This window comes from Phocoena sinus, chromosome X (genome assembly GCF_008692025.1).
Source record: "Phocoena sinus isolate mPhoSin1 chromosome X, mPhoSin1.pri, whole genome shotgun sequence".
In the NCBI taxonomy this organism is placed as follows: domain Eukaryota; kingdom Metazoa; phylum Chordata; class Mammalia; order Artiodactyla; family Phocoenidae; genus Phocoena; species Phocoena sinus.
The window spans coordinates 117,257,279-117,401,457 of NC_045784.1; positions in this window are offsets into that span (position 1 = coordinate 117,257,279).

Here is a 144,179-nt window from a genome sequence, read left to right on the forward strand (position 1 = left end):
TTCCCAGAACCTTTAAACAATTACTCCTCATTTCTCCATTCCCCCTTCCCCAACCCCTGACAACCAACATTCTATTCTCTGTCTCTATGAACTTGAGTAATCTATTGTAAAATAAAATTCATATTTTATGGCAAGACAAGAAAAATTTAAACATAAAAGTTCTTCTCTGCCCTTTGGCCTCCTCTCTCCCCCTACTGTGCATTGTGTATCTGCATTATGGATCCACCAAACCTCCCCCATTTAGAGGAAGACTTGCTCAACCATAAAGAGCGACATTCTCCCAGCATCAACAAGACAACTCCTTAAAGATAACATTCATTCTTGATCATGTAAGGGGCCATATGACCCACCACGATGGCACTTAGATATGGATTATGTAAATTGTCAATAATATATCTTTTGATGTATAACCCTCTGTCTCAAAAAATTTATATAAACTATGTCTTGACTTCTAACAGGTGGATCAGTTCTCAGAGCTTTCTGAGATACTCTTCCCAGGTTATAATCCTCAAATTTGGCTTGCATAAAGTTTTCCAGTTCTTTCTTTGATCAACCAATTAATTTTTCATTGACACTATAAACCTCATATAAGTAGAATCATACAATAGATGTCCTTTTGTGTCTGGCTTATTTCGCTTAGCATAATGTTTTCAAGTTTCACCCATGTTTTAGCACACATCAGAATTTCATCCTTTTTAAGTCTGAATTATATTCCATTTTGTGCATGTGTGTGTATATATATATATATATTTTTTTTTTATCCACTCAAATATTAGTGGACACTTTGGTTGTTTACACTTTTTAGATATTGTATCCAGTTATTCAATGCTGCTATAAACATTAGTGTACAAATATCAGTTTGAGGCCCTTCTTTCTTTTTTTTTTTTGGGGGGGGTACGCAGGCCTCTCACTGTTGTGGCCTCTCCCGTTGCGGAGCACAGGCTCCAGACGCGCAGGCTCAGCGGCCATGGCTCACGGGCCCAGCCGCTCCGCGGCATGTGGGATCTTCCCGGACCGGGGCACGAACCCGTGTCCCCTGCATCGGCAGGCGGACTCTCAACCACTGCACCACCAGGGAAGCCCCCTTCTTTCATTTTTGAGTTATTTTGAGTTAGTTCTTAATGGTTGTCCTTAGGATTACAATTAGCATGCTAATTTATAACAATCTCATTTGGATTACTATCCATTTAATTTTAGTAGCATACAAAAACTTTGCTCTGTATAGCTCTATTCATTCCTCCTGAATGAATGACTTGTCTTTAGTATTTCAAGAGGGCAGCTTTGCTAGCAGTGAATTCTTTCAGTTTTTGTTTATCTGGTAATATCTTAATTCCTCCTTCATTTTTGAAGGAAAATTTTGCTATATATAGAATATTGGGTTGACAGTGTTTCTTTTCAGCACTTTAAATATATCATCCCATTATCTTCTGGTCTCCATGGTTTATAATGAAAAAATCAACTCTTAATCTTATTGAGGATCCCTTATAGTGAATTGCTTCTCTCTTGCTGATTTCAAGGGTTTCATTTTGTCTATAGGTTTTTTTTTTTTTTTTTTTTTTTGTGGTACGCAGGCTTCTCACTGCTGTGGCCTCTCCCACTGCGGAGCACAGGCTCCGGATGCGCAGGCTCAGCGGCCATGGCTCACGGGCCCAGCCACTCCGCGGCATGTGGGATCCTCCCGGACCGGGGCACGAACCCGTGTCCCCTGCATCGGCAGGCGGACTCTCAACCACTGCGCCACCAGGGAAGCCCTGTCTGTAGGTTTTGACAGTTTGACTATGATGCATCTAGGTACAGTCTTTCTGAGTTTTTCTCACTTGAAGTTTGTTGAGATTCTTGGGTGTGTAAGATAATATTTTTATCAAAACATTGTTTCTTCAAATTTTCTTTTTGCCATTTTCTCCTTCTCTGCTTGTGGGGCTCCTATTATACATACATTGGTGTGCTTGGTGGGTTTGCATAGGTCTCTGAGGCTCTCTTCCTTTTTCTTTTCTTTTTTTTTTTTTTTTCTGTACACGGGCCTCTCACTGTCATGGCCTCTCCCGTTGTGGAGCACAGGCTCCGGACACACAGGCTCAGCGGCCATGGCTCACGGGCCCAGCCGCTCCGCAGCATGTGGGATCCTCCTGGACCGGGGCACGAACCCGTGTCCCCTGCATCAGCAGACGGACTCTCAACCACTGCGCCACCAGGGAAGCCCTCTTCCTTTTTCTTAATTCTTTTTTTCTGTTCCTCAGACTAGATAATCTCAACGGATCTATCTTCAAGTTCTCCATTCTTTCTGCTGTCTGCTCAAATCTTCTGTTCATCTCTGCTATGGTCTGAAAGTTTATGTCCCCCTATAATTCATATATTGAAATTCTAACCTCCAAAGGTGATGGTCTTAGGAAGTGGGGCCTTTGGGAAGTACTTAAGTCATGAAGGTGGGATCTTCATGAATGGGATTAGTGTTTTCTAAAAGGGGCTCCAGAGAGATGCCTAGCCACTTCCACCAAGTGAGGATACAAAAAGAAGAAAGCCCTCACCTGACAGTGCTGGCACCCTGATCTTGGACTTCCAGCCTCCAAAACTGTGAAAAATAAGTTTCTGTTGTTTGTAAGCTACCAAATATTTTGTTATAGCAATCTTAATTGACTAAGACAGAAAATTAGCTCTGAGAAGTGGAGGTGTCGCTGTAACAAATACCTAAAAATGTGGAAGTAGCTTTGGAACTTGGAAATGGGTAGAGGCTAGAAGAGTTTGGAGGTGCATGCTAGAAAAACCCTACATTGCTTTAAGTAGACTGTTAAAAGCATGTGTGGTGAGGGCTCAGAAAAAGAAGAGGAGAGCTATAGATAAAGCCTCAATCTTCTTAGAGAATAAGTGAATAGAATGTGAATAGAATGTTCATAGAAACATGGATGGTAAAGGCCATTCTGATTAGGTCTTGGAAATGAGGAATATGTTATTGAAAACTGGAGGAAAGGTGATCCTTATTATAAAGTGGCAAAGAAATCATCTGAATTGTGTTCCTGTCCTAGTGTTCTGTGGAAGGAAGAACTTGTGAGTGATGAAATTGGGTATTTGTATGAAGCTATTTGTAAGCAAAGTGTTGAAGGTGAAGCTTAGCTTCACTTGAATGCTTACTATAAAATGCAAGGAAGGAGATAGGAAGGAATGAAGGAAGGTTGTTGGACTTATATTTTATAGAATAGGACTATAAACTATTCAGCTGTGAATGTGTGTATTCTTCAGGACAAAGTAAGAAGGACTTCAGAGATGGTTCAGACATCATCAGGGATGCCTCCTCAGTTTCAAAAGGAGGCACCATCACCTGGGTTTCAAAAGATCAGATGACCCTACTCGAAGTCGTGGGGACCAGAGAACTGTGAGAGTGAGGCCTCCCTGAGACATCAGACCAGTAAAGCCACAGGCATGTGATTCCAGCTTGGGAGAGCTCCCATGTGCACTGCAGAGAAATGGGGGCAAGAATGCCCCAATGTGTCTGGAAGGGAGTACCCCTGCCTCAGGGGAGAACATGAAGGTAAAGAAGATTATACTCAAGCCTTAGATTTAATGTTGTTATAATGGGGAACTGAGAAGGCCACTTTAATGCCCAAGACTGAAAATTGTTCCAGAAAATGACTGAGACAACCTTAACATTTCATCTCTAATTGGCCTTCAGGTTCTGCACAAATAGTAAATAAAGGCAAGGGCAGAGTTGTAAACAGACTGTCTAAGAACTGAAGTGCTCAGTAAAGAATGAATCTTCAAAGACTGAAAGAGTATTTTCTTTTCCTTCTTTTTTTTTTTGGCTCCAGGTGTTTAAGGTAACAGGTAACTTTGTCAAAATACAAGCTGACCATTAAGGTAACAGAACTCAGGCCTCAGTGAAAATACATGACAAAGAATACAGACTTTACAAAAATATTTTAGAAAAATCACTAGACAAGCAAAGAGCAACAACCCACAATAAGCAACAACAATACCTGGGAAGAATCTGATTTCCAGAATTGCCACATTATAATATTCAAAGTGTTTAGTTTTTGATAAAAATTATGACGTATTCAAAAAATGAGAAAAATGGGCCATTCGTAAGGAAAAATGAAATTAATAGAAGCTATGCATGAGGAAGCTGAGACATTGGACTTAATAGACAAAGATTTTAAATCAGCTGTCTTGAATATGCACAAAGAGTTAAAGGAATCATTGACAAAGTACTAAAGGAACCAGGAGAGTGTTTTTTTTTTTTTTTTTTTTTTTTTAACCAAATAAAGAATATCAATAAAGAGAGAGAAATTATAAAAAAGAAACCAAATAAAAATTTTGGAGCTGAAAAGTACAATAATTTAAGTGAAAAATTCATTAGAGGGTTTCAACAGCAGATTTGAGCAGGCAGAAGAAAGAGTCATTGGACTTAAAGATACATCAATTGAAATTATCCAGTCTGAGGAACGGGAAGAGAAAATAATTTTTAAAAATGAACACGGTCTAAGAGAACTGTGGAACACAAGCAAAAATACCAACATATGCATAATAAGAGTCACAGAGGAAGCGGTGAAGAAAGAATATTTGAAGAAATATGGTCAAACTTCCCAACTTTGATGAAAAACAAAAATCTACACATCCAAAAAGCTCAATGAACTCCAAACAGAATAAACTAAAAAAGATTTGCACCAAGACACATTATAATCAAATTATCAAAAGACAAAGATTTTTTAAACCAGCAATAGAGAAACGACTAATCATATACAAAGCATATTTAATAAGATTAACATCCAATTTCTCATCAGAAGCCATGAAGGCCAGAAGCAGTGAGGTGATATGCTTCTCAGTGAAGTGCTGAGAGAGAAAAAACTGTTCACAAATAAATGTATATTCAGTAAAACTACCCTTCAAAAATGAAGGAGGAAACAAAGCTTTCTCAGATTAACTAAACTGAAGGAGTTCATCACTAGCAGACTTATCCTACAATAAATGCTAAAGGGAGTCCTCCCGGATAAAATAAAAGGACTAGACAGTAACTTGTATTAGACAGTGGAAAAAATAAAAGCAGTAAAGTTAGATGCATGGGTAAATCCACATGCAAAAGAATCAAGTTGATGGATGTTAGCTGAACCTATTATGGTAATTATTTTACAATATGTGTAAATCAAACCATCATGCTGTACACTTTAAACTTATACAGTGATGTACATCAATTATTTTTCAATTAAACTGGAATAAAGAAAAGAATGAAATTAGACCATTTCCTCACACCATATACAAAAAGTAACTCACAATGGAGCAACAAACTAAATGTAAGGGCTAAAATTATAAAATTCTGAGACAAAAGCAGGAGTAAATCTTAGTGATCTTAGAATTGGCAATGGATTATTATATATAACACCAAAAGCACAAATAAGAGAAAAATATATATATTGTACTTTATCAAAATTAAAAACTTTTTGCATCAAAGGATATTATCAAGAAAGTAAAAAGACAACTTAAAATGGGAGCAAATGTTTGCAAATCATGTATCTAACAAGGATTTAATTTCCAAAATACATAAAGAACCCCTACAACTCAAAGACAAAAAGAAAAAAAATTAAATGAGCAAAGGACTTCAATATGTAGTTCTCCAAACAACATATATAAATGGCCCATAAGCACATGCAAGATGCTTAACATCATTAGTAATCAGGAAAATGCAAATTAAAACCATAATGAGATATTACTTCACACTCATTTATTCCTTGTGTGAACGTAAAATGCTGCAGTCACTTTGGAAAACAGTTTTGTGCTTCCTTAAAATGTTGAACATAGAGATAGAATACAACCCAGCAATTCCTTTCCTAGTTATACACCCAAAATAATTGAAAACAGGTATTTGAACATAGCCTTGTACAGAAATTTTCATAGCAGCAACTATTTACAATAGCCAAAAGGTAGAAATAGGTGTCCATCACCAGATGAACAAATAAACAAAATGTGATATATCCATTCAATGAAATATTATTCAGCCACAGAAAAGATTGAAGTATAGGTACATTTGTGATGGTTAATTTTGTGTGTCAACTTGATTGGGCCATGATAAGCATTATTTTTGGGTGTGTCTGTGAGGGTGTTTCCAGATGAGATTAGCACCTGAATCAATAGACTGAGTAAAGCAGATTGCTGTTCCCAATGTAAATGGGCATCCTCCAATTCACTGAGGTGCCTGAATAGAACAAAAGGGTGGAAGAAGGGAGAATTCAGTCTCCTCAGCCTAACTAAACTACAAAGTCAGTCTTCTCCTGCCCCTGGACTCAGATTTACACCATACTCTCTTTGTTCTCAGGCGTTTGGACTTAGACTGAATTATGCCATCAGCTTTCCTGGGTCTCCAACTTACACATGGCAGATGATGAGACTTCTCAGCCTCCATAACTGCTTGAGCCAATTCCTCATAATAAATCTCTCTCTGTATATATAGATGATAGATAGATAGGAGATAGAGATATATACCTTCTATTGGTTCTGTTTCCTGGAGAACCCTAACACAACATGTTGTAACACGGATGGATCTCAAAAACATTATGCTAAGTGGAAAGAAACAGTCATAAAAGATTGCATATTATATGATTCAGTTTATATGAAATATCTAGAATAGGTAAATTCATAGAAATAAAAAGCAGAATAGTGATTGTCAGGGGCTCTGGGAGAGGGAAATGGGGAGTAACTAATGGGTATGGGGTTTCCTTTTGGGGTGACAAAAATGCTTTCAAACTAGATAATGATGATGGTTGTACAATAACGTGAATGTGTTACCAAGTCCAAGCTCACTCCACTCGCCGCACAACAGGCCAGTAAATCCAGAGACAAGATGTTGAGGCAAGGAATAGCGACTTTATTTGGAAAGCAGGGCATCTGAGAAGATGGTGGACTAGTGTCCCAGAGCACTATCTTATCAGGGTCTGGATGCTGGTTTCTTTTATAGAACAGAGGGGGGAGGAGGTGAGTAAGTAAAGTAAAAAGGCCATTCACAGGTGGGCGGGGTCAGAATGTCTCCTTGTGAGCTGAACAGAGGCACTTTAGTTCAACATTCAGGCAGAGGGGCAGGGTTCCGTGAGGCAGGCCATTATGTATGATTATAATAAAAAGAGCAACGAGGGCTTCCCTGGTGGCGCAGCGGTTGAGAGTCCGCCTGCCGATGCAGGGGACACGGGTTCGTGCCCCGGTCCGGGAAGATCCCACATGCCGCGGAGCGGCTGGGCCCGTGAGCCGTGGCCGCTGAGCCTGTGCGTCCAGAGCCTGTGCTCCGCAATGGGAGAGGCCACAGCAGTGAGAGGCCCGCGTACCACAAAAAAAAAAAAAAAAAAAAAGAGCAACGAAAAGCAAAGGTTAAAGTAAGAGAAACAGATCCAACATGGAGTCAGATTTTGCTCTTCCCTGTTACAAATGTACCAAATGCCACTGAAATGTACACTTTAAGATGGTTGACTTTGTTACATGAATCTTACTTCTATAAAAAGAATTTTTTAAAAGGCAAATTTTGCCTCAGTCTGACCAATATTTAATAAGAACCTGTTGTGCACCAGCCCTGTGATGGGCACCTGAAAGCCTATGATCCACATTAGAAGCAGAAACTGCTTTCCAAGGTTTCCTAGAGGAGGAACGCACACATATACCTACACTGAGACCTTTAAAATATTGTGAGGCAAACTAAGGATGCCACAAGAATGCACAGAGGGCATGGGAGAGTAGAGCTGGGAGGTGGGTGAAGAGGGCTGCATGGAGGAGATGACACTGGAGCTACCTCATTCGCAAGACATCTTGATGTGGTAGAAAGAACATGGGCATTGAAGTCAGACTATGTAGGTTAAAGTCCTGCCTATTCTAGCTGCATATTGTGGACAGGTACCTTCATTTATTGAAGGCTTTGTATCCTCATTGTAAAATAGAGATATTAATAACCCCTACTTCCTGGGGTTGTTTTGAGGATAAGATGAGAAATGCTAGTGAGTACTTGGTTGAGACAGGCAGGTGTGTTGCTCCTTTACTCATCTAGCTCACCTCCTCTGTTTAGTCCATTGCTCTACAGGCTATGGAATTACAGCCTTCACAAGAGGTGAAGGGGTTGGGGTAGAGGTCGGAGGAGGCAAGGTGATATTATTTAAGAAGTCTTCCCCTTCCAGAATCTCAGAGAGGACTCGGGAATTTCCACTAATTTCCTTTACCACCTAGATTTGTGTGCAACCCCTAGGAAAATACTTCACCCTAGGAGTCTCAAATCCAGTATGCAGATGGTTTCAGGGGGAATTCATCTTTGATAAGACTTTAAGGCCTGTAGGCGCCCTCTGTGTGCTGCTCTCTTACTTGGTATGCTGATAGCTGTCTGGCGATTTGGACCCCAGTAACTCTGGGGCACACGGTTGCGGTGTCTGATTTCAGGAAAACCCCAACGTGCTACACAGCAGCGCATAAATAGATTAAATGGATTGTTCAGCCATAACCTTGCATCTAATCATTTCACTGCTTTTTGCTTTGTAAGTGTTTTTCTGTCCTGAGGAACTAAAAATGATGAAATAGCCTTGGCTAAAAACAAGTGAGCCAGCTGAGTAGCTCTTCATTTGCATAGCAGCTCCTCCTTTCTGCAGGGACAGTGCAGTCTGAGGTTGCTGGTGTCTGCACAAAGGCAGCAGCTGACAAGGCAAGGGAGGTAGAGGCTGATTTTTTAACGGCATATATTTTTATAGGCTTTTTAGGGGTTTTAACACATTAGCTGCCCAAATTTGTTTAAATATGTTTATGCAATAACTTAACAATAAAAATGTACTCTCAACCAAATGATTAAGTAAACACCCCCACCCCTGCACTGCTTGGCTGGGTTCTAAACTTGGGTATTTTTGCCTACCAAAGGATTAAGGTAAGTTTTTCTTCAAAGATTGAGCACTTAGGATTTTCGGTCAATGCTCCTTTCACCTTTCTCGTGGTATACTGTAACCCTCAATGCCCACTACAGTGTGGCCCATACACTGCCACTGTGTAAAATAACTATTTTATCAGAGCAAATGAATATGATATCGTGGAAATGGCACCACTCCAAAAGTTAGCAATCTTAGAGACTCTTTCCTACTAACTAGCTGTGTGACTCAATGTATTTCTTGACCTCTCTGTGCCTCACACACTAAAGGTCATATCAGATGATCTCTACAGTCTCCCCAAATATATCATTCATTATGAACCTGGTAAATTGCAAGTACATAATCACACATTCTTCTATCCAGTTTGGCTTGCCTTGAAAACATTGTTAGTCCCATCCAAGTCCTCCTTGTTCACTTATTGGCTTACCAGCACTTACAGCCTAACCTATTGAGTCATCTACTCCTTCCAGTTATTTTCTGATCCTTTTATTCTGGAGGAAGCAAGGTCCTTGAACTCTGGGTCCTAGGTTGTTTTTTGCTAACTTGTTTGAAATATGAACTCTTTTCTTAAGAGCAACCCGAAACTGGAGTGAGCCATGTCCCTGAGAGGTATTCCAGAATTTCCCCAAACTATCTTTGCACTGACCTGGCCACACAGAACTTGTTCTTCTAAGTCTTCTGCCTAATGATTCATTTCTTTTTTTTTTTGTTTTGTTTTTTTGTTTTTTTGTTTTTTTTATTAAACATCTTTATTGGGGTATAATTGCTTTACAATGGTGTGTTAGTTTCTGCTTTATAACAAAGTGAATCAGCTATACATATACATATGTTCCCATATGTCTTCCCTCTTGCGTCTCCCTCCCTCCCACTCTCCCCATCCCACCCTTCCAGGCTGTCACAAAGCACCGAGCTAATATCCCTGTGCCTTGCGGCTGCTTCCCCCCAGCTATCTACCTTACTACGTTTGTTAGTGTGTATATGTCCATGACTCTCTCTCGCCCTGTCAAAACTCACCCCTCCCCCTCCCCATACCCTCAAGTCCGTTCTCCAGTAGGTCTGCGTCTTTATTCCTATCTTACCCCTAGGTTCTTCATGACATTTTTTTCCCTTAAATTCCATATATATGTGTTAGCATACGGTATTTGTCTTTTTCTTTCTGACTTACTTCACTCTGTATGACAGACTCTAGGTCTATCCATCTCATTACAAATAGCTCAATTTCATTTCTTTTTAAGGCTGAGTAATATTCCATTGTGTATATGTGCCACATCTTCTTTATCCATTCATCCGATGATGGGCGCTTAGGTTGTTTCCATGTCCTGGCTATTGTAAATAGAGCTGCAATGAACATTTTGGTACATGACTCTTTTTGAATTTTGGTTTTCTCAGGGTATATGCCAAGTAGTGGGATTGCTGGGTCATATGGTAATTCTATTTGTAGTTTTTTAAGGAACCTCCATACTGTTCTCCACAGTGGCTGAACCAATTCACATTCCCACCAGCAGTGCAAGAGTGTCCCCTTTTCTCCACACCCTCTCCAGCATTTATTGTTTCTAGATTTTTTGATGATGGCCATTCTGACTGGTGTGAGATGATATCTCATTGTAGTTTTGATTTGCATTTCTCTAATGATTAATGATGTTGAGCATTCTTTCATGTGTTTGTTGGCATTCTGTATATCTTCTTTGGAGAAATGTCTATTTAGGTCTTCTGCCCATTTTTGGATGGGGTTGTTTGTTTTTTTGTTATTGAGCTGCATGAGCTGCTTGTAAATTTTGGAGATTAATCCTTTGTCAGTTGCTTCATTTGCAAATGTTTTCTCCCATTCTGAGGGTTGTCTTTTGGTCTTGTTTATGGTTTCCTTTGCTGTGCAAAAGCTTTGAAGTTTCATTAGGTCCCATTTGTTTATTTTTGTTTTTATTTCCATTACTCTAGGAGGTGGGTCAGAAAGGATCTTGCTGTGATTTATGTCATGGAGTGTTCTGCCTATGTTTTCCTCTAAGAGTTTGATAGTTTCTGGCCTTACATTTAGGTCTTTAATCCATTTTGAGCTTATTTTTGTGTATGGTGTTAGGGAGTGATCTAATCTCATACTTTTACATGTACCTGTCCAGTTTTCCCAGCACCATTTATTGAAGAGGCTGTCCTTTCTCCACTGTACATTCCTGCCTCCTTTATCAAAGATAAGGTGTCCATATGTGCGTGGGTTTATCTCTGGGCTTTCTATCCTGTTCCACTGATCTATCTTTCTGTTTTTGTGCCAGTACCATACTGTCTTGATTACTGTTGCTTTGTAATATAGTCTGAAGTCAGGGAGCCTTATTCCTCCAGCTCCTTTTTTCGTTCTCAAGATTGCTTTGGCTATTCGGGGTCTTTTGTGTTTCCATACAAATTGCGAAATTTTTTGTTCTAGTTCTGTGAAAAATGCCAGTGGTAGTTTGATAGGGATTGCATTGAATCTGTAGATTGCTTTGGGTAGTAGAGTCATTTTCACAATGTTGATTCTTCCAATCCAAGAACATGGTATATCTCTCTATCTATTTGTATCATCTTTAATTTCTTTCATCAGTGTCTTATAATTTTCTGCATACAGGTCTTTCGTATCCTTAGGTAGGTTTATTCCTAGATATTTTATTCTTTTTGTTGCAATGGTAAATGGGAGTGTTTTCTTGATTTCACTTTCAGATTTTTCATCATTAGTATATAGGAATGCCAGAGATTTCTGTGCATTAATTTTGTATCCTGCTACTTTACCAAATTCATTGATTAGCTCTAGTAGTTTTCTGGTAGCATCTTTAGGATTCTCTATGTATAGTATCATGTCATCTGCAAACAGTGACAGCTTTACTTCTTCTTTTCCGATTTGGATTCCTTTTATTTCCTTTTCTTCTCTGATTGCTGTGGCTAAAACTTCCAAAACTATGTTGAATAAGAGTGGTGAGAGTGGGCAACCTTGTCTTGTTCCTGATCTTAGTGGAAATGCTTTCAGTTTTTCACCATTGAGGATGATGTTTGCTGTGGGCTTGTCATATATGGCTTTTATTATGTTTAGGAAAGTTCCCTCTATGCCTACTTTCTGCAGGGTTTTTATCATAAATGGGTGTTGAATTTTGTCGAAAGCTTTCTCTGCATCTATTGAGATGATCATATGGTTTTTCTCCTTCAATTTGTTAATATGGTTTATCACATTGATAGATTTGCGTATATTGAAGAATCCTTGCATTCCTGGAATAAACCCCACTTGATCATGGTGTATGATCCTTTTAATGTGCTGTTGGATTCTGTTTGCTAGTATTTTGTTGAGGATTTTTGCATCTATGTTCATCAGTGATATTGGCCTGTAGTTTTCTTTCTTTGTGACATCCTTGTCTGGTTTTGGTATCAAGGCGATGGTGGCTTCGTAGAAGGAATTTGGGAGTGTTCCTCCCTCTGCCATATTTTGGAAGAGTTTGAGAAGGATAGGTGTTAGCTCTTCTCTAAACGTTTGATAGAATTCACCTGTGAAGCCATCTGGTCCTGGGCTTTTGTTTGTTGGAAGGTTTTTAATCACAGTTTCAATTTCAGTGCTTGTGATTGGTCTGTTCATATTTTCTATTTCTTCCTGATTCAGTCTTGGCAGGTTGTGCATTTCTAAGAATTTGTCCATTTCTTCCAGATTGTCCATTTTATTGGCATAGAGTTGCTTGTAGTAATCTCTCATGATTTTTTTTATTTCTGCAGTGTCAGTTGTTACTTCTCCTTTTTCATTTCTAATTCTATTGATTTGAGCCTTCTCCCTTTTTTTCTTGATGAGTCTGGCTAGTGGTTTATCTATTTTGTTTATCTTCTCAAAGAACCAGCTTTTAGTTTTATTGATCTTTGCTATTGTTTCCTTCATTTCTTTTTCATTTATTTCTGATCTGATTTTTATGATTTCTTTCCTTCTGCTAGCTTTGGGGTTTTTTTGTTCTTCTTTCTCTAATTGCTTGAGGTGCAAGGTTAGGTTGTTTATTCGAGATGTTTCCTGCTTCTTAAGGTGGGCTTGTATTGCTATAAACTTCCCCCTTAGAACTGCTTTTGCTGCATCCCATAGGTTTTGGGTCGTTGTGTCTCCATTGTCATTTGTTTCTAGGTATTTTTTGATTTCCTCTTTGATTTCTTCAGTGATCACTTCATTATTAAGTAGTGTATTGTTTAGCCTCCATGTGTTTGTATTTTTTAAAGATCTTTTCCTGTAATTGATATCTAGTCTCATGGCGTTGTGGTCGGAAAAGATACTTGATACAATTTCAGTTTTCTTAAATTTACCAAGGCTTGATTTGTGACCCAAGATATGATCTATCCTGGAGAATGTTCCATGAGCACTTGAGAAAAATGTGTATTCTGTTGTTTTTGGATGGAGTGTCCTATAAATATCAATTAAGTCCATCTTGTTTAATGTATCATTTAAAGCTTGTGTTTCCTTATTTATTTTCATTTTGGATGATCTGTCCATGGGTGAAAGTGGGGTGTTAAAGTCCCCTACTATGAATGTGTTACTGTTGATCTCCCCTTTTATGGTTGTTAGTATTTGCCTTATGTATTGAGGTGCTCCTATGTTGGGTGCATAAATATTTACAATTGTTATATCTTCTTCTTGGATCGATCCCTTGATCATTATGTAGTGTCCTTCTTTGTCCCTTTTAATAGTCCTTATTTTAAAGTCTATTTTGTCTGATATGAGAATTGCTACTCCAGCTTTCTTTTGGTTTCCATTTGCATGGAATATCTTTTTCCATCCCCTTACTTTCAGTCTGTATGTGTCTCTAGTTCTGAAGTGGGTCTCTTGTAGACAGCATATATAAGGGTCTTGTTTTTGTATCCATTCAGCCAATCTGTGTCTTTTGGTGGGAGCATTTAGTCCATTTACATTTAAGGTAATTATCGATATGTATGTTCCTATTTCCATTTTATATATTGTTTTGGGTTTGCTACTATAGGTCATTTCCTTCTCTTGTGTTTCGTGTCTAGAGAAGTTCCTTTAGCATTTGTTGTAAAGCTGGTTTGGTGGTGCTGAACTCTCTCAGCTTTTGCTTGTCTGTAAAGGTTTTAATTTCTCCATCAAATGTGAATGAGATCCTTGCTGGGTAGAGTAGTCTTGGTTGCAGGCTATTCTCCTTCATCACTTTCAGTATGTCCTGCCACTCCCTTCTGGCTTGTAGGGTTTCTGCTGAGAGATCAGCTGTTAACCTTATGGGGATTCCCTTGTGTGTTATTTGTTGTTTTTCCCTTGCTGCTTTTAATATGCTTTCTTTGTATTTAATTTTTGACAGTTTGATTAATATGTGTCTTGGCGTGTTTCTCCTTGTATTTATCCTGTATGGGACCCTCTGTGCTTCCTGGACTTGATTAACTATTTCCTTTCCCATATTAGGGAAGTTTTCAACTATAATCTCTTCAAATATTTTCTCAGTCCCTTTCTTTCTTTCTTCTTCTTCTGGAACCCCTATAATTCGAATGTTGCTGCGTTTCATGTTGTCCCAGAGGTCTCTGAGACTGTCCTCAGTTCTTTTCATTCTTTTTTCTTTATTCTGCTCTGCAGTAGTTATTTCCACTACTTTATCTTCCAGGTCACTTATCCGTTCTTCTGCCTCAGTTATTCTGCTATTGATCCTATCTAGAGTGATTTTAATTTCATTTATTGCATTGTTCATCGTTGCTTGTTTCATCTTTAGTTCTTGTAGGTCCTTGTTAACTGTTTCTTGCATTTTGTCCATTCTACTTCCAAGATTTTGGATCATCCTTACTATCATTATTCTGAATTCTTTTTCAGGTAGATTGCCTATTTCCTCTTCATTTGTTAGGTCTGGTGGGTTTTTATCTTGCTCCTTCATCTGCTGTGTGTTTTTCTGTCTTCTCATTTTGCTTATCTTACTGTGTTTGGGGTCTCCTTTTTGCAGGCTGCACTTTCGTAGTTCCCGTTGTTTTTGATGTCTGTCTCCAGTGGCTAAGGTTGTTTCAGTGGGTTGTGTAGGCTTCCTGGTGGAGGGGACTAGTGCCTGTGTTGTGCTGGATGAGGCTGGATCTTGTCTCTCTAGTGGGCAGGTTTACGTCTGGTGGTGTGTTTTGGGGTGTCTGTGGCCTTATTATGATTTTAGGCAGCCTCTCTGCTAATGGGTGGGGTTGTGTTCCTGTTTTGCTAGTTGTTTGGCATAGGTTGTCCAGCACTGTGGCTTGCTGGTCGTTGAGTGAAGCTGGGTGCTGGTGTTAAGATGGAGGTCTCTGGGATATTTCCACCGTTTAATATTATGTGGAGCTGGGAGGTCTCTTGTTGACCAGTGTCCTGAAGTTGGCTCTCCTACCTCAGAGGCAGAGCCCTGACTCCTGGCTGGAGCACCAAGAGCCTTTCATCCACACAGCTCAGAATAAAAGGGAGAAAAAGTGGGGAGAATTAGTAGAAGTATGAGTAAAGAAAGAAGGAAAGGAGGAAAGGAAGGAAGGAAGAAAGAAGCAAAGAAGGAAAGGAGGGAGGGAGGGAGGAAGGAAGGAAGGAGGGAAAGAAGGAAAAAAGACAGAAAGAAAGATGATACAGTAAAAATAAAATAAAGTATAATATAGTTATTGAATTAAAAAATATTTAGAAAAAAAAAAAAAAGGGACGGATAGAACCTTAGGACAAATGTTGGAAGCAAAGCTATACAGAGAAAATCTTACACAGAAGCATACACATACACCTTCACAAAAAGAGGTAAAGGGGGAAAAATCATAAATCCTGCTCCCTGAGACCACCTCCTCAATTTGGGGTGATTCGTTGTCTAAAGGAGGGAAGGAAGGAAGGAAAGAAAGAAAGAACGAAGGTAAAGTATAATAAAGTTATTACAATTAAACTTAATTATTAAGAAAAAGAATTTTTAAAAAAAAGTCATGGACGGATAGAGCCCTAGGACAAATGGTGGAAGCAAGAGTATACAGACAGGATCTCACACAGAAGCATACACGTACACATTCACAAAAAGAGGAAAAGGGAAAAAATCATAGATCTCGCTCCTAAATTCCACCTCTTCAATTTGGGATCATTCCTTGTCTATTGAGGTATTCCACAGATGCAGGGTATATCAAGTTGATTGTGGAGCTTTAATCCGCTGCTTCTGTGGCTGCTGGGAGAGATTTCCCTTTCTCTTCTTTGTTCTCACAGCTCACAGGAGCTCAGCTTTGGATTTGGCCCTGCTTCTGCGTGTAGGTCGCTGGAGGGCGTCTGTTTTTTCGCTCAGACAGGACGGGGTTAAAGGAGCCGCTGATTCGGGGCCTCCGGCTCACTCAGGCCGGGGGTCGGGGGATGGGGGTAGGAGGGGCACTACGTGCGGGGCGGGCCTGCGGCTGCAGAGGCAGCGTGACGTTGCGGCAGAGGCCGGCGTGATGTTGCACCAGCCTGAGACCCGCCGTGCGTACTCCCGGGGAAGTTGTCCCTGGATCCCGGGAACCTGGCAGTGGCGGGCTGCACAGGCTCCGCGGAAGAGGGGTGTGGAGAGTGACCTGTGCTCGCACACAGGCCCCTTGGTGGCGGCAGCAGCAGCCTTAGCGTCTCCCGCCCGTCTCTGGGGTCCGCGGTTTTAGCCGCGGTTCGCGCCCGTCTCTGGGGTTTGCGCTTTCAGCCGCGGCTCGCGCCCGTCTCGGGGGCTCGCGCCCGTCTCTGGGGTTCGCGCTTTTAGCCGCGGCTCGCGCCCGTCTCTGGAGTTCCTTTAAGCAGCGCTCTTAAACCCCTCTCCTCGCGCACCAGGAAACAGAGGGAAGAAAAAGTCTCTTGCCTCTTCGGCCGGTGCAGGCTTTTCCCCGAACTCCCTCCCGGCTAGTCGTGGTGCACTAACCCCTTCAGGCTATGTTCAAGCCGCCAACCCCAGTCCTCTCCCTGAGCTCCGTCCAAAACCAAAACCCGAGCCTCAGCTCGCAGCCCCGCCCGCCCCGGCGGGTGAGCAGACAAGCCACTCGGGCTGGTGAGTGCCGGTCAGCACCGATCGTCTGTGCAGGAATCTCCCCGCTTTGCCCTCCACACCGTCGCTGTGCACTACTCCGCGGTCCCGAAACTCCCCCCTCCGCCTCCCGCAGTCTCCGCCCGCTGAGGGGCTTCCTAGTGTGTGGAAACTTTTCCTCCTTCACAGCTCCCTCCCACTGGTGCAGGTGCCGTCCTTATTCTTTTGTCTCTGTTTTTTCTTTTGCCCTACCCAGGTACGTGGGGAGTTTCTTGCCTTTTGGGAGGTCTGAGGTCTTCTGCCAGCCTTCAGTAGGAGTTCTGTAGGAGTTGTTCCACGTGTGGATGTATTTCTGGTGTATCCGTGGGGAGGAAGGCGATCTCCGCGTCTTACTCTTCCGCCATCTTCAAGGTCCCCCCCCTTTCACTTTTCTGATTCATTTCTTCATAATCAAAAAAGCTTTCTTTATTCTGCCACCAAAAACTCCAAGTCATCACTTGATCTTTCTCAGACAAGCAGTAGTTCTAACCATTATTTCACCCTTCGGTTGTGTGTTGATCATCTGCATATACTGACACGAAACCTTTTACATTAGCAGTCCTCACATGTTTCTTTTTGGGGTGACAAATATGTTCTGCAGTTGGATAGCATGGATGTTGGTTCAATCTGTGGATATACTAAAAACTATTGAACTGTATAAATGGTAAGTTTATGGTAGGTGGAGTCTACTCAATTTTAAAAACTCTATAAGGTAAAAAGCTTGTTACCACTTAAAAAAATGCTCAAGCTCTGGAGCCAGAACAGCTCAGATTTGAATTGCAGCCTTTTTCACTTACTGGCTGTGTGACATTGAGTAAGTTACCAAATATCTTTGAGCCTCAGTTTCCTCACATTAAATGAGGAAAATCATAAGGTCCACAGGCAACGCCTGTAAAAACCTTAGACTGGTGTCTGGTGTATAATAAGTGCTTAATAAATATGAACAATTTTCGCTCTCTTTAACCCATAGTGGTGTTATGGGAAGTTGGGAGTCCCATCCTCTGAGTCCTTGGAAATCCTCTACTGTTCCACCTACTCTTGCACCATATTAACTGGGTTTAATACTCTGATATTTACTGTGAAGAAGGAAATTAGAACTCAAGTTGTTTTTACCATCTATATTGACATTTTTGTAACTATAAAAATCTAGTTTCTTCAGCAAACTATTATAACGCTGATAAATATGCTCACTCATCCACACTATTCTTTTAAAATAGACTTGATTTTATTACGTAAAATAAAATACACATATTTAAAGTGTATACTTTGATGAGATTTGATCAATACATGCACCCATGTAATCACCATACATTCACAATAGAGAGCATTTCCGTCATCCTAAAAAGTTCCATTGTGTCTCTCTGCAGTCATCCTAACCTTTACTCCTGGCTCCAGGCAACCTTTAACCTACTGTAAATAATTATAGATTATGTTTTCCCTTCAGTATTGTATAAATGGAGTCATATACATTTACTCTTTTGTACCTGTTTTGCTCAACAAAATGTTTTTCAGGTTTGTTCATGTTGTTGTGTGTATGAGTAGTTTGCTCTTTTTTTTTATTGGAGTATAATTGCTTTACAGTTTTGTGGTAGTTTCTGCTGTACAGTGAAGTGAATCAGCTATATGTGTACCTATATCCCCTCCCTCTTGGACCTTCCTCCCATCCCACCCATCTAGGTCATCACAGAGCACCGAGCTGAGCTCCCTGTGCTATACAGCAGGTTCCCACTAGCTATCAGTCCTACACATGGTAGTGTATTTATGTCAAGCCTAATCTCCCAGTTCGTCCCACCCTACCCTTCCCCTGCCGTGTCCACATGTCTGTTCTCTACATCTACGTCTCTATTCCTGCCGTGCTAATAGGTTCGTCTGTACCATTTTTCTAGATTCCACAAATTTACGTTAATATATGATATTTGGTTTTCTCTTTCTGGCTTACTCTACTCTGTATGACAGGCTCTAGGTCCATCCACATCTCTACAAATGACCCAATTTCATTCCTTTTTATGGCTAATATTCCATTGTATATATGTACCACATCTTCTTTATCCATTCATCTGTCTTTGGACATTTAAGTTGTTTCCATGTCCTGCCTATTGTAAATAGTGATGCAGTGAACGTTGGGGTACATGTGTCCTTTTGAATTATGGTTTTCTCAGGGTATATGTACAGTAGTGGGCTGCTGGGTCATATGCCACTTCCATTTTTAGTTTTCTAAGGAACCTCCATACTGTTCTCCATAGTGGCTGTATCAGTTTACATCTCCACCGACAGTGCAAAAGTTTCCCCTTTCCTCCACACCCTCTCCAGCATTTATTGTTTGTAGATTTTTTTTTTTTTTTTTTTGTGGTACGTGGGCCTCTCACTGTTGTGGCCTCTCCCGTTGCGGAGCACAGGCTCCGGACGCGCAGGCTCAGCGGCCATGGCCCACTGGCCCAGCCGCCCCACGGCATGTGGGATCCTCCCGGACCGGGGCACGAACCCGCGTCCCTGGCATCGGCAGGTGGACTCAACCACTGCGCCCCCAGGGAAGCCCTGTTTGTAGATTTTTTGATAATGGCCAATTGACCAGTGTGAGGTGATACCTCACTGTAGTTTTGATTTGCATTTCTCTAATAATTAGTGATGTTCCGCATCTTTTTATGTGTGGCCATCTGTATATTTTCTTTGGTGAAATGTCTGTTTAGGTCTTCCACCCAGTTTTTAATTGGGTTGTTTGTTTTTTTGATATTGAGCTCCATGAGCTGTTTGTATATTTTGGAGATTAATCCTTTGTTCATTGCTTCATTTGCAAATATTTTCTCCCATTCTGAGGGTTGGCTTTTTGTCTTATTTATGGTTTCCTTTGTTATGCAAAAGATTGTGTGTGTGTGTGTGTGTGTATTATAGGTTTCATTTTTTCCCCCTTTTTTCTCTTTTTTTTAACGTCTTTACTGGAGTATAATTGCTTTACAATGGTGTGTTAGTTTCTGCTTTATAACAGTGTTAATTTCTGCTTTAGAACAAAGTGATTCAGCTATACATATACATATATCTCCATATCTCTTCCCTCTTACGTCTCCCTCCCTCCCACCCTCCGTATCCCACCCCTCTAGGTGGTCACAAGGCACCGAGCTGATCTCCCTGTGCTATGTGGCTGCTTCCCACTAGCTATCTATTTTACATTTGGTAGAGTATATATGTCCATGCCACTATCTCACTTCGTCCCAGCTTACCCTTCCCCCTCCCCGTGTCCTCAAGTCCATTCTCTACGTCTGCGTCTTTATTCCTGTCTTGCCCCTAGGTTCTTCAGAACCACTTTTTGTTTTGTTTTGTTTTGTTTTAGAGTCCATATATATGTGTTAGCATACGGTATTTGTTTTTCTCTTTCTGACTTACTTCACTCTGTATGACAGACTCTAGGTCCATCCACCTCACTACAAATAACTCTGTTTCATTTCTTTTTATGGCTGAGTAATATTCCACTGTATATATGTGCCACATCTTCTTTATCCATTCATCTGTCGATGGACACTTAGGTTGCTTCCATGTCCTGGCTATTGTAAATAGAGCTGCAATGAACATTGTGGTACATGACACTTTTTGAATTATGGTTTTCTCAGGGTATATGCCCAGTAGTGGGATTGCTGGGTTGTATGGTAGTTCTATTTGTAGTTTTTAAAGGAACCTCCATACTGTTCTCCATAGTGGCTCTATCACTTTACATTCCCACCAACAGTGCAAGAGGGTTCCCTTTTCTCCACACCCTCTCCAGCATTTATTGTTTGTAGAGTTTTTGATGATGGCCATTCTGATTGGTGTGAGGTGATACCTCATTGTACTTTTGATTTCATTTCTCTCATGATTAGTTATGTTGAGCATCCTTTCATGTGTTTGTTGGCAATCTGTATATCTTCTTTGGAGAAATGTCTATTTAGGTCTTCTGCCCATTTCTGGATTGGGTTGTTTTTTCAATATTGAACTGCATGTGCTGCTTGTATATTTTGGAGATTAATCCTTTGTCAGTTGCTTGGTTTGCAAATACTTTCTCCTATTCTGAGGGTTGTCTTTTTGTCTTGTTTATGGTTTCCTTTGCTGTGCAAAAGCTTTGAAGTTTCATTAGGTCCCATTTGTTTATTTTTGTTTTTATTTCCATTTCTCTAGGAGGTGGGTCAAAGAGGATCTTGCTGCGATTTATGTCATACAGTGTTCTGCCTATGTTTTCCTCAAAGGGTTTTATAGTGTCTGGCCTTACATTTAGGTCTTTGATCCATTTGGAGTATATTTTTGTGTATGGTGTTAGGGAGTGTTCTAATTTCATTCTTTTACATGTAGCTGTCCAGTTTTCCCAGCACCATTTATTGAAGAGGCTGTCTTTTCTCCATTGTATATTCTTGCCTCCTTTATCAAAAATAAGGTGACCATATGTGTGTGGGCTTATCTCGGGGCTTTCTATCCTGTCCCATTGATCTGTATTTCTGTTTTTGTGCCAGTACCATACTGTCTTGATTACTGTAGCTTTGTAGTATAGTCTGAAGTCCAGGAGCCTGATTCTTCCAACTCCATTTTTCTTTCTCAAGATTACTTTGGGGTCTTTTGTGTTTCCGTATAAATTGTGAATTTTTTTGTTGTGGTTCTGTGCAAAATGCCATTGGTAGTTTGATATCCCCTGCTGCTTTTAATATTCTCTATTTATCTTTAATTTATGCCACATTAATTACAGTGTGTCTTGGTGTGGTGCTCCTTGGGTTGATCCTGTTTGTGATCCTCTGTGCTTCCTGGGCCTGGATGTCTGTTTCCTTTCTCAGATTAGGGAAGTCTTCAGCTATTATGTCTCCAAATATGTTCCCTGCACCTTTCTTTCTTCTCCTTCTGGGACCCCTGTAATATGAATTTTAGTATACTAGATGTTGTTTCAGAGGTGTCTTCATTTGTCTCCATTAAAAAAATTTTTTTTTCTGTGTAGCTTGAGTGATTTCCACTATTTTCTTCCAGTTCACTGATCTGTTCCTCTGTATTATCTAATCTACTGTTGATTCCTTCTAGTGTATTTTTTTTGTTTCAGTTATTATATTCTTCAGCTCTATTTGGTGCTTCTTTATGTTTTCTAACTCTGTTAGAAACTTCTAACTTCTCACTGTGTTCATTGACTCTTCTCCCAAGTTGTTTGAATGTCTTTATGATCATTACCTTGAACTCTTTTTTTTTTTTTTTTTTAAATATTCTTTTTTCTTTAAACCCCACATTTGTTTATTTATTTATTTTTGGCTGTGTTGGGTCTTCGTTTCTGTGCGAGGGCTTTCTCTAGTTGTGGCAAGTGGGGACCACTCTTCATCGCGGTGCACGGGCCTCTCACTGTCGTGGCCTCTCTTGTTGCAGAGCACAGGCTCCAGACGTGCAGGCTCAGTAGTTGTGGCTCACAGGCCTAGTTGCTCTGCGGCATGTGGGATCTTCCCAGACCAGGGCTCGAACCCGTGTCCCCTGCATTAGCAGGCAGATTCTCAACCGCTGCGCCACCAGGGAAGCCCTACCTTGAACTCTTTTTTGGGTAGATGCTTATCTCCACTTCACTTAGCTCTTCTCCTAGGGTTTTATGTTGTTCTTTCATTTAGAACATATTCCTCCATCATCTCATTTTGCCTAATTTGCTGTTTTTATTTCTATATATTTGGTAGGTTGGTTACATTTCCCAATTTTGGAGAAGCAGCCTTGTGTAGGAGACATCCTAAGGGGCCCAGCAACACAGCCCACTCTGGTCACCAGAGCTATATGTGCTATGTTTGCCCTCCATGTGGGTTCTTCTTTTGTGGCCGGCTGACTACTCTGGGAATGCTGGTAGGCATGGCTGGCCCCCAGTCTGTTTGGTTTCACTAGGTCCCTACCTAGTGCAGAGGCTGCTGGCAGCTTGTGGGCAAGGCCAGATCCTGGCACAGCTGGCTGCATGGCTGGAGAGTCCTGGTCCTGATGCTTGCCCACTGGTGGGCAGAGCTGGCTCTTGGGTGGCTGGCTGTGGGGAGGGCATCTCAGAGCTAGTGTCAGCCTGCTGGCAGGCAGGGCCATGGCACAAGGGGGTCTCGGGTTTGTGTTCACTTGTTGGTGTGTGAGGCCAGTTACTTACATGGCTAGCTGTGGAGTCCAGGGTGCCTCAGAGCTGGTGTCAGCCCACTGGTGGATAGGGCCAGGGCCTGAGCTTTCTGGTGGGCAGGGCCAAGTCCCAGGGCAGCTGAAGCCTCTGGGGTTTCTATGGCAGTCAGCCTGCTGGTTGGTGGGTCTGTGTCCTTGCCCCACGAGCTGCTTGGCCTGGGGTGTCCCAGGACTAGTGCCAATAGGCTGGCGGGTGGGGCCAAGTTCCAGCACTAATATGCTAAAGGGAGGATTCCAAAATGATGCTTACCAACACAGGTGTAATCATGGTAGAATGAGCTCCCCAAAATGGCTGCTGCTAACGTCTGTGTCCCCAGAGTGTCCCAGTTGCTTCCTGCCTCTCTGGAAGACTGTACAAGATCAGCAAGTGGGTCTTACCCAGGCCCCATTCAAATTATTCCTTTTTCCCTGGGTCTTGGAGTGAGATTTTGTGTGCACCCTTTAAGAGTAGAGTTTCTCTTTCTTACGGCCCTCTGGCCCCCCTGAAAGTAAACCCCACTGGCCTTCAAAGCCAAATGTTCTGGTGGCTCTTATTCCCAGTGCAGGACCTCCAGGCTGGGGATCCTGATGTGGGTCTCAGACCCCTCACTCCTTGGGGAGAACCTCTGCAATTGTAATTATCATCCTATTTGTGGGTCACCCACCCAGGAGTATGAGTCTTGACTATATCATGTTTCCACCCTTCCTAACCATCTCATTGTGGTTCCTTCTTTATAAATTGGTTGTAGAAGATCTTTTCTGCTAGTTTTCAGGTCATTCTCATAAGTAGTTGCTCTGTAAATAGTTGTAATTTTGGTATGACCGTGGGAGGAGATGAGCTCAGGGTCTTCCTATTCTGCCATCTTGGCCACTCTTCTCTGCCTTCCTTTGGATTTGTGGAGTTTTTCTTTTAATGATTCTATTTTATTTCCACTGTTGGCTTATTTTCTGTATTCTGAGCTGCGGCTCTGGTGCTGGGGGCAGGAGTGACACCCATGCTCTATGAGCAGAGTGCTAGGTGAGAGCAGCAGCCTCTAGTCTCCTTGGTTTGCTTCTCCTGGTGTGGAACCTCTGCCCTACAAGCAGGCTGGGGTAATGGCAACCGTGGTTCCAGTATTCTTGATGCCATGCCTGGGGCAGAGCCTCCAGCCTACAAGGCAGGACTGGGTAGAGGTCATGACCTCTCTGCCAACTCAACAGGAATTTAGCCTCTGCAACTTGGAGCTGGAAAAGATGAGAAATGCTGGTAGCCTGCTATTCCCAGGAAGATCCTGAAGGGAGAGGGAGCCCTGTCCTCTTGACCACGTGCACTCAGAGTAGAGCTTCTGTCACCCTGATCTGAAAGGAAGAAGGAGGGAGTAAGTCATGTCTCACATGCCATGGACTCGCTCTGCTTTTACTGAGATTTCATTTATTTTCTTGAATGTATGGTATTTCATTTGCTGTTTGCCTTCATAACCATTTCCAGACACTTTAAGTGTTTTTTTTTTTTCTGTTTGAGAAATAATCTTCACCAGTATGGATGTTTCCCTGGGGAACAGGTCCACAGAGCTCCTCACACTCCCATTTCATATGTGGGACTCCTATTTGTTTACTTAAAAAAATATTGTCCATTTTTCTCCTTACTGAGTTTACCTTTTCTTTCAAATACATGAATATAGTTATAATACTCTTTTCCCTTTCTCATAGTTCTATCTCACTCATTTCTGAGTCTTTTTCTATTGAGTCATTTTTCTTCAGTTGATGGGTCATATTTTCCTGCTAGTACAGCTAGGCCATGTCCAGTCATATTTTGTTGTAGGCTGAATAACTGTGGTTCAGTTTGATCACTTTGAGGCTTTTTAAAAAGCTTTGTAAGGGAAAGTCTAGAATAGTTTTTACTCTAGAGATAGTTTAACACCACTATGAAGATGTGATCCTTCTGGATTTTCTACTGAATGCCCTAGTCATCAATGAGGATTCTCAACTCTGGCTTGTTGGAACACACATACCTCACATGTGACCTCTGACGACTGATTAGCTCACGACTTCTTGGTTGCACTTAGCTTAGTCTCAAAAAGATTCAGTGTACCCATGTAGATTTTATTGTTCAACTAACAGTAAAGGGAACCCGTCTGATATTTTCTGTAGCTTTTTATTTCTGTTAGCTAACTACTTTCCAGAATTCTGCCCTGAAACTCGCAATTGTCTCAGCCTCCCTGAGCTCCAGCTCTGTCTTTTTCAACTCAGTGAGCCCACTGTGCTCTGTTTTTGATCACCCTGCTTACTCTGTGATCCAGAAGGTTTTACCAGATAGAAAGCTAGGGTGATTGTAGGATTGATCTCATCTGTTTCCATTCACTCAGGAATCACGGTTCAATGATACCTATTATTCAGTGTCTAAAATGAGTTTCATATACCTTGTCCAGTTTCTAGTTTTTATAGTGGTTACTGAAGTCCATCATGGCCAGAAGCAAAATCTTGAGATGTTTGTTTTAGGCTTTGCTAGCATGAATCTAGAATATGCTCTAGATTTTACTCTTGGGCTAGTTTAGAGCTTCCTAGATTCACTACTAAATTTCCAGTGTGCAAGGAAGTTTCTTTATTCTAGCTGGTCAGAACTTGAATATCTTCCAGCCTTATGTGAGTTCTGGGATGTGTTTATAGCTCTTCAGTAATTGTTTCCTCACTAGTAGTTGCTCTTTTGCGTGCCTCATGGAGTTTCTCCTGGTGCATGCAGTCTAGCACTCAGCAACAGTCTTAAGGGGACCGCTAGGTAAATTGATGAAGCTCTTTCTCTTGAGAGCTCCATCTTTTCTAGTATTCTTCTCAACAGATTCCAACTGCCTCAGTGTCCGTAAACTCTGATGTCTCTGTCCTCAACTCAGAGAGACTACTATGTTCTGCTTGGGACCCTCCTCCCTATGCCTCAGTTCAGAAAATGCCCCCTTGCCCCAAACTGGGACAATTGTAGAGTTTTCTCTCAGGCATTACAGCTCTCACCTGCCTATTGTCCAATATCTAAAGCAGCTATTTCATATATTTTTTTCTGCTTTCTAGTTGTTTATGGCAGAAGGATAAGTCCCATAACCAAATACTTTATCATGACTGGAAGCCCACTAGTCCATTTTTATTTCATTGTTTATTGTGATATTTATTTTTCTAATCAAATGTGGTCAAGACATAGTTTATAACTTCCATTCTCTCTATAAAATTATGATGTAGTTTAAAAGCAAGATTTTTCCCCTTGAGTAATTGGGGGAACAAAAACAGTTTCACTCTAATTGATGGTCATCATCAGAAAAAAATGTGTCCAGAACATTGGGCTGGTTATTTTGTCTGCACAGAAATGTAAGGTGAAGGAAAGTTATAGTATGCTTAAAAACCTTCTCAATTCATTGGTAAAAAAATACTTTCTAAGAATTTTTTTCTAAAAATAAGTTTATGTATGTAAAATATTTTATGGAGAACAAGAGGAAAAGGGACACGAATATCAATAAATCCAAGGTTAGTTTAAAAATTAATTCCAGAACTCGTTCAAGATTTTAATGGCCTCAAATGTTCTTTTGTAATGAAGCTGTATTCTCAGAGAGAATAAGAGCTATGTAACCAATTGGGTTTCGTGTTTTTACTTGAAAGCCAGGAAGTGCAAGTTGAAAATTAGTGTTCAGTTACAGTAAATATATCATTTGTCGTTTCTGGTAAAATGAACTGTCAATTTTCGCTGTGTACTTTCAAATTTCTGGTATTATAATTTTAAGGGCCATTTTGTGCACACACATTTGAAACTGCCTCAATTGCTTATTTTGAATTATGAGAGGTACATTAGAGCTCAATAATAAAAATGATAAAAATTAAGAAATACATGAAATGGGGCATACCTTCAGTTTCTGACAGGTAGGAAAGATTTTACATATGATCATTTATTTATAGTTGTCTATACTCACTCTTTCTACCTCTACTTCATCAATTCTGGAGCTCACCACTTCACTGAACATTCTCTAGACGAAGTCCATACTGAACTTTGTACTGTAAGATCCAACAGACCCCCGTGAGACCTTATTTTCCTAGATCTCTCTATGGTGTTCAAGGCAAATGACCACATTACTCCTTCTTGAAACTCTACTTCCTTGACTTCTAAAATACTACTCTCCTGGTTGTACTAGTTTAAATTCTCAGACTGCTTCTTTACTATCTATTTTTCAGAGTCTTTACTGGCTGATTAAACTGGTTTGCCAGAGATCCATCATTGGCTCACTTTTCTTCTACATGTACAAACTCTTTGATTGCTTTTACACAGTTTCATTCTTAGCTATATGCAAACGATCCTCAAAGTGAATAGTGCAGTCTTCTTGCCTAAGCTCCAGATGCATATGTGGCAGAATAAAGAAACTTCACATGGGAGTGTTTACAGACTTCTCTCATTCACCATCCCTCCAAGGTAAATCTTGTAACTGTCATCTAATTTCTCCCCTCCTCTTAGTATCCTAAAAAGGAACAATTATTTCTTGCTGGAACAGAGGCCACTTATGTACATAATAAAATTTTGAGGGGTGGAGAAGAGAAAGAAGACCAAAAGCCAGGAAGGCTGGGGGAAGAAAAGTGTTATCTCCACCTTGGGGAGTGCAAGAGATTACAGTCTTAGGGACTTTGTGGTTTTGTGGTATAAGATTAGTTGATCAGAGAGGAAAGAGGATTTAAACAAGGATTGCTATAGATTGTGTATAGGGATGTCCTCTAAAGTCTTTAAAGAGAAGCAAATAAATTAGTTTTGGCTATTAAATAATGATTCTTTAAATCCCACTTCATACAGAGACTGAGCCACATGCCTTCCTCTATCAAGACTTATTTTGATTAAACATATGAATATCTAACAGTTAATGGATTTCCTTATGGGCATCTCAGATGCAATGTGTCCAAAACTGAACTTGTCCAAAACTTATATGCAAAGCTGAACTCAGTAGCATGTAAAGTGGTTAAGAGCACGGATTCTAGAGATGAACTCACTGAATCTGAAGCTTTTTTTACATCACTCAACATCTGGATGATCTTGGGAATATTCCTGAATCTATCTATGCTTCAGTTTTATCTGTATAAGGGAGATTCTATAAGTACCTGCCACAGAGGATTATTATGTTGATTAAATGAGTTAATATTTGTAAAGCACTTAAAACAGTATCTGATGCTTACTAAACAATAAATGTATTAAGTGAATAAAACACAAATCTTCATCCTCTCCCTCACTTTCAATCTTGTCTTCTTCCAGTGATCACCATCTCAGTGAATGAAACCACCATGTATCCAAGAGCCCATGCCATGCCTTGACCTTTCCTTCCTCATTTCTCACCTCCAGTAGGCTGCCAGATACCGTTAATTATGTGTCCCCAATTATTATCTCTTACTCCCTGAAACTATCAGAACATTAACTCATAATTTCTGTGCTGGGCACTAGGAATACAATGAACAGATGGGCGAGACTTTTCTTCTCATGAAATCTATGGTTTAAAAGAGGAAGACAGTCTATATAAGTCCATGCCACTCTCTCACTTCGTCCCAGCTTACTCTTCCCCCTTCCCGTGTCCTCAAGTCCATTCTCTACATCTGTGTCTTTATTCCTGTCCTGCCCCTAGGTTCTTCAGAACCTTTTTTTTCTTTTAGATTCCATATATATGTGATAGCATACAGTATTTATATATACTACCAAATGTAAAATAGATAGCTAGTGGGAAGCAGCCGCATAGCACAGGGAGATCAGCTTGGTGCTTTGTGACCACCTAGAGGGGTGGCATAGGGAGAGTGAGAGGGAGGGAGGCGCAAGAGGGAGGGGATATGGGGATATATGTATATGTATAGCTGATTCCCTTTGTTATAAAGCAGAAACTAACACACACACACAAAAATAATAATAAAAGAGGAAGACAGGCATGGAACAATTAATTACAAATGTTAGGTTTTCTTCTAGATAATATGGCTATAAAGATGGTTACTTGGTCCCTTGAGGAGTCTACAGTGTATAAGAGAAACTGACACATAAAGAGAAAATTTCAAATTACAATTGTGTGATTAGTGTTCTAGTGGAGAGATTTGCAAAAGGCAGTGGGAGCTCTGTAGTCCACACAACCAAATCTTCTTCAGTGGGAAGTCAGGTAGTTCTTCCTAGGGAAAGTGACATTTTTTTCTACTCTGGAAGGAAATTAAGGAGTTTATTATATGGCCAAGGAAGTAAAGACCATTTCAGGGGTAGGAAATAATATGTGTAAAGGCATCCAGTCATAAAAAAGGTATTGTTTTAAAGAGAATTATGATAAATTCAGTAGGACTGGAACATAGAGATAGAAGAAAGGGGATGACAGGAGGAGCTAAGTAAGGTAGGTTAGGGTTTGATGGTGACAATCTTTCTGACAGGCTAAGGAGTTTAGCCTTAATCCTCAGGAAATAGGCACTGCCAGAAGATTCGGAGCAGCAGGATGAGGTGATTCTACCAAAATTCTTCCTTGATAAAACAAGATTAAGTCAACATTACCTTATTCATTTTGCAAAACTGTAACATTTTCTAGAAATTTTCATTTGATTAAGCCCTTATAAAACCCCTGAAACTGCTAATTTGGGCTTATGGAACTTACACCGTAAACTCTTCAGGTTTTATGAAAATCAAGACCAAGACCAAACAACAAGTTGATCTGTTCCTTTTCCTCTGCTCCTGTTGACTCTCACATTATTTGTTCTCTCCTTAAATGTTTCTGATTTCTCACTTTATTGTTTTTCAGTTTTACTCATTGACTTTCTTTCCTTCCCATTCTCAGGCCTTAGAGCTTATCACATCATTTCCTTAATCCATCCCCCAAATTCCTTGTCTCATAACAGATTTCACCATCAGTAAAGGATACCATTTGCTTAAATCTGAAACCTGGGAGTCATCTTCAACCTCTCCCACTTCCTCATCACTCATACTGCATTTATCAGTAAACCATGCTGATTCTGCCTCCAAATTTACACAAGTTTCCAAGACCACTTCTAGAAGTAGCTCATATGATACTGCATTTTGTAGACACCATTTCATCTCTTTGATTTTTCTGGTAAGTGGGTAGGGAATTTTCCAACTCTGAGCTTCCAAAAGTGTAGTTTTATTACAGAGTTCTCACATCAAATTTTCTCCAGACCTATCTTCCAAATATCCACTGCAAGCACCATGGTTGCCAATAGCATTTAGAGACCCTGACCAGATCTGGGATAATGTAGACGAATTGCTTAGTCATGTCTATGGATATAAGAACCTTACAAATTCCATCCTCTTTCCTACTCCAAGAACCAAATTGCTTCACCTGGATTTATGGTGGATGAATCCAAACAATGATTTTCCAGTTTCAGGGGGCTCAGGGAAATGTTTATTACTTGCTATGAAGTTTTCCCACCTATTTAATCTTGCAAAACTTTGTCTTGAGTTTCCAATATTTTCCCTGTATCTTCCAAAGCTAATAAATACCAGTTTTGAAAAAGAAAAAGAAACCAACCATAGCTTCTGTTGGTACTTGGCAGGAAGGGGCTGAAATCGAGGAAAAGAGAAACTGGATGAAATTGCAGGAGAGAAAATTTACAATAAGAATCACACAAAGCTTCCTGGAAGTAAAGTCTATTTGCTGTAGAGTTGGAAAACGTTGGAAGTACTATCCCTAGAGATAGTGGCTGAGGTCTATGGATGAAAAACAAGATGTAAATAGTATTCAAAACAAACCCATTTAGATAGCCATTAATCCATTTGCTTCACAGGATCTTTTTATCTCAAATGTATGAATATTCCATAACAACATCAAGAAAATTGAGCTTAGTACTTAGGACTCAAGTTGCTCACCTTACAAACAGTATCTATGACACACTAAAAATCATTTTTTGTAATAAAACTTCTGTAAAGAGCCACAGGGTTTTAGAATGTTACAACTAAAAGGATCTACCTTAGAGTGTCTAGTCTACCCTGTAATTTTCTAGATGGGGAAACTGAGACCTAAAAAAGGGAAGGGACTAGCTCAATGGAAGACAGACAACTGACAGAGCTGAACCCAGGGCCCTGCACTTCCATCCCTTTTTCTCTACGTACTGGCCACATGGGCACATATTTGTAATTAATGAGAATATTTTTTATTTGTTAAACTTACAGAATTTTAAACTGTTGTGAAAAATAATAAAAGAGGAAAGGAGCTATAATCCCTGCAAACACTTTCTTCATTAGACTTCAAATAATAGCCCCCATTTTCCCTTTATTCCAAGGCCTTATGGACAGTTGATTGCTGAGCGTTTTTTTTAACCCAATCTTGTTTTGCTTTATTTCGTCCTTGATTGCATTCAGCTTCTCTCTCCAGCAGCCACTTCTTAACTGCTACCATTTTGTAAGCTTCCCTGCTGCTCTAAGGCTGTCATTGTGACTGATTAATTTCATTAGCACAATGATGCACTTAAGCAGGACTAACTCATCTCTTTTGTTTTGTGTTCTGTAGTACACATCACAGACAAGAGTATTTGCAGGAGGAGATAGCTGCTTAGATGCCGGATGGGAAGAGAAAAATATAGGGACTTTTGCTTGTAGTTCTTTAAGTAAAATGTTCAGTACCTCCCGGGTCCTTGAGGAACCCAGCTAAGGTGTTCATCTACACAATCAGAATTCTGTTGTTTTGCAAGTGCTTTGCTTATCCTGGCAGTTGGGAACATGACTTTCAATCTATCATTTGTCAAGTGAAGAGGAGAAAGAAGGGCACTAACATTTATTTAACATCTACCAAGTGCCAGACACTATCCTAGTAGACCTTTTGTCATCAAATGAAATGCCTGCTTCACAATGATATATCCTTTGCTGCTCAGGAAAGCTTTTTAACTAGATGTACAGTTCCCCAAAATCATGTCACTGTTTCAATCGCTGGCTTCTACCCATGCAAGTTAACCCTATTAAAAGATAAGAAATGGGGGCTTCCCTGGTGGCGCAGTGGTTGAGAGTCTGCCTGCCTATGCAGGGGACACGGGTTCGTGCCCCAGTCCGGGAGGATCACACATGCCGAGGAGCGGCTGGGCCCGTGAGCCATGGCCACTGAGCCTGCACGTCCGGAGCCTGTGCTCCGAAACGGGAGAGGCCACAACAGTGAGAGGCCCATGTACCAGAAAAAAAAAAAAAAAAAGATAAGAAATGGGAATGAGGAGATTGTAGGGAAGATGGCGGAAGAGAAAGACGTGGAGATCACCTTCCTCCCCACAGATACAACAGAAATACATCTACACGTGGAACAACTCCTACAGAACACCTACTAAACGCTGGCAGAAGACCTCAGACCTCCCAAAAGGCAAGAAAGCCCCGACGTACCTGGGTAGGGCAAAAGAAAGCAGAATAAACAGAGACAAAAGGATAGGGACGGGACCTTCACCAGTGGGAGGGAGCTGTGAAGGAGGAAAGGTTTCCACACACTAGAAGCCCCTTCACGGGCGGAGACTGCAGGTGGCGGAGGGGGAAGCTTCGGAGCTGCGGAGGAGAGCACAGCAACAGGGGTGCGGGGGGCAAAGTGGAGAGATCCCCGCACAGAAGATCGGTGTGGACCAGCACTCAGCAGCCCGAGAGGCTTCTCTGCTCCCCCGCCGGGGCGGGCGGGGCTGGGAGCTGAGGCTCGGGCTTCGGTCAGAGCACTGGGAGAGGACTGGGGTTGGCGCGTGAACACAGCCTGAAGGGGTTAGTGCGCCACGGCTGGCCGGGAGGGAATCTGGAGAAAAGTCTGGACCTGCAGAAGAGGCAAGAGACTTTTTCTTCCCTCTTTGTTTCCTGGTGTGCGAGGAGAGGGTGTTAAGAGCGCTGCTTAAAGGAGCCCCAGAGATGGGCGCGAGCCACGGCTAAAAGTGCGGACCCCAGAGACGGGCATGAGACGCTAAGGCTGCTGCTGCCACCACCAAGAAACCTGTGTGCGAGCACAGGTCACTATCCACACCCCGCTTCCGGGGAGCCTGTGCAGCCTACCACTGCCAGGGTCCTGGGATCCAGGGACAACTTCCCCGGGAGAACGCATGGTGAGCCTCAGGCTGGAGTAACGTCACGCTGGCCTCTGTCGCCGCAGGCTCGCCCCGCATCCCACCCCTCCCTCCCCCGGCCTGAGTGAGCCACAGCCCGCTAATCAGCAGCTCCTTTAACCCCGTCCTGTCTGAGCGAAGAACAGACACCCTCCAGCGACCTACACACAGAGGCGGGGCCAAATCCAAAGCTGAGCCCCGGGAGCTGTGAGAACAAAGAAGAGAAAGGGAGATCTCTCCCAGCAGCCTTAGGAGCAGTGGATTAAAGCTCCACAATCAACTTGATGTATCCTGCATCTGTGGAATACCTGAATAGACAATGAATCATCCCAAATTGAGGCGGTGGACTTTCAGAGCAAGATTTATGACTTTTTCCCCTTTTCCTCCTTTTGTGAGTGTGTATGTGTATGCTTCTGTGTGAGATTTTGTCTGTATAGCTTTGCTTCCACCATTTGTCCTAGGGGTCTATCCGTCTGCTTTTTGTTGTTGTTTTCTTTTAAAAAAATTGTTTTTCCTTATAATTATTTTTTATTTTAATAACTTTATTTTATCTTACTTTATTTTATTTTACTTTATCTTCTTTCTTTCTTTCTTTCTTTCTTTCTTTCTTTCTTTCTTTCTTTCTTTCCTTCCTTCCCTCCCTCCGTCCTTCCTTCCTCCCTCCCTCCCTCCCCCCTTTCTTCCTATCTTTCTTCCTTTCCTTCTGTCTTTCTTTCTTTTCTTTCTTTCTTTCTTCTTTTTCTCCCTTTTATTCTGAGCCGGGTGGATGAAATGCTCTTGGTGCTGCAGCCAGCAGTCACTGCTGTGCCTCTGAGGTGGGAGAGCCAACTTCAGGACACTGGTCTACAAGAGACCTCCCAGCTCCACATAATATCAAATGGCGAAAATCTCCCAGAGATCTCCATCTCAACACCAGCACCCAGCTTCACTCAATGACCAGCAAGCTACAGTGCTGGACACCCTTTGCCAAACAACTAGCAAGACAGGAACACAACCCCACACATTAGCAGAGAGGCTGCCTAAAATCACAATAAGTCTACAGCCACCCCAAAACACACCACCAGACGTGGACCTGCCCACCAGAAAGACAAGATCCAGCGTCATCCACCAGAACACAGGCACTAGTCCCCTCCATCAGGAAGCCTACACAACCCACTGAACCAACTTCAGCCACTGGGAGCCAACATAGGAGCCAACATAGGAGTACCTCAATACATAAGGCAAATACTAACAGCCAGAAAAAGGGAAATCGACAGTAACACATTCATAGTAGCGGACTCTAACACCCCACTTTCACCAATGGACAGATCATCCAAAGTGAAAATAAATAAGGAAACACAAGCTTTAAATGATACATTAAACAAGATGGACTTAATTGATATTTGTAGGACATTCCATCCCAAAACAACAGAATACACATTTTTCTCAAGTGCTCATGGAACATTCTCCAGGATAGATCGTATCTTGGGTCACAAATCAAGCCTTGGTGAATTTAAGAAAATTGAAATCATATCAAATATCTTTTCCGCCCACAACGCTATGAGACTAGATATCAATTACAGGAAAAGATCTGTACAAAATACAAACACATGGAGGCTAAACAATACACTACTTAATAACGAAGTGATCACTGAGGAAATCAAAGAGGAAATAAAAAAGCACCTAGAAACAAATGACAGTGGAGACACGACGACCCAAAACCTATGGGACGCAGCAAAAGCAGTTCTAAGAGGGAAGTTTGTAGCAATACAAGCCTACCTCAAGAAACAGGAAACATCTCGAATAAACAGCCTAACCTTGCAACTAAAGCAATTAGAGAAAGAAGAACAAAAAACCCCAAAATTAGCAGAAGGAAAGAAATCATAAAAATCAGATCAGAAATAAATGAAAAAGAAATGAAGGAAACAATAGCAAAGATCAATAAAACTAAAAGCTGGTTCTTTGAGAAGATAAACAAAATTGATAAACCATTAGCCAGACTCATCAAGAAAAAAAGGGAGACGACTCAAATAAGTAGAATTGGAAATGAATAAGGAGAAGTAACAACTGAAACTGCAGAAATACAAAAGATCATGAGAGATTACTAAAAGCAACTCTATGCCACTAAAATGGACAACCTGGAAGAAATGAACAAACTCTTAGAAATGCACAGCCTGCCAAGACTGAATCAGGAAGAAATAGAAAATATGAACAGACCAATCACAAGCACTGAAATTGAAACTGTGATTAAAAATCTTCCAACAAACAAAAGCCCAGGACCAGATGGCTTCACAGGCGAATTCTATCAAACATTTAGAGAAGAGCTAACACCTATCCTTCTGAGACCATCCCAAAATATAGCAGAGGGAGGAACACTCCCAAATTCATTCTACGAGGCCACCATCACCCTGATACCAAAACCAGACAAGGATGTCACAAAGAAAGAAAACTCAGGCCAATATCAATGATGAACATAGATGCAAAAATCCTCAACAAAATACTAGCAGACAGAATCCAACAGCACATTAAAAGGATCATAAACCATGATCAAGTGGGGTTTATCCCAGGAATGCAAGGATTATTCAATATACACAAATCAATCAACGTGATACACCATATTAACAAATTGAAGGAGAAAAACCATATTATCATCTCAATAGATGCAGAGAAAGCTTTTGACAAAATTCAACACCCATTTATGATAAAAACCCTGCAGAAAGTAGGCATAGAGGGAACTTTCCTCAACATAATAAAGGCCATATATGACAAACCCACAGCCAACATTGTCCTCAATGGTAAAAAACTGAAAGCCTTTCCACTAAGATCAGGAACAAGACAAGGTTGCCCACTCTCACCACTCTTATTCAACATAGTTTTGGAGGTTTTAGCCACAGCAATCAGAGAAGAAAAAGAAATAAAAGGAATCCAAATCGGAAAAGAAAAAGTAAAGCTGTCACTGTTTGCAGATGACATGATACTGTACATAGAGAATCCTAAAGATGCTGCCAGAAAACTACTAGAGCTAATTAATGAATTTGGTAAAATAGCAGGATACAAAATTAATTCACAGAAATCTCTGGCATTCCTATACACTAATGATGAAAAATCTGAAAGTGAAATCAAGAAAACACTCCCATGTACCATTGCAACAAAAAGAATAAAATATCTAGGAATAAACCTACCTAAGGAGTCAAAAGACCTGTATGCAGAAAATTATAAGACACTGATGAAAGAAATTAAAGATGATACAAATAGATGGAGAGATATACCATGTTCTTGGATTGGAAGAATCAACATTGTGAAAATGACTCTACTACCCAAAGCAATCTACAGATTCAATGCAATCCCTATCAAACTACCACTGGCATTTTTCATAGTACTAGAACAAAAAATTTCGCAATTTGTATGGAAACACAAAAGACCCCGAATAGCCAAAGCAATCTTGAGAACGAAAAACGGAGCTGGAGGAATCAGGCTCCCTGACTTCAGACTATACTACAAAGCTACAGTAATCAAGACAGTATGGTACTGGCACAAAATCAGGAAGATAGATCAATGGAACAGGTTAGAAAGCCCGGAGACAAACCCACACACATATGGTCACCTTATCTTTGATAAAGGAGGCAGGAATGTACAGTGGAGGAAGGATAGCCTCTTCAATAAGTGGTGCTGGGAAAACTGGACAGGTACATGTAAAAGTATGAGATTAGATCACTCCCTAACAACAAACACAAAAATAAGCTCAAAATGGATTAAAGACCTAAATGTAAGGCGAGAAAGTATCAAACTCTTAGAGGAAAACATAGGCAGAACTCTTTGACATAAATCACAGCAAGATCCTTTTTGACCCACCTCCTAGATAAATGGAAATAAAAACCAGAACAAACAAATGGGACCTAATGAAACTTCAAAGCTTTTGCACAGCAAAGGAAACCATAAACCAGACCAAAAGACAACCCTCAGAATGGGAGATAATATTTGCAAATGAAGCAACTGACAAAGGATTAACCTCCGAAATTTATAAGCAGCTCATGCAGCTCAATAACAAAAAAACCCAATCCAAAAATGGGCAGAAGACCTAAATAGACATTTCTCCAAAGAAGATATACTTTGTTGCCAGTCTTGGCAACAAACAAATGAAAGAATACTCAACATCATTAATCATTAGAGAAATGCAAATCAAAAGTATAATGAGATATCATCTCACACCAGTCAGAATTGCCATCATCAAAAAATCTAGAAACAATAAATGCTGGAGAGGGTGTGGAGAAATGGGAACACTCTTGCACTGCTGCCACTCTTGCACTGTGAATTGGTACAGCCACAATGGAGAACAGTATGGACGTTCCTTAAAAAACTACAAATAGAAATACCATATGACCCAGCAATCCCACTACTGGGCATATACCCTGAGAAAACCATAATTCAAAAAGTGTCATGTACCAAAATGTTCATTGCAGCTCTATTTACAATAGCCCGGAGATGGAAACAACCTAAGTGTCCATCATCGGATGAATGGATAAAGAAGATGTGGCACATATATACAATGGAATATTACTCAGCCATAAAAAGTAATGAAATTGAGCTATTTGTAATGAGGTGGATAGACGTAGAGTCTGTCATACAGAGTGAAGTAAGTCAGAAAGAGAAAGACAAATACCGTATGCTAACACATATATATGGAATTTAAGAAAAAAAATCTCATGAAGAACCTAGGGGTAAGACAGGAATAAAGACACAGACCTACTAGATAATGGACTTTAGGATATGGGGAGGGGGAAGGGTAAGCTGTGACAAAGTGAGAGAGTGGCATGGACATATATACACTACCAAATGTAAAACAGATAGCTAGTGGGAAGCAGCCGCATAGCACAGGGAGATCAGCTCGGTGCTTTGTGACCACCTAGAGGGGTGGGATAGGGAGGGTGGGAGGGAGGGAGACGCAAGAGGGAAGAGATATGGGAACATATGTATATGTCTAACTGATTCACTTTGTTATAAAGCAGAAACTAACACACCATTGTAAAGCAATTATACTCCAGTAAAGATGTAAAAAAAATAAAAATATAATAATTTAATAAATGGGAGTGAGATAAAAACCCAAGGTTTAGACGTGAGAGCACTAACACAGAAGGCCTCCCCCTCACGTAAACTGGACATAAGTGAAAATAAGTTTATTATTGCTTTCTGAAAAGTTTGCAGACTTCTCAGAAATATGGTACAGGAGAAAACACTTTGGGCTGAAAGACCAGGGTTCTACTCACAACTGTGCTGCTGACTAGCCTAGTGATATTGAATAAGGCTCATCCTCCCTCTGGGGCTTGGTTTCCCCACATGAAAAGGTGTGCCTTTTAGAGTTCTTTCAGGAGTCAAATGGCGGAGATTGTGGAGTTGTGATTTGGAGAAGGGTTGTGAAGCTAGCAGTACTCTGAGCTTCCTATCCCTGCTTTAATCAAGGCACCACTTTTTGTATATCTTTTCGTTAGTGGGGTTCCAAGAAATATTTCATGTTAACAAAGATTTATATTGCTATAAAAGTTTGAAAATCATTTGATTAGATGATGTCTACTGTTCTTTTCAGCTCTGAGTCCTGCGGGTCTGTGATATTTGTGAATCCAGCTGTTGACTGCCCAGCCCTTGAGGCTACAAAAGGGAGGTAAGATTCTAGAATATTTGCTTTCACTTCTAACTCCATTTGTTTTCATTCTTCTGCTCTTGAAAACCCACTTTAAATAAACTGGCCTTGCCACTGTTTATTTCATAAAAAGCACATCCTAAACCATTATTGTTTGATTATTTCTTTCTGGAGAGAAAACACCACCTTTGTTTCTCCTTAAGAATAATCACATGGTTTCGGATAAGCTATATGTTTTTTAATTAGAGATGGGGAAAAAAATCCAACCATTGCTGAAATTCTTTGGGGAGCGGCAACAACCTTTCCAGACAGTAAGCCCTGGAGTGAGAGAATAGACTCTGATATATTGACTCACCAACAGAGTGACCAATTCAAGGTCCCCTTGATCATTCATTCCTATATGAATCCCAGGTATGCCTCTGAGATTTCCTTCATATTTTACTGTAGAGCAAGCCAGAACAGAGAGACATTCATTTGGTATTATTATCAGCAGCCAAACTTGATCAGAAAAATATGGGTCTGGAGTGTATGTTTGTTCAACAACCTCCAAGTTTTTCTAGCCATTCCAGACCCAGAGGGCTCCAAGGTCTATATTCAATGGCCAGGTTATCTTTCCCACAAATCCTAAACTGCTCCTCTCTTGGCTAAGAGAATCAGTTAGAAGTTCTGGTGCTTTTCCATCAAGTCTGAGTGCAAAATTATTTTAAGGCAACCTCTTTTGAAAGCCCGGATTTTGGTGCCTCTTTTCCCAATCTTAAAGAAATACTGTATTTTTATATATATATATATATATATATATATATATATATATATATATACACCCATCAACATAAACTTGTATTTACTGCTTTAGGTAGTCCTTTAAATCAAATAGGAGGAAAACAGTTAAAATCAAAAATATATTTTTTATAATTATTGATGTAGAAAACTTTACCAGTTCTCTATTTCTTTATGTGGATTCAAATTATTGTCTAGTGAAGGATAAGTTTGCTGGGTATAGAACTCTTGGTAGATGGTCATTTCTTTCAGCACTTTGAACATATCATCCCACTGCTATCTGGCCTCCATAGTTTCTAATGAGGAGTTATCTGTTTAATTTTTAAAATTATCTTATTGAAGTATAGTTATTGTACAATATTATATGTTACAGGTGTACAATATAGAGATTCACAATTTTTAAAGGTTATACTCCACTTATAGTTATAAAATATTGGCTATATTCCCTGTGTTGTACAATATATCCTTGTAGCTTATTTTATACATAATAGTTTGTACTTCTTAATCCCCTACCCCTATATTTCCCCTCCCCCTTGCCCAAGGTCAAACAGCTCAAAATAGCTGAGCTAGAATTCAAACACAGTTTGGTCTGATTCTTAACCGTATGCATATCTCTCTAATGTAATGGCATATTTCTTTGCCTGTCTTTATCACTGTAAAGTAGCCTGTGTGCTCCCAGAAAGCAAGAGCCATATCTTACTTATTTCTGCATTTTCAACACTGAGCACAATCCCTAGTACATGGTAGGCTCTCATAATGCATGTTGACTGACTAAATAAATGAATAAATGTTTGCAGCAGACAGAGGCTTGGCTTGGGGCAGATGTAGGTACTGGATTGAGGCAGATTACAGAGGACCAGCCTATGTGGCGGAACACCAAAGAAGTCTAGTCAGGAGATACTTCATCCAAGATAAATAAATTCTGAAATCCAACCCAGATCACAAAACTTGCTTTAGTAGTAGACATGCATTCAGAATTTTACCTCAGCACTTCAGAGGTGAAAGAAAACGTGTAGTTCTTCAATCATTTGAGGAAGATACATTTCATATTTCAAATCTGTCAGAGGGTTTATGTGCTTTAAGAGATATGTGACCTCAAAGCTAATCCTTATCCTCTTGGCTTAGAATTTCATGTCAAGCTAAATTTGAAATGCCTTAATATAATTCTGTGGAGGCCAGAAACCCTGAAAAACATTCTGTTTCTTACGGCTTAAATGTTGAAGGTATTATCCTTCTAACATGAAGTTTGGGATAAATTTAAGGTCTATGAAAGCATAGGATTAAGAGGCTGGGGACAGCACAAATGGCTTGGCATTCATAAGCAGAAGGGTACATTGGCCTCTGCCCCTGAGTAAATGGTATGTGTTTTTACCTTTCTGAATATGTCAGACATGGTGAGACTTGAGCCATGTAATTGCTGCAAGTTGGAAATACCTTGGGTACTTTGCATGTTGCTTCCAGTGACATGTGCCTGTATCTTTGGGTTCAGAGATTTAAGAGACTAAGGGCGATCTGCCTCAGTGAAGAAGGCAGACATGAGAGGATTTGGCCAAATTGCACTGTCCGAACCTGGCAGCACAATATGTCCACACGTACTTGCATTCTACCAAACTTTCTTGATCCTAACTCTGGGAATCACAATATATTTCACAGAGTCATAGCATGTCAGAGCTGGAAAGGGCCTTAGGGCTATCTAAACCCATCATAGCAGGATGGAGAAACTGAGACCCAGAAAGGGGAAATGATTTATCCAAGGTCTCAGAAATAGTACATGCTAGGACTAGAGCCCTGGTATCTGACACTTCAATCTGTTGTTCTTTCTACTACCCCAGAGTATCTCCTTGGAGAAAGAGCAAATCAAAGAAAATGTATCTCCTACCTTAGTGAGTGGCACCACAACTTATGGCATTCCTATCTTTCATTGAATCTTCCTGGCTAAATAACATCTGAAAATGTTCCCACACTCTGCTTCTCTGGTCCTGCCCTAGAGCTTCTTTGTGCTACAAAAGAAAATCTTGCTACACATTCATAGCCCTCAACCTCAGCTGGGTCGTTGACACTTGTTGGCCTTCATTTTTGCTTGTCATTTCTTTCAGTGATTCTCCCCAAAATTTCCTAATGCCTTTAAGTCGCTTACTCAACCATCAGCAGATGTTGTTGCACTATCTCACCAGTAGAATTAAAGTCGTCAGACATGAGTTTACCCAGCTTCTTACTCTTCCACTTACACTATATTTCACCTACACCCAATTTTTCTCCTTTCCTCCATTTTCAGTGGAAGATGTATTCTTTCTCACATTCAAGACTATTTCCTTACCCTGGCTTTTGGTCCCAGCTTCATCTCCTCTTCTGAGACCAATTAGCCACTCTTTATTCTATGTCTTCATGTTCCCTTTCTCTCTACTAATTTCCCCACTGTCTGCCTGTTTGTCTATCTGTCATCTATCTATGCATCTGTCTATCTCTTTGTGTACACATGTATGCACATATATTTAAACAATTCTCTTTGCAAAACAAAAATTCCCATGAATTAACAGCCCCCATAATAATCACCCTATTTTCCCCTTTCCTTTTCAAACCATGCTTCTTGAAACAGTATTCTATGCTTGCTTTCTCCACTTCCTTACTTGCCATGCAAGCCTCATTGCAATGTAATTCGGCTTCTGTTCTTACCACTTCACTGAAAGGATTCTTACCAAGGTGGCCCGTGATCTCCAAGTTTAAAAATACAAGATACCTCTCTATTTTTAACTTATTGAATCTCTACTACATTTGAAATTGATTTCTACTCGCACTTGGTTTTAAAACATTCTATTTCCTGGGTTTCCATAATACTAGTTTTGTTTTTTTTCTCTGTCTCTCTGGCCACTCATTTTTAGTCTTCTTCATCAGTTCCTTCTCTCCTTCTTTTCCATTAAACATTGATGTGATTCAAGCATCCCTCCTTGGCCCAATGTTTTTCTGTCTTTACATGCTTTTACATAATCATATCCCATGGTTTCAATGACAACTTGGATGGCCAGTGACACCTAAAATAGGATATTCTGTGGACTTCCCTGGTGGCGCAGTGGTTAGGAATCCCCCTGCCAATGCAGGGGACATGGGTTCAAGCCGGGAAGATCCCACATGCCATGGAGCAACTAAGCCCGTGCACCACAACTACTGAGCCTACTCTTTAGAGACCGCGAGCCACAGCTACTGAAGTCTGCACGCCTAGAGCCCGTGCTCCACAACAAGAGAAGCCACCGCAATGAGAAGCCCGCGCACCGTGACGAAGAGTAGCCCCCGCTCGCCACAACTAGAGAAAGCCTGCACACAGCAACAAAGACCTAAAGCAGCCAAAAATAAATAAATAAATTTGAAATAGGATTCTGCTCAGACCCCTCTCCTGAGCTCCAGATCCAAATTTCTAACTGCCTGTTGCATGTCTCCAGTATCTTTGTCTAAATGTGACCCTCACTGAACTTATTATCTACCATTATTCTCAGTATATTGCATCACCATCTACCCAGGCACCTAACAATGCAACCTGAAAGTGATCCTAGACTCCTTCATTTTCTTAACTGCCTACCTCTTCCCCATTCTTTGTCAGTCACTAAGTACTCTTGATTTTATGTATTAAACATTTTTCAAACCTTTTTCTTCTTCTTTATTCAAGCTCTTTTCTGTCCTAGTTCAAGCCTCCATCATCTTTTGTCTGTACTATTGCAACTGCCTCCAAACAGCTCTTCTTGTTTCTCATGGTCAGGATGATCTTTCTAAGACACAAATCTGACCACTACACCCCTGTATTTAAACATTTCAATGGATACTCATTATCTAGAGAATAAAGGTTGATTCTTTTGCCATGGTTTACAAGGTTCTTCATAGTGTTGCCCCTATGTGACTCTTCAGCGTCATTTCCTATCATTTCTCACTCCCTCTGTATAGTCTACTACTATTAAACAACACATCATTCTATGTAAATACTGCGCTGACTTAGACCTACTGTACTTTTCTTTCCCACCTTTTTTATCTAGAAAATTCCAACACACCCTCAGCAATAAGTTCGTCTAGAGGATGGGCTATATACTCCCCTTAAGAATTTCCATAATATCTATGTAGACTTTTAGTAAAACATGCCATATTATATTGAAATTATCAGTTCATGTGTCTGTCTTCTCTATTTGACAATAGGATCCATGAGGGCTGGACTTGTGTATTATTAATCTTTGTATTTCTGTGTTTGGCATATAATAGGCACTCAATAAGTATTTGTAAACTATTTAATCATATTACTCACTCAGGGTAGATCCCTGGATTCTACTTAGACAACTCCCTTTCATTCATCTTTCTACATCTAATCATTCACCAACTTCTAGAATATTTCTCCAACCTGTCCTTTCCCTTCTGTCACTACAACAACTGCCTTACTTCTGGACTTCATATTTTTCTGCCCATACTATTATAAAAATTTTCTTATAGGTCTTTTCCTCTCCAATTTATCCTCTACACTGCAGCCAGACTAACCTCTCTTACTTGCACATTTAACCGTGTCATTCATTTTCTTAATATTGTTTGATGCTTTCACTTTTCTCTTAGGGCAAATAACAAACACCTTAGTCTGCTTTGCATTGATAACCCCTCCTTTTATTTTTTTGATGCCTCAAAACTTTTTAAAGTTTCCTAGTCATATGAATCTATGTCATGCCACTGTGGCTTTTTCTATGAAACTCCTTCTGCTTAAAATGCTTTCCCTCACCCTTGTCCCCTGAGAAAAATACCTATTCAGTTGAGATACTCAAGACTGGTTAACTACTATATTCTCAGCATCTAGAATAGTGCCTGGCATGGAGCAGGTGCTCAATGATTATTGTCCAGTGAATGAATGTATGAATAAATATAGGTGATATTTCAGCTTAGGTACGATACAAAGACAAGAGGAAAAAGAATTTGAGGGGATAATGAACATGGAGTCGGGAAGTCTGTGAGATCACAGGAAATAATTCCTCTGGTCTCAGAGAGTTTTGCAGAAGGAACAAAGATGAAGAGATAATTATGGAATTAGACAAGTGATCTATTTCATACACCAGTCATACAATGCTGGTAGATGAAAAGGAAGTAACTTTTATATTCTACTGTCATTTCCCCTTCCCCCCACACATATATCCCATTTCTTTCTTCCCCTGTGGTAAGTACTCCTCAGATGGCTCAAGGAAAGGGACTTACTATGAATTAGATCAATCAGCTTGCTTTTGTAACATTTGGTAAACAAGCTGCATGGAGAAAATAGAATGTTTAATACAGGAGGAGAGTAGGACCAGGGCCGTGTGTTGAATCTTGGCATGGGAACTGGGCCGTGAGCAAATCTCAGTGATCTTTGGATGAAGCAAGAGGGCATACAAAAGCACAGAATGGATTGGGTGGAGGAGGAGAAGGCTAAGAGTAGGATGAAAATGCATGAAAATAAATCATAAGTAGAGTTACGAATTGAGTCTAAGATGGTTTGAGCAAACAGGGGAAATGAAAGGGCATCCAAAAACCAGAATTTGTACAAAACAGAGCATACAAGAAGAAGAAAGAGAAAAGGACTGAAAAGAGGCCTCCCAAATGGCCCTTTAGTCAGGACAGAAACCAGGTTACTGTTAAACCTGCTGCCTGGTGTATTAGTTTTCTATTGCTGCTTAATAAATTACCACAAACTTAGTGGTTCTTAAAACATACAAATTCTTTTTCTTACAATTGGAGATGTCAGAAGTCCAAAATGAGTCTTGCTGGGTTAAAATCGAGGTGCTGACAGGGCTACATGCCTTCTGAAAATTCTAAGGGAGAATCCACTTTCTCGCCTTTCCAACTTCTAGAGACGGTCCACATTCCTTGGTTCATGGCCCTCTTCCTCCATTTTCAAAACCAGCAGCATGGGGCCAATTCTTCTCATACTGTCACCTTACTGGTTCTCTCTCTTCTCCCGCCCTCTTCTACTTCTAAGGACACATGTGGTTACGTTGAGCCATCTGGATAGTGCATCTCAGGGTCTGCTGATTAGCGACCTAGGAACCTTCATTCTCCTTTGCCACGTAACCTAACATAATCACAGATTCCGGGGATTAGGACATGAGCATCTTTAGGGGGGAGGCTCATTATTCTACCTCCCACACCTGGCCTACCCAATGCAACATGAAGACCTGAAGATCAGCCATAATCAGGGAGAGAAAAGTCAGAAGTTACCTTTCATTTCCCTGAAGGCTGCTCAGGCTGAGCAGAGGCTCAAAACATTCCTTGGGCCTGGCCCTGAGGCGTCTCTTAAGCACTAGGTAGCAGCACTTGCTGGATGGAGTACCACGACCAGCAACTTATATGCTTGCTCTGGGAGTACAGATGGATGGATACCTGAGGTTCAGTCAGTCTCGGAGTTATATCCGCCCAGAGCCAGCGATCTGATAGATCCCCCTGAGACCCTCTCGCATCTTGGCAGGGGTTGGTAATGCCATCACCATCCCTTCAGACTCCAAGCTTTTATTTTTCTCCACTTTAAATGGGAAAAAAAAGCAGTGTCAAAAGAAAGCATCTGACCAAATGATCTGTGGAGTTACTATGGCTGCTCCTGCTGACTGCAATCACCCAGAGACAATTGAGCTGAGCTCAAGAGGAAGACAGCCTATGCAGAAAATCTTTTATCAGATTGATTTTTTCATTGAGTATATTGTATATTCTGCCACCCATAATTTAACAGGGTCCAGTGTTCCCATCTTGATAGTCATCTTCATACTCATTACAAATATAATAGTCTTTTCCAAATCAGCACAGAAATAGAGGGTTGACAGGTTAAGTGAGGACAGAAACATGAAATTGCCTGACCCATATGAAGTCTTGGGTCAAAGGGACACCCCACTTGTTAGGTTTACTTTTAGTTTCAGCATTTCAAAATGCATTGACATATTAATTAGAACCTGAAATGCCAAATTATGCTCAGAAGCAGCACATTACAGGAACAGAGATGAAAGAAGATTCCTATAAGAGAAATGACTTTTTTTTTGCCTTTGAAAAGTAAACAAAACAGGAAAAGGACAGGGTTTGGTCAAAGAAGCAGAAACACAATGAGTGTTACAAAATAAGAGATTTATTATAGGAATGTGATGTTATACTCTTGTAGGATCTTGTTACGCCGTCTATGTAAGGCTGTTGCTTCTGCATCTGGTGTCAGGCATGAAGTCATCAAGTTCAGCAATGAGGGAGGAGAGATGAGCATGGAGTGGGGAGAGCAGGGCCAAACTGAAACCTATGAGGATAAACTGGAATGTATGGGGATCAAAGGGAGTACAAAGTAAGCTACAAGAGCAAAGTGCAAAGGAAGTTACACGAGCAAAGAAACCTGTGAAGACAAACTGGAATCCATGAAGACAATTTGGAACCAATATCCCTCTCTCACCACCATGAACTTCAAAGATGTGGATGACCTACAGGTCTCCACTGCATGAGCCCATCACCACTCTTCATTGTCTGCTAAATGAGTCCCTTGGTCAGAAGCAATGCTGTGTGGAATACCATGAGGGGGAAGAAGATGCTGGTAGTGGTTTTGGCAGAAGTACTGCAGGCATGAATGGTAAATCCATATACAGCATAAGTGCCTATTCCAGTGAGAACGTACACTGCCCTATCCATTAATGCAAGTAGTCCAGTGTGGTCATTCTACCACCTGGAAGCTGGCTGATATCTCTGGGGAATGGTGCCATATTAGGAGCTCACTGTCGATCTCTGTTTTGGCAGGTTGGACACTAGGCAGTGGCTGGAGCCAGATAAACCTTGGTGGGCAGAAGTCCATGTTGCTCATGTATCATCTCCAACCCTGTCACTAACTACTTTGTTCATGATAAGTAATGAGAAGAGTAGCTGGGGAAATAGGCTGGCTGGCTGACTTCCACAGAACAGATAAACTTATCCATCTGATTATTAATATACTTCTCTGCTGAGTCATTCTTTGAGAGACATTCACTTGGGACACACATATCTTCACACTCTGTGCCCATTCAGAAAGGTCTGTCCATATACTTCTTCCCAGGTCTTGTCACCACGTTTCCAACTTTATTTTTTTTCAATTCCCTGAACATCCAGCCAAACCATTAGCCAAGTTCATGAATCAATGTAGACCTGTGCCTCCAGCCATGCTTCCTTTTTTTTTTTTTGCGGTACGCGGGCCTCTCACTATCGTGGCCTCTCCCGTTGCAGAGCGCAGGCTCCGGACGCGCAGGCTCAGCGGCCATGGCTCACGGGCCCAGCCGCTCCGCGGCATGTGGGATCTTCCCGGACGGGGGCACGAACCCGTGTCCCCTGCATCGGCAGGCGGACTCTCAACCACTGCGCCACCAGGGAAGCCCCATCCTTCCTTTTAAGCACAATGAACAAACACTTGCGCTGATCAAAGTTTTGCCTACTAGGAGGATTTCTCTTCACAATTTTTTTTTCCAGGGCCATCCAGAGTGAGGCTAGAGTGGTGCATCTGTCTACTTTTGGGTGGCGCCTGCACATTGTAAACTGAGCTCAAGTTTTGTTCTTTTTCAGAAAACTCGTCATAGGTGACTCCCCATGAGATCATAGATGCGGGCTGGGAGAGAGAAGATAGTGTAGCAGTAAGAAGGATGATGGGCATCTGGGTCACTTGCTCATGCCATTTACTTGTGCCTCCAGAACTTGCTTGAGTCTGAGCAACCCGAACGAGCTTTTTGGCTGACCCAATATATACCTTCCACTTGCTGCCGTGCAGGACCAACTTTGTATGTCAGTGGGTCAGACAGCATCCAATTTATGAGTGGCAAGTTAGGTCACATAGTAACTTGAAGATCTCCACTGGGGCACAATAGCAAGTAAGAAGCTATTTATCAGAAGGAGCATGCCTATAGAGGATGGCGTTTTTCTACTCCCAAAATGTAAAGGCGTATACTGTGATTCGCCAACAGCGGCCTGACAAAAGCTCTGTACAGCATCTCTGTCTATTACTGACACTTCAAGCACCATCAGCTCTGTCAGGTCATATAACCTAAGTTGCTGTGTAGCTTGCATCGGAGTCTGAACCTGATACAGAGCCTTCTCTTGTTCTGAGCCCACTCAAAACTGGCAACCTTTTGGGTTACTCAGTAGATGGATTGGACTCAAACTAGGACCAAAATGAAGACCCAAATGTCTCCAAAATCCAAAGAGGCCCAGTATGCATTGTGCCTCTGTCACCAGGGAATATGTTGATTTGTTCCAACAGTGAAACCACGTCTGAAAGAGCAACTGTAATTGGAGTTACAACTTGATTGAGTTTATGATAATACATTGTCATTCATTCCCCATGCTCACTCTGCCTTCTGTACAAGCTAAACAGTCGACTTGGTTGGGGAGTGGTAGGTAGAGGCAGTTTTAATGGCTTCCACTTGTTATTTCTTACCCTAATAACCCTTACTCCACAGATCATGAAACAAGGATTCAGCCAGTTGCTCAGTATGTCTATTCCAACTATGCATTTGGAACTGGAGAGATAACTACAGGGTGGGATTGAGGACTCGCGGTCCACTGTGAGATAGACCTGAGGTAACACTCTCCTGAAGACCTGACCCACAAAAACCCCTATTCTGACCGGTGGACAGCAGTGGCATTTTGGATCTCCAACAGTAAGTGTCATTCATAGTCAGTGTCCAGTAATCCTCCAAATTTCTGATTATTCCCCTTTCCTCGATGCACAGTCACCCCGATAAGTGGCCACAGGTCTCTTTCTTCACCTTCTCCAGCGCACTTAGAAGCAACCAACCAAACCATTATGCTCCCTTTCTTTTCGCTAAAATGTTGACATTATGACAACAAATACTTGGTCCCCGCAAATCTCATCCTTTATTACAGGTGTCTACAGTTTATGCTTAAGTAGCTGTTTACCACTACCTAACATGGACTGAGTGTTCCTGGTATCTCTGGAAACAAGATAACTAGTGCCTTTTGATCTCATCAGTTCCTAAAATCAATTATAGGTAACCAAAAAACAATAAAGAGAATCTATCCTTAGGGCTCTGTGGTTACCCTGGAACTACTTCTGGTACCAGATTCTGCATCAGCATTTGATCAGAGAAACAGACCACTAGGGAAGATATAGAATAAGGGATTTATCATAGGGTTTTGACTTTTGGCAACTCCGGGATTCATATAAGCAGTCTATGGCTCTTGCTTATGAATCTAGTGAGGGTATGAAGTGAGCAGAGCCAGCAGTCAGGAAGGGAAGTTGAATGTGACATGGGGGATAGCATGGATAAACTGGAGCTTCTGAGGACAAATTAAAACCTGTACTTTTTCTCACCTCCTCCACACTTGATGGAGACTTGCAGGATGAACTGATACCCTTAACCATAGGTGCACATGCTCCTGACTCAGGGCTCAGAGAAACTGAAAGCAAAGTCCTGCAAGAAGTTAAGCCAGATCAGTGACAGTATGGCTGAGCTGCAGAATACCTGGTCCTGTACTAAATTTCAGAGCATAAGAACAGTTACTACTTCACTTCTGCCTTCCCAATCTCATGTAGATTCCTCTTGTGGAAAAGCCTAACCCAAAACCACACAGGAAGAGAAATTCAGGGAAAAGTAGATCCAGCCTTAGCTAAGTTCACACAGTACTGAGGCACCATACTGTACATGAAGCCAACAAACGTTTCTCAGGCTCCTCCTATGATCAGGCTTTGTGCTAGGCATGGAGGATATAGAAATATGAGACACAGGCCCTGATGTCACGAAAGTTTACAGTCTAAAGGTGGGGGGAGACAGTTATGTCACTGTGTCACAGTATGTGCTCTGACAAATATCATCTAGAATCATAGGTGATGCTCAATAAATATTTGTTAAATTACTGTATATGATAGACGTATACACAGGTGCTATAGGAATGCAAAGTTAGCAGGGGTGGCTAAAGTAGTCTAGAAGTACTAAAAGAAATGTATACTGGAAGAAGTAATTCCTGAACCAACTCTTGAAGACTGGGTTGAAGTTAACCAGGTTATAAAGAAAGAGAAAGAAATTCTAGAGAGAGGAGAGGCATGGGAATGAATTAGCATAACATGTTTGGGGAAACAAGTGGAGCATTGAGAAGCTGGGAGAGGTGGAGAGGTATGCAGGTCAAATAATGAAGGACTTGAATCACATGTTAGGGAGTTTTGACCTCAGTCTTCTAGCAGTGTTCTTCTGGTATTGTCAAATTATTCTGCTTCAAGAGTGTTTTGGCTATTCTCGACTCTGTGAAGTTTCATATAAGTATAAGAATTAGCATGTCAATTTTCATTTTTCAAATGTTATATTCCTCCATTTATTTAGGTATTTTAAATTTTTCTCTCAATAGTGCTTTGTAATTTTCTGGCCTTGCCCAGCTATTAATTTTTTCCTTAGTATTTTATGTTTCTGATGCTATTGTAAATGTATATTTAAAAAATTTCACTTCCTGATTGTTTTTCGCTGGCTTATGTGGAATACGTTTTTCACATTGACCAATGGCCTTGCAAAATTCACTTATTAATTCTCATACTTTGTTGAGTCTTCCGTATTTTCTTTGTATACATCAGATAATTTTCAAATACTAACATTTTATTTTGTTTTCTTTTCCAGTCTTTATACCTTTATTATTATTTTTAACTTGTCTTTCTGCATTGGTTCTTGTCTCCAGTGTAAGGTTTTATACAAGTACTAATATAAAATATCCTTTTCTTGTTCCTGACCTCAGGGTGACAGGTGGTGGGAACCTTAAATATTTTACCATCACCTAAGATGCTTGCTGTGAGCTTTTATTGGGCAAATATTCCTTATCAGATTAAGTATGTTCCCTTCTCTATATAATTTGCTAAGAGGCTTTTTTTCCCTTAATTTTGAATGGATATTTAATTTTAACAAATGCTTTTTCAGTATCTATTGAAGATGTCATATGATTTTTCTCCTCTTCTTCTGTTAATTAGGCAAATTGCATTGATTGATCTTTGAATACTGAACTATACCCCTGCATTCTGGAATCAACATCACTTGGAAATGTTATAGTATCTTTTTTTTTTTTAATCACTTGGTTCAACTTGATTATTGTCGCAGGTTGGGTTCCCCAGGAAGCAAACTCTAAGATAGAGTTCAATATGTAGAATGTGTATTAAGGAATACCTTTGGGAGCAACACTTGTGGAATGGAGGGGAAAGGAATAGGGATGGTCAGAGGGAGAAGTCATGATGTGATGAAGCCCAAGAACCTCAGCTGATGCTATGGAAAGCCCTAGAGCTAGAATGGCCCTTCAGTATTGTGTTGAGGATATAGAGTGTTACAAGAAAAGAAGTCTGTCTCACTCTATTCTCAGCTTTAGCAGATTACCACCCCAGTATGGTAATCTGTATATCTATAGGACTAGCCAGCAGAGACACTGTACTTTTGAACTAAATCCAGAGCGAGCTCCATGAGGGTAGGGAGCAGAGGATCTGGCTACTGTTTCCTTTTGGATTTGAGTGTCAATCCAACCATCCGTGCCCCTCTTCAAAAAGAAATTAAAATTTCTGCTACTCCGTTTCCAAAGCATTCTATGAAGGGCACACACCTTTTTGAAGTTATTTCTGCTTTCATTTCAAACTGCATTTCTACTGATGTGCACAGTGAATATGCCAGCATTGATATTTACATTTAGTTATTCTTACCAGCAGTCAGAATGCCAGGTGTCTGCTCACACACAGTTGAGAAGCTTTCCACTCTTTGCATCCCACTTTACTTTCTTAATCGCAGTAGATCTAAGAACAGCAACAAGATGCTGATGCACTAGTCATTAATTCAATATATTTAATTGGCAAGATGGTAACAACATCTAGCTCAGAGGGCAGCCAGAGCCTTAGAGGAAAGTCTTAACTCAAGAGCATTTCACGAGGATCAGTATCTTACTTTCCACCACCACCTTCATGCCAGTAATCTATAAGTATTCTTCAATAGCTCTTCCTGCACATTCAGAATTCACTCCATATCTTCAACCACCTACTGGACATCACACACCTCAACATTACTACAAACTCAGTATTTTCAAAACCTAACATCACCCTCTAGCCCAAATCAGAGTCCCCTTCTAACTTATTCCTGTCAATGGTACCACGATCCTTCCTGATATCTGGCTCAAGATTGTGTCATGCTTGATCCCTTCATCCCTTCTGCTTCATTCTCACACTCAGACCATACCTACATGCTCTGAAATCCTTGAGCCTGTATCTCTGAGCCCAGTCTCTACCCTCTTTAATCTATCCAGATACTGCTGTCAGATGAATCATTAAGTGTCATATCAGTTGGCTCCTCTGTGAAATAGACACTAGTTGGAGTTAGGAGTTCAAGAGCTTTGTCAGGAGTTGGGGGGAGTAATACCTGTAAGAGATAAAAATGAGAAAAAACAGGACTGGGCATGAAGAGCATTCAGACCATGACACAGACCAGATACTTGCAAAGGGAAGAGGGAGAGGACACAGAATTTGGGCAGGGGATTCTTTAGACCACAATGCAGATCTAGCAGTCTTGGCCAAACCAACATGGAACTGTGGAGCAAATACTAGAAGAGTCCTATATTGAGCGGAGATGGCCAGGCCTTAATACTCCTACCACACTAAGTCATTGAATGGGGCTGCCTGGGGAAAACATGCCTCAGATCAAAAGTTAAGGAGGTCCCTGAAAGTGCTAACAGCAGGAGGCTGGCAGCTAACTGCATCCCTTGCAGCTGAATGGCAAGCTCTTTGTGGAAGGAAAATCTAGGCAGCACACTTCCATGGCTGCCCAAAACATATTTTTCATTTTATTATAATTCCACTTAATAACTTGCTTAAGTTCAAATTTATTTCTAACTTTTTAAGATCTCCACAGTTTTGCCTATTGAAAATGCACGCTTCTGACTATGGTTCAACCATCAGAAAAATATGTATCAAAGCCTGCTCTGTGCTGAGGAAAAAAAGTGACCAAGACACAGTATCCAGTATCCCTGCCATCAGAGAGGTCACAGTCAGTTATGTGAGACAGTCAAAAACGGATAATTACAATGAAATGTGGAAAGAGATAGGAATAATTGACTGGTTTCTTTAATGATGTTGGACAAATGGGAGGGATCAGTATTTCAAGTGGACGGACTAATGTGTAAAACATGGAGATGTGAAAGAACCTGGTGTGTTCGGGAAGTGGTAAGGAGCTCTATTTGACCATACATGGTATGGTGGGAGCAAAATGGGGATTAATAGTGATGTCAAGTGCAGTTCTATGTCCATAGCTGTAAGGATCCTGATGGTGAAAATATAGGGCTATTATTAGATTATGAGGCAAGGATATTGCAAGTATATTATTCTCTGAAATGTGTCAACTTCAATGATTACTTCTTGGTGGCTTAAACATCTGGTTCCCTTCACTTTTTACCCAGGCAACAGTCCTATCTTTAGAATTTTCAGTTGCTCTTCATAATTTTTTCCATGCAAGAATAACAATGCATTTCTTTTTATCCTGCATGTCGTGGCTGAATGAAGACATGAGTCTGAGCCACCATCCATTTTGTGAATAATGCTGCATAGGCAATGGGGAATCTTATGGTGGGGTGTGTGGAGATGTGTATATATGTGTGAAAGGATGTAGGTAAGGAATACACAGGTGTTCAAGGAAAATCGTTTTTATAATGAGTCCATTATGAAAAAAATATTGCAAATTGCCTGTTGATTTACATAGCTCTCAGATCAACTGAGAAAAATACTTTTTTTCAAATTCTGTAAAGCTTTCTGATGTACATTCACTCTAAATTTGGAACTCATTCTTAGTTTAGCAAATGTCACCCATGCCACTATCTACTATTTAGATGATGGTAGTTCAGTCAGACCTTGAAACGAGAATATTCAGGTACCATTCCCTTCTGAAAAAAATGAATGATCAGAAGTGTTCATTTTGGCCAAAAATATGCAGTTTCTGTGAATATAATTTTGAACTCAGATTACTCCTAAAAAAGGAACGTATACATGCTCTATTATTTCCAGAGATAAGGCATTTTACTGTGAAGACTTTGACACATCTTAACAATTCAACAATTTATTGTTCATTTCAAGTTGTTGAAGTGTGAATAGACTGCTAATAGTCATACTTCTTTTCACTGAATGTTGACACGACCTTAAGTTTTTTCTGTTGTTTCTATCCATTTCCTTATTTAACCATATTTAATTCTGTCTTGCCGATGATTTTTTTCATAAAATTTTAGAAATATTTTGAGATAATTTTATTGCATCATATCAGTGACACATGACAAACTTTCCTTATTACTGGTGAGGTTAGCATCGATCATTTGGTTAAGATGGTGTCTACCAGACTTTAGGACTGCTAACCTGTACCACTTTGAGAAAAGATACCAACTAGAGTAGGATATGTATGTATAGCTCTTTTTGCCTTTATCCTTACAATATCCAGTCAGCTCCATGTTTTACCCACCCCTTTCAGTAAGTTATGTCAGATATTTGTATTAAGGTTAACCTCATTCGTCACAGTTTGCATTCAATCCCAAGATCCCTAATATTCAGGTTACTTTCCATTAAAAAAAATAAATTCATACAGTTAAGTTCATTCTTTGTGATGTACAGTTCTATGGTTTTTTTGTTTTTTGTTTTTGGGGGGTTTTTTTTGCGGTACGCGGGCCTCTCACTGCTGTGGCCTCTCCCATTGCGGAGCACAGGCTCCGGACGCACAGGCTCAGCGGCCATGGCTCACGGGCCCAGCCGCTCCGCAACATGTGGGGTCCTCCCGGACCGGGGCACGAATCCGTGTCCCCTGCATCAGCAGGCGGACTCTCAACCACTGCGCCACCAGGGAAGCCCCCTATGGATTTTTATAAATGCATAGAGTTATGTGTACACCACCACACTGCCATATAGAACAGTTCCATTATCCTACATATCACTTCATGAGGCGCATCAGTATCATCTAAGAACCTCTGGCAATGCTGATTTATTTTCCTTCCCTATAGTTTGGCTTTTTCTGGAATGCCAATTTAGTCTAACTTCTTTTACTTGGTAGTAAAATGTATTTTAAATTTATCCGTGTTGTGTGAATCAATAGGTCATTCTTTAAAATTGCTGAATAGTATTCCACTGTATGATGCCTCACAGTTCACTGTCTGAAGGACAACTTGGTTATTTCCATTTTTGGGCAATAGTGACTAAAGCTGATATAACATTTACATCCATGTTTTTGTGTGAATGTAGGTTTTTAGTTTACTTGGGAACATATCTAGGAGTAAGATCGCTGGGTCATGTGGTAAGTGCATATTTAACTTTATAAGAAATTGCCAGATTGTTTTCCAGAGTGAATGTACCACTTTCCATTCCTACCAGCAATGAATGAGCATTCCTCTTACTTGGCATTCTCCAGGATCATTTGGTACTATCAGGTTTATTTATTTTAGCCATTTAAATAAATGTGTATGGGTATCTCATTGTGCTTTTAATTTGTGTTTCCCTAATGACTTATGATTTTGAGCATCTTTTCATATGCTTATTTTCCATTCATATATCTTCTTTAGTGAATTGTCTGTTCACATCTTTTGTTCGGTTTTTATTGGGTTGTTTCTTTTCTTAATGTTGAGTTTTAAGATGTTTTTATATATGCTGAATACAAGCCCTTAGTATCTGATATGTGATTTCCTTCCAGTCTGTGACTTACCATTTTGTTCTCTTAACAGTTTCTTTCAGGGAACAAAAGATTTTTTAAATTACATTTTTTATACTGTGATCATTGTAAATTCGCATGTAGTTATAAGAAATAATAGAGATCTTGTGTATCCTTTACCCAGTTTCCCTCACTGGTAGCATCTTGCAAAACTATAGCACAGTGTCACAACCAGGATATTGATATTGCTATAGTCAAGATAGTGAACATTTGAACTACCACAAAGATCTGTCATGTTGTCCTTGTATAGCTACACCCACTTCCCTCCAGACCCCACCTCTGGCAACCACTAATTGGTTTTCTACTTCTATAATTTGTCATTTCAAAATTGTTATATAAGTGGAATCATACAGTGTGTAAGTTTTGGGAATTGACTTTTCACAAAGCCTATTTCTCCGGAGTCTTCCAGCTTGTTGTATCAATACTTCATTTTTATTGCTGAATAATATTCCATTAAGTGGTGTGGATGTACCACAATTTGTTTAACAATTCACCCATTGTCCATTGAAGGACATCTGGGTTCCAAGTTTTGGCTTTTACAAAGAAACCTGTTATAAACATTTGTGAACAGGTTATATGTGAACATAAGTTTTCATTTCTCTAGGATAATTGCCTGAGTGCAATTGCTAGGTAATATGGTGGTTCCATTTTCAGTTTTTAAGAAATTGCCAGACTGCTGGGTTCCAATTTTTGGCTATTATAAAGAAAGCTGTTATAAACATTTGTGTACAGGTTTATGTGTGGACATGAGTTTTCTTTTCTTTGGGTTAATTACCGAATAGTGCAATTGCTAAGTCATATGGTAACTGCGTTTTAGGTTTTTAAGGAACTGCCAGGCTGTTTTCCATAGTGGCTATACCATTTTACATATCCACCAGAAATGTATGTGTGACACAGTTTCTCTACATCTTCACCAGCACTTGGTGCTGTAATTATTTTGTTTTTTACTTTAGCTATTCAGATAGGTGTGTAGTGATATTGAATTGGCATTTCCCTAATGTCTAACGATGCTGAGCATCTTTTCAAATGCTTATTTGCCATTGATATATCTTCTTCAGTAAAATATCTTTTCATGTCTTTTGTTCATTTTCTAATTGAGTTGTTTGAATTTGTTTAACTATTGACTTTGAGACTTCTTTATATGTCTAGATATTAGTCCTTTGTAGGATATGTGGTGTGCACATTTTTTCTCCCAGTCTGTAGCTTATCTTTTCATCTTCTTAACAAGGTCTTTCATAGAGCAAAAGTTTTTATTTTGATAAGGTCCAATTTATCATCTTTTCTTTTATGGATTATATTTTTTATGTCAAGTCTATGAAATGCTTTCTTAGCTCTAGATCTTGAAGATATTCTCCTATGTCTTTTCTAAAAATTTAATATTTTTATGTTTTACATTTTAACTCCGTGGTATAGTTTGAGTTAATTTTTTCTAAGGTTTGAGCCTTAGGTCAAGGTTCTCTCTCTCTCTCTCTCTCTTTTTTGGCCTCTGTATGTTCATTTGCTCCAGCACAATTTGTTGAAAAGCCTATCCTTCCTCCATTGAATTGCACCTTTGTCAAAAATCAGTTGAACATATCTGTGTAGATCTACTTGTAGGTTCTCTATTCTATTCTATTGATTTATGTGTCTGTTCCTCTGCAACACCACACAGTCTTGATTACTCTAACCATATAAGTCTTGAAATTTGATAAATTGTTTCTTCCCACTTTAATCTTTTTTCAAAGTTGTCTTAGATATTAAAATTCTTTGCCTTTTCATATAAACTTCAGAATAATGTTGTCTATATCTACAAAAAATCTTGCTCAGATTTTGACAGGAATTGCATTAAATGTGTATATCAATTTGGGGAGAATTGATATTTTTAGTATGTTGAATCTTTCAGTCCATGAACATGATATATCTCTCTAGATAATTTAGATCTTTGATTTCTTTTACCAATGTTTATAGTTTTCAGCATGTCTTGTATCTATCTTGTTATATTTGCACACAGGTATTTTTTGCCAATTGTAAATGCTGTTGTATTTTTAATTTCAATGCCCATATTTTCAACCCTATTATATAGATATACAACTGATATTTGTATGTTTATCTTATATTCTGTGATCTTGCTGAAATCACATATTAGTTCTAGGACCCATTTTTTTTTTTTTTTTGTAGACTTGGGATTTTCTATGCAGACAATCATGTCATATGAAAATGGGTCAGTTTTATTTTCTCCCTTCAGATCTGTATGCCTTTTCTTTCCTCTACTTGCCTTACTTCACTGGCTAACAATTCCTGCACTATATTGACTAAAAGTACACATCCTTGTCTTGTTCCTGATTTGGGGGGGCAGTGTGAGTTTTTAATCTTTTGCCGTTAAAAATGAAGTTAGCTATAAGTTTTTCTATATGCTCTTTATGAAGTTCCCCTCTGTTTATATTTTTTGAAATCATTTTTCATGAATGGGTTTTGAATTTTATCAAATTATTCTTCTGCAACAATTGATATGATCATGCAATATTCTTTTTTAGCCTGTTAATGTGATGGGTTGCATCATTTGATTTTTTTTTTTTTTTTTTTGGTAGACGGGCCTCTCACTGTTGTGGCCTCTCCCGTTGTGGAGCACAGGCTCCGGACGCGCAGGCTCAGCGGCCATGGCTCACGGGCCCAGCCACTCTGTGGCATGTGGGATCTTCCCGGACAGGGGCACGAACCTGCGTCCCCTGCATCGGCAGGTGGACTCTCAACCACTGCGCCACCAGGGAAGCCCCACATCAATTGATTTTAATTGTTGAACCAGTCATGTGTGATCTGGAGAGCAAAAGTTTTTACTTTTGATCTTTAAATGTAATTTAAATTTTTTATTTTTGAAAAAATTTAATTTTTTTATGGATCGTGCTTTGGTGTTCTATCTAAAAACTCATTGCCAAAGTATCACAGATTTTCTTCTACATTTTCATTGAGAACTTTTATAGTGTTATGTTTTGCATTTAATTCTACAGTGCATTTTGAGTCAAGTTTTATAGAGATGTAAGGTCTGTATCTACATTCCTTTTTTTCTTTTTGCATATTGATGTCCACTCACTCTAGCATAATTTGTTGAAAAGACTGTCCTTTATCCACTGAGTTGGCTTTGCACCTTTGTCAAAAAATTAGACGAATATATCTGTGTGGGCCATTACTGGGCTCTGTATTTTTTTCCATTGATTTGTGTCTGTCCTTTCACCAATGCCACACTGTCCTGATTATTATAATTGCGTAGCAGGTCTTATAATCAGGTACTGTAATTCCTTCAACTTTTTTCAACATTGTTTTAGCTATTCTAATATCTTTGCCCTTCCAAATAAATTTTGGAATCAGTGCCTTGAATATAAGTTTGAACTCAGTAAGAGTGTGCTTATTTAGTAATGACAGCAACTACAATTCATTGAGTGCTTACTATATACCAGGAACTTAAATCATTTCATTTTCACATTAAACTTATGTGATAGGGGACTAATTTCCTTCCTAATTACATACATAGGAACATTGGAATTCAGAGTGGTTGAGTATCTTGCCCAAATTCATGCAGCTTGTAGGCACTTGATAAGATCTAAGCCAAGGTGTTGCGAACCAATATAAGGCACTTTGGTAGTTCAGCAATTGTTAGGTTATTTAGGGAAATATTGTAGGCCCTATGATCCTTCTACCTGGTGGGAAATTACAAAGAATGCAAGTCTCAGGCATATACAGCACTAATTAGTAAGCAGGCCCAAATGGTCCTGCCACCTGTTCCTGAGGACTTGGTGAAATCCCACTGTGTCCTTGGGCACTGGGCCAGTTCGTAATTTATTGCCTCTCAGCTCCAAAATCATCTTTCTTTGCCTACTTTATGACACTAGCGTTTGACCGTGCAAAATACATTTCTCCTTTGCTACTTGTTAAGCTCTGCCAATAGAGGGCACTGGATGGAGACTGCAAGGTGAGAGCTAGAGATTTTTCTTCTTCCAGTGTGCTATTTTCCATGTGGTAGCAAGCAGATCGGCGTGTGGGGAGTCCCAGCCGCCTTCACAGTTCATCGGGGGGCTCCCTCTGGGAAATTTCTTCATCTCCAGGGCAGCAGGCTGCTCTTACACTTCAGAGGCAGGCACCCTCTGGCAAGTTTCTTTGTCACTGGAGTGGCTGCAGTGCTCACAGTTCTCCAGCAAATGCCCCCCCAAACCCCAGTTTCTTCATTATGACAGAAGTGCAGTGTGTTTCTGTGGCAGCTACCACCTCTCCTCAGAAATCTGAAGCTCAGCCTTGCAGGGGCTCTGTGTCTGTTTCTAAGTTCTCTTCCTGCTCACATATCCCTCAGCATTTGCGACCTCTGTACACCTTGGAATCTCTCTTAACCCTTTTAATAGTTAACTACCACTTACCTAATTAACCATTCCTTACATTAAAATTTCCATGTACAAATTACGAGTTTGAATTCTGTCTCATGACTGGACCTCCTGGCGCTCTATCAATTGCCTTACATAAAAGGGTTTTCCCAAGGCCAGCACGATGGTATCCTGACAGCAGGACAGCCAACTTCTAGTCAGATCATGGATCAGAGTCCTCCTTTTGTAGCAGCACTCCGGACCAAATGAGGTTCATTCAGGACTTACGATGATACTCTTCGTGGGTTATTAGACCTCGTTCATTCAAGGATGAATGAACTTATATAATCTTTCTTTATTGTCTTAATATAATATTGATATTTTATTGCATTTTCTACTTTTTTAAAGTGGGAAATCATTTTTTTTAACTTTTTCTTTTATATTGGAGTATAGTTGATTAACAATGTTGTGTTAGTTTCAGGTGTACAGCAAAGTGATTCACTTATACATATATAATCTTTCTACTCAGTGACATATTTTGAACAACATTCGTTTTGTCAATGATTAACTTTCTAATACCTTTTATGCCAATTAACAGTCTCTGGTATAGATTTGGATAACACTATTTGAAACATTTGCTCTAGGACACTTTGGACTATAGACCCCTGATTTAGGGTCCTTCAAATGCTTAAAGCTCAGTAAGCAGTCCTGGAGTGTGGATTCCTGATCAGGAAACTTTATATGGTAGCAAATTACCCCGGGTATAGATTTAATGCTACTTTACATAATCGTGTACATCAACCTGTTTATACTAAAATATTTTAAAACAGATCACCATAGCAAGTCTGCTGTGTAACACTATGCTTGACAACATATGAGGTATCACAATGACTTCATTTATCTAATCTGGCTAAGAACAAGGCCCAGTTCTGCATTATTCTTTGTCTATAGCAGTGGTCTATAAACTACAGCCCAGTGGGCTAAAGCTGGCCCAAAACGTGTTTTTGTAAACGTTTATTGGATCATAACTGGGCTCTATTCTTTATACGTAAACTTTGGCAGCTTTGGTCTAAAATGGCAGAGTTGAGTTGTGCTGGAGTCACAAAATCTAAGATATTAACTGTCCGGCTCTTCATAGAAAAAGTTGACTATCCTCTGGTCTAGAGTCATGTTTAAGAAAAAGATACTGATTTTGATTATTATTGTAAGAGAACTGAAAGCTACCAGGTTTCTTTGTTGAAGATTGGAAGGAATAATAGTGAAATCATAAGTGTAGATTTCATGCATTTCCAGTTCCCATTATCAATAAGCAATTTAAAAGCTCTAAAGTGATACAACATATTAGTCCTGGAAAGGCCTTAGAGATATCGCGTGCCTTCATTCTCAGAAGTGAAAATTAGTACGCAAAAGGATCTTATAGAGAGAGAGTAGTGACATGCAGCTTGCTGACGTTATTTTCTTTTTAACATCTTTATTGGAGTATAATTGTTTACAATGGTGTGTGTGTTTCTGCTTTATAGCAAAGTGAATCAGCCATATGTATACATATATCCCCATATGCCCTCCCCCTTGCGTCTCCCTCCCACCCTCCCTATCCTACCCCTCTAGGTGGTCACAAAGCACCGAGCTGATCTCCCTGTGCTATGTGGCTGCTTCCCACTAGCTATCTGTTTTACATTTGGTAGTGTATATATCTCCACGCCACTCTCTCACTTCGTCCCAGCTTACCCTTCCACCTCCCTGTGTCCTCAAGTCCATTTTCTACGTCTGCATCTTTATTCCTGTCCTGCCCCAAGGTTCTTCAGAACCACTTTTTTTTCCTTTAGATTCCATATATACGTGTTAGCATATGGTATTTGTTTTTCTCTTTCTGATGTACTTCACTCTGTATGACAGTCTCTAAGTCCATCCACCTCACTAAAAATAACTCAATTTCGTTTCTTTTTATGGCTGAGTAATATTCCATTGTATATATGTGCCACATATTCTTTATCCATTCATCTGTCGATGGACACTTAGGTTGCTTCCACGTCCTGGCTATTGTAAATAGAGCTGCAGTGAACATTTTGGTACATGACTCTTTTTGAATTATGGTTTTCTCAGGGTATATGCCCAGTAGTGGGATTGCTGGGTCGCATGGTAGTTCTAGTTGTAGTTTTTTAAGGAACCTCCATACTGTTCTCCATAGTGGCTGTATCAATTTACATTCCCACCAACAGTGCAAGAGGGTTCCCTTTTCTTCACACCCTCTCCAGCATTTATTGTTTGTAGATTTTTTGATGATGGCCATTCTGACTGGTGTGAGATGACATCTCATTGTAGTTTTGATTTGCATTTCTCTAATGATTAATGATGTTGAGCACTCTTTCATATGTTTGTTGGCAATCTGTATATCTTCTTCTGAGAAATGTCTATTTAGGTCTTCTGCCCATTTTTGGATTGGGTTGATTGTTTTTTTGATATTGAGCTGCATGAGCTGCTTGTATGTTTTGGAAATTAATCCTTTATCAGTTGCTTGGTTGGCAAATATTTTCTCCCATTCTGAGGGTTGTCTTTTCGCCTTCTTTATGGTTTCCTTTGCTGTGCAAAAGCTTTTAAGTTTCATTAGGTCCCATTTGTTTATTTTTGTTTTTATTTCCATTTCTCTAGGAGGTGGTTCAAAAAGGATCTTGCTGTAATTTATGTCATAGAGTGTTCTACCTATGTTTTCCTCTAAGAGTTTGATAGTTTCTGGTCTTACATTTAGGTCTTTAATCCATTTTGAGCTTATTTTTGTGTATGGTGTTAGGGAGTGTTCTAATCTCATACTTTTACATGTACCTGTCGAGTTTTTCCAGCACCACTTATTGAAGAGGCTGTCTTTTCTCCACTGTATATTCTTGCCTCCTTTATCAAAGATAAGGTGACCATATGTGTTTGGGTTTATCTCTGGGCTTTCTGTCCTTTTCCATTGATCTGTATTTCTGTTTTTGTGTCAGTACCATGCTGTCTTGATTACTGTAGCTTTGTAGTATAGTCTGAAGTCAGGGAGCCTGATTGCTCCAACTCCGTTTTTCTTTCTCAAGATTGCTTTTGCTATTCGGGGTCTTTTGTGTTTCCATACACATTGTGAGATTTTTTTCGTTGTAGTTCTGTGAAAAATGCCAGTGGTAGTTTGATCGGGATTGCATTGAATCTGTAGATTGCTTTGGGTAGTATAGTCATTTTCACAAAATTGATTCTTCCAATCCAAGAACATGCTATATCTCCCCATCTATTTTATCATTTTTAATTTCTTTTTTTAAAACATCTTTATTGGAGTATAATTGCTTTACAATGGTGTGTTAATTTCTGCATTATAACAAAGTGAATCAGTTATACATATAAATATGTTCCCATATCTCTTACCTCTTGCATCTCCCTCCCTCCCACCCTCCCTATCCCACCCCTCTAGGTGGTCACAAAACACCGAGCTGATCTCCCTGTGCTATGCGGCTGCTTCCCACTAGCTATCTATTTTACGTTTGGTAGTGTATATGTCCATGCCACTCTCTCACTTTGTCACAGCTTACCCTCCCCCCCCCATATCCTCAAGTCCATTCTCTAGTAGGTCTGTGTCTTTATTCCCGTCTTACCCCTAGGTTCTTAATGACCATTTTTTTTTTCCTTAGATTCCATATATATGTGTTAGCATATGGTATTTGTTTTTCTCTTTCTGACTTACTTCACTCTATGACAGACTCTAGGTCCATCAACCTCACTACAAATAACTCAATTTTGTTTCTTTTTATAGCTGAGTAATATTCCATTGTATATATGTGCCACGTCTTCTTTATCCATTCATCTGTTCATGGACGCTTAGGTTGCTTCCATCTCCTGGCTACTGTAAATAGAGCTGCAGTGAACATTGTGGTACATTGACTCTTTTCAAATTATGGTTTTCTCAGGGTATATGCTCAGTAGTGGGATTGCTGTGTCATATGGTGGTTCTGTTTGTAGTTTTTAAGGAACGTCCATACTGTTCTCCATAGTGGCTGTATCAATTTACATTCCCACCAGCAGTGCAGGAGGGTTCCCTTTTCTCCACACCCTCTCCAGCATTTATTGTTTGTAGATTTTTTGATGATGGCCATTCTGACTGGTGTGAGATGACATCTCATTGTAGTTTTGATTTGCATTTCTCTAATGATTAACAATGTTGAGCATTCTTTATGTGTTTGTTGGCAATCTGTATATCTTCTTTGGAGAAATGTCTATTTAGTCTTCTATCCATGTTTGGATTGAGTTGTTTGGTTTTTTGTTATTGAGCTAAATGAGCTGCTTGTAAATTTTGGAGATTAATGCTTTGTCAGTTGCTTGGTTTGCAAATAGTTTCTCCCATTCTGAGGGTTGTCTTTTGGTCTGGTTTATGGTTTCGTTTGCTGTGCAAAAGCTTTTAACTTTCATTATGTCCCATTTGTTTATTTTTGTTTTTATTTTCATTTCTCTAGGAGGTGGGTCAAAAAAGATCTTTCTGTGATTTATGTCATAGAGTGTTCTGCCTATGTTTTCCTCCAAGAGTTTGATAGTTTCTGGCCTTACATGTAGGTCTTTAATCCATTTTGAGCTTATTTCTGTGTATGGTGTTAGGAAGTGTTCTAATCTCATACTTTTACATGTAACTGTCCAGATTTCCCAGCACCACTTATTGAAGAGGCTGTCTTTTCTCCACTGTATATTCTTGCCTCCTTTATCAAAGATAATGTGACCATATGGCGTGGGTTTATCTCTGGACTTTCTATCCTTTTCCATTGATCTATATTTCTGTTTTTGTGCCAGTGCCATACAGTCTTGATTACCGTAGCTTTGTAGTATAGTCTGAAGTCAGGGAGCCTGATTCCTCCAGCTCCATTTTTCGTTCTCAAGATTGCTGTGGCTATTCGGGGTCTTTTGTGTTTCCATAAAAATTGTCAAATTTTTTGTTCTAGGTCTGTGAAATATGCCATTGGTAGTTTGATAAGGATTGCATTGAATCTGTAGATTGCTTTGGGTAGTAGAGTCACTTTCACAAAATTGATTCTTCCAATCCAAGAACATGATATATCTCTCCATCTGTTTGTATCATCTTTAATTTCTTTCATCAGTGCCTTATAATTTTCTGCATACAGGTCTTCTGTCTGCTTAGGTAGGTTTATTCCTAGATATTTTATTCTTTTTGTTGCAGTGGTAAATGGGAGTGTTTTCTTGATTTCACTTTCAGATTTTTCATCATTAGTGTATAGGAATGCCAGAGATTTCTGTGCATTAATTTTGTATCCTGCTACTTTACCAAACTCATTGATTAGCTCTAGCAGTTTTCTGGTAGCACCTTTAGGATTCTCTATGTATAGTATCATGTCATCTGCAAACAGTGACAGCTTTACTTCTTCTCTTCCGATTTGGATTCCTTTTATTTCCTTTTCTTCTCTGATTGCTGTGGCTAAAACTTCCAAAACTATGTTGAATAAGAGTGGTGAGAGTGGGCAACCTTGTCTCGTTCCTGATCTTAGTGGAAATGCTTTCAGTTTTTCACCATTGAGGACGATGTTGGCTGTGGGTTTGTCATATATGGCCTTTATTATGTTGAGGAAAGTTCCCTCTATGCCTACTTTCTGGAAGGTTTTTATCATAAATGGGTGTTGAATTTTGTCAAAAGCTTTCTCTGCATCTATTGAGATGATCATATGGTTTTTCTCCTTCAGTTTGTTAATATGGTGTATCATGTTGATTGATTTGTGTATATTGAAGAATCCTTGCATTCCTGGGATAAACCCCACTTGATCATGGTGTATGATCTTTTTAATGTGCTGTTGGATTCTGTTTGCTAATATTCTGTTGAGGATTTTTGCATCTATGTTCATCAGTGATATTGGTCTGTAGTTTTCTTTTTTTTGTGACACTTTTGTCTGGTTTTGGTCTCAGGGTGACGGTGGCCTTGTAGAATGCGTTTGGGAGTGTTTCTCTCTCTGCTATATTGTGGAAGAGTTTGAGAAGGATAGGTGTTAGCTCTTCTGTAAATGTTTGATAGATTGCACCTGTGAAGCCATCTGGTGCTGGGCTTTTGTTTGTTGGAACATTTTTAACCACAGCCTCTGTTTCAGTGCTTGTTATTGGTCTGTTTATATATCCTATTTCTTCCTGATTCAATCTTGTCAGGTTGTGCATTTCTAAGAATTTGTCCATTTCTTCCAGGTTGTCCATTTTATTGGCATAGAGTTGCTTGTAGTAATCTCTTATGATCCTTTGTATTTCTGCAGTGTCAGTTGTTACTTCTCCTTTTCCATTTCTAATTCTATTGATTTGAGTTTTCTCCCTTTTTTTCTTGATTAGTCTGGCTAATGGTTTATCAATTTTGTTTATCTTCTCAAAGAACCAGCTTTTAGTTTTATTGATCTTTGCTATTGTTTCCTTCATTTCTTTGTCATTTATTTCTGATCTGATCTTTATGATTTCTTTCCTTCTTTTAACTTTGAGGTTTTTTTGTTCTTCTTTCTCTAATTGCTTTAGGTGTAAGGTTAGGTTGTTTATTTGAGATGTTTCTTGTTTCTTGAGGTAGGATTGTAGTGCTATAAACTTCCTTGTTAGAACTGCTTTAGCTGCATCCCATAGGTTTTGGGTCGTCCTGTTTTCATTGTCATTTGTTTCTAGCTATTTTTTGATTTCCTCTTTGATTTCTTCTGTGATCTCTTCGTTATTAAGTAGTGTATTGTTTAGCCTCCATGTGTTTGTATTTTTCTATTTTCTTAAATTTACCAAGGCTTGATTTGTGATCCAAGATGTGATCTATCCTGGAGAATGTTCCATGAGCACTTGAGAAGAAAGTGTGTTTTCTTGTTTTGGGATGGAATGTCCTATAAATATCAATTAATTCCATCTTGTGTAATGTATCATTTAAAACTTGTGTTTCCTTATTTATTTTCATTTTGGGTGGTCTGTCCATTGGTGAAATTGGGGTCATACAGTCCCCTACTATGATTGTGTTACTGTCGATTTCCCATTTTATGGCTGTTAGTTTTTGCCTTATGTATTGAGGTTCTCCTGTGTTGGGTGCATAAGTATTTACAGTTGTTATATCTTCTTCTTGAATCGATCCCTTGATCATTATGTAGTGTCCTTCTTGTCTCTTGTAATTGTCTGTATTTTAAAGTCTATTTTTTCTGATATGAGAATTGGTACTCTAGCTTTCTTTTGGTTTCCATTTGCATGGAATATCTCTTTCCATCCCCTCTCAGTCTGTATGTGTCCCTGGGTCTGAAGTGCATCTCTTGTAGACAGCGTACAAGAGATGCTTGTATGGGTCTTGTTTTTGTATCCATTCAGCCAGTCTATGTCTTTTGGTTGGAGTATTTAATCCATTCACATTTAAAGTAGTTTTCAGTATGTATGTTTCTATTACCATTTTCTTAATTGTTTTTGGTTTGTTATTGTAGGTCTTTTTCTTCTGTTATTTTTCCTGTCTAGAGAAGTTCCTTTAGCATTTGTTGTAAAGCTGGTTTGGTGGTGTTGAATTCTCTTAGCTTTTGCTTGTCTGTAAAGTTGTTAATTTCTCCATCAAATCTGAATGACATCCTTGTTGCTTTAAATGAGATTCCTTTCATCACCTTAAATATGTCCTGCCACTCCCTTCTGGCTTGCAGAGTTTCTGCTTAAAGGGCAGCTGTTAACCTTATGGGGATTCCCTTGTATGTTATTTGTTGTTTTTCCCTTGTTGCTTTTAATATGTTTTCTTTGTATTTAATTTTTGACAGATTGATTAATATGTGTTTTGGCGTGTTTCTCCTTGGATTTATCCTGTATGGGACTCTCTGTGCTTCTTGGAATTGACTATTTCCTTTCCCATATTAGGGAAGTTTTCAACTATAATCTATTCAAATATTTTCTCAGTCACTTTCTTTTTCTCTTCCTCTTCTGGGACCCCTATAATTCAAATGTTGGTGTGCTTAATGTTGTCCCATAGGTCTCTGAGAGTGTCCTCAATTCTTTTCATTCCTTTTTCTTTATTCTGCTCTGCAGTAGTTATTTCCACTATTTTATTTTCCAGGTCGTTTATCCATTCTGCTGCTTCAGTTATTCTGCTGTTGATTCATTCTAGAGAATTTTTAATTTCATTTATTGTGTTGTTCATCATTGTTTGTTTGTTCTTTACTTCTTCTAGTGCCCTGTTAAATGTTTCTTGTATTTTCTCCATTGTGTTTCCAAGATTTTGGATCATCTTTACTATCATTATCCTGAATTCTTTTTCAGGTAGACTGCCTATTTCCTCTTCATTTGTTTGGTTTAGTGGGTTTTTGCCTTGCTCCTTCATCTGCTCTGTGTTTCTCTGTCTTCTCATTTTTGTTAACTAACTGTGTTTGGGGTCTCCTTTTCGCAGGCTGCAGGTTCGTAGTTCCCGTTGTTTTTGGTGTCTGCCCCCAATGGCTCTGTTTGGTTCAGTGGGTTGTGTAGGCTTCCTGGTGGAGGTGACTGGTGCCTGTGCTCTAGTGGAGAGGCTGGATCTTGTCTTTCTGGTGGGCAGGACCAAATCCAATTGTTTCTTTTGGGGTGTCTGTGACCTTATTATGATTTAGGCAGCCTCTCTCCTAATGGGTGGGGTTGTGTTCCTGTCTTGCTAGTTGTTTGGCATAGGGTGTCCGGCACTTTAGCTTGCTGGTCATTGGGTGCAGCCTGGTCTTAGCGTTGAGATGGAGATCTCTGGGAGAGCTTTCACCGATTGATATTATGTGGAGCTGGGAAGTCTCTGGTTGACCATTGTCCTGAACTTGGCCCTCCAACCTCAGAGGCACAGGCCTGACACCCTGCCGGAGCATGAAGACCCTGTGAGCCACATGGCTCAGAGGAAAAATGTGAATAAAGAAAGAAAGAAAAATAAATAAAGTTATTAAAAATATATATTAAAAATTGTTTAAAATTTAAAAATTAATAAAAAAAGAATGAAAGAAAGAAAGGAGAGAGCAACCAAACCAAAAAACAAATGCACCAATGGTAACAAGCACTAAAAACTATACTTAAAAAAAAAATGGACAGACAGAACCCTAGGAAAATGGTAAAAGCAAAGCTATACAGACAAAATCACACAAAGAAGCAAACACATACACACTCACAAAAAGAGAAAAAGGAAAATATATATATATATGTGAAAAGGAAGAGAGCAACCAAATCAATGAACAAATCTACCAATGATAATAAACTCTAAATACTAAACTAAGATAAACATAAAACCAGAAACAAGTTAGATGCAGAAAGCAAGTCTACAGTTGCTCCCAAAGTTCACCGCCTCAATTTGTGGATGATTCGTTGTGTATTCAGGTATTCCACAGATGCAGGTACATCAAGTTGACTGTGGGGATTTAATCCGCTGCTCCTGAGGCTGCTGGGAGAGATTTCCCTTTCTCTTCTTTGTTCGCACGGCTCCCGGGGCTCAGCTTTGGATTTGGCCCCGCCTCTGTGTGTAGGTAGCTTGAGGGCGTCTGAGAGGACGGGGTTAAAAGAGTGGCTGATTCGGGCCCTCTGGCTCACTTAGGCTGGGGGGAGGGAGGGGTACAGAATGTGGGGCAAGCCTGCAGCGGCAGAGGCCCACATGACGTTGCACCAGCCTGAGGCTCACCGTGCATTCTCCCGGGGAAGTTGTCCCTGGATCATGGGACCCTGGCAGTGGTGGGCTGCACAGGCTCCCGGGAGGGGAGGTGTGGAGAGTGACCTGTGCTTGCACACAGGTTTCTTGGTGGTGGCAGCAGCAGCCTTAGCATCTCATGCCCGTCTCTGGGGTCCGCGCTGACAGCTGTGGCTCACACCCGTCCCTGGAGCTCCTTTAGGCAGTGCTCTGCATCCCCTGTCCTCATGCACCCTGAAACAATGGTCTCTTGCCTCTTAGGCAGGTCCAGACCTTTTCCTGGACTCCCTCCCGGCTAGCCGTGGTGCACTAACCCCTTCAGGCTGTGTTCACGCCGCCAACCCCAGTCCTCTCCCTGCGCTCCGACCGAAGCCGGAGCCTCAGCTCCCAGCCCCGCCTGCCTTGGCAGGTGAGCAGACAAGCCTCTCGGGCTGGTGAGTGCCGGTCGGCACCAATCCTCTGTGCGGGAATCTCTCTGCTTTGCCCTCCACACCCCTGTGGCTGTGCTCTCCTCCGCGGCTTCGAAGCTCCCCCCTCCGCCACCCGCAGTCTCCGCCCGCGAAGGAGCTTCTAGTGTGTGGAAACCTTTCCTCCCTCACGGCTCCCTCCCACTGGTGCAGGTCCCATCCCTATTCTTTTGTCTCTGTTTATTCTTTTTTCTTTTGCCCTACCCAGGTACGTGGGGAGTTTCTTGCCTTTTGGGAGGTCTTAGGTCTTCTGCCAGCATTCAGTAGGTGTTCTGTAGGAGTTGTTCCACATGTAGATGTATTTCTGATGTATCTGTGGGGAGGAAGGTGATCTCCACGTCTTACTCTGCCACCATCTTGAAGGTCTCCTGCTGACTTTTACTTAGTACATTTCTCTTTGCACTACACAGTGCATCTCCAACTGGAATATCTACCCCTTGCAGATATACAAAACCATGGGAAAGAAATATGGTGCATCTCCACACCTCCACCATCTTCTAGCCTTATGATCTCAGACAAGTTGCTTAACCTCTGTGTGTCTTAGTCTGTCATTTGTAAAATAGGTTGTTATGAGCTAATAGTCCAGGTGATGTGCTTAAAACAATACTAGGCACAATTTAAACACTCATTAAATATTCGATATTATTACTAGTAACCTCAAAGTATTTTCATTATTATCATTACTGTTAGTCCCAATTATACGTGAAGATTTGAAAGGAAGAAAACTTTAGAAATTTTAAAACAAATATGAACATGTTATTGACTAGAATGCGAGATTTGTGTGAATTTAGAAGATAAAATATGAGATCTCAAAGCAATATATTATAGTCCGCCCTCTGTGGGGGAATTTGGCTGGGAAAGTTGGAGAAGCTCTATGAGCTACCCTGCTGTCTCTCATTTCTATCTGGCCACAAGTCCTCTGACTCCAGACACTGTGTGACTCCTGCTTCACTAGAGGGGCTTCGTGGCTCTGATAAATCTACATTTCCCTTTGGAGCGTCTTGGGGAAAAGCTCTCTGTAACTGTTAAAGTGAGCTGACTGAAAAATTATGACTGTAATTTTCCAAGAAATTTGCCTAATGAAGGAACTCAAGTAGAATTTTGCACTTTAACTTAGGAGTGATGCAGAACTATCCCATTCTTCTTCTGGTGCTGGTTTCTTAATTATAAACTGCAGGGGCCACACAGGGTGAATAGGTAAGGCCCCTTGGGCCCATTATGCCAACACAATGTAGGGAATGAGCTGCCTTGTTACTGCTTGTTCCAGAAGTTCTCATTAATGTGATTAATATAGATAGAGCTGTCAGCTTTCTTTTTTTTTTTCACTTTTTTTGTTGTTCTTGTTCGTTTCTGCTTTATAACAAAGTGAATCAGTTATATACATATGTTCCCATATCTCTTCCCTCTTGCGTCTCCCTCCCTCCCACCCTCCCTATCCCACCCCTCTAGGTGGTCACAAAGCACGGAGCTGATCTCCCTGTGCTATGCTTTCATTCTCACTAAACAATAAAACAAGCCTAACCTTGTACCTAGGAGGCTAACAGCTGAGAGGCAGATGAGACAAATTTGGGATCTCACTAAAATCGAGTATATTATGATTTTTGAAATTAGAAACTCAAAATATATTGCATTAACATGACTAAGTTTGCCATTTGACTAAGTAAGTCACAAAGTGATCAGTTTGGGGGAATGTCTAGACATAGCCTTTAAAGATTGGGACAAATTATTTCCCCAAAATATTTCTTGATATTCTAGGAAGGATGTGAGGGTAGGAAAAATATTAATATTGCACAAATCTCTAAATGTGAACACTTCCAGGAAGCACTTGGATAAAGCAATTAGATAAATTCCTTGTGAGGGGGTGGGTTTAAAAGCAAACCAAATGAATGTTTGGGGTTGCAAAAAAGGGCCCGTCATTTTCTGAGAACCAGTATGCATTAGGTGAAATGCTAGAAGCTGAGAATGTAGTGCTAAAAAGGGAAAATCTCGGTCTTGACAGAGCTCCTAGTTAAATGGAGGAGAAGAGAAGAAAGTCAGCAGTTCTGCAGTTCAGTCTAATAAGTAATAAGATAGAGGCATCCTATGGGAGCATACCAAGGAGGAGCACCTAATGAGGCTTGGGGATAGCAAGGGAAGTCTTCTTGGAGAAGGCATCCCTTGAACTAATTTTAAAGGGGAAATAGTGAGGGAAAGTATAGGCACGTTTACGTCGGGGGCAAGAAGGCTCCTGGCAAAGGAGGATGGACCTCAAGAATTTGAAAATAGAATATGATCCAGCAACTTCATTTCTGGGTATATATGAAAAGAATTGCAGGCAAGGATTCTAACAGATATTTGTATACCCAGGTTCATAGAAGCATTATTTACAATAGCAAAAATGTTGAAACAATCCAAATATCCATCAATGGATGAATGGATAAGTAAAATGTGGTATATACATACAATGTAATATTATTCGGCCTTAAGAAGGAAGGAAATTCTGACACATGCTACAACGTGGATGAACCTTGAAGGCATAATGCTAAGTGAAAGAAGCCAGACACAAAAAGGCAAATGTTGTATGATTCCACTAGTATGAGGTACCTAGAATAGTCAAATTTATAGAGACGGAAAGTAGAATAGTGGTTACCAGGGTCTAGGAACAAAGGGAAATGGGGAATTGTTTTTTAATGGGTACAGATTTTCAGTTTGGGAAGATGAAAACATTCTGGAGATGGATAGTGGTGATTGCACTATAGCTGCAGAACAGTGTGAGTGTACTTAATGCCTCTGAACTGCACACTTAAAAGTGGTTAAAATGGGCTTCCCTGGTGGCGCAGTGGTTGAGAGTCCGCCTGCCGATGCAGGGGACGCGGGTTCGTGCCCCGGTCGGGAGGATCCCACATGCCGCGGAGCGGCTGGGCCCGTGAGTCATGGCCGCTGGGCCTGCGTGTCCGGAGCCTGTGCTCCGGAGCGGGAGAGGCCACAGCAGTGAGAGGCTCGCATACCACAGGAAAAAATTAAAAAGTGGTTAAAATGGTAAATACTGTGTTATGTATATTTACCACAAAAAAATAAAAGGGACGGAAATACGAATGTCTTTCCCTTTTGAGATTAAATGTTGTTAGGACATTTTTGATGTTTGAGATGAAATGGTCCCAGCTGAGACCAGTGGGCAGGTACAAAGACCAGCAGTCCCTTATGGAATAATTCATCATGGGGGGAATATGGAGTTTGGACTGGCCATCCAGGCTCAGCATTTGAGCCTACACTCTCCTTTGAGAGAAGAGGCTGCTTGCAACATAGTATGTTGGGAGGCTGGAAACTGTGCCTGGCCTTGCCCCTCATGTACTGTAAGTATGCTTTTGAATTGATGGCTATATGAGAGTGTATGAGTATAAAACAGAAAGCCCAGACCATGGGTGAAGGTGTTGAAAACCATAGCTGATCATAACTCCAGAGGAGAGAATTTCCTCTTTTATCCTCCTCCCGACCATGGAAAGTTACTGCAGTAGTAGCAGTGAAGCCATCACAGTGATGAATAGGTAAAAAATCGGTATGTGGGATGGTTTACTTTTAACAGTGTATCTATTGTGAGCACATTTGCTGGTTCTGTAAGGTGCTTAAAAGAAGTGGGGTTGGCCTAATGGAAAACATGGTGGTAGTAACGTTGATATTTTGGTGGTAGTAGTGGTGTCAAGTCTCTTTGAAATTCCTGAGTATGGATTTATAGTCCTTTGCATGATGGCATAGTCCAGCAGGGCTTCCCAAAGCAAGAAAGTTCTGGTGTAAGTTGTAGCCTTCTCCAGTGTCAAGGGGGCTACCAGATTTCCACGGTAAGAGGCCAAGTGGGAGCTACCAGAAATGAGGAGTGCACTTATCCCAGTAGAGATGACCCTGTGGTGGAGAAAAAAGGGTTCTCATGGTGACAAAATGGGTGTTGAGTAATTAATTTTACTTTTAAAGACAAGTATGTGATCCTAGACTGGTAAAGTAGTGCATAGCTGTTACCAAGAGATAGACGGGGGAAAAAAAGACATTCTAAACCAAAAATGTAACATTTATAATGTCATTTGGTCCTCCAAACAATCTCATGATGTCTGCATTATTGTCCCTCATGTGCTGTTGAGGAAACTGAGATTCACCAAAGTTAAGTAACTTCTTAGGGCAAGCATCTAGTGAGTTGGTGGAACAGGAATTCCAGCTCAGATGTTGAATTCCAAGGTCTTTGCTCTCATCACCACAGTGTGTGACTTCCAGATATGATATCTGGCTGATGAACCCAGTAAAAAATATATCAACATTTTAATCTTCATCCAGCAATTTTGACAATGTGTAGCCATAAACAAAGGCAAGTTTGCCAAGAATCTGACAGACTTACTGGGGCTGCTAACAAGCTTCCAAGTCCATCCAAATCGGGTGACACTCAGATAGCAAAATGAGTAAAATTTGAGAACCCTTACTTTTCATACAATCTATAGAAGACACCTGGTAACTTGCAAGTCATCATTAACTATCTTTTTATGTATATAAGGCCTGTTTCAAAAAAAACCTCCAGAACTCAGTGCCTGGCACGTAAGTGTTATTCAGTAAATATTATAGTTAAACTGAATGAAAACAAATCCCTGCCTGCTCCCACTATGTCTATACAAAACAGTATTTTGAATATATTTGCATTTTTTAAAATTCCATATTTAATGAAAAAAAACCTGGTTCATTGGACTTCAATTTGATGATTTTTTCCTTCTTTAGTTGGTGCTTCTATCATTCTGTAAAAACTGCCAAAACTGGTGGGGGGCAGTGGCTAAGTAAATCAAAGAAAGGAGGCTACAGCCAGATGAAATCAAGTTTGCCTGTGCAGTTGAGGAGAAAGCTTTCCGTATGCAGCTCCTGTAACGTTTCTAGGTACGCTTTATCCAGGACAACTGTCTCTGAGGCTGTCAGGATTTGCCTTTTCCCTTGGACGTTCATCATGGCAAAAAAGATTCTCCTTCCTAAAAATAGAGGACTAAGGTGGCAGCGATGTAATTTAGCATCCTAGCCCAATGCCAATACAACTTTTGATGAGAAACTGTTTCTACACAGCACTCCACAGACACTTTGGGAGAAATGCAGTGGTGCCCTGGAGGGGGGGGCTCTGGCATTAACAGGTTCTACCCATCGAACATTCATCCAAATTGTACTTTTTCTATATGAGCACTGGAGGGAGATTTCTGTATATGAGCTTCTGATTGGCTACTTCAGAGTCTATTTTGAAGATTCAAATATCAAACAAATCAGAACCTTTTTCAACTGGAATGGCCAAAAAGAGGTGCTCATTTAGGCCCTGATTAGTTTCAGATCAGTCATTGTTTTCCTTCAGGCAGCCTCTTCTCTCTGGTATACTGGAATGATGTAGATCTGTTTCCAGCATCCTCTTCTAAGGGAGAGCAAAATTAGGTGATACACTGGCTTAATTTTGAGAAACTTTTTTGGAAAATTCAAGCAAATGCTAAAGTAGAGAAAATAATATAACAAATCCCCATATATTCACTCTTCCCTCTACTGGATTATTTTAAGGCAAATCTTAGACACCAAACCATTTTATCCATAACTACTTTAGTATGTATCTCTAAAAGGAAAGGATTTCTTTTGTAAAACATAAGCACAAGACCATTAGCATGCCTAAAAATGTATTGATAATCCTTTCATATCACCAGCTATCCAAGTAGTGTTTATATCTGGTTGAATTTGATCAAGATTTTCCTTAACCATAGTTCTTTTTCAAATTTTTAGATTATTTTTTATTGAGGTAACATTGGTTTATAACATTATATAAGTTTCATGTGTACAAAATTATATTTCTGCTTCTGTATACACTACAGTGATGCTCACCACCAAATATTTAGTTTCCATTCATCACCATACAGTTGATGCCCTTTACCATTTCACCCTCTCCCCACCCCTTCCCCTCTGATAACCACTACTCTGTTCTCTGTATATCAGTGTTTGTTTTTGTTTTAATCTCAGTTCTCTTCCAGGTCCCTCTGGGGATTTTCTCTTACTCTTCTGAGTTCAGTTCCAGTGATGTATATATATACATATATATATATGTGTGTGTGTGTGTGTATATATATATATATATATATATATACACACAATATAATGAGGAGAATTTCACTCATCAGAAATTCTCCATGAGGAGGATTTATGGTTAAAAAACAAACAAACAAACAGAGAGCGAGAGAGGAATTATGCCTCCCCAGCGGCTTTTTGCCTTTGTCTCCACTGTGATCAAGAGCAAACCAGGGGACATGGAGCCTCCAGCTTCTCTGGATTTCTGTTGGTACAGTGAGGCCAGTGGTGGGAGCACAGCACTGATAGACATTCTGGGGTACAGGTTAGGGTTTCCATATTTAGCAAGTAAAAACATGGGACACCTCATTAAATTTGAATTTCAGGTAAACAGCAAATAATCTTTTAGTATACATTTGTCCCAAATGTTGCATGGGACATAGTATAACAATAAAAAAGTCATTGTTTATTTGAAATTCCAGTTTAACTATATGTCCTATATTTTATCTTACAACCCTGAGACGGGTGGTAAAATGGATTTGGCACAGGGGAAAATAACTAGAAGTGCTCATGAGAACTTGGTCTCTTGTACAGTTGAGAGTGCTTGTAGGAGCTGAAGGGCATAGGAGAAATGGAGGGGACAGGAGCTTTTAAAGGTGTTTTGGGGGTTAATGTTTTTGAATGAGTAAAATTCAGAATTATATTTTTAAATGTAATTGATTGCTGAGTTATATCTCTTTGAATGTGATACCACTCTGAGACTGAATCACAATTCTGAGTATGATTTTTTTTGTCTCTCCAGGTGGAATTGGGCTCCCTCACAGTGGTTTCTGGGATAACCTTCTATTTTTGCAGAACCATAATAGGGGAAATGAGAATATTTTTATATTTGCCTAGACACTTTAAATGCTCTCATTCTTTTCAGTTTGCTCCACATTTCTAGCCCCTGCCACAAAGTTGGAATAGTGTGCATGGTCTATTTATTCAGTGGCAAAAGGAAAACTTTAATCTGATTTCCATTTCTCCTGTTCTGAAACTTGAACAGAGAAAGTAATTAGTATAAAATCACCAGGCATGACACCTGTATAGTAACTCACTAGCAGGACCTATTACACTAAGTCCCCTACATACCAAAGAGTTCCATTCTGAGAGTGTGTTTGTAAGTCCAATTTGTTTGTAAGTCCAACAAAGTTAGCCCAGTTACCCAACTAACACAATCGGCTACACTGTACCAGCTACATTACCTCTGCTTTTACACTTGCTTCCAGACATCCAGGGCTTGAAATAAAGATACTGTACTACTGTACTCTATACAGTACTATACAGTAAACCACACAAAAGCACAACCCCTTGTAGAGGATGCACGCATATGACAATGAACGCCAGACAGGTGAACTAACTTATGTGATTGGACATGCAAACCCACATTCGCATCTTTGAAAGTTCACAGCTTGAAGGTTCATATGTAGGGGACTTACTGTACAAGATGAGATCTAGAAGAGCCATTTGGCCAAGATCTTAAATTCACAAATGGCCTCAAATTTAGGCTTTTGACATAGTTTCAAAAGATACATACAGGTATATTGTGTGTATATTAAATTTTTAAAGCACCCAAATTCTTATAAATGTGTTTTGGCACTTCTTAATTTTCAGTATACATGGAACCTCAAAAAATAGAAACAGTAAAAAAAAAAATGTGTCTCAGGACTCCCTTCATTTCCAGTTGGCTCTGCTCATTGGTAATGAAAAAAGACCATATGTGGTTTCTAAGTCTTTGCATACACAGTACTCTACAGTTTGCAAATGTCTTAGGTGTAACTCCTCATTTGTATATTATTCCAGAGTTTACAAAGCCTTTTCATATTCGGTTCCATATCTGATTGGGTTCCACGATAGTTCAGTGGAGTAAGTGTAACACAGATGTATAGATTAAGAAATTAAGCCATTTGCTCTTGGTTATGTGGCTAATAGGTGGCAGAATCCATACAAAGGCACAGTCGTTTACTTCCTAGCTGATTTTCCCATTGTACCAACACTCTTGGGTTCCAGCTTAAGAAAAATAACATATTTCATACACATATTCTGCCTGCTAGCTCTATTTGACAATAGTAGACTTAGATGTTATATAATTGCATTTTAATTTTTCCCTTATTTTAAAGACTCCCTTTCCCAACAGAGGGCCATGAAAATGAAATACGTCACAAGTAAAGCATTTGCTAGCCATTTACTCTTTGGAATATTTTTAAGACCTTTGCTTCATTATGAAATACCAAGCCAATGCTGAATGCCATTCAAAATGAAAAGGTCATCATTTTTCTGGCCCTGCTATCTTCAGTATAATTGAAAGCAAGAATGATGCAGAAATTAAATAAACTTATCTGGGGAATGCACCTGTTTTTCATATTTTAATGTCACTTATCATGACTTTAGAAAGAGTGAAAGACTTCACCAATGGAATGGGTGTTTTTCTAAAGCAAACTTTTTAGTTTGGGTAAGAAAGTTTTAAGGAAATAAAATAATAAATTAACATAAAATGCTCTTGAAGAAATGATGGAATTTTTCCAAAGAGCTGATTGTGCCTTTAAAATTCTTTTCATATTTATTTGCATTTCAATCTGAATGCCCATTGGAGTGTTAAAAGCTAGTGAGTGACCATTCCAGCTCATGGCAGTGAGTCTCCGGTTCACAGCATTTCAGAACATCATCTGTCACTGCCAGGGAAGAGACAGTTTCTTACACACTAGTACGCAAATACAGGCTTAGAGCCCTCTGAATCATTGTACACTGAATTAAGGCTTACCTCTCTGGAGAGAGAAAACGAACCCCACTAGTTATTTAGTCCCCAGCCAGTGGGAACAGGGATAGGATGATGAAGAGCTGCCATAGAATTAATAAACACTAATGGTAGTTGATTGGAGTGGGTGAACTGTAGCAGAGAGACACTGTGGAATGTGGGTTGATTATGTTGAGCATGGGACTAACCAACCACTTGATTCCAAATTTGAACTTTAAAATCATGGTGGAGAAGGAGGAAAGAACACTGTTAAATTCCTTTCCTAGCTGTATGGTCAACATCAGTCTTGACTGGTCCTGGCAGTGGATAACTAGGCCTCCATTTCTTAGGGAAGGCATATATGTACTTTAAATGCGTTCCTAGTTTTAAATTTGGCCTCAGTCCTCTATTGAAATATCCACTTAGTCATCAGGATGTTACCAAAGAAGGAAACAAAGTATAATACTCTTTTCCTCATTATTGAAAGGATAATAGTGATGCCCAATATATCACGGATAGAGGAGGAAATTGGATTCTATTCCTAATCCATTGTTAATGACCTAACTTCACAAAAATACTTAGTCTTCATCATACCTACTTTTGTGTTAATTGTGGAAGCAATGAGGTAACTCTTCCTGTAAGAACCAATTATCCTACATGACACCTTTTAATTCTGTAATTCAGTGATCCTCCTGAAGTTGAGAATTCGAAACCAAGTTTGGCAGTGAGCAGTTAATTATAATGGTCTTAGCTTAATGGCTAGAGTGAAAGCTTGGAAATATTCAAGAATAGAATATGTAATCATCACAACTGGATATAAATGTTTATCTGACTTTAAGGACTAGGCCAACTGATACCTCTGGTTTATATTTCAAATATTTATTGAGTACCTATTATGTGCCTGACACTTGTCTGACTGCATATATACAAGTTTTGTAGTGGGGAGAGGAATAAAAAGCACCTGCTTGAATTGAATTAAATAAACCATGTGAAAGGAGAGCAAGAAGGTTGAATCTTGTCAAAAAGCAAGGTGATTTGCAAACCACCAGTAGCATTCAATCAATCAGCTGTTAACTGGTTATTTCAAAATAACTGAATGCAACCAGTTGACTTAAAATCACAAACACTGTGAAGGTCAACTGGTTGGTATAGAACTACCCTACTTCCATTCTAGTTATTTATAGCATTCCTTTACATTCCAGATAAAGCAGGAAATGTCTTTTTGACCAGATTACAAGGTATAAAATCAGAGTTTCAAAGTTTCTGGTGATTTTTGGAAAACATATGCAATATATAAATATTCTGTCTCAATGGGAAGTACGCTTTAAGCTGAAATGCTTCATTACATTTGATTTTGCTTATTATTAAAGTATAATTTTCCTGTTGAAATACTGAAGTTAATGTATGGAAATAAAGATATTTCCCCAAGTGACCTAACAGACACTGATTTAGTGCCTACTATGAGCTCAGCACTCTACTAGGTGCTGCATACTGGAGAGGATAATTTCCCTTATTGGTGTTTTACAGTAACCAGTTAAATGAAGTATCTGGGCTGGTATTTATTATTATGTTTTTCAGATAGATAATGGAGAGAGAAATCACCATTCTATTTAATAGAGAAAAGAAGTATAATTAACTTTGAAAGTAGTTTTTCCTTTTAACAACTCCTAATTTCTTTCTGAGAAGGAAGAATTAATTTAAGAGTCCACAAGTAATAATTCTAACAGATAGCTGTCACATATCTTACTAGGAAGAGCTCATTGGGCTGGACCTTGGAGTTGAGCATCAAAGAGGACCTAGGATATATCCATGCTAGAAAAGAGTACAAAACCTTAGGTCTTAGAAGGACATTAAAAGCTCATTTTTCTAACATCGTTTCACAGTTTAGGGAAATTGAGGTCCAAGGAGAGGAAAAGACTTGTAGGAGATAATGCAGCAAGTTAGTTCACAGGACAGTTGGACTACAACCTGAACTTGTGCTCCCTAGTCCAGTACTCCTTTAGCCAACGCACAGCACCCACAGTGGTAAAATCCAGATAAATCTGACCAGTGTGCTAAGCTCTTCTGACTTATTGAAGAAATGAGACCACACATATGTGACCTATAACATCTGTATATTATTTATTCTTTAAGAACTCTTCAAATAGTCATTTTTACATTTAGAATAACTGGCTCAGTGTGTGCTAGGTCAGGAAGTCGCTGGAATGGGAAAATGCTAGAGAAGAAGGAAAAAGGTACAATCTCAATATTCGAAAGAGAAACCTCTTCTTTTCCTTTGGATTATGGCATTGGGAATTTATCAACAGGGGAAATACAAACACTTAAGAAATTGTGTTCTCATTCTCTTCTGCCAGAGTTGTTCACAAGGAAAATCCAATCTTAAATTTCTAGACATTCCTCTGGATTACCAAAGAACCAGAAACAGCCTTGGTGTTCTTCTAGGTGCCAGGAGAACAAGTCCTTCAACTTTCCAGCGAAAGATTTCCAGCAACGAAGGGGAAATAAAATAACTCACTCTGATGAGCATCAAGTAAGTGCTCCTTGTCTGGGTAATTGGCTTCCTGGAAGGTGAATCAGAGCTCATTTAGCAGTCCAAGGCCCAGTGAGTCCTGGCCAAGGGAAAATGAAATGTTAACACATTTAGTGCTAAATTAGAGACAGGATCCACAAGCTGAGAGCCCACACGAATCAGAGACATGAGTCACAAAGTCTGTGCTGTTTAGGGCAAATTGGCCCTGAAGACAAGTAAAAAATCAATCATTAATTTTCATGCTCTGCTCTTGATATACTTTTTCATTTGAAGGCAATTACTATTATAATAACAATAATGACACCTTATAATTTTACTTTGTAAAGTGCTTTCCTGTCTACTCCTCATAGCTTTAATTTCTTTAAGTTCAGAGGTAAAAAGTATGATTTTCCAAAATTGTTGCAAAATGACAATTCAAAGAAAATCCAGAGGTAATAAAGCTTCAATTCTATAGTGCCTAACCTAGAGTGATTATGTTTAAACCAGTATGAATGACATTTATCAGGTAGAATCCAGAAATTTTTATGAGTAATTTGTGGTGATGCTGGCTGAGAAAACATAATATGTAGCCTTGTGAATTGTGGAATAAAGGTTAAAAGTAGCTTGTGTGTTTGTCAAGGGTACATCAGTTCAACAGTCAGCAGTAACTGAGTACCTCCTAGTCAATTGCCACATGTGCTAGATTCTGAAGTTTCAAATTTGAATAAGACATTGCCCATGCCTTTGAGAGAGGAAGGGCATTCTCAGTAGAAAAAAATAGCTGATACAGAGGCCCAGACATATGAAACAGCATCCTTTGTCTGATGAAACAAAATAGTTCACTATGGGCAGATCAAAAAAGGGTGGAGAGCATGAAGGAGTAACAAAAGATGAGTCTAGGGCCAGATCTCGGAGACACTTACGGGTTAGGCTGAGGCATACAGACCTCAAGCCTGAAGACAAATGGACATCACTTAGGGGTTTTAAGATGGAGAGTGATATGAGCTGATTTTTCTTTCACAGAAAGGCCTCTTAGTTGACCTGTGGATGAGGGAAAGGAGGGAGTCCAAGTTTGGACCTTGTGATAATAATCCAGTGGCAAGATGATGAGGACTTGGGCTATGACAGTAGCAAATGGAGATGAACAGGATGTGCCTGGTATGTAAAATCAGAAAATATTGGTGATGGAATATAGCAGGGAGGGGTGAAGGAAAGGGAAGTATTGAAGCATTAAGTTAACCCAGTAAGTGCTACCATGTCCAAATATCAACTGTACCTTAACCCCCGAATCTACTCCTCACCTCAGTCTACCCTGTCTCAGTAAATGACAACTCCATCTTTCCAGTTACTCTGCTTCAGACTATGGAATCATCCTTGACTTCTCTCTTCTCATTCCCCACATCCCATCTGGCAGTAAATTTTGTTGGTTCTACCTTCAAAACATACACAGAATGTGACCATTTCTCACCAACTCCACTGCTTCCACCCTATCCCAAGCCATCATCATCTCTCACCTGGAGTACTACTATAGCCTCCCGATTAGTTTCCTTGTCCCTACTCCCACTCCTAAGCATATTCTCCAATAAATCAACCAGAGTGATTAATTTAAATATAAGCCAATCTAATCAAGCCATTATTTCTAATTTCCAGTTTATAAAAATACAGAAGATGAAGGAATAAGTTAAATAACTCAAAAAAACAATCAGACAAAGCTCTGCAGGATAACTGGCTCAGGCTCTTCAGTAAGTTAATGCCATGGGAAAAAAGTATGGGGGTGGGAGAGCTTTCTACATAAAACGGTATGTAAGAAGCTTAACAATCAAATGCAAATATATTAGCCTTGATTTAATTCTGGTTTAAACAAAACCACTATAATAAATTATGGGGACAATTAGGGAAATATAATTATCAGCTTGGGACTCGATTTGTTAGTTTTGGTAGATATGATAATGCATATAGTGATTACACAGGAAAATGTTTTTTAAAGAGATTTATAATGAGCATTTTGGAATAAAATGTCATGATATCTATGCTTTAAAATACTTTAACAAATTAAGTATACCCGAAGCAAATATGGCATAATGTTAACATTTGTTAATTTTAGGTAATGGGTATATGAATACTTGTTGTGTTATTCCTTTTTCTTTTCTGTGTATATATATATTTTTTTTCTTCTTCCAGTTTTATTGAAATATAATTGACATACGGCACTATGTAAGTTTAAGGTGTACAGCATAATGATTTGACTAATATACATCATAAAATAATTACCACAATAAGTTTAGTGAACATTCATCATCTCATACAGATAAAAAATAAAAGAAATAGAAAAACATGTTTTCCTTGTGATGAGAACTTTTAGGATTTACTCTCTTAACAACTTTCATATATAACACACAGCAGTGTTAATTCTATTTATCATGTTGTATATTGCATCCCTAGTACTTATTTATCTTATAACTGCAAGTTTGTACGTTTTACCTTTTGACCCCTTTCATCCAATTCCCTCTCCCCTCACTCCCCACCCCCAGCTCTGGTAACCACAAATCTGATCTCTTTTTCTATGAGTTTCTTTGTTTTTGAAGTATAATTGATCTACAACACTGTGTTGGTTCCTGGCACACAACATAGTCATTCGATATTTCTATACATTTCAATTGTTTTTAATTTTTATTTTTTAAATTAAATGTATATTTAAAATTTTTTGTAAGTTAAGAAAAGTAGGTCATATCTGGTACTCCTTAAAAAGCCTCCAAGGGCTTCCCTGGTGACGGAGTGGTTGAGAGTCCGCCTGCCGATGCGGGGGACACGGGTTCGTGCCCCAGTCCGGGAAGATCCCACATGCCGCGGAGCGGCTAGGCACGTGAGCCATGACCGCTGAGCCTGCACATCTGGAGCTTGTGCTCCGCAACGGGAGAGGCCACGGCAGTGAGAGGCCCGCATACCACACACACACACAAAAAAAGCCTCCAATGGCTTCCCATCCCACTCAGAGTAAAATTCAACATTTTAACCATGATCTGACCCTTACTATCTCTCTGATCTCATCTTCTACCACTCTTTCCCTCACTGACTCTTTTCCAAGAACACATATCTCTTTGCTAAGTACAGTCCTGTCTCCTGGCCTATGCATCTGTTTTTCTAGTTGCCTGGATCACTCTTCTCTCAGATGTCCACATGACTCAAAGCTTCTCTTTATTTGGGTTTCTATTTTCCTTAATAGTGAAAACTTCCCATACTACCCTTTAAAAATATCCCTTCTATCAATTTTCCCTGTGCCTGTACCCTGGTTTTATTTTTCTTCTTAATATTCATCACCACCTGACATATAATATGTTTTGTTTGTTTATTGTCTGCCTCTCTCCACTCCAGCCCAGCACACACTAGAATGTAAATTCAATATAAATAATAGTCTGCCTGGTTTTTTCTTATTGCAGTCCTCAGTGAGGACAGATGGAATAAATATTTGTTGAATCAAATTACAGGTAGGAAAAGCTGGTTTGGTGGAAAGACTAAATTAACTAAGTTCAAGGTGTGTTGACTTTGAGGACCTGTAGCATATTTAAGTGAAAATACCTTGTTCTCTGTTTAGCTTGGAGAAGTTGTAGTTTAGATTTTAGGGTGAAAAGATAAATAATTTTGCATGTGGTAGTTCCCATTTGTTCATAAAAGAAGAAGGTAATGTCATCAATTGAAAACAACACATGAGTGAAAATGAAAATCTTGGAAATTGATGGTCTCTTATTTTGTGTACTTTGCTAAGTGAAGAGAAGTGACAGGAAGAGAGCCAACTTTAAAGTCTTTGAGAACAGCAATATATAAGGGGCAGACAGACCAAGAGGAGGCCATGAAAAAAGACCAAAAAGATATGAACAGAGATAAAGGAAAACAACAAGGAAAATCTGGTGTCATGTAAACTAAGGGAAATAAAAAGAGTGTTTTTAAGCTTTTCTTTTTCTTACTGAAGTAGAGTTGATGTACAATATTACATAAGTTACAGATGTACAATATAGTGATTCACAATTTTTAAAGGCTATACTCCATTTATAGTTATTATAGAATATTGGCTATATTCTTTGTGTTGTACAATATATCCTTGTAGCTTATTTTATACATAATAAAATGTATTATTTTTCTTACTCCCCTACCCCTATATTGCCCCTCCGTCTTCTCCCTCCCCACTGATAAGCACTAGCTTGTTCTCTATATCTGTGAGTCTGTTTCTGTGTTGTTATACTCACTACTTTGTTGTATTTTTTAGATTCCATATATGTGATATCATACAGTCTTTGTCTTTCTCTGACTTATTTCACTCAGCATAATACCCTCCAAGTACACCCATGTTGCTGCAAATGGGCACTTGGGTTATTTCCATATCTTGGCAATTGTAAATAATGCTGCTATGCAACCTAAGTGTTCATCGACAGATGAATGGATAAATAAGATAAGATAGATATATACACACATATATATGTGTGTATATATATATATGTATATATATACAATGGAATATTACTCAGCCATAAAAAGAATGAAATAATGCTATTTGCAGCAATATGGATGGATGTCGAGATTATTATATTAAGTGAAGTCAGACAAAGATAAATATCATATGATATCACTTATATGTGGAACCTTAAAAAAATTATACAAGTGAATTTATTTACAAAACAGAATCAGCCTCACAGACATAGAGAACAGACTTGTGTTTGCCAAGGAGGTGATAGGGGAGGGATGGATTGGGAGTTTGGGATTAGTAGATGCAAACTATTATATACAGAATGGATAAACAACAAGGACCTACTGTGTAGCACAGGGAACAATATTCAATATCCTGTAATAAACTGTAATGGAAAAGAAAAAAAATGTGTTTAATTTAAATAAATAGAAGAAGAACTACAATCCTGCAGCCTGTGGAATGAAAACCACATTCACAGAAAGATAGACAAAATGAAAAGACAGAGAACTATGTACCAGATGAAGGAGCAAGATAGAACCCCAGATAAACAACTAAATGAAGTGGAGATAGGCAACCTTCCAGAAAAAGAATTCAGAATAATGATAGTGAGGATGATCCAGGATCTCAGATAAAGAATGGAGGCAAAGATCAAGAAGATGCAAGAAATGTTTAACAAAGACCTAGAAGAATTAAAGAACAAACACCTAGAAGAATTAAAGAACAAACAAACAGAGATGAACAAAACAATAACTGAAATGAAAACTACACTAGAAGGAATCAATAGCAGAATAACTGAGGCAGAAGAATGGATAAGTGACCTGGAAGACAGAATGGTGGAATTCACTGCTGCAGAACAGAATAAAGAAAAAAGAATGAAAAGAAATGAAGACAGCCTAAGAGACCTCTAGGACAACATTAAACGCAGCAACATTCGCATTATAGGGGTCCCAAAAGGAGAACAGAGAGAGAAAGGACCTGAGAAAATATTTGAAGAGATTACAGTCGAAAACTTCCCTAACATGGGAAAGGAAATAGCCACCCAACTCCAGGAAGAGTAGAGAGTCCAGGGCAGGATAAATCCAAGGAGAAACATGCCAAGACACATAGTAATCAAATTGACAAAAATTGAAGACAAAGAAAAATTATTAAAAGCAACAAGGGAAAAACGACAAATAACGTAAAAGGGAACTCCCATAAGGTTAACAGCTGATTTCTCAGCAGAAACTCTACAAGCCAGAAGGGAGTGGCACGATATATTTAAAGCAATGAAAGGGAAGAAGCTACAGCCAAGACACTCTACCTGGCAAGGATTTCATTCAGATTTGACAGAGAAATCAAAAGCTTTACAGACATGCAAAAGCTAAGAGAATCCAGCACCACCAAACCAGCTCTACAACAACTGCTAAAGGAACTTCTCTAAGTGGGAAACACAAGAGAAGAAAAGGACCTACAAAAACAAATCCATAAAAATTGAGAAAATGGTAATAGGAACATACATATCGATAATTACCTTAAATGTGAATGGATTAAATGCTCCAAACAAAAGACATAGGCTTGCTGAATGGATACAAAAACAAGACCCGTATATATGCTGTCTACAAGAGATGCACTTCAGACCTAGGGACACTTACAGACTGTAAATGAGGGGATGGAAAAAGATATTCCATGCAAATGGAAATCAAAAGAAAGCTGGAGTAGCAATACTCATACCAGATAAAATAGATTTTAAAATAAAGAATGTTAAAAGAGACAAGGAAGAACACTACATAATGATCAAAGGATAAATCCAAGAAGATGTAACAATTATAAATACATATGCACCCAACCTAGGAGCACCTCAATGCATGAGGCAAATGCTAACAGCCATAAAAGGGGAAATCGACAGTAACACAATCATAGCAGGGGACTTTAACACCCCACTTTCACCAATGGACATATCATCCAAAATGAAAATAAATAAGGAAACACAAGCTTTAAATGACAGAATAGACCAGATAGATTTAAATGATATTTATAGGACATTCCATCCCAAAACAGCAGATTACATTTTCTTCTCAAGTGCACACGGAACATTCTCCAGGATAGATCACATCTTGTATCACAAATCAAGCCTCAGTAAATTTAAGAAAATTGAAATCATTTCAAGCATATTTTCTGACCACAATACTATGAGATTAGAAATCAATTACAGGGAAAAAAACGTAAAAAAACACAAAGGCATGGAGGCTAAACAGTACATTACTAAATAACCAAGAGATCACTGAAGAAATCAAAGAGGAAATCAAAATACACCTAGAGACAAATGACAATGAAAACACGACGATCCAAAACGTATGGGATGTAGCAAAAGCAGTTCTAAGAGGGAAGTTTATAGCAATACAATCCTACCTCAAGAAACAAGAAAAATCTCAAATAAACAATCTAACCTTACACCTAGAGGAACTAGAGAAAGATGAACAAACAAAACCCAAAGTAAGTGGAAGGAAAGAAATCATAAAGATCAGAGCATAAGTAAATGAAATAGAAACAAAGAAAACAATAGCAAAGATCAATAAAACTAAAACCTGGTTCTTTGAGAAGATAAACAGAACTTATAAACTTTTAGCCAAACTCATCAGAGAGGAAGAGGATTCAAATCAATAAAATTAGAAATGAAAAAGGAGAAGTTGCAACAGACATGACAGAAACACAAAGCATCATAAGAGACTACTACAAGCAACTCTATGCCAATGAAATGGACAACCTGGAAGAAATGGATGAATTCTTAGAAAGGTATAACCTACCAAGACTGAACCAGGAAGAAATAGAAAGTATGAACAGACCAATCACAAGTAATGAAACTGAAAGTGTGATTAAAAGTCTTCCAACAAACAAAAGTCCAGGACCAGATGGCTTCACAGGTGAATTCTATCAAACATTTAGAGAAGAGCTAACACCCATCCTTCTCAAACTCTTCCAAAAAATTGCAGAGGAAGGAAAACTCCCAAACTCATTCTACAAGGCCACCATCACCCTGATACCAATACCAGACAGAGATACTACAAAAAAAGATTACAGACCAGTATCACTCATGAATACAGATGCAAAAATCCTCAACAAAACACTAGCAAACAGAATCCAACAACACATTAAAAGGATCGTACCCCATGATCAAGTGGGATTTATCCCAGGGATGCAAGGATTCTTCAATATACGCAAATCAATCAATGTGATACACTGTATTAACAAACTGAAGAATAAAAACTATATGATCATCTCAATAGATGCAGAAAAGCTTTTGACAAAATTCAACACCCATTTATGATAAAAACTCTCCAGAAAGTGAGGAGAGAACCTACCTCAACATAATAAAGGCCATATATGACAAACCCACAGCAAACACCATTCTCAATGGTGAAAAACTGAAAGCATTTCCACTAAGATCAGGAACAAGACAAGGATGTCCACTCTCACCACTATTATTCAACATAGTTTTGGAAGTCCTAGCCAAGGCAATCAGAGAAGAAAAAGAAATAAAAGGGATACAAATTAGAAAACAAGAAGTAAAACTGTCACTGTTTGCAGAAAGGATGATACTATACATAGATAATCCTAAAGATGCCACCAGAAAACTACTAGAGCTAATCTATGAATTTGGTAAAGTTGCAGGATACAAAATTAATGCACAGAAATGTCTTGCATTCCTATACACTGACAACAAAAATCAGAAAGAGAAATTAAGGAAACAATCCCTTTCACCATTGCAACAAAAAGAATAAAATACCTAGGAATAAACCCACCTAAGGAGGTAAAAGACCTGTACTCAGAAAAGTATAAGACACTGATGAAAAACATCAAAGATGACACAAACAGATGGAGAGATATACCGTGTTCTTGGATTGGAAGAATCAATATTGTGAAAATGAATATACTACCCAAAGCAATCTACAGATTCAGTGCAATCCCTATCAAATTACCAATGGCATTTTGCACAGAATTAGAACAAAAAATTGCACAATTTGTATAGAAACATAAAAGATCCCGAATAGCCAAAGCAATCTTGAGAAAGAAAAATGGAGCTGGAGGAATCAGGCTCCCTGGCTTCAGACCATACTACAAAGCTACAGTCATCAAGACAGTATGGTACTGGCACAAAAACAGAAATATAGATCAGTGGAACAGGATAGAAAGCCCAGAGATAAACCCACGCTCCTACGGTCACCTAATCTATGACAAAGGAGGCAAGAATATACAATGGAGAAAAGACAGCCTCTTCAATAAGTGGTGCTGGGAAAACTGTATAGCTACATGTAAAAGAATGAAATTAGAACACTCCCTAACACCATACACAAAAATAAACTCAAAATGGATTAAAGACCTAACTGTAAGCCTGGACACTATCAAATTCTTAGAGGAAAACATAGGCAGAACACTCTATGACATAAATCACAGCAAGATCTTTTTCTATCCAGCTCCTAGAGTAATGGAAATAAAAACAAAAATAAACAAGTGGGACCTAATGAAGCTTAAAAGCTTCTGCAGAGCAAAAATAAAGTGTAAACGATGAAAAGCCAACCCTCAGAATGGGAGAAAATATTTGCAAACGAATCAACAAAGGATTAATCTCCAAAATATATTAATAGCTCATGCAGGTCAATATTAAAAAAACAAACAACCCGATCCAAAAATGTGCAGAAGACCTAAATAGACATATCTCCAAAAAAGACATACAGTTGGCCAAGAGGTACATGAAAAGCTGCTCAACATTACTAAGTATTAGAGAAATGCAAATCAAAACTACAACGCGGTATCACCTCACACCAGTTGGAACGGGCATCATCAGAAAATCTACAAACAACAAATGCTGGAGAGGGTGTTTAGAAAAGGGAACCCTCTTGCACTGTTGGTGGGAATGTAAATTGATACAGCCACTATGGAGAACAGTATGGAGTTTCCTTAAAAAACTAAAAATAGAATTACAATATGACCCAGCAGTCCCACTCCTGGGCATATACCGAGAGAAAACCATAACTCAAAAAGAGTCATGTACCACAATGTTCATTGCAGCACTATATACAATAGCCAGGTCATGGAAGCAACCTAAATGCCCATCGACAGATGAATGGATAAAGAAGATGTGGTACATATATATAATGGAATATTACTCAGGTATAAAAAGGAACAAAATTGGGTCATTTGTAGAGACGTGGATGGACCTGCAGTCTGTCGTACGAGTGAAGTAAGTCAGAAAGAGAAAAACAAATATCGTATGTTAACGCATGTATGTGGAACCTAGAAAAATTGTACAGATGAACTGGTTTGCAAGGCAGAAATAGAGACACAGATGTAGAGAACAAACATGGACACCAAGGGGGAAAAGCGGTGGGCGGTGGTAAAAAAAATAGTGCTTCAAACAAAATGGCATAAAACAAGAGAAACTGCTTGGAACAATTTGACAATAAATTAAGTCTCAAAAAATTTTTGAATAAATAAATAAAATAATGCTGCTATGAACATTGGGTGCATGTATCTTTTTGAATTAGTGTTTTTGGTTTTTTCAGATATATACCCAGGATTGGAATTGCTGGGTCATATGGTAGTTCTATTTTTAATTATTTGTGAAACCTCCATACTTTTTCCACAGTGGCTGCACTAATTTACATTCCCACAACAGTGTATAAGTGTAGAGAAATAATAATTTTTAAAAGAGATAGAGACCAAATGACCTAGCATTGGCCAGGCAAAATAAAGATAGTCTCCTTAAGTATGACATTATGAAGGCAAATGGAAAAAGGTTAAGTGGAGTGTCAGAGGCTTAATTTCAGGAAGGAATGAGAAATATAGAAATAAATATTGAAAATAGGTTATTCTTTAAAAAAGATTTGCTAAGTAGGGAACCAGTAACTTGGGCACTGGGACTGGCTACAGCTCAAATTGAGTGACTTTTCTTTAGGATTAGAAGGCATTTAAACATATTTATATGCTGAGGGTGAGTGGATAATAGAGAGAAAGAAATTTTAAAAATCAAGTACTGAGAGATAACATATGAAGGAGCAATTCTGAGGAAGAAACAACAGATGGCACAAGAGGCAGACCTTCAGTAGAAGAGAGACACTCCTGCTCATACAGTAGGGATGAAGAATGGATGGGTACAGAGAAAAATCTGTATGTGGACAATGGGGAAGATGAAGGATTTCATCCCAGTGGACTCAGTATTGATGATATATGAGTCTTTGAGTGTGAGGGAGTTGGGAATTGGGTAGAAAACTTGAGTAGAGAGGCAAAGAATTGGAATAGTTACTGTGAGAAATTGGAAAAAATTAATAATAGGTAAAGGGATTGATATGTACTATGCAGGATTCAACTGCGGTGAAAAATCAGGGATCTGTAGAGGCACTCGTTTGCACAATTTTCTGAGATTTTCTTTACCAGCCCTCTGGTTCTAAAAATGAGGAAGGAAGATGGTGTAGGGCAGGTACAACAGCATCGGGGAGTATTGTGTTGTGGTTAAGAGTGAAGGTTTTAGTCACAGACATGGCTTTGAGTCCTGGTTCTGCTACTTACTAAGCGTGTGGGCTTGGGCAACCTACTTATCCTCTCAAAAACTTAAGTTCCTCATCTTTAAAATGGAGGCAGTAAAAGTAACTACCTCATAGGGTTGGTAAAATTAGATAGAAGAATCAGTGTAAATTGCATGATACTTAAAAGCTTTCTTTAAATAGTAACTAAACACAAAAGGAAACTAAAACAGGAGTGAGAGGGAGTTGAGAGGGCTGATGAAGCAGGAATTCATGGTATTGACCATGGGTTCCAGGCAGCATTGGGAAGAAAGTGAGACTCCGAGGGGCTGCTAAACTGGAAGCAAATAAAGGAATCAAGGGAACAGAGCCTTTTAGTGAGTGTGAAGAGCAGTAGTAAACGGGGTGAGAATATATAACAGGTAACTCTAAGACTGGTATTAACATTTGAGATGTAAGAGATGGAACATTTCTTGTTAATTACAAATCCAGGTCGTGGTCTTACACATTCAATATTGATGATATATAGGAGTCTTTGAGAGTGAGGGAGTTGGGAATTGGGAATTGGGTAGATATTAAGGGATGCTACCCCTTTTGTGAAAGGTCACCAGGGTCTGATCGTTCACCTTTGAGCCTTATTTTTCTGGAATGATGGTGATGATACTCTCATGAAGAAATTACCCAGCTCATGTTACCTAAACTCTCATTAGCCTTTTTGATAAATCATACCTTAAATCTATTAATTTAGAATGATAAATAAAAGTTACAAGGAATCTGAAAAGTCCCTGTTAGCCAAATAAGCCCAGTCTCCTTCCAGAAGATCACAAGATCTAAAGGAAGATTTGTGTGGATATTTTCCCGGTTGGGAGAGGATGCAGGAAGGTCATAAGCTCTTCCTGACAAATGAGTGTTTGCTCCACTCCGAGTGCCCCAAACCAGGTGTTAAGTGGTCAAGGCACTATCTTCCTGGACATAGCTGGTGACACCGACAAGGGCACCCTCCAATTATCCTTTTTCTGGACTCTGACATGATTGTTCTACGACTGGTACTTGCCATTACATCATCCTTCCATTTTAATAGATTTGTAGAACCTCTTATCACTTTCAAGTTAATAACTTATTTTGCACTGATTGCATTTAAGGTTGGCTGCTTCTTAGGAAGACAGACACTTTTTAGTCTTACTAGTAATATATCATCCTGCCGAATGGGTAACTTCAGGGGTTTCCAATAGCCAGCTGCTTCCACTCACAGACAAGTTTCAAGAAGAAAAGATTCCTTTTCAGATCTTTTCCTATTTTGCCCCTTTTACTCTTTCATGTCCACTTTGGTTCTACAACATCTTAGCTATTTTCAACCTCCGGGAGACTGTTCATAAACCAATCAAATAACTAGAGTGCATACTGCTTATGATGTGTAGTTTTCCATAAAAGCCATTGTTTGAAAATTTGTTTCAAATGTCAAAACATAAAACATCCAAGTTGTAAAATGTAAAATGAAGTTTAAATTTTCAGATGAATCTTTACTACACAACTTTCATTGGGAAAGCCTTTCTGCAGAGAATATATCAATTAACACCAAATCATCCAATTATTAGAGATAGCCTCAGACAATTTCTTCATTTCATACTTAATGAAACAAATCCACAAAAGTTAACCTCCTTTCTCAAGGTCATACAGCTAGATCAGTTGCAGTTCAGGACAAACAGGAGTGTTCCTATGGCTGTTAAAGTTATATGTGGGGGAACTTGTAACTCTCATCCTCTCCTTCAAATCAGTGCTATCTAACTTTATATGGAAAATCAGTCCTTGATCAACGTTATCTAGTGAACATCCATTTATTAGAAAAAAATCATGCCATTAGTCATCTTGAACATGGTAATTATTGGTACCCTCAAACTCACTTTTAAAGGAGTCTAAGAGAAAAGCAGGTGAAAGGGGTAGATGCACTGACATATGTATCACATATGGTTTTGTTGATTTGGAAACGCAAGTGTACACATCTCATTATGTCCAAACCAGAAGTCAAGAGAATCTTCACAGGCTACGTGGACTTTTGCACAGATCCAATATTTAGGAATAAAGAGTAAAGTTAAACCACATTGCTCCAGGAGTATATGAAAGAAGCTTTGTTGACGTGGATTTTGATTGAATTAGTCATTCAGGCTGTGCCTGATAAATGCCACAATTGCTGAGTTCATCAAAATGTGTGAATCAAGACACCATTTAATTTTATCTAACTGAAGAGGAGAAAAGGTTGCCCTTTTAGTATGGTTATTTTCATCTTGTGTATTTTAGTTTACGTTATCGACTTTAGAAGAGACCAACTCTGCAGCCTTCTTGGGACCAGCAGAGGGAGCTCAAAGACAAGTTGTGAAGCTGTAGCAACATGCAGGAAAATGGGGGCTTTGGGGAAGGGGGGTGGGAGGGTGCTCAATAATGTATATCACTTGAAAGAAAGCAGCAAAAATAATTGCCAGAAAAGTGCAGAGATGACATAAATGAAGCCAAGTTTGGGAATCTATTAAAAGGGTCATTTTTCAACACCCACATTTACCCCTCCCATTTCCTTCCATCTGCTAATTAAAATGAATTCAACAAGGTAATATTAACATCTTTTTCCAGACATACGGGAGGAGTAGCTAAGCAGTTTTGGAAACTTTCTACTTGCCTCTTTTTACCATTGCTCCAAAAAAATCTTAAAATATTTGCTCTGATAAAATCTAATTAATTAATTATATGAAGTTAGTTTTACCACAGTGATTCTTCATCCATCTTTTAATATTCATGTACCTTTATTGTAAGAAATTTTTCTTTTCCTGAGCATATATTTACTCATAAGCTAGATCTAAGTAGATTCTATGCCTATATATACACGGAGTGCAAACTTGAACCATTGTTTTGTAAACTTGATGACTCACATACATTCACGCATTAATTTATCCAACATATGTTTATTGAGGACCTGTGGTGTTCCAGATGCGGTGCTAGGACCTAGGGACCTGCCAGGGAATGTGACAGGGAAACTTACTCTCTAGTGGGGTTAACAGGTAATAACCAATCAAACAAGTAAGATAATTCAGAGCAGTTCTGTGAAGAAATTAAGAGGATAATGTGAAAGAGTGACTGGGGTGGGAGAGGGGACATGTCTCTCTGAGGGGGTGGCATTAACACCAAAACCTAAACAAGGAGACAGCCATGCAAAGACCCAGCTGGGTTTGGCAAACTTTTGTTTATAGGGCTTGTGGGTCATATATGATAGCTGTTTCAACTACTCAACTCTGTCATTGTAGCACAAAACAGCCGTAGTCAGTAGTAAACGAACAGGCATGGCTGTGTTCCCATAGAACTTTACTTACAGAAACAGACCCATGAAAGGGGAAGAGTCTTCCAGGCAAAGGGAACGGCAGACTCAAGAGTCCTAAATCAGGGATGAATCTGGTGTTTTCTAGGAACAAAATATCCAGTGTGACTGTTGTATAATGAGCAAGGTAAAAGTGACACCGGCTTAAGTCAGAGAGGTAAACAGTGGTCAGATCACAGAGGGCCTTATAGGGCATCGTAAGACGTTTGAATTTGATTCTAAACATGGGGAGATACTATTGGAGAATTTTAAGCAGGTGAGTAACATAATCTGCTGTGCATTAAAAAAAAATAAACTCCAGCTGCTGTGTGAAAAGTGGATTGCATGGAGGAAGAGTAGAAGTGGAAGGCGAGTTACTAACTGGTCCAAATGAAAGCTGATGGCAGCTTTGATTAGGGAATAACAGTGGAGAAGGACATCAGTGGATGGATTCAGCATGTGTTTTGGAGATAGAATCAGTAGGAATTGCTGATGGACAAGAAAGAGAAAAGGGGGAATCCAGGGTTTTAAACTTGATCCACTGGGTAGGTGGTGATGTTTTTCACTGAGTTGGGAGAGATTAGGAGAGAAGCAAGGTTTGGGGTAGGATAAAAATCATAAGTTTTGTCCTGGACATAAATTTTTATCTGCCTATCAGACACGCAAGGAGGCAATTGGATATACAAGACTGGAACTAGGTGCACAGGTCAAGTTTAAAGATACAACCTATGGGAGTCATTAGACAATATCAAAGCCATATAGTTGATGAGCTCAGCTAAGGAGAATGTGTCTGATAGAGAAGAAGAGGACTGGTGCCAAGCCCTGAAGCCCTCAGTATTTAGATGATGAACACAGGAAGATAAGCAGAAAAGGAAACTAAAAAGGAATGGCCAATGGGATAAGAGGAAATCCAGGAGAATGGGCACTTCCTGGAAGTTAAATGGAAAAATGTTCCCAGTTGAGAGAGAAGGCAATAGCGATCACTCAGTTCCAGTTACTGGTCAAGCAGGTAGCAAGCAGGGAAGCTGAAATCAGAGGACAAGGCCTGTTGTGCCTCTTAAGTGGGAAAACATGTATAGGGTATGTTAAGCACCAAATTATCACTGTACTTTTTTTTTTTAATTATCAATTTTAACACTTTGGAGGTTGTGCTGTAGACTCAACCTATAATGTTCTTATTTTAATCATCTTAAATCGTTTTCACATTTGTCCCCCAAGTGACAAGGTAGTGTTCTCAATTAGAGAATGCCTAGTGCTGTTTTTTCCTTAAGATTGACTCCATCTTATCCAGCTTCCTTCTCAGCTTTCTGTTACCATCTCTAACCTGGAATGAAATGACACAAAACCTTATTTCAAAACCTAAGTGCTGGAATATTTGAAACCTCCATCTCTTGAATAAATGAGAAGAGGGGATAGGAGGCCACAGCAGGCATCAGGGAAATGCCTGGCAGGAAAGCAGTATTCTGGGTGCATGAAGAGTATATTCCTTAATTTTAGAATATTTTCATCACTCTAGTACCCAGAGAAGTCATTTTCAATTCCCCTCTCACCCCATCCCCTGGCTACTGCTATTTGGTATGTCTGTGGATTTGCCTATTCTGGACATTTCATACAATGGAATCGTATAATATGTCTGACTTCTTCCACTTAGTGTAATGTTTTCAAGGTTTTTCCATGTTGTAGCATGTATTAAAACATTCCTTTTATGATGAAATAATATTCCATTGTATGGATATAGCACATTTTGTTTATCCATTCATCAGTTAATAAACATTTGGCTTGTTTCCATTTGGGGGCTATTAAGAATAAGATTGTTATAAACACTCATGTAGAAGTTCTTGTGTGAACACATGTCTATAGCTCTCTTGGATATGATACTGGGAGTGGGATTGCTGAGTCATATGGTAACTGTATGTTGGACCTTTGAGGAACTGCCAAACTGTTTTGCACAGTGGCTCCACCATTTAACATTCCTACCAGCAATGTATGAGGGTTTTAATTTCTCCACATCTTCACTAACACTTGTTATTTTCCATTTTTAAAAAATTATTTTCATAGCCATCCTAGTGGATGTGAAATGGTATCTCCTTATAGTTGTGATTTGCATTTACGTGATGACTAATAATGTTGAGCACCTCTTGATGTGCTTATTGGCCATTTGTATATCTTCTTTTGAAAAACTATTCAAATCATTTGCATACTTTCATAGGGTTGTTTGTCTTTTTATTGTTGAGTCATAAGAGTTCTTTATGTATTCTGGATACTAGATCTTTGTCAAATGTATTGCAAATATTTTCTCCCACTCTGTGGGTTGATTTTTTACTTTCCTGATAGTATCCTTTGAAGCACTTTAAAGAAAAATTTTTGACGAAGTCCAGTTTGCCCAATTTTTCTTTTGTCACTTGTCATCTTGGTGTTGTATCTAAGAAACTGTTGCCGCATTTGAGGTCAAAAGATTAACCCATATGTTTCCTTCTAAGAGTTTTATAATTTTAGCTCTTACATTTAGGTCTTTGATCCATTTTGAGTTCACTTTGTATATGGTATAAGGTAGGGGTCCTAGTTCATTCTTTTGTATAGGGGATATCCAGTTGTCCCAGCATCATTGTTGAAAAGACTATTCTTTCCACCATTAAATAGCCTTGGTATCCTTGTCAATAATCAATTGACCATAGATGAATGGGTTTATTTCTGGACTCTAAGTTCTATTCAGTTGATGTACGTGTCTATTCTTATGCCAGAATCAGACTGTTTTGATTATTGTAGCTTTGTAGTAATTTTGAAATCAGGAAGTATGAATCCTTCAACTTTACTCTTATTTTTTCAAGATTGTTTTATCAGCACCCCTTGTATTTTCACAGGAATTTTAGGACCAGCTCGTCCATTTCTGCAAAAAAAAAAGAAAAGAAAAAGACACTTAGAATTTTGACAGATATTGTACTGAATATATAGATCAATTTGCAGAGTATTGCAAACTTAACAATACTAACTCTCCTATGAACATGGGATAGGTTTTCATTTATTTAAGTTTTCTTTAATTTCTTTCAATAATATTTTGTAGTTTTCAGAATATGTTTTACAATTCTTTTGTAAAACGTATCCCTAAGTATTATATTCTATTTGAAATTAGACGGGAGTTTAGACTTAACTTGGTAAGCAATAACAGGTTATTGTAGGCTCAAATTGGAATATAATGAAAAATGGCATTTCTGGAAGTTATGGAGATATGATGCTTGGATCTCTCTTCAAGAAAGAATTTGCCATTCAGCTGTAAGGGATGCATTTATCCGACAGCCTCCACCTGTTAGCACATTTAGGTTCTGCCTCAGCCGTGCTCCTCATGGGCATCTCTCTGTCAATGACTGAGTATAGTAAGGGTATTAGGGCTTGGATATCTCTCCTCATTGTGAGATTCCTGTAATGGGAAATTTTTGCTTGAGCGTTCTCCACTGGGTTGGATGTGGCTTTGTGAGATCTGAACCTCAGTCTGAGACTCTATCTAATCCTACTTCCTGTCCGTTTTCTTTTCACAAGGATCACATCAGCATCACAGTCTGAAATTTTTCCCTACCCACTTCTGCCTACCCCTTCTTTTTCCTTTCACAACCATTACCTCCAATAAACCTTTGCATTCCTAACTCTGTTTCAGTATCTGCTTTCCAGAGAGAGCCTAACTCACACCCAGCTGAAGAAAAGAAAATAATAAAAGGATTTTCAGAAAAAAACAACCTCTTTTAAAAATCTCTTCTCTTTGGGGTCTAATACAGCCCCAGTCAGGATGATACTGTTATAAATAATAAAAGTCAATTTAGTTATGCCATAGTTTGAAGAGTGACAGAATGTAAGTATAAACAGGCACTTATCAGTGCCAGTTTGCTGCCAAATATCAACTGTTGATCAGATTCCCATATAAATAAATTGTCCAAATTGCACTAAGAAATATTTTGTAAGCAAATAGTTAGCCCTTCATTCAACTGATATTAGCCAATGTGGCTCAGATCCACAAATCCAACACTTACCTGGTACTTAAACATGTGGATGAAAAATGAGGAAAAAACCATCCATCAAGATATTTTGTGTAAAGCAGCCAAATGCAAAGCTAAGTGCAGAATTCAGATGACCATCTGGTTAATTTGGGCTGTAAATGCTATCACCTGAGATATGTAACTAATCGAGTTATTGGGCTTCATGTGGTAGAGAGAACCTAAAGATCATCAAGGAGGATGTCTACTGTCTCACAGAACAGAAACAGAAACTGAGGCCCAAAGGGAGCAAATGACTTGCCCAAGGTCACACAGCAAGCTAGTAGTTGAGCTAGGATTAGAACCAAAATCCTTGTAATTTGACAGAGCTCCTTCCCTCTCATTTTTGTGGTCAGCATACTTGAAGTGTCACTGATTCTGGCATATTCCTGTCACCAGGGAGCTGAATCCAATAAAGTATACTCATCCTCACTTTTTACCCTGCAACCCAACAGAAAATCTTCTTTTTACATCTTCAGGGATGATCTTTGATATGCAGCAGAATAGAAATCCACTAGAGGTTACACAATTTAGATTATTCAACTCCAAAGCAAAAGAAGCCCTCAAGCAACACCATCTGATTATACAACTTTGCTGTTATAGAGAATTAATCAAATTCATCCTAGAGGCTCATCTGCTGCATGACACACTTATTCCTTGATATCAAAACTCCCTAACAAATTTTAACATGAGAATTGCTCTTGACTTCTTTTCCTAGTAATTTCTGATTTTATTAAACCCCCTAAGCTCCAGAAGTTGAAAATGTGTTGGTTACTAATCTTCAATTTTCCAAAATGTTTCATAGTCAGGCTTTCTGGCTCCAAGATGTCAAGAGATAGGTCAAGATAGGTCAGCTCCAGGAAGGACAGCAAATTTATTGTTACCTTTGTAGGAAAAAAAAAAAAAATGGAGAGCAGGTACAATAGAATCAGGTGCAATTGGATATTTCTCCCAAAACACCAGGTTTGGTGATAATTGTACCTTTTGGTGATTCAGTAGCTGGCACTTTCTCTTAGTCATTATTTAACTCATGTTCCAACAAGATATCAGGGAGTACAAGGCTCTATGAAGTACCAAGCTACTGGCCAAGCCTAGCTGCAGAAAATCCTATGACAAATGAAAGGATCTAGCTTGACTCCTCTGTGTCCTCCCTTTCTCACTTTTGATAGTTGTCTCTGAGGATGATCTTGTGGTTTGAGATTGGCACTGCCTTGAACTGGTGAAACTCAGGCAACTTGGCAGAGTGAGATAGGCAGAGGTTGGTAATGGCTACAGCTAATCAGGGCTATAAAAGGCTGTAAAGATCATAGAGTTTATTTCTATATCCACCTTGGATGAGTAAATGCCCTTCCTGGGTAGGTGTTGGTTGGTATATGCTTCTATGTCAAATTTTCCTATAGCAGAATCAGGTTTAAATGAATTTCAATGATAGTTTACAAGGCAAAACTGTGTATGTATGCTTGTGATAGCAAGGTATTACAAAGGCAACATTCATTCATGAATGTGTGTGTGTATCAGATACTGGGCCAGACAGTGGGATTATAATACTAAATAAGACAGAAAAAGTATCTGACCCCAGAGAACTTATGATTTAATGGGAAATAGAAACAGATAAATAGACGATTATAATACATTATACAGTGATGGGTCCTATGGGAGTGCCTAGAAAGGACTTGGGGGATAATGAAAGACTTCTTAGAGGAAGCAATATCTAAGTTAAGACCTAAGGAAGGTGAGAAGTGAGGCACAACAGAGTGTGTGCTCAGTAGGGAGAATGACATGTACAAAGCAGATTAAGAGAGTGAGGAAACGTGGGAGAAAGGCTTGCTAGATGAAGGGACTGAAAGAAGTGATGTATAGATGGAGCATGACATGTGAAGTAAGGAACAATAAGGCTCTGAGGACTGGTTAATATTCTGAAGAATAAAGTTAGGACTTTAACATCATAATGTGTATATGTCTACTTCAAGGACACTATCTGTGAGTATCCACCTTATGTGGAACTCTGCATCGGGGACTCTGGGAGCCAGAGCTTTTAGTAATTTTTATAGCAAAAACTTTTGATCATTTAACTCTGTGAATAGGTGCTATAGTTATCCTACCCCCATGTTGCATATGAGAAAACTGTTGAATAAATGAGAGAAAAATATAGAGCTAGACAGTAAGTACCATGGACGTTCATGAAAAGAAAATGTCACAGAACTTGAGTAATCAAAGAAGATAGAAGACCTTGAGACGAAAATACAGGACTGTAAGGGAGAGGTCACAGTTGGATTTGTAACAATAGCCTTAGCTAGATCACCTCCCTGAAAGGAGTAACTGTTTCTAGAATACAAGCAGAGGCTGATGACTGAATCTTAGAAGATTCATGGTTTACTAAAGAGTGAAAAAGAGGAACCATCAAATGAGAACAAGCAGGAAATTAACCTACAGTGTCCTGGAGTCTAAAGGTGGAAGGAATTTCAAGGAATGTGTGAATGGGTATGTCAGCTAAAACCAAAGGAGGAGGTTACTGTGTCCTCCAACAATGCAGTTTTACTTTTTCTTTTTTTTTGGTTTTTTGTTTTGGTTTTTTGTTTTTGCGGTACGTGGGCCTCTCACTGTTGTGGCCTCTCCCGTTGCGGAGCACAGGCTCCAGACGTGCAGGCTCAGCGGCCATGGCTCACGGGCCCAGCCGCTCCGCGGCATGTGGGATCCTCCCGGACCGGGGCACGAACCCGTGTCCCCTGCATGGGCAGGCGGACTCTCAACCACTGCGCCACCGGGGAAGCCCAAGTTTTACTTTTTCTTTTCATTCCTCCCCGAAATGTACTATGTAATGAAGTAAATGTTGATAGTTTTCTTACAACATACGAAAACTGAGATGCAGAAACATGATGTGTTGACAGGTATTGAAGACAACTCTTTGATGTAGTCAGATCCTAGAGATGTGTCAGCATTTCCACAGCCAGAAAATTTTTGGGCTCATCACCAGATCATTTCTTTGCAAAAGTATTTGATGTTTCAAAAATAAAATTATTGATTTATTTCACGAGAAGAAAGAAGAATCTTCTGCTCTAATAATTTCTTCTTCCCCCTCCAACAAAAGCCACTTCTCTTTAGTAGAGAAATCTGGCTCAATGGCATAAGCTTAGGATTCAAAAAGTGCTTCAGTTAAAGCCATATGTAACTGCTAGTTATGTGTTCCTGCTAGAATTAGGACCCAGGAATGTGAAGTTCTAAATTGTGTGCTTTTTCTTCTGGTGGGACTCTTAATATAAATCAAATTAAGAAGAAATTAATCCTTAAAATAGTAGCTCTCTTAAATTCATTCCTTCCCAAACAGTTAACTTACCATTTGGATTTTTAAGGGGCCATGACATTTTAGTGAACACTTCCTAACTTATCATGAACCAGGCTGCTTGGTCCATTGATCTTTGACGCCACATACTAAACCACAGAAAGATAGGTTGAGAATATTACAATCCAAGTTTGCTTCTTTCACTTGATAAGCTACAACTTGTAGCTCGAGAAGCAGTACCTTATGTAAAGACATTTTAAAAATATATGTCAAATTTTCCCCATAACTTTAATGGCTGTGCCCCTACACACGTGCCTATTTGAATCTAGCCAACACTCGCAAGGGTAAAGGGAATGTGCACCATTTCAACTAACTAAACTAATGGAATTTTTGTTTTCAGATACTTTATCTTCATGTAGACATGGTCTGATAAACACATTTTCAGGGCAAAAACAAGTTAAAGATGCAGAATAGATGAGAACAAAGGAAGGCTGAAAGAATAAAAGAAAACCAAGAGAAGCTTGAGGCATTCTCTTAGTCTATCTGACCTTCTACTTAGGTGGCCACTGGAAAAGGTCAAGTCTCTTTCTCTAGACAAAAGTGAATCTGATTTAAATGGAATTATTGGATTTTTCAGATCACTGCAGAATGGCAATCATGCTATTCAAATGATTCATTTCTTCTGTTGACTCCACTTTGTCTTCTAATCTTTATATAACTGAATAGCAAAAGAAAGCTCCTTAAATAATGAAAGGAACTTCAAACACACAAAGAGGCTATTTGTTTTTCTCTGTCCACCAGCTGTAAACTTCACATTAACCCTAGCTAGCCAGCTCTCAAAAATGCTCTACCAGTTGTAAGGGTGATTTGTGGGGAAAGGAAGAAAGTCTAGGTCTACTTTCTAGGTTCCTCTTTCTATGAGAATGATGCATAGGGAACATTGTCTACAGAGGGGGCACACAGGGAGGTTAAGCGGAAGAAGGTATAATAGATGTTTGGTGTGTCCTCAGATTCCCACATCAAGAATGAGGCGTCCTAACTACAGAGTGTTAGCTGTCTCCAAGCTGAGTTTCTCTCTGAGAATCACCATCATCCAAAGAGACTTGTCTCACCCAAGGTGATTCTCACTCCCCAGAAACAGCCCACATCTAATGCCTGGCAATGTGGATGTACAAATCCAGAACCCCTTATGTTGGTTCAGGACAACTCAAAAGACCCATCCCAGCTCTAGAACTCCCCATAGGATCAGCTGAAGTCTCTGTTGCAACTGTATCTCGGTAGACCCTCTCTCTGCCAAATCCTGCTTCCTCCACTCCTTTATAGTGCTGTTCTACCCAAGAAAATGCCTGCACACAAATTTTCATCTCAAGGTCTGTTTATTGGAAAATTTGGCCTAAGACAGAGTGGGAAAGTAGCGATGTTGCTGGCTAGCAAAAGAAGAAGGCCTCTAAGGAGTTGATGTTCTTCCTTTCTTCTGCCTTAGTGGTAAAATACCATATTCCTTGCCTACTAATTTCAGCCTAGGAGTTTCTGAGACTTTACCAGTACAGAGTGGATTTCTGATCTATCTATACTTTGCTATATCTAGTGTGACTCCATTCGGATGAATGAAATACCTTCTGATATTTCAACTGAATTAACTAATCAATTCAGTTAAGATGGTAGACCAACCCAACTGTGTAGATAACAGTCAAAGAAAAGTGAGTAAAATTGGACTGGGGAATTTAAGAATAATGACTAAAGACTTATGTGACTCATAAATTTGAAACTTCTTTTCTCAGTAGAGTGAGTGATTAAATAAAGGGCTGAGGTACAGAGAAAAGGAACGTATTAGTGGAGGTGCTGAGACAGGCATTATTGATTAGTACATAAGCTATTACCCTTGCACTTTCAAGTGATCCAGGCTGACCAATAAGGGACAGGAATGTTTTGTGTCTCAGTTTGATCATCTTTAAAACAAGAGATTTTGACAAGTCCAGTGAGTTACAACTTTCTCACAACCAAAGACTCTTTTAAAAAATCCCTATCCCCACCCCCAATAATACCATGGACTCCATGATTTGAGACATTAAACCCACTACACAAACTGCTTTTTATTAAGTAATAACTTATTTTCTTATATTTAAGTGATTATATATACAGGGATCTTTCAATAAGACCTTCTGATGAATGTGAGGTAACCACACATTAAACCACATTAAGCTGGTAAATCTCCAGCCCAGCACAGAGACACTTGGTAGTCTAGTTAACCTGTGCAGCTTTATTTTGAGAAGCTAGAGTTTCCAATGGAAACTAAATCCAGATATCCCATTATTGGCTTAGAAAACCTATAGGAACCCCAGGACTTCAGATTGAAACATAAAGTCCCTCTCAGGTCTAATGTTCTATGTTTTATGAAATTTCCAAATTATGTTTCGTTTTAGCAATTTATTTTTACCCATTTTTGTTCAATAATGAAGAGTCACATCTGATTCTGAGCCTTTATAAATCCAAGAAGTAATTGCCTTGTCAATGGATTATACAGAAAATTTTATTATAATTTTTATAATTGTCTAATTAGAGGTGAGAATCAGAAGTTCATTATAACGACCTACAAGACAGCTGGTATCAACAAAGTCACAATGACCTTCACCTCCTATTATAATTCACCATGGTAAATCCATGGGCCCCAGAAATCTGGGATTCATTATTCTAGCAACATAGCCGATACCTTCCAGTGCATGAATCCTGCCCACAAAGCCAATTCTTTGCATATATAGTCACATCTATCATCTGAGTTCTATCAGCAATTCCACCTGATTTCATGGGTTTCTGTGTTTGTAAATGAAAAGGGGACATCATCTATCATCCATCAGGGTCAACATACATTTTGTACAGACATGGAAAACATTTGGCCCTGGCCTCACGGGAAAGTAATAGGATAGACTATCTGTGCTTATTGGCAGGACTGGTGCAATTTACTGGCATGCCTAAGGAATTCCCAACCAATATGCACAACCTCTCCATTTATGGACAAGATGGCTTTATCATGCAGTGGCAGGGAGGCTTGGCTGAAAGGAAAGCCAAAGCCTCCCTTCGAGCTGCCTAGCTCCACACTACAAATATCAGCCTGAGTGTGAAAATTAAAATCTTATTTGATTCTAGGTAACATTCCACTTTGGTGCGAGGAGAGTGGAAACATGTCACATGTTAAATAATAATGACATATTAATTACTCTCTCTTGAAAAAAAAATGACTGAAGGCACAGAAGGACTACAGAAGAGCTTCTTGGGCTACTTTAAATATACTTCTACAGTGATAAAAAAAATATGACATTAATAGGGTGCATTTTGGGTTCCTCTGATTCTTGTTTACCTGAATTCATCAAATGTTAATGGACCAGGATTAATCAGTTTAGAAATGCATCCAAAGCCATGTTCAGAGACCAATGCAGTCAGATCACATATGCAGATTTCTGCCATTTTGGAAGTTACTTGACATCAATGCCTTGATTAATGGTTTTGCTACAATGCAGAGGTGGTACAGAATGCTTTTTGTGACTTTATAAGAACCACCTCTGTTAAATTGCTTCCTGTCGCGGTGTATTAGCTTCTGGGAGACTATCACTGTCACTTAGACTCTATGAATTTAGTAATCTGGGATTTAGGATGACTTACAGCTAATAGAACTGTGATTATCTGTGCTTGAAAAACACCCAGGCTTCTTCTTTACTTGTTTATGAGATGCTTGGAGGGCAACCTTCTTTATTCTGTTCTTAGGATTCAGTCAGGTAGCCTCTCAGAGGCATTGGGGAACAGGCACCTCTTTAATTCTATCACAGTTTCAGTAGAATGAGGGGTAACAACTGTGGTGTACTGAAAGGCATACTGGAGTGGAAATTGAGAACGTTGCTTTAGCAGCAGTACTAACTTGCTCTCTGACTGAGGGCAATCACTTCATTCTCTAGGACGTGGTTCTCTGATCCATAAAGGGAGAGGCCCAGGGGCATGGGAAGAGAAGGAGGTTCCCTTTTATTGAGAGTTTTCTATGTATTAGACACTTAACAGATGCTTCAGTATATTATCTCATTTTGTCTTCACAACTCCCCTAGGAGGTAGACAATAGCATTCTTCCCATTCCCAAAGGAGAAAGATGAGGCTCAGAGAATCTAGAAGTTTCAAATATTGCTCAATAGAACCCTAAGAGTTCATAAAGGTGCCTCTGGAACCCTCAAGTTAGTGAGAAGGTAGATACCTTGACCCTCAATTTCAATCAAGTGTACTTTGTTTTCATAGGTTGTATATATTGAGCTACCATGTAAATTTTTCTTTGTATTCCAGATTCTGCCACAGAAAGACAGTTGAAAATGTTGAGTAATCCCAAAGATGCAGTCTGTCTCCAACATTCTGCACAATGTCCAGATACCACAAGAAAATGCGAAAAGGTAGGCATCTGCTGGGTATTCTCATCAGAGAGCGTCAATTTCTCACATGAGTTTGAAATAGTCCATGTTGTTCTTACTACAGAAACAGACATTCCTGAGCTTCATGTGACTCATGGTGTTTTGTTTTTTTTTTTTTGACTCATGGTGTTTTGACTGTACACAGAAAGCCAGGTTGGTCTGGACAGGGCCAGGGTGAAATGCACATGTGGATTGGCTGGGTAAATTTATGCCTTCGATTCAGTTATCCTGGGCAAAACAAAGCAAAGGGTGATTTCAAAGGCTGAAATCAGGACTGTCCCCAATTTTCTAAGTTACTTGAGGCAGAGGTGAGCTATTAGGCTTGTCCCACTTAGATGAAGCCTGGACAATCTCCAATTCCCTGGCTAATTAGGCAGCCCCTATTGCCCTGTGGAAGTTTCCAATACTGCATACTGTCATAAATATGAGTAAAGCACCCCATCTTGGCTGTGAAATCACTCAAAATTACAGCTCGGTTTCACTTTAACACTCTTTACCATCCATCTCTGTCCAAGTTTATTGCTAACGACAATGTAAAAAAGGAAATCTCATAGGAGAATGATATTTAAAGCCACCCAATCAACTTTAAAATGCTTTCCTGATCAATAAGCCGTTTTTGAAAAGAATTAGGCAAACAAAACTACCCAATGTTACAAATTAGAGTTTGTACCAAAGCTGGGAATGTGACCTGGAACCACATCAGTGTATTAATTCCTCCAAATAGGCAGTGGATTCTGCCATCAGGAGCTCCATTGTCTTTGTGACCCCCCAACCCATCAAGGCCCTGGGTTCCTTGGCCTTCTCTCCCTCCCATGGCCCTACACCCTGGGTATGAGTATAAGGAATAAGAGTCTACCCATTGGGCTTTAGTAATAATCTCTCGTGCTGTTGGTGTTTTATAGTCTCTACAGCAGTATGGCAGTCATGTTTTTTCTCTTATTTCTCCAAGAAATGTTCCTTTTCGAGAGGGAGAGATATGTTCACTATATCTTGATTGTGGTGATCGTTTTGCAGGTGTATAATATCAAAACTATCAGATTGTATAACTGAAATATGGGCAGTTCACTGTATGTCAATTATACCTCAATAAATCTGTTAAAATGTTTACTGGATGCTTCCTCTGTGCCAGGACAGTACTTGATACTGGAAAGACAGAGATAAATAAGACCTCACAATTTGCATCCTGTTTGGTTGAACCATATGAAATTGCTGTTGGTATATGTGAAAAAATCAACAAGTACTGGTAACGTTTCAACCTAACATAAGTTAACAACTACAGTCACCATGAAATAGGCAATGTGAGTATTAATACCAATGTATAGATGAGGAGATTGGGGCTCACACAGATAAGGTGACTTACCGGAGAATACTCCCCCTGGAATTTGCATGATTTAGCCACCCCTTGTCTGGGTTGTCTGGCCTGAGTATACTGAGAAGGCTAACCCATACAGGGCTGGACATACGGACGGACCGTTGATCAGAGTTACAGAAGAGTAAACTCTGGGCATGAGGTTATTGTGGTTTCTATGTTCCAAGTGGCCCTCGTGGGTGCTACTCCTGAGATTCTGTTCTCCATGTTGACACTGGGCTCTTTGCTGAGGTAGTCTCTTGTGCTTGGGACTTGTGTGTGGGTCTCAGGAGCTTGCCTCCATTTCTTGCCACATCACATAGTTTTTGGTGCTTTGGTTTCTACTCATCACCTGCTTTTTTACTCTATTTCCAAATGAACTGTCTTAGCCTCTGACTTTGATTTTTCAATGGCCCAACTATAGTTTTCCTGCCCAATAGTGAATATTACCCCCTCTAGTTAGAAACAGTGCCTTCAAGATCAGGGGCTAGAGGGTCCTCAAGACATTGCAATGTAATGACTATTCGTTAAATATTTTTTGAGTTCATGAAATGATTCTTTCCATCAGTGGATATTTATTATCTATTCTTATTGAGTTACTTTACATAGAATGGGGACAACGATAACCCCGTAATTCACGGAGCTGATACAAGCATTAAATAAGACAATCTATGCAGACAACTTAGAACAGTGCCTGGTGCATAGTTAAGAGTCAATAACATTAGCTAATATTACTATACACACAGTATTTATATTAAATGGTCAGTCCATGGGTACAGGTTGGGGTGGAATAGGATTAAGGACACAACAGAGATGAATAGCACAAAGCTACTGCCTGCAAGGAACTTGCAATCTTATCATCTAATTTTAGTATAAAGGTACAATATGATTATTCAAATTTAAAAATAAAGTATAGTAGAGGAAAGGTGAAATTCCAAGTTAGGAATAGGGGATTAGGGACAACCTCATGGAGAGTATGGCATTTGAAGAGGGCCCTGAAGGACAAGACAGCCTTTGACCTGAGAGACGGGTAGAAATGGAGAGGGTATGAAGGGCAAAGGGAACCACATGGGCAAAGGCACAGTGGTAGGAAAGTGTTCCTGGGCATCTGGAGGAAAGACAAAATAGGTAGCGTAGGAGGTGAAGCTATAGAGGCAAGCTAAGGCCATATTTCCAGTGGATTTTAGTGCGGAGGCACAAGTACCTGTCAAGGTCACTTTGTCCCTTTGGAGTCCAGTGTTAAGTGCAGCTGGGTGTTTGTTGCAACTAGTGCTGAAACTGATTCAGAAGCTAACCGTGATGAGTAGCCCTAAAATGTGCTTGTTTTTGAACCACGTGATAAGATGCTGTGAGAAGAACGCAGCATCACTTGTGCGGTATTGCTGCCAAATATGTACAGCTCGAATCTAATAATGAGGAAACATCAGACAAACTCAAAAGGAAAGGCATTCTATAAATATAATAACTAGCTGGAAATATTCAAAAGTGACAAGATCTAGAAAGTCAAAGAGATTGAGGGGCTGTATAGGAAGGAGACTAGAAAGACGTAACAACTAAATATAACACACGATTGTGAACTGGATCCTTTTACTATAAAGGACATTATTGGGACAATTAGTGAAGCTTGGATGGGATCCAAGGATTAGACTATAGTTATGCATCAGTATTAATTTCCCATATTTCCAATATTAATTTTGATGGTCACATTGCAGTTTTATAGGAGAATGCCCTTGTTTCTAAGAAATAGTAAAGTATTTGATGGAAATGGGGCATCAGTATGGCAATTTGCTTTTAAATGATTCAGGGAAGAAAAAAACTCTTGTACTATATTTACTGTATGTAAGACTTTTCTGTAAGTTTGAGATTGCTTCAAAAATATGTATAAAATTACTAAAATAGATTCCACAGGGGAAAAATAAGATTAAAATAAAGTTAGCAAGTTGTCTTTTAAAAAAAAACGCTGTCGACTGCCTGCCGTGGTTTCCTGAAGAAGGCCCCTTAGACTGCTAGCCATCTGTGTGTAGGATGTGGTCCAGGAGGCCTGCAAGGCGGAGACTGCCATGCCTTTTGAGGGACCTCACAGAGAGAAGCAGTATCTGGGAATGGTCTTCTGCTTTGGACCCTTCAGTCATATATTGTGAGCTTTGGCCCCCTCTCCTTGCTGTATGAAATAGAGGGCAGAGAGAAATTAAAATGTGGCCCAATCAGAATTTGCTAATTGACACATGGGCTGCTCTGCTTTTTCTTGTAAGAAACATTAGCAGGTGTATTTATGCCCTACCTTATACGTTTTGATAAGCCCTATGGGAACCTAGAAAATAATTTATCATGCCTCTCCTCTTTACCCCAGCATAATAAGAAACAAGCTCTGGATCAATAGTTGAAGTGCGCAGGGACCACCTACTTAAAGTGAGGTTTCAGCAGGCTAAATTCCTCTTTGAGCACCGTTAGGGATTGTCCGTGTCTTCAAAACCTGTCACAAAGGAAATAAAGTTTAGAACATTGTCAGTCCCCACTTTATACCTCAATCACTACCATAGTCTCTGCCACCACCACTATTACCACAACTACAACCTGCCATCCAAACACTGGCGGCATCTTTCTCAAAAGCCCAAGACGTGTGCTCCCTTGCCCAGTTGGCTGAAACCCCTCCTGATATCCAGCCTGTGTAGTTCCAAGGGCCAATGAGTCAATCCCTCAGCCAGCTGCCTGTTAAGCACTTTGAATAATTTATGCTAACATTTCTTTTGTGCTTACTGTATGCCAGGCACCATGCTATGTGCCTTATGTGTATTAGTCCATTTGATTGTCATAAAATCTTATTAGGCGGGTGCTACTTTTATTCTTAATTTTATAGATGAGGATGCTGAGATTTGGAGAAGGAAAGTGACTTGCTCAATGTCACATACACGCCTCTTAAGTTGTAGAGCTGGGATTTGATCCCAGATTGATTTGACCCCAAAGCCAATCAATCTCTTGGTCACTTTGCTATATTGTCTCTCAGGCCACTTGGTCATACCAACTAAATTATGTACAGATGTCAACACCTCAGTCTAACTCAGATTTTAGAGCCAGACTGTCACCTGTGAGTGAGACCTTGGGCAAGATACTTTAAGTCTTTGTGCCTCAATGTCCTCACCTGCAAAACGGGGATAACATTACCTACCTCATAGGTGGTAGCAAGGATTAAATTGAGTTAATGTAGGTAAAGCACATTTAGAACAACACCTGGCACATGGTAAGTACAGAATGGTTAGTATTATTATTTAAATCCGAATGTGCCATGGGGAATACTGTGTCCCCTGAAACAATATCCGGATGATGCTATAGCCTAACAAACTATGGTAATCCCAGTAGGCAGAGATTATTTTTTGCTCTAACATCAGCATAATATATTTAGGAGTTCTGCTCTAGTCACTGTCTGTCTCCTATATAAATAGAGAAACTTTGTTTTTCCCTGTAAATCTCTTAATCCACAAGTATTATGGAGAAACTACTAGCTGTTTTAGCACTGTCTTCAAAGAACCAACAGTCCAGTGGAAGAGACTAGCGCGGGACAGAGATGTAAGAGTTCGGCAGACAGGAAAGAGGTGAATTGGAATCGATGTTCACATCTAAGCCAATTGATGAGAATATTCACTCCTAAAGCATGCCGCAGAGCTGTCTGTTTGCATGTTCACCAAAGCCAGAGTCAGTCTAGCCTAGTGGGCATTGGGGCAAATGTCACCTAGTCGCCCAGCAATTCCCTATTTACTCTCCCAACTGTTTCCTACCCAGCTACCTTCACTGCTTATCTCCTTAGCCTGTGTTCTTTTTCTTAACAGCGTTTATTACTATCTGACTGGACCATATATATTTACTCATTTTGTCCTTGTCCGTCTCTCCCACTGGATTCTCTGCTCCTTGACAGTGGGAACTTTGTTGTCTTCACTGCTCAATCCCCGGGCCCCACAAGAGTGCCTAGCTCACAAAATATTCTTTGGGACAAAGGAATAAACCCTCACCAGACCTGCTGTCTCCAGCTTTCTCCTTTGTTCTAAAGCCAGGCTGTCCCCACTGCTGCTGCAGGTAATTATAAAAGTTACTGTTTACTAAGACTTCCTACGGGCCAGGCTACGTAATGTGCTCCACACAGCCACCCCGAGGAAATCAAGAATGTTATTCTTTCCAGCTTACCAATGCAGCAACTAAGGCCTAAAGACATTGTGTACCTTGTCCAGGTCCACATACTTAAGAAGTGACTGACTTCCAATAAGGGTTGACCTTATGCTCTCTGGCTTTAATCTAGCAGTATTGGGACATGGCCAAAATTTGACTCTTTTTTTTTTTGGCTGCCCCATGCGGCTTGTGGGATTTTAGTTTCCCGACCAGGGACTGAACCCGCACCCTTGGCAGTGAGAGAGTGGAGTCCTAACCACTGGACAACCAGGAAATTCCCGAACATGCCCAGAATTTGAAGCAGAGAAGTAGAACCCTAAAGAGGCAGGAGTGGTGGAAGGGTGGATGTGAGAGTCAGTGGGTAGGTGTGATGGGTTGAATTATGCCCTGCCCCCCTCCCAAATTCACATGATGACGTCCTAACCTCAGTACTTTAGAATGTGACCTACGTGTAAATAAGGTTGTTGGAAAAGTAATTGCTTCTGATGAGGTTATACTGAGGTGAGGTGGAGCCTAAATCCAGTATGACTGCTGTTCTGATGAAAAGGGGAAATCTGGACACACACACACAAGGAGAATGCGCTGTGAAGATGAAAGCAGAGACTGGAGCGATTGCCAGCAAACCACCACAGACTAGGAGAGAGGTGTGGAATAGATGTCTTCCCTGCAGTTCTCAGAAAGTACCAACCCTGCCCATACCTTGATCTCAGACACCTAGCCTCCAGAGCTATGAAGCAATACATTTCTGTTGTTTAAGCCACGCAGCTTGTGACATTTTGTTATGGCAGTCCTAACAAATTAATACAGTAGGAGTAGGCAAGGAGAAGACTGAAAGAGAGAGAGGAAAAAACTCTCACAGCGCCTGGTGGGCGTTCTTGCTCGTATTCCGTCCTTGCCTCTTCTACCTTCACCCACAACCCAGTCTGGCATTCTGAAGACGTAGCTTTCTTCTGGCAAGACCCTGGCAAGCCTTCTGAAGGAACTAGTGATTTCCTAGGAGATGAAAGCAAGCTTCCTGGTTGTCCTTGTTAACTCTGTTAACCAGGCCCACAAAGTGGGTCATAGTGCGCAGACAGCCACTTAGAAATTTCACTGCTCCTTGCAAAGAAATCTACAGAGACTTCAAGGCTCTGTGGCTTCTCCAAGGCCAATGTTGCCCTGAACTATCCCAGATCTTTGTATGAACGTAAGCTTTAGAAAATCCCATGAAGATAGCTCCCTCATAATTCACAAGTTGGTGGCCCTGCTTGATGGGAAAAGTTGGAAACAGGACGTTCAGGAGGAAGATACATCCCTAATATCTGCAGCGTCTACTGCGGGATATTGATTCCATTGTCCTTTAACCCGCTGGCACTGGGTTGATAGTATATTACTGGTAAATGAAGAGAAAATCCTGCCAGGAATTGTTCACTATAACAAATCGTTTCACAGTAAAAATAGTGAGGGCTCAAGACTGATTTCAAAAAGAATGGCAAGAAAAAATGTTTCTCTCCATCCCAGGCCCAATACCCATCCCCACAAACCTACTCAGGGAATTTCAGTAACGTGTAGTCTCCTTCCAAGCCCCAGAAATTTCTGTATCGGACAGAAATTCCCTGTCATGACAAAAGGAACCTTTCCTCATGAGTGGGGTAAGTGTTTGATTTCTATAACACAGTGGTCAGCAAACTTTTTCTGTAAAGGGTCAGACAGTAAATAATTTAGGCTTTGAGGGCCGTCACTGTTGCAACTGCTCAGTCGTGCTGTTGTTGTGTGAAAGTGGCCACAGATCACACACAGAAATGAATGGCTCTGGTTATGTGCCAATAAAACTTTATTTAAAAAAATAGGCAGGGGCCAGATTTGGCCTATAGACCATAGTTTGCCGACCCCTGGTGTATAGCACAAAAAGACTAGAACTTTGCTGCCAGTAGAAACAGTGCTCCTTTTTCCAAAGTTTTGGTGTCCAGCTCTTTCCTGAGAAGTGTCATCTCAGGGCTCACATTCTTTTGCATCGCTGTCATGAAACAGAAGAGGGAAATGAATGAATCTATCTCCTTATTCCTTTTAGGGCTCCATATTGCCAACACTGAACTAAAGTGATGCCAACCTGTGACCCTTTAATTTCTTCCCCTAGACTTTATCAGCTCATAAATTTTGTGATAAAGAACAAAGAAGAAATTGCCTTGCAGAATGTCTCCTTCAGTGATGAAATGGCATCGATAGAAGAGTGCTAGACTTTGTCTAGAGCCCTGGCTTTTTGTCCCCGTCTCTGCCCCTGACAAGCCCAGTGACCCCTCACAAGTCATTTCATCTTTCTAGTGTGACAGCTCCTCCCCTTCCTACTTTATGGGATTGTCACGAGAATAAACTAAAAAGACCACAATAACAGACATGAAAGCATTTTACAAAAAACTTAAATTGTCACAGATCTATTTGTCCAAGGAAGCAGGAGGATGAGAGGGGTGCTTTTCTGCATAGATGGAAATGGTACAACTAAAATAGAACCCTGAACCCTTGTGATGTAGAGGGACCAGGACAGGAGAGGGCAAAGGGCTGCACGTGAAGCTGTGGCAGTTTCAAGCCTTCCCATTAGACTGGCTGGCTGTTGTGTCATTTATATCTGGATTCCTTTCACTTTTGGTTGTTTCCCAGCAAGTCTGTTGGAAAGAGCAGGTGCTCATTATTGAATTCCCTTGTTTATTTTTCCCCCAAATCTATTAAATCAGTACCAAACACCTAGAATTCTCTGACACTAAAGCAAGTGATTTATTTACCTATAGCTGTCTATTGCATCTGGCTTTGATAGGCTTTACTTCTATGTGCTAAAAACACAGAGCCCTTTAAAAGTTTGATTTTATTGCAAAAAGGAAGACAGCTGTATAGGGGAACCTGGATGGGAGTAAAGGAGAGCAACTCTCTGGCTGACAAGTCTAAATGTCAGTGCTTTTTTCAAGTGCATCAAAACATATAGAATCCAGGTGTGGACCAAGAGGCCAGACTTTCATAAATCCTTATAGGGAACTTTGTTTGGGTTTAAGCCTAGGGTGGGAGATTAGGTGTAGAGGAAAGAGCGGTGGGATCAGGAACCCTGATTTAAGTCTGGGTTCTGCCACTAACTTGCTGTGTGATTTTAGCTAAGTTACTCAGTCACTCTTGACCAGTGTCTTCTCGTTTGTAAAGTGAAGAGATTTTAATTTTAAGACTCCTTTTCCCACCCACTCTCTAGGAATTAAGGATTCAGTCACCATGGTGCATAAACCAATAGTGCCTACTATGGATCTCATCATTCATTTGTTCAGGAAACATTTATTGAGATGCTACCGTGAGCTAGGCACTGAGAGTATAATGATAGACAAAGACTCTGATCCATCCCCTCTTGTATCCCATGGAGTAGAGACGATCTCTCTCCTCCCTCCTTTGAATCAGAGAAGCAGAAGGGCTTTGATACGATCATTGTTCAATTGCTATTTTATTTTATTTTATTATCTTTCACATTTTATTTTTTAATTTTTATTGGAGTATAGTTGCTTTATAATGTTGTGTTAATTTCTGCTGTACAACAAAGTGAATCAGCTATATGTATACATATATCAATTATTTTAGCCCATTCTTTTGAATAGCACAAATTTTACCCAAGTCTTAACACAATCTTGACCTGACCTAGAAACAGATTCTGCTATGGTAGTGAACACATAGTTTGACTATGCACGTGGAAGATATTTTTTGACTTAAGGCTTATTGGAGGCTGGTTTCCAGTTTGGCGCAAGAGTTGCCAAGCTTTTAGACCTTGTCTGTTCAGCGACTCTGGTTAGCCCTGTAACCTCACCAGTGGCCTTGAGCCCAACTAGCTCTACCTGTGGACTGGGCCATGGGGGGCTGGACTGGATAGAAGAAAAAGCAGCTTGAACAGGCTCTCCAGAGAAAAAGACAAACCCAGAGCTCCAGAAAGCGTAGGATGTGAAAGAAATGGGTAGGATAGCACAGAAGTGTTTAAAAGGGCTGGAATGACTAGGAAGAATCGGTAAGGGACAGGAAGAAGGAAAAGTTGGGCACAGTTTTCTGGGCTCATAATAGACAGGCAGAGCCATGCTGGGGCTACTATATAGCTGTGAAAGTTAAATATTCACCCACTGACATTTATCTGCTGAGCGCCTAATAGGTACTTTGCTAGATTCTGGAGATGCAGAGGTAAATTAAGACTTCATCCATGCTCTCAGAGAGCTCATGGTCCACTGAAGGAGGCAAATGAACAAATGGCCAATTAGAATACAGACCTGAACTAGGTGAGGACAGTGTTCTAGTCTGCTTCATTTACTGCTGTTTCCTTAGCTTAGTATATAAACCTGGGACAAGACTTTGTTGTAGACCAGATGATGGCTCAGAGAAAGAGGGAAGTGGAAGAATCAAAGAGATAGTAAGGAGAGAGACTAGACCACGTTTGATGATGAATTGGAGTTAAGGGCAGAGGGAAGATTCAAGGATGACCTTCAGCCCTCTGACTAGGACAATTAAGTGGACGGTGATGCCATTCCCTGAGAGGTGAACCCAGAAGTTTGAGGCAAGTACAGAGACTGCTGAATAAGGATTGGGAGGCTGGTAAGTCATGACTTACTGTGAAGCTCCAGAGGCAGCCAAAGGAGCTGAATGTGGTACTGACCTTTCTGTTTCTAACTTCGTTTCTGCCCCAGGATGTCTGTTTGTGTGTCATATACTGAGAAAAAAAGAATTTGGATCATTTTGAAGAGTTAGTAGAAAGTGAGCATGGTCTGCAGTCTGACATGATGAGAGTTAAACAGATGTGTGTTCAGTAAATGGTGTCTAGTCCCTCTGTCTTCAGGAATTCCAATGCTTGAGTAACATCCTGAGGTTTATGAAGGGATAAAAGAGAAAATCCACTCGGGGATATTTCACCTAATGTTGGTGATGTATCTCAGCTGATAGACGCGAGTATAGGGTTTGCCTTTCATCTACAAAGGACTACGACCTCATGTGTGAGTCCCTGAAAATTTGAGATTATCATTCTCATAAAGGCTTCTTTTTAGCACTATTATGGCAATTAAGTTCAGGCAGAATGGAGCCACATCCCCAAATATTATATCGGGCAGCAAGATGAAAAACGAGCACGTTACCAGAGAAAAGTGCTTCTGTCTGGAACTTCTTCTTGATGGTTTCCTTGGGGACATAAGTTTGAGATTTTATTAGTTGAAACTGGCCATAATACAATACTTGGTATGTATTTATGTGTCTGTGGGGCAGGGGACCTGTACTGGCATATTTGACCTAGAAATTTTAGTAACAGAAATTAATTTATTTATTTATTTGAAGCATAGTTGATTTACAATATTGTGTTAGTTTCAGGTGTACAGCAAAGTGATTGAGTTATATATATTTTTTTCAGATTATTTTCCATTATAGGTTATTACAAGATACTGAATATAGTTCCCTGTGTTATACAGTAAATCCTTGTTACTTATCTATTTTATATATAGTAGTTTGTATCTGTTAATTCCATACTCTTAATTTATCCTTCCCCCCTTTCCTTTCCCCTTTGGTAACCATAAGTTTGTTTCCTATGTCTGTGAATCGGTTTCTGTTTTGTATATAGATTAATTTGCATTCTTTTTTAGATTCCGCATATAAGTGATATATGATATTTGTCTTTCTCTGCCTGACCTACTTCACTTAGTGTGATAATCTCTAGGCCCATCCATGTTGCTGCAAATGGCAATATTTCACTCTTTTTTATGGCTGTGATATTCCTTTGTATCAAGATGTATATATATACCACATCTTCTCAAACCAATCATCCGTTGATGGGCACTTGGGTTGTTTCCATGTCTTGACTATTGTAAATAGTGCTGCTGTGAACATTGGGGTGCATGTGTCTTTTCAAATTTCCTGTTTTCCTGATGTGTTTTCATCTTTTCCGGATATATGCCCAAGAGTGGGGTTGCTCAATCACATGATAGCTGTACTTTTAGTTTTTTGAGGAACCTCCATACTGTTCTCCATAGTGGCTGCACCAATTTACATTCCCACCACCAGTGTAGGAGGGTTCCCTTTTCTCCACACCCCCACCAACACTTGTTATTTGTTGTCTTTTTAGAAGTTTCAGCAACGGAATTTAAATTGGGGGTTTTGTACAAAGGCAACCTTCATGAGTGAGTTAAGTGTGGAAGGAGCATTGGACTGGAGTCAGAAAACCTCTACTCCAGTTTTATCCCTGTTGTTAACTAGCTGCACGACCTGAAGCAAGTCCTTTCCCTTTGATAGATCTGTTTCCTCAGCTCTAGAATAAGGGAGTTGGACTTAATGGGCTTAGTCTCTTTCAGCTCCACTGTTCTAGGAAAATGAACTGAGAGTAAAACCACTATGACATAACTACTATAAACTACTACGAAATGAACTGAGAGTAAATAACTACTCTGCTCAACAGCTTTGCTGCAGAGTTCGTTGAAAAGGCAGTAACTGGGCTTCCCTGGTGGCGCAGTGGTTGAGAGTCTGCCTGCCGATGCAGGGGACGCGTGTTCGTTCTCCGGTCCGGGAAGATCCCACATGCCGCGGAGCGGCTGGGCCCGTGAGCCATGGCCGCTGAGCCTGCGCGGCCGGAGCCTGTGCTCCGCAACGGGAGAGGCCACAACGGTGAGAGGCCCGCGTACCGCAAAAAAAAAAAAAAAAAAAAAAAAAAGTCAGTAACTGGTAGATGAAAAGATCATTAAAACAGCTTGTTATTTTCATTAATCATGTTTTTATCCTAGAGATTAATCTAATGCTTTTATCCCGAAGGAGCTGGCCTAAGGAGCCAAATTACAGTTCTGAGCAGTAAAGAGCTCTATGTTCCTTTGAGAGAACACCAGGTGGCCTTAGTTTAGCCCAAGTGTGCTAGCTTGGGAGGCTCTGCTAATACAGAAGGTGACTACAGACTCAGATTAAGGGTAATCAGATGTTTCCATTCTGAGACTTAGGTGAGGGCTATGGAGCGCCCCCTTCCCACACACACACACATGCTATCCCTGAGCGCTCTTCTCCCTCCCCCTGAGTGGAAAGGTGGAGTGCCCCCATAATGCACTGGGGAACTGGGACTGCTTCTCAAACAGCAAACACAACCTTTCCAATTTCATAAAGAAAGAAGCTGAGCTAGCTGACACCTCTGCAGTTTGGCTGGGGATTGTAGGAACTAATCACCCCCACTAGAATTGTGGTGGGAGTCCTCATCACCTCTGGACACTGGGTCTCTCTGTCACTGTCAACCCAGAGCCCACAGGATAAACATAACCAAGTCATGTTCTCTTTAAAGGCAGAGGGTGGAAGGTGTGAAGCCAACTGTGTGGGGTGGGAGATGTAAAGCGCTTGACGAGTCTGAATCACTTTGCTGTACAGCAGAAATTAACACAACACTGTAAATCAACTGTACTTCAATAAAATAAATTAAAAGTTTTTAAAAATAAAAATAAATTAAAAAATAAGTAACGTGCTTGACGAGCAGTGCCAGATGTTGGGCTTAAGCCCCTGAAGTTTCCCCTTGTTGCTCTAGTTTGGGAATGGACCCATTTGATGACAGTATTATTCACAGCCTCTGCTGACTATAGCAGTGCAAGAGAAAGAACGTGAGTGTTCTCACCCTGTGAACCCCACCAGTGCCTCACCACCCACAGCTCCTTTTCTCACACTTACAAAGTCAGCTGAGAGGGTCCCAAGAGATCTTTCTGACCTCCTCCCCCAAATCTGTAGCTGAAGAACCAGGAGTGCAGAGCCTCAGCAGCCGGGCCAGAGACATGCCTCAGGTCACAGTAAATTAATGGAAAATTAAAACTCAAAATCAAACTTCCTTTGATGAATAGTGAACTATAGCTCGTTTCCTTACCAGTGATTGTCAACTGGAGGGACACTTGAAAATTGTGTGCAGACATTTTGGGTTGTCAGAATGATTCAGGGTAAGGGTGCTCCTGGCATTAATACTCAGGGGTCTGCAGTGCATTAGACAATCCCACGTTACAAAATGCCAGCATGTGCCATTGAGAACCATTGCAGGCCTACACCAGGCTGTATCCACTTAGAAAAATACAGAAGAATACAGAGTCATGGCTTCACCTTGTCTCCTTCTTCTCCTCAGCAGAAAGCATGAGGAGGGTGAGACTGGAGACCTCGGTTCTAGCTCTAGCTCTGGCATTACATCATTGTGATCATGGTAATCTGGCATTACATCATTCACACAAGCTTTCCTCTCTGGACCTCAGTTACCTCATTTGTAAAATAGTGGTTTTGCCAAGATGGCCCTCAAGAACTCTTCCGATTCAACATTCTGGGCCTTCTTCTTTCAGAATAGGGTCCAGGCAGTGCTTGGGCTGCAGCTTTTTAAGAACCTAGATTTCTGGACCCCGCCATAGACACGCTAAATCAGAACTGATGAAGGTGGGGCACTGGGATCTATATTCACCTCCCCCCACAGTGATTCTGAAGTACAATAAGTTTGAGACCCATGCTGCTGTGGCCCTGAATGGGAGGTGGGAATAATCTCTTTATACTCTGTAAGTGCTAGCCGATCAAGTACAGCTCTGCCGTTTAAAACACTAGAAGCCTGGTTCTCAAACTTACTGTGGGCTCACTGCCAGACTGCTGAGGCCTGTGGGCAGGGGTCGGGGGGAGTCAGCTCAGGGACTGGGGCTGGTGGAGGCAAAAGGTCTCAGAGGGTGCAGTCTGACTTTTTAAGACTGTAGGGCTTACTTCTCTGACACCTGAGAGGAGACAGCCTGCGCCTGTTACAGCTGCCCACCTGGCACCTGCCTTCTCAAGCAGCTACCCTGACGAGGCTGCAAGCTCAGGCTCCATGCTCCGATGGCTGCTAGCTGCAGAACTTCTTGATTTGGTCTAAGTAGGGCCTCTGCAGCCTGTCTCCTTCATCCCAGCACCGGGGGTGGAGCCTGCAGTGAGCATGTTGTGTACAGCACACCCAGAGTGAATTGATGGCTTCTTCCTGTTGGCTCGTAGAATGCTTTGCCCTTCCATCCACCAGTCCAAACTTGAAGCCCTTCATCAGTGCTCAAAGCCAAAAGGCTAAGACATAGAGTTCACCTTTGGCTAGTTTGGTGGAAAAAAGGTTGGTTCTTTGAGCTTGGAAATAACGTGTCAAACAGACTGCTTTTATTCATCATGCAAAAGATGCGAGAGTTGTGTCCCAAGGAAGCTTTGAAGATTTATTGCCTGGCATTCTCTATGGCCTTCAGGCTGACAGGCCATCGGTAATCACCCTACTAAATAATGCAAAACATGTTGGCCACAGTTTCCTCGGGGAGTCTCAGGGATTTCGAGGCCTCTCAAGAGAATGGAGGAAAGGAAGAAGTTAATAGCCAAACATAAGCTAGGATGTACCCTCTCTCCTATAGATAGCAATCTCTCTCAGTTTATTTTGCCTAAAGTCATAAAATATAAGATGGGAGGTTATGAGTGAAAGTTAAAATAGCAAAATTCCAGCATACTTTTCGTATGTATTTCTTAGAAACAAACTGTGTTTTCCCCTCTACTGCCCCCACCCCCAGAGGGGAAAAAAATCACCAGTTCCTGAGCACCAGTTCCTGCTCAGAGAAAAGGCCAAAGAATACATATGTCCATCATTCAATGGTTGGATGTAAAGATTTCATTACAGATAACTAATTTATTGAGAGTAAAAAAATAAGTCAAAACAAAGGCCAAAATACGATGCACCGTCAGTGAGGTAGGGCCCACTTTACACCTGTTGGAAAGCTTGCTAGTTATTAATCTGCCCTGACAGGAAGAAAGCATTTTTGTACCTGACAGCGTTGATAAATGTGGCGAACACTGGCCCTACATTTTAAAATCAATATGGAGTGTTTTTCAGAGCAAACCTGGCTCAAGCCAGCATACCAAACATAAATGGCTAACAACCAGCATGGAGACTAATTGTTTAAATGAGTTCCAGGGGACACACAAAAATCACAAGAGGGAAAGACAGAAGACAAGGCTGATAAAAGGAAAATGGGCTCAGCTTGGTTCAAGGAAACTTTTCTCTAATAAAAAGGATCTTTGGAATGTGAAAGGGACTTGTTATGACAGAAAGCAATAAAATGCAGGCAAGAAATGAGCAGGCATTCATACAATACTTTACAGCTAGTATGCAATTTGGGGCTGAAAGTCTGAACTATGAATCAGAATCATACAAAGCTATAGTGCAGAAGCCCTAACATAACCTCAGAATCTTCCAGGTTAGAAATATCCAACTGTAGCTTATAATTTGCCTGGATTCATTTATTTCGTCAACAAGCATTTATAAAGAATTCTGGAGAGTCGTTAGTGAACAGAACAGTGCCCCTGCCCTCAAGAGGTTCACAGGAGAGAAAGATAGAGATATAGAAGATTTCCAGTACCATGCAATAGTGCTGTGATTGAAAGAGGCATGGGGGCCTGTGAGAGCACGGAGCAGGGGAACCGAGTCCAAGGTGGCAGGAGGAGAATCCAGGCAAACCTTACTAGAGGGAGGCTATGGGGTCGGACAGGCCTGAGTTCTTACCCAGGTTCTACTGCCTTGTAGTTGTGTGTGGCTTTGAGCATTTACAGATGAAGAATAGGAGTCTCAGAGAGTCTGACCAACTTGTCATGATGGTTAATTTTATGTGTCAGCTTGCCTGGGCCACGAAGTGGCCAGATATTTGGTCAAACTTTTGTCTGGATGTGTCTGTGAAGGTGTTTCTGGGTGAGATTAACGTTTGAATCAGCAGACGGAGTAGAGCAGATTGCCCTCCCTAATGTGGCTGGGCCTCATCCAATCCACTGAAGGCCTGAAGAGGACAAGATGACTGAGGGGCCGCCTCCTACCAGACTGCCTTCTAGTGGAGATATAGGGGTTTTTTCCTGCCTTCAGATTCAAACTGAAACATTGGCTTTTGCTTATTGGCTTTTAAACTGGAGTAACACCATCAGCTTTCCTGGCTCTCAGGCTTTCCTACTCAGACTGGAGCTACACCCCGGGCTGTCCAGGGTCTCCACCTTGCTGACTGTAGGTCTTGGGGCTTGTCAACTTCCATAATCACATGAACCAATTCCTTATAATAAAACACACTCATTCCCCCTATTGATTCTGCTTCTCTGGAGAACCCTGACTAATATACTTGCTCAAGTTCACATTGCTGGAAAATGGCAGAGCTGAAATTTCGGATAGGGTCACTCTTACTGCAAAGCCCATGCTCGTGACCAGTGCGCTGCCAGGAGAGTGCATGCTACCTGGGAGCTACCATCCCACACCACCACCCCTTGGTAGGGCATTTCTGTATAGAGTGCTCACGGAAAACTTGCTTTCTAGACCTTTTCTTCTCTGACAAGGAAAGGAAGCACTTGTGCCTGCTTCTGATTCCCCTTACCCATACCTCATTCTAGGGCTAATGTGTTTTTTACACCCAAGACAAATTTAGGATTCTTTCTGTTCTAGATATTTGAAGTCATCTTTTTTGCATGAAGATCTCAATTGCCTACAGATCAAACAAGAAACACAGGACTCATATGTGTATGTATTCAAGTTGATCAAAATGATATCGGGAGATTGAGTTATACATACTTTGCCTAAATTATTTTCTCATTAAATAGATAAGCCTTCTAGTTGCTTTAACCGCTGTGGACTATATCACTACTGTTTAAAGGCAAAGAAAAGTAAAACTGTCATTTGTTGAACATCTATTATATGCCTGGCTCTGTCACTGTAATGGTTAATTTTATGTGTCAATCTGACGGGGCCACAGGGTACCCACATAATTGATCGAACATTATTCTGGGTGTTTTCAGATGAAATTAACATTTCAATGTGTGGACTCTAAGTAAGGCAGATTGCCCTCCACAATATGGGTGGGCCTCATCCTTAGCTGAAGGCCTGAACAGAGCAAAAAGATTGACCCTCCCCCGAGTGGAAGGGAATTCTCTAGCTGACAGCTTTGGACTTTGCACCATCAGCGTTCCCGGGTCTCCAGCCGGCCAGCCCACAATGCAGATTTGGGCTTGCCAGTCTCCGTAATTACACAAGCCAGTGCCTTATAATAAATCTCTTTAGCTAAATATACACATCCTATTGGTTCTCTTTCTCTGGAGAATCCTGACTAATATAGTCGCATATTTTATTTTATTCTTTAAAAAGTTCTGTGAGATTTAAACATTATTATGCACAGTTAACAGACAAAACAGTGAGGCACAGAGAGACTAAGTACGTGCCTAAGACTACAGAGTTAACCCATACTTTTCCCCTTCCCCAGGCTGATTCAAGACCCCTGTTTAAACTTCCCATTTGCACAGAGCAAAATGTTACCAGTGGCTTAGAAACGTTACCAGTGATACCAGTGTCACTAGTGGTTCCAGACTATAGTGCATCCAGCCCAAACCGTAATACCCATTGAAGGACATGGCACAGCACACACAGACACACAAATCTATTTGCTCTATGCAAATAGAGCTATCAAGGTGGGAGTGTACTTCAGTATTCACAAAAGATACCTCCTTATCCAATACGCATTTCTCCAATCTGAGAGCCTGCTCTGCACAGCAAAGACAGACCTCCAGCAAATCTAATTTTTCTCCAATGCTGAAAAACTCCAAGTTTGGAAAACTCTTTCTCATTTCTTGTCAAGGTGCTGGATGTCCTAGGTTAAGTCCAGCCCCTTACGAAACTACTGAAGGAAAAGGGCATCACAGGACACTGGACAGCAAAGCAGAGTCAGGAAGAACTGGGGAGAGGATCAGGTGGTAGACAGGGATAGATTTAGTTGAGGACTGGGCTGGCCTCAGGTTTTCTGGTGAAAGGTTGTTTCATCCAACATTTATTAAGAACCTGTGCTGTGCCAGGCATGGGAAATCCAAACACAAGTAAGACACTGGCTCTGCCTTCGAGTCCATAACCTAGCATATCTCACAAGGTGACAGGGAATTCATTCATCTGTAGAACAAATAGAACAACTGCCAACTACGTGCCAAGCCAGTGTGCCAAGTGCTGGGCATAGAGTGGTGAGTAAATCATGTATTGTATACAGCAGAAAGTAACACAATATTGTAAATCAACTATACTCCAATAAAAAATTTTTTAAAATAAAATAAAAAGGTACAGATGCATACAAAAAATCATGTATTATAGACTCCTAGCCATAATTAGGCTCACAGTCTACTGGGCCATTACACCTGGCTTCAGAATCCGCAGAGTGGGGAGAGGACCCTGTAGCTCCTCTCAGATCTCCTTTAATTGGTCTCTTTTGAAACAATGTGCTGTGTCTCTCTTTGTAGATTGTGAATTCACTCCCTACCTCAGGAATATTACCCTATGACTGGGGAGAGATTATTGTATTTTCAGTCATACAAAGCCTAATGCTTTGGGGAAAAAATAAGACAGACAGACACAATATTCAGACATTCAATCTCCTCAGCCAGGAAGCAAGGCAGCCAGGGGGAGCAGTGACGGCCATCAGTCTTCCCTAGCCCAACCCAAGAACAAACAATCTTCTCTGAATATTAAAGGCCCGGGAACAATTTAGAGAAAAAGTTTGCACTTGCTTTCTCTCCCCTACCATATTCAATGAAATGCAATTCTGATGTTCAGAGAGGCTCCAACTAAGTAGATAATACAGCCACATTTTTCAAAGGGCCTGTCATGGCTTTTTATCCTCCACAGCATCTAATACCTGTCAAACATTTTAGATTAAAATGAGCATGACAAACACAGCCTCACTCAGCACTTCCTTTGCTCTTTAGACAAGGGACAGGGATGAAAATCAGCCTTGGGGTTTAAAGTCCATACTGGGATGCCCCCCACCCTGTGTATTAAGCATCTACTATATTCAGAAACAGTATATTAGAGATAGCATTGACTTTGGAGTTGGGCATGCCACTGACCTGATGCTGACTTTGGGAAGTCACTTCAGCTCTATGAATTTCAATTTCCTCACTTTGAGACCAGGAATAAATAATCCTTTTTCCCCTGACCGTAGGATTATAATGAGAATCAAATGAGATCACATATATCAGAGCTCTGACACATTGTAGGCCCTCAACTGATAGCCACCCATCTCCTTCATGTCCCTCATCTTGCCCTAAGATTAGCTGGAGAGCAGTCTCCTTCTCAGGGATTATACCCCTGCTTTTGCCTGGCCTTCCTTTCTACTTCTTTATTCCCTTCAAGTAACCAGGAAATACCAGAATTTCTCCTGACTTTCCTTCAGGTTTTTACTGCTTCATTCTGGTCTCCCTTTTGCTGCTAATTAGGAGGTAAAGTCATCCACTCAGTATTTGTACAACCCAATCAAATGAGAACGTTCTGTCATCACTGAGAATCTGTATCATTTAGCTGATGCAAATCCTCCGATAATGAGAAAGTTTCATATTCTGTATGAAAACAAATCTCCGGTAATTAGCATCCTCTTGTCATCAGTGTGTTCCGGCAGGTTGGCTGAATGGCCTGGGCCGAGGGATTGGCAGCTCTCCAAAGCCTCAGTCTGTTGGGAGTTCAGGCCTCTCAATAGTCTGAAAGGAAATAACTTAAGAAAGAGGGAGAATGCCCAGCACTTTTCATTTCACACCATAGGAGTGGCCTAACACTCAGCACCCTCTGTGCAGAAAGCCCCCAAACACTCGCCTGTCGTTGTCACTTTCCCATTCAGCCTTCTCTGGTCTACTGCGAATTCAGTGTTTGACTTGGGAAAGTCTCCTTCCTTCTCTTTGTCTCAACCTTTTCTGTTAATTGAGTAATCTAGGGGAGGGCCAGGAGGAACTCTGGATCTACTGGATTTGTATTCTTTGACTGTCTTCACCCCCACCCCTACCACCAACACCGAAAAACTCCCCAGGTAACTAAAAGGGGTTCTACACTGAATTCCAGTGTGATGAGGGGAGGTTCCCCACACCAATGAGCATTTCTCAGACACCAGCTGGGCATTCTACAATCCATCTCAATTCTGAAACTATCTACCCGGAGACAGCATCAGATTCCACAGGTTAAGGGTTCAGTCCTACAAGGCTGCCCCGCCCCCTTCAGACGGCAGTCACAAGCCCAGGTTGTCACTTGTGCTTCTGACCGACCAGCTATGTATTAGAGGTTCCAATGGCTTCCTCCTTGGGTTTGATTAATGTGCTAGAGTGGCTCACAGAACTCAGAGAAACATTTTATTCACTAGATCACCAGTTTATTATAAGTGAATATAACTCAGGAACAGCCAGATGGAAGAGAAGCATAGGGCAAGGTATGTGGGAAGGGGGGCCACCCTCCCAGCACCTCCAAGTGTTCACCAACCTGGAAGCTCTCTAAACCCAGTCCTTTTGGATTTTTATGGAGGATTCATTACATGGGTATGATTGATTAATTCCTTGGCCATAGATGATTGATTCAACCTCCGGCCCCTCTCTTATCCCCAGAAATCAGGGGGAGTTCCAACTCTCTATTCATGGTTGGTTCCCCTGACAAGTCCCCCATCCCTAGCTGCTTTCCAAAAGTCACCTCATTAACATAAACCTAGTTATGGTGCAAAGGGGCTTGTTATAAATAAGAAGACTCATTTCACCTTCGTGGCTCTGAAGTGATTTCAGGAGCTGAGGACAAGAGACCAAATTTATGACAAAAGATGCTCGCATTGCTCTTATTGTTCATGAAATTCCAAGGGTTTGGGGAGCTATGAGCCAGGAACTGTGGACAAATATTGCAGTAACTGAGACAACAGCGAAAAAGGGCTTTATTGGCAGGATATTGGGAAGCTTGCAGATGCAATGGGAGGCTGGAGACAAGGCTAGGAGACAGAAAGGAACCAGGACAGAAACAATTTGAGCTTAGACTGCTGCTTGCATGGATGACTTTCAATCATGTGTGTTTTGTGCTTACATCACTCTGCTCAAGATTGAAAGTGCTGGGATTTAGAATCTAGTTGTCTCTATTTAGGTCACCTGCTGGCCTCTTGGATTTGGAACAAGGGTAGGGCAGAAGGAGCCTCCAGGAACCCTTTTGACTTCCATTATGGGAAGGCAAGCTTCCTGATCGCCTCTGCAAATTCAAATAGCATGATCAAACTATTCCGTTTATTGACCCGTTAACAACGAACAATATCTTAGCTTCCTACTTTTGTAGCCTGAGAAGCTGGAGTCACATCCTTCCCTTTTCATCTCCTCACTACCTTCCTCCAGCTTTTATCTGCTTGTTCCTTTATTTTTCCTATTGCCAAGGTTGATAAGGTGTATGCTTTATTTTGCAACCATGCTTAAGTTTTCCATGCTTTTTCTATAGATTAATTTTTTAAATAAAGTTTAACATTTATTATTTTTATTTATTAACTATTTTGTTTACACGTCAGTCCAGTTGATGTCTCTCTAGTTATTTTGGTTGTCTAAAGCTCATTTTCTAGTAGATTCCTCAGGAAGGACTCATGGGAATAATATCCCCTGATTTCTTACATGTTGACAACAATTTGTAGGCCTTTATTCTTGAAAGTCAGTTTTGCTGGATAAAGAGTCCTTGGCGCCCACTTTTCTTTCCTAGATGTCTTAAATTTATTATTCCATTTTCTTCTGGCATAAGGTCTGATGATAATCTAATTTTCTTTCCTTTATAAGTAAAATGCTCTTTTTTTTTCTATATGTCCAAGGGATTTTTCTCTTTCTTTAAAGTCCATTGGTTTTACTAGAATGTGCCTTGGTGTTGTTGGTTTGGGGTCAGTATTCCAACACATGCAGTGTATACTTTCAATATGTAATTTCAAAAAAATTTTTCTAACCAAGAAAGGTTTTTAAATTGTATTTATGGCATTCTGTTCCTTTGGCCTTCTTCAGCAATTTTTATTATGTATATATTCACTATCCTTTGCCTATAATCAATATTTATCATTTTTGTCTCTCAAACTCATTTTATCTCCATTTCTAAGTTATTAAAAATATAGTTTTACCTTTTATTTTAAAAGGCTCTATTGTGTTTTTTCACTCCTTTATTCCTTCTAGTTAGTCTTTGTTTTTCAAATGATTCTTCTTTGTTTATAATTCTTTCCTGAGTTCTGTCACCTACTTTCTGAGTGTTTTAACTTCTGACATACATTGTTCTTTCACATACTGTATCATTTTCATAATATCTTGTGAGCAGATCTTTCTGGCATACTTTCATCATCTGTGGGATGTTATGCTTCTTTCTTTTTTTCTTATAATGACTTTGTGGGAGATTTGGCCTTGATAAACTTCGCTTGTCCGTTTTTAAGAGAAATTACTTTTATGTTCTTTGGTGTAGTGTTCACAAACATCACGGCTGGCCTTCTGAGATTCCCTGGCTTTCTCTTCTCCCCTAATTTATTCTGGACCTTCTCTCTGCTTCGTCTCTGTTGTCCCTCTCCTGATCAATTCTGATTCCATTACCATTAATTTCTCCTCACTCTGGGGCTCAAAGGAAGCCATGGGCCAATCAGTTTTTAGTTTTGACGGTTCATCGGGGCTGGAGTGCTTCAGTCCCTTTAGCAGTTTTTTCAATTTTCAGTCGTATGATTTCACCTATGGAGGCCTGAGTTTGTTTGTTTGTGTGTTTGTCTGTGGGGCCTCTCGAGAACACGCCATGTACCCACTCTAATTCGAACTTCAAACTGGTCATGTTTCACAGCCTACAGTGATACCTTAAGAATTTCCTTCAGTACTCTTCTAGGGTAGATCCAATAACTTCTTTTGTAATGATTTATTCTTATTTTGCTGGATTACATCTGTAGGGAATGCTTTAAGAAAAGGAGTTAGGAAGATGAACTTTCTGAGTCCTTACGTGTCTAAAAATGTCTTTATTCTGCTATGAGGTTTCACTAATAGTTTCAGTGAGATAACATTGTAGTTTTCCTTATAACTTTGTATATACTTCCTGATTGTATTCTAGTTTCCAGTGTTGTTTATGGGAAGTCTGATAGCAGTCTGCTTCTTATTCCTTTAGAGGTGACCAATTTTGAACCTCTGGAAATCTTTAGGACTTTCCTTCTCTTTGTTGTTCTGAAATTTCTCAGTAATGTATGCGTGTGAGAGAGAGAAAACAAGTCATTCTTCATTATTCTTTTTTGAGGACTAGATGGGCCCTTTTCATCTGAAGACTTATGTCCTTCCACTCTGGAAGAAATCGTCTTCTACTGTTTTCAGGGACAATTTCCTTCCTTCCATTTTATCTGTTCTTTTATTCCAGAATTCTTATCAGTTAGCTGTTGGACCTCTCTGTGTTAGTTTTTAAAAATCAATCTTATTGAACTATTGTTCAGTTACAACAATAAGCACTCAGTCTGAGTATGCATTTACCCATGTGACCACCACCACAATCAAGTTATAGCATAGATTCATCATCACAAACATTTTTTTCATGCTTTCTTGCAGTTTCCCCCACCTCCAGCTGCAGTCAACTGCTATGCTTCTGCCTCTATAGGTTACTTTGGCCTGTTCTGCAACACCATATAAATAGGATGATATCAATACCATGTGTATCTGGCTTGTTTGTACCTGGCTTCTTTCGCTCAGCCTGATGGGTTTCTTTTTTGAAATTTATCCATGTTGTTGTACTTATCATCGTTGTTTCTAAGTAGTATTCCACTGTATGAATATACCAAATTTATTTACCTGTATTGATATTTTATATCAGAGTTTAGCAGTTCAGAGTACATGCTCTGTAGTTCATGATCTTTGCCCTCTGGTGTCACACTTGTGGTTATGTTCTGTTACTTGGCAAAAGGGACTTTGAAGTATTACTAAACTGATCTTAAGATAAAAAGGCTATTCTGTATTATTTGGTGGGCCCAATGTAATCACATGAGCCCTTAAAATCATCAGAGGGGCTAAGAGTGATGTAGCGGTGGGGAAGTCAGAGAGATGTGAAGCAAGAGAAGGACTACATGTGCCCTTGCTGGCTTTGAAGATGAAGGGGACCATGGGCTAAGGAATGTAGGCAGCCTCTGGAAGGTGAAAATGATCTCAGGCTGACAGTTAACAAGAAAATGGGAACTTCAGTCCTACTACAACCTCAAGAAACTGGATTCTGTCAATAACTGAATGATCTTGGAAATAAATCATTCCTAGAGCGTCCCAGTAATAGCTCAGCTGACCAACAACTTGATTTCAGCCTTCTGAGACCCTAAGCAGTGGACCCAGTTAAGCATGCCTGGACTTCTGACCTACAGGACTGTGAGATAATGCATGAGCACTGTGTAAAGCCACTGTCTGTGGTAATTCGTTACGGCATCAATAGAAGGGTAGCATAGAGCCAGACTGTCCGGATTCGAATCCTGGCTCCACTGCCTTGTAACTGTGTGACCTCGCTCATGAACTTCAGTTCAACACTTTGGATTACTGAGTATGGATGTCTTGCCAGCCCTCAAATTCAGTCAGTCTCAAAGTACACTTGCCTGTGCTTTTCAAGTCTGTCTTTTCCCTTGACTTTTTGTGAAATATTCATTTTCCAAGTGCCACTGAGAGAAATTCTGGCATTTGTTTTGCCTCATCCTTTTCTCAGTTCCCATACCTAATCATACACCAGACCCTGTTAAGTCTCCCTGCACAGTGATTTTTGAAAATAACCCATTCTTTTATTTTCACCCCTACTGCCTCTGCCTTAGTACAGCCTCTCACATTCTCTCACCTGGATCGTTGCTGCCCCTGCCTCTAATCTCAGCCTCTTTAATTCAACACTCCAGACAGCCATGAGTGCCTTCTTGTCTAAATACCACTCTCATCATGCTACTGCCTTATTTAAAACCAACAAACCAACTAACCAACTAACCAACCAGACAACCAAACAACCAAGCTAAAAGCACCTTCTTTGGTTCCCAAAAGCTTCAGTACAAGTAAAAGTCAACTACTTATCCTGCCAGTCAAAGTCTTCCACAATCTTGTCCCTGTCTTCTTTTCAAACTTTGTACTGTGTTTCTCCCCAAAGGAACCCTTTCATTCCAGCCATATGGTCCATTGCTTATATGACCTGCAGTGCAATTCTTTCACTTATTCTTACCTAATGTTCTTTCCATCCATTAAAGCCCAACTTGACTCTCACTTGCTCCATCCACCCTTCTTCCACCCAGGAAGGATGCTGGGAATACAATACTAAAATCAATAAGCCTTTTCATTCACCTTTACCGAAAATTATCTGTCTCATCTTATAGAACCTTCTAATACCAACACTGAAAATTCTCACTGTTCAGGAAAGTGAGGTCCAATGAGGAGAAGTGTCCTGCAATGGTGACACAGTGAGTGGATGACTCAGAGGTGAGTCTAGAATCTAGATCTCTGACATCTCAAGTCAAAGCATTGACCACTCCCCCTGCTCATTGCATTATAATTTATCCTATGGTTCTTATACACTGCTGTCTTAGAATATAGATTTTTCAGTTGGTTCCCACATCCCTCATTAGTACTGAGTTCCAGAAGGGCAGGTGATATTTCTCCTACTTCTCTGAATTCCCCACAGCACGTAATCCATTGTTGTGGGCAGAACAGGCATTAAGCAAATATGTATTGATTGAACAAGATACGATACATCACAACCTGACATAAAGAATCAATTTTCAGTGTCTCATTACCATATTCTATCAATTAAAATTAGTAGTGGCCTTGGGTCCCTGAGCAGTTACAATGACAAAGCATGATATTCCAAAATAGTCAGGTAAACTAGAGGCCCTAATGTATATTTCATAAAGTCTTTGAAGGGCAGAGCTGGAATTGCCCAGAAGGTCATTTGACATAGCAGTCTCCTTTATTCCCCCCATTTTATTGATGGGAAAATTGAGATTCACGGAAGAACAAGCAGGGCTTGACCAAATGTGCACGTTAAATGAATGGCATAGTCAGGACCAGAAACTAAATCTCCAAATTCCTGAGCCAAAATTTTCCATAACCCAAGAGAACAGGTTACATACAATGGTTGAACTGTTAAGTCCCTAGAGTTTGGAGTCTGACTGACCTGGCTCAGCCACTTGAGCAAGTCATCTCATCCCAGTGAACCTCAGTTTCTTCATTTTCAGTCATAAGCCAGCCGAGGAGACAGTACTCTCTATAGGTTGTGACACTTCCTGCACTGGATGGAAAAGACCCAACCATCAGCTGAGGTCCAAGGCCATGCAGGCCCCTAAAGACTAAGGGGAAGCCATGGATGGCCCGGTACATGCACAGATGTGCCCCAGATGTCGTCCATAAGCCCGAGATCAAGCAGTGTGGTCCTGTGCCTGCCTGGCGTGGAGACAAACATGAGGAGCATTGGGGAGATTAACTAATTACATACTGTGAGGAACCAGGGAGTAGGCACTGAAGTAATAGGACAGCACCCTCAGGAGCTGTCATTCCTCCATGAAGGGCCCATTGTGAAACTGTCAACAATGGCAGTTGAAAGTCAATGAGTGGAGGAGGACATCTTGTCTCCAAGGCACTCAGTTGGAACTGCTTAGTGCTAGGACAGCCAGAGGGACTTTGAGGTCTCACCAAAGGTTACCAACCAAAGAACCAGAAAATGTAGAGAATAGTATTTCAAGGGTAAGTAGCACCAGCCCCTTGAGAAATTGTGACTACAGGGACAAAGATACTAGGGGAATGCTCTGACCTCCAGGTAGAGTTCAGACAGGACAAGGCTGGGTGTACGGACACCAGGGGCACTTAAGAATTAAGTCATGGGAGATGAGGTCTGATCCGAAGCATGGGAGACAAGAGGAGGAAACCCATGACATGGAGTCCAGATTTAATAAGTGTAGAGTGCTCAGATATCAAAATAAGTGGTAGAAGGAAACTGGTTTATTGAGCAGTTACTGTACATACTAAATTACCACGGACTTAGTGACTTAAAAACAATATCCATTTATTATCTCACAGTTCTGTGAACTGAGTATAGAATGGCTTAACTGGAACCTTTGCTCAAGGTCTCACAGACTACTGTCAGAGTGTCACCAGGACTGCGGTCTCATCTGAGGCTTGGAGTCCTCTTCCAAGCGTATAGGTAGTTGTTGGCAGAATTCATTACCTTGCAACTTGCTTCTTCAAGGCCAGCAGGGGTGAGACTTTTATATCTGATCTCCACTCTCTTCTATAAAAGGTTCACCTGAATATCTCAGACCCACCTAGAATAATCTTTCTCTTGATTAAGTCAAACTAAATAGGGATCTCATTACATCCGTTAAGTTCCTTCATCTTTACCATACAACGTAATCTAATACAGATGTGACATCAATCACATTCACAGATTCTGCTCACATTCAAGGGAAAGGATTATACACCAGGAGACAGGAATATTGAAGACTGTTTTAGAATTTTGCCAACCACTGTCTGTCCTCTGGCCTCCAATGACGCGCATCCCTTCTAAGTGCAAAATACATTCACAATGTTCCCAAGAGTCTCATCTCATTATAGCATCAGCTCAAAATCCAAAATCTCATTTAAATCTCATCAGCTAAAAGATCCAAATCTCATCATCTAAATTATCTCTATCAGGTACAGATGAGGCTTTCTCTCCATCTTTTAAGCTCTTTACATGTATTGTACTATTATACTTAATTCTGAGGACAGTCCTGTGCATACATTTTCATCATCCCCATTTTAAAAATGAGGAAACTGAGGCATTTAGAAGTTAATTAACTTGCCCAGGGTCATTTAGAGATTAAGTTTCACAGTTAAAACTTGAGCCCAGTTATGTGGAAATGTGTTAACTGTACTCAGTGTCTCTAGAGAAGCATGTTCTGAAGCCCTCTTGGCAAGTAGGGGATCTTAAATAGTCATCCACATCACCAGTAGCCACGCTTTGGGGACTGTTAAGATTCTCAGACTGGAGAGTTAAATGTCAGATAGCATCACTAGCATTTTAGTATGGATGAAGTTCCCTGCTTATGTTTCCATGGTGGAGGTGAGAATTGGGTTGAGAGAAGAGTATGAATTAATGAGAAGAATAAAACAAATGTTAGTAGCTCCAATTACATGATCTAAGAACCAAAAAAAGGAGGGGGAAATATGTGAGTACTAGCTCCTATCCTGCCATAACTTGATATATGACTTTGGGCAGATAGCTTTTTTCCTCTTTGAGCCTCAGTTTCTTTCTTTGTAAAATGAACATGTTGAATGCCAGATGGTCTCTCTAGGCCATTTTCAAAGGCCTGCAATGTTAACAAGAGGAGCAACCAACAATGCAGACAAATGTCATGATTTGGCATTTGGTAGAGCAAAGAGACCTGGTTATTTAAATTCCATGACATTGTTCTTAAACAGAAAATGCTTGAGCATATGGACATAGCCTTGACCTCAGAACATGTGATGGAGCCTTACACAGTATTGCCAGGGAAGAGCCCAGGACCTTTGAGAAACAAAGGTGATATTTAAGCCATTGATGACCATTATTTTTATAGTCTTTAAAAATATAGACTGCTATATTTTTAAAAAGCAGGGTCCTGAGGAGCGTCAAAGTGAACAAAGCCACATTAGAAGTAGATATATCTTGAATGCCCTGGTTGGGGAGGGCCAGAGGACTTGAATGCCTGGATAGAGGAAACGGAGCTGTGGGCATGGGGGTGCAAAGTTAAACGGGGAGTAAACACCTCCCTCTCAGGACTCCACTGATTGAACCCAAGTAACCATACACATCCTGCAGTTCCCTTCCCTCCATTCATGAAGCCCTACCAGTTGGTTTCACTCATTCCACAAATGCTGATCGTACAACTCCTATGTGCCAGACACTATGGGGGACTATGTCAATGATAAATGATATATAGTCTAGAACCATCCTACTCACTCCTTTTTATTCATGATGTCTGTCCCTTGATCTTCCACAGAGTATCTGAGACAGACAGTTATTCATCCTTCAAGTCTCAGGTCCGTGTCTGCTTGTTGCATGAAATTTTCTCCGGTGAATATGCTCTTCTCTTTTCTTTTCTCTTCTCTTTCTCTTCCCTTCCCTCCCATTCTCAGCTCCTTCTGTGACCTCCTCACATAATACTTGCTACTCCCAGTCTTATGCTTCAGGTACATATGCATAGCTGTCATCTCCCCTGGTAGTCTGTGTGAGGAACTTGAGAACAGGGAATGCTTTGTTTGTCATACAGTAGGTGTTCAGTGCTGCAAATTCTTCCTGGGGCTGCCCTTAGTGGCATGTTTCAGAATCATAATCACTATTATCACTGTTCTAGGGACTGTACTGAACACTTCATATACACCATCTAATTTAATCCTCATTATTCTACAGAGTCAATTGGCTATTAAAGTAGTACGGTTCCTACAAGAACCCAGGTCTGCCTGATCCTCAAACCTGTTAAAATACTATGCTCATCCACCTCCCAGAGGAGCCAGTAATGCACTGTCATCCTTTTATGGCTCCTATAAAGGTAGTTTTAGTTAAAAGCTAGCTCTTCTCAGCTTTGTTTAGGTCCAGTCAATCCTGAAGTGAATTTGCACTTGCCAAGCCCACCCAACTGCAGGTTTGGGTATGGAAGAAGGGGAGTGGAGGAAAGTGGGATGAAAGCAACCCCAAAGCTCACTGAGCCAGGGGAGATGATCCTCCAGGATCCCCAGTGTTAGCGGATATGATGGAAAAGAATCTTGAGATAAGAGAAAGAGAGAAACCAGCCAGAGACAAAATGATGACAGGTGGCATAGCTAGGTTTGCCAAGTGGTTACTTGGAGGTTGTTTTCAGGGAAGAGCAGAAGAGGGAAAACCCCTACCCGGTATATTCAGTTCCTTTGACCACAGAAGGGAACATCGGAGGTGCTCAGCTCCTTGAAGCCACCCCACACATCCTGCTTACTTTTAGTAGGAGCCAGTGAAGGCCAGTATTGGCTGCTTCGGTGTCACCTTCGTGCCCTCGGCAGTGATAGACTCCACTTGACACTAGAGGCTTTTACCAGGTCTGTGACACATAGATGCATTTTTGGCTGAAAATGTAGAAAATACTAGAAAATAAACTGGCCATTGTTTGTTAACAAAAAGCGAAGAGCAGCTTTTTGAGCAAGCATCACAGTGACCCTTCCATCTGAGCACTCCTTTTTACCTTTCTACACCAGAGGATGAATACTTCTTTATATATTTACAGTCAGTTGCAATAAACTCCGGGCTTTACAAAACTCATTTACAAATTGAGTTTTTAAAGCTGCATATCAGATACAAATTAGGTCCTCTCCCACTTTACTTAATAGTTTATATTCCAATCACCTTTCTTTGCTCATATTTTTGATTAACAATTTAAAATTTGTCTCTCGGGTGATTTTTAATAAATCATTTGGTGGTGCTCAGGCTGCATATTTCTGCATTCTCTGCACACACACACTCAGCTGCCCAAGGCAGTTGTTCACACCTCAGCACTTGGAAGACTCCAAGAGGCTCCTTCTTCAAATATATTTTATCAGCTGCAGATAGATAAGTCGCCGTGTAGCGCATTGTTAATATTGAAAATGTATTTGCACACACCTATATATTTATATCTATGTATTTGCACACACCTATATATTTATATCTATGTATTTATATATATTTGTTTCCATTTGTCAGAGATGCTGAAAGATTGCAGGTGCTGTTGGAGTTTTGCCTTTACCAAGGGCTTTAGGAGTTCACATTCTCCAGGGTGCAAACTTGAGCCCTAATAAGAGGATGAGGTACTGTCCCTTCCAAATGGGGCTGCTGGCTCCCCAGAAGTAAGAGCAAATGGCACTCCTGGAAGGGCAGGAGGAGATGGCATGACAGGAATGAGGATGTCCAGCTGCTACACACTCAAACTTCACTGTTCTGGAAGAAGGCAAGCTGCCTGGAGAAGTAGTCAGACTCACCCCCACTCCAAAGGGCAGCCAGGTACCCAGAAACCAGATACAGCCACTTCTTTGAAGCTGGAGCGAAACAGCCAGAGCACATCAAACAGGTTTAGAGTTCAGGGCGGTGCAAGCAGAGGGAAAACGCCCATCGTGGAAGGGCAGGATGAGGCGGAGATCCAGGGAGGCAGTAAGGTGGAGGTGTTTGTCAGCAGGTTCCAGGTCTCGTCTGAAGCTGGCTTCTGGAATGGGAGACGTTAAGTGATTAAAAGCACAAAGTCTTTGGAGTCATACAGACCTAGGTTTACATCCTGGCCTTGGGACTTAAGAGTGCGACTTTGTGCAAGTTGCTTATTACAGCTCTGATTCTCAGTTACATCATCTGTTGAACAGGTGTAATTGCAGCAGTCACCTCCTAGGGTTATGGGGATGACTGGATTTGTTGGTACAAGTTGCTCGGAAGAGTGCATAGCCCAGAGTGAGTGCTCAAAACTAGTACTCATTATTAAAATTAGACTAAAATAAAATAAGACATTTAGACTTTAGAGGAGGGGTAGGTGAGGATGGACCCTTACCCTTACCTGGAGAACCTGGGTGACCAGATCCCAGGTGGGCAAGTGTTTGATCATAAAGCTTTAGTTTAATGTGTGTCGGGGGGCAAAGCCACAGGAAAAAATAAGCTCAGTTGCTAGAATTTCGTCATTGCATTAGAGAAGGATTTTATGATGAGGTCCCTGAAATGTTTAACCAAGACTTCCTAAGTCCCCCTTATTGGTTAGGCATGATTCTCTGGTTCTGCAAGGGGTGGGGGACCGGTCGGCCGGTCCAGCTGTAGAGAAAGAAAGGCTGAAGGGACAGAGCACTAGATGCTTCCCCATCTTGTGGCCATAGCCAAGATGTTGACAGGGACACTCAAAGCCAACTCGTGCTCCTCTGGTTCTCAAAGCACCTTAATCCAAGGCATCACCAGCTTTGGCCTAGATTATTATAACAGCTTCCTAACTGCTGTTGCTGCTTCCACCCTTGTTCCCTCTGCCCAAAATCTGTTCTCAAAATGCAGACATAGTAATCCTGCTAAACAGTGATTCTCAGCCCGTAATGCACATTAGAATCATCTGAGGAACTTTGGAAAATACCCTATTCCAAGAAGTTAGATCAGAACCTCTGATGTAACATTTTATTTCTTGCTCAAACCTTTTAGTGTCTTCTTTTCTGTCTCAGAGAAAAGACAGCTTCCTACCATAGCTTATATGATTAGTTCATATGCCTGTTTTTCTGACTTGATCTCCTACCATTTTCCTCCTTGCTCACTATGTTCCAGACACACTGTTCTCTTTGCTCTTTTTTGAATGTGCCAGGCAAGCTTCTCCCTCACATACTTTTCACTTACTGTTACCTCTGCCCAGAGCACTCTCACCCTGACACATACATGACTCACTCGCTCACTTTCTTTAGGTCTCTGCTTAAATGTCATTTCATCGGAAAGGTCTTCCATGCTGAGTCTATCTGCAGTACCACTCCAGTCACACTCTGTCCCCCTGTCCTGTTTTCTTTTTTTCACACACTATCACTACCTGACTTTATATTTCAGATCAGTTTATTTCTGTTTTCCCCACTAGAATGTAACATCTATGAAGACAGGGATTTTTTTCTGTCTTGTTCATATCTATATGCCCAGCTCTTAGAGCTGTGTCTGGCACATAACAAATATTTTGTGGCTCGTTGGTTGAATGAATGAACGAGTGAGTGAGTGAGTGAATCTCTGTTCCATCTTGCTAGGCTCTGAGTGTATGGGAAGAGCCAGAGGAAGCTCCCTGGCTGTAACAGTGCATATTCAGCACACGGGTAAGTAGAACTGGTGTGCAAAGTCTTCGCTCAGGACTACATTAATTAATTGAAAATCTATTAATAATCAATATGTCCAGATGGCTTTTGTTTCAACGATCATAGGATGGATTTCTAGCCATCCTAAAAGCTTGTTGGTACATAACTTGATAGGTATCACAAAGCCTTGTTTAGAGTCTTGGAGTGGAAAGATTTCTGAGCTTAGCTCTAAAAATGTAGCAGATGGCTATGCAAATGTGGTAACTGATAGTAATACCACATTTGCATAAATACTGTATTTTCAAAGCAATTTATTGCTTTACAAAAAGCTGGACCAGAAATGGTACATTATTTGTTTCCCATTAGCCCTTGAATGTGATTCCAGTTCATATAATAGGCTGGGTGGCTCTGCAGTGCTCAGATTTACCCTGTAAAACCTTGTGAAGCCACCATGTGGATCCAAGCAGATCTCGAAATAGCATGAACCTTCCCCAAAATGGTTATGCCCTATTTTTCGTCATTGAGGAGTGACAGAATTGGCCCTCACTGCTGCCTTTTTGCTTTATTTCCACTTTACCCAGCCCAGCCCAGCTGGACAGTTCACTGTCACAGGAACAGTCCTGCCTTGAGCATTGCCACTTCTACAGCTGTGCTTCTGGAATCTTCCCTGCCTAGAAAACTCTCTGTCTTTTCAGCCTGTTTGAATTCTAGCCCCCCTCCAGGGACACATCAAGTACCCTCTGCCCAGTAAAGTCTTCTCTGACCATCCCAGATCAAACCGATGACCCCTCTGAACTCCGGGGGAAACCACTGCTCATGCCATCGACTGGGCCCTTCAGTAGCTTCATCTCTGGACGTCACACTGTAGTAGCAGAACTAAAATAGTCCTAGACTTAAAACTATTCTAGACCCCACTTGACAAAGTTTTTTTAGAAAGCCATAAAATGATCAAGTTGATCCACAAGTAAAATAACTGCCTGCCAAAACAAGTTCTTCATTAAAGGAAGACAATAAAATGTAGACACTTAATAAAGTAATTTTTACAATACCCATCAACCAATCAAAAATTAATAGGCCTCGGGGCTTCCCTGGTGGCTCAGTGGTTGAGAGTCTGCCTGCCGATGCAGGGAGCACAGGTTCGTGCCCTGGTCGGGGAGGATCCCACATACTGCGGAGCGGCTGGGCCCGTGAGCCGTGGCCGCTGAGCCTGCGCGTCCGGAGCCTGTGCTCCGCAACAGGAGAGGCTACAACAGTGAGAGGCCCGCGTACCGCAAAAAAAAAAAAATTAATAGGCCTACAAAGAATCAGGAAAATGTGATGTATAACCAGGGGAAATGTTAATTTAAAAAATAGACCCAGGGCTTCCCTGGTGGCGCAGTGGTTAAGAATCCACCTGCCAAGGCAGGGGACACGGGTTTGAGCCCTGGTCCGGGAAGATCCCACATGCCACAGAGCAACTAAGCCCATGTGCCACAACTAATGAGCCTGCGCTCTAGAGTCCGTGAGCCACAACTACTGAGCCCGCGTGCCACAACTACCGAAGCCTACGCACCTAGAGCCCGTGCACCGCAACGAAGAGTAGTCCGCGCTCACTGCAACCAGAGAAAGCCCACGTGCAGCAACAAAGACCCAGCGCAGCCAAAAATAAATAAAATAAAAATTTATAATAAACAATAAAAAAATAGACCCAGAAATAACATAAATGGAGTTAGCATACAAATATTTTAAAACAGCTATTATAAATATGTTAAATAATGTAAAGAAAAACATACATATAATGAGAAGAGATCAAATCTCTAAAAATGAACTAAATAGAACTTCAAGAGCTGAAAAATACAATACCTGTAATGAAATGTTCACTGGATAGTTGTAGGAGCATATTAAACACTGCAGAAGAAAATATCATTGAACTTGAAGATGTTGTTGTAGAAACTATATAAACCAAAGCACAGAATAGAATGATAGAAAAGAGCAGAACAGCAGTGGTCCGTGGGGCAATATCAACAGATAAAGCAAATGTGTAGTCACATTGCCAGGAGGAGAAGAGAGTGCAGAAAATTATTTTAAGTAATGATGGCCAGGGACTTCCCTGGTGGCGCAGTGCTTAAGAATCTGCCTGCCAATGCAGGGGACGCAGGTTTGAACCCTGGTCCAGGAAGATTCCACATGCCACGGAGCAACTAAGCCCATGCGCCACAACTACTGAGCCTGTGCTCTAGAGCCCACTAGCCACAGCTACTGACCCCATGTGCCACAACTACTGAAGCCTATGCGCCTAGAGCCTGTTCTCCACAACAAGAGAAGCCACCGCAATGAGAAGCCCACGCACCACAACAAGGAGTAGCCCCCGCTCGCAGCAACCAGAGAAAGCTCGCAGCACAGCAACGAAGACCCAATGCAGCCAAAAATTAAAAAATAATAATAATAAATAAATAAGTAAATTAGAGTGGATTCAAAAAAAAGAGTAGAGAATATGTATACCAATATTATCACTGATTCTAATTGGAAGAAAAGGCCTTTAGAAATTCATTATTTGGATCATCATTTGTGAAAATTATTAAAAGCTTTCATGAACCATTCTAAAGTAAAACGGGTTTTAAATATTGAGGTATAATTTACACAGAATCCCCAGATATTAAGTGTACAGCTTGATGAGTTTTGACAATTGTATACAACCGAGTAACTACTAGCCAATCAAAATATAGAAAATTTCCTTGTACCCCTTCCAAGTCAATTCCCACCACCCAGAAGTAACCAGTTTCTGATATCTATCACAACAGATTAGTTGTGTTTGTTATATAATTTCACATACACGGAAATCTGCAGTGTTTACTCTTTTGCGTATAACTTCTTCCACTTTTCATGATGGTTTTGAGGGTCATCCACATTGTTGCATATATCAGTAGTTCATTCCTTTTTAGTGCTGAGTAGTGTGTTATTGGATGAATATAACACAAATTGTTTTTCAACCTCCTGCTAATGAGTTTTTGAGTTGCTGTTGTTTTTTCATATTATGGATAAGGCTCTTGCCCAAGTCTCTTTGTAGACATGTTCATCTCTGCCTACTAAAAGAAAATGTCACATCATTTTTGAATTTTCTGTATCAGAAATCCTGGGAGATTTCTTGACATGGGCTAGAAAGGTGATAATTAAGCATGTGAAGGATTTTCTCCTTGCTAGGAAAAGATTTTAAAAAAATGAGAGTGACTGTTGGGTTAGATAGTATTCCAAATGAAGAATTGATTGGTAAAAGCGCAGAAAGAGTTTTCATTTTCCGATACCAGCTCTCTGAGCCGGACTTATTTGTAAGGTTCCTTAAGTTCGGCTGACTCTTGGTAGGGACTGAAGGGCCTGTTGCAGACTGCTTCGTTTGGAATCGTGGGCAAGCA